General features: G+C 38.4%; 1 protein-coding gene and 3 long non-coding RNA genes across 8 annotated transcripts; 2 read left to right on the forward strand and 2 right to left on the reverse strand.

The window, feature by feature from the left end:
- Nucleotides 1-16,264: 16,264 nt before the first annotated feature.
- RECK (reversion inducing cysteine rich protein with kazal motifs) lies at nt 16,265-85,520 on the reverse strand. 2 transcript variants are annotated; one of them, XM_072853502.1, is made up of 21 exons: nt 85,341-85,519; nt 81,308-81,366; nt 74,784-74,858; nt 70,484-70,520; nt 62,031-62,116; nt 59,625-59,672; nt 49,560-49,593; nt 48,495-48,692; nt 47,817-48,084; nt 44,983-45,162; nt 43,796-44,008; nt 41,673-41,809; nt 39,265-39,405; nt 36,428-36,616; nt 30,331-30,453; nt 29,640-29,811; nt 27,360-27,552; nt 24,819-25,029; nt 23,411-23,484; nt 19,809-19,964; nt 16,266-17,510 (listed from the first exon to the last, which is right to left on the reverse strand). In XM_072853502.1, the coding sequence occupies exons 1-21, from the start codon at nt 85,417-85,419 to the stop codon at nt 17,295-17,297; spliced, it is 2,889 nt and encodes a 962-aa protein (XP_072709603.1). In that variant the 5' UTR covers nt 85,420-85,519; the 3' UTR covers nt 16,266-17,294. The 2 variants fall into 2 exon arrangements, with proteins under 2 accessions (XP_072709604.1, XP_072709603.1); XM_072853503.1 differs by lacking the exon at nt 39,265-39,405 and having other exon boundaries at nt 16,265-17,510; nt 85,341-85,520.
- On the forward strand, nt 18,837-23,447 carry LOC140648085 (uncharacterized). The gene is made up of 3 exons (XR_012041097.1): nt 18,837-19,414; nt 20,267-20,448; nt 20,580-23,447. It is a non-coding gene; the product is annotated as an uncharacterized lncRNA (long non-coding RNA).
- Nucleotides 85,521-85,639: 119 nt separating the features above from the next.
- Nucleotides 85,640-91,916, forward strand: LOC140648087 (uncharacterized). Of its 4 annotated transcripts, XR_012041102.1 has the most exons (4): nt 85,640-85,889; nt 86,169-86,262; nt 87,895-87,980; nt 91,008-91,916. It is a non-coding gene; the product is annotated as an uncharacterized lncRNA (long non-coding RNA). The 4 variants fall into 4 exon arrangements; XR_012041100.1 differs by having other exon boundaries at nt 86,169-87,980; nt 90,973-91,916; XR_012041101.1 differs by having other exon boundaries at nt 86,169-87,980.
- LOC140648086 (uncharacterized) lies at nt 91,579-97,466 on the reverse strand. The gene is made up of 3 exons (XR_012041098.1): nt 95,871-97,466; nt 94,809-95,067; nt 91,579-94,274 (listed from the first exon to the last, which is right to left on the reverse strand). It is a non-coding gene; the product is annotated as an uncharacterized lncRNA (long non-coding RNA).
- Between the last annotated feature and the right edge of the window lie 10,038 nt (nt 97,467-107,504).

The raw sequence follows: 107,504 nt of genomic DNA on the forward strand, positions 1-107,504 counted from the left end.
GCCTACATATCTCATTTCAGCTGTTCTGACTTGACAGGCAAGCTGCAGTTGTGACCGTTTCTTGTTTTACTTCGGTACCAGATCCCAAAAGGTTTATGACACAGTTCTTTTTGCTTTGAATTTGTCTGAGTTTAACATAATGAGTTAGAGGGGGTGTATGCAGTGTGTGCTTACAGTACTGCCCTGCGTGTTTGAGAAGAGTGTAGGTCTGCAGATATCAGGAACACGGATGTGGGCTGGGTGCCCATCTTCTAAATCCACAGAAACTACTATTTATTAACACAGTGGTATACCTAGTAATACTTCTTCAACATACTACTGTGTAGTAGTATGTTGAAGAGCACCTTATAATAAAATCGGGGGAAGATAGTGGCCTCTAGTATCTTTGCAAGTATTGTTCTTATTTTATTTTGGCTGCTTGCCCATTAAATGGGAGTAATAGCAGTTCTTGCCAATCCTAGCATATAATGTGGGTGAGTATCTTAAAGACTATGAGACTGGTGGGTATTTTATGCATCGAGCTGCACCAAGTAAGCTAAGTATGGAACAGCTGACAGTGCGTATGTATGATTGAAAGCCATCGGGCACAGACATTTCTGGAGAAACATCTGATTAACTGTATTATCAGCGTCGGGGTCATTTTGGCTTACAATCTGTTTGGAAGTGAAAAAGATACTAAATTTTGAATGAAGCAAGAAGTCTATAAAGCAGTATTGCTATCCATTTGCTGCGTGGGTATGAGATGGAGACTTGCCAAGGAAGACATCTGTGGCTTTAGGTAACTCAGCTGTACTCAGCATGGTGTAGTGCATTGATTATAGTGAATGAAAGGGCTACAGTGAGATTTGGGGTGTGGCAGTCTTCGTGGTGTGATTGCGGTAACCCGCTGCTCAGTGGTTCTCAACTGGCCTACATCTAACTGGCGTTAGAGCAGCTGTTGTATGAATAACTGAAGAAGAATGCACAGTTATGGATGGGTGGAAAAATGCTAAGACACCAACTCAGGCATAGTCAAGTAATATTAATAAATGAGTAGCAGAAGAGAGATTACAGAGAAGCACTGTAGATCTTTAGTTGTTCTTTGCAGAAGAACAGTGAAAGGGGTGAGAAGTTCCCCTGCAGTTTCCAGTCTCCATGGAGAGATGTGGAAGACTGTTTCTTGTGGACTGGGCTTGTTAGCTGTACTGTTACGCATGTGGTACGCGAGCAGCATTGCCTTTTAGAAAAGGTGATGCAGAAAGGATGCTATTGGAGCCTCTGTGGGATACTATCTTTGGCACATAAGGACCTAGTTCTGGAACATGCATTGTGAAATCATTTCTAGGTCATGAAGGACAAGTGCCCTTAACAACTTAATTTATTAAGTCATCTTGCATAGCAAATACACGCAATGCCATCCATCTGCCACAGGACTGGCATCACATACTATGCTAGAGACCGAGGACTGAATTACGAGCTTTTCAAAGCTCTCAGGACAGTCTCCTCTCCTGATCGGGGCAGAGAATTAGGGTTGCAAGGGCATTACTTATCCCAAAACAGGTAGGTACCTTTGAAAGCATTGGCCATGCATGTGATAAAGTTCAGTTTGATTAATGCTACAGTGGCTGCACATGATCCTTAGTGGAGCTCAAAGTGTAAGGTGGGCTGGTCAACAACAGTCCTACATTTAGCACTGTGTGTTAGCAGAGATGGAAGGCAGAGCGTGAGCAGTACAGCTGAATCTACTCTGTCTTGGCTTGCTTGTTTTGGAATAAGAGCTCATTTTAAGGTAGCTGTTGGGACTGATCTTATTAATGTTATTAATGATGTGAAAAGTGCAAGTCTATTAACCAATCTTGTTAATGGAAGAAAAGCTGTCAGGTAGTATTGTTGTAGAGAAAAGCCAGTATCATAACTGAAGTCTTTGAGGGCTGGGACTTAATACAACAACATCATGATTTATGAACACGCATGCATAAAGGTTAGCCAGCATAGATTCACCTGCTTGGCTGCTGCTGCTCAAGGCCAATGGTAACCTTGGCACAAAAAGAGGTTGAAATGTGGCCACCTGTGCATTCGGCGTGGGATCATACAAAACCAGCGCCTGGGTCAGGGCCAATGAGATTCAGAAGCAACAAGTGCGGTTTGGGCAGAAAGCCGGCTTTGAAATGAACGCGAGCACTTTAGCTGAGGGGAGTGTGTGAGGTGGCTGTACAGGCTCGGGACCTGCCTTCCTGCGTTTCGGTGGGCGAGGGTTCCCAGCAGCAGCACCGGTGGGGGCGTGAGCCCTTCATCCCGGTGTGGGCAGGCAAAGGCCTCTCCCGCTGACCGAGCTGCTCCATCCACCGTCTTTGGATGGTTGCTACCGGGCTGAGAGGCAGTGTCACCTGCTGCCGGGCCTCCAGAGGCCTCACTCCGTGCGTTTTGGGTGCTGGTACGCGCCTCTGGGAATCTGCAGAGGATGTCTGAGCCCAAGTGCCAGAAAGTAACGAGAGAAGTGAGCCGGTAGCAAGCATAGGACTGTGCTGGGCAGACTCTGGGGGAACGATTACCGACCGATTCCTGCAAAAAGATCTAGCCTGGTAACAAGCTGAAAGTCCAGCTAACAGGGCAGGGTGCTCGCTGTGGTCAGGCAATGCAGGTGCATTTCACCTCAGCTGGAGTTGTGTTTTGAAGGGGGAATGGGAGCTCCCTGTTAAAAACTGCATGAGGGATGGCTGCTGCGGGCGAATTTCCAAAATGTCTGTCTGTGAGGGCAGGGGGCTGCGCCTCGCACTCGCTTTCTCTTTCTGGGATGTGTTTGGAGGGACCTGGATTTTGCTGAATGTGGCCTTGACCAGATGCAGGTTTGAGCAGGTCCCTGCAGAAGTGAGGAGTGCAAAGAGGAGCTGGGGTCCCTGGATGCCGGGGTCTGCGGGAGCAGGCGGTGCCGCAGGGGAGCCTCTGCAGGGCCCCTCTGAGGCACAAGGCCGAGCTGGCTGGTGCCACTGCACTGACGGGGCCCGGGGTGCCAGGGGACCACGTCTCCCTGGGCAGAGCAGAGGTCCTTCTTGCAAGCAAGACCTCTGCCACCAGATTCTTCTGATACCATTTCTCTTCTTTATCGGGTATATTAGCTTGGACCAGAGGCTTTCTGATAAAAATTATTCCAAAATATTATTCTTCTAAAAAATAAAAATGTGAAATACTTATATAAAAAATCTAAAATATTCTAATAAAAATTTTTCAAAAAATTGCATGTACAATTCTGAATGCTTTAGTTTGGGGGAGGAGGGGGTGACCCAGAACAACCACAACAGCAATGAAGACCTCTTAATAGTTCAAGGCTCCTGGGGGAGCAGAACTTAGCAAAAGGATGTATTTAAAAAAAAAAAAAGACATTTGCTCAGAGCAGATGCTTCTGTGTGATTGCTACTGTTTCTGTTGCCCTAAGCCACATGTACCTCTGGGGCAATGAGGTCAATTCTCATAGGAATACCTGAAAGTATTGGTGTGGGTTTCACACTTTCTATCCACTTTGTCTGGTTTTGGAGTAGGTGGAAGAGAAGTGGTAACTGTCCATGAGAATTCATGTCATTTGCGTAACTTTTGCTTTGTACTACTTTGTGACTAAACATTGTTAGATCTGCTTGTTTTTGCTGGCCAGATTTTCATGCTGTAGATGGAGTATTTGCATCATGCTGAGAAATACAGATTTCTCTTTGGGAAATCTGCAGCCATAAAACTTACGATTACAGTGATGTTACTATTAGAAGATGTTTAGCTGGTGGGGCTAGCCCTGTTCCCTGTCTGCGGGTAGAAGGAGGTGGATTTTTAAAGGAATTAGGCAAAGATTTGCACAGGCAGTTTTAGACAGAGGAATTCACAAACCCTATAAGCAGACGTAGCTGAGATAGGAGGGATGAGCTGTGCTGGAAATACTATGTTGGTGACAAGCCCTGAGCCAGGCAATAAACCCTGCAATGGTGATTTTTAAAATTTTTTTTTCTTCCCTTCCCACCATACTGCTAAATAAAAATATACTATTTGTGCTTGTACAACCTTGTATGACAAGCTTCTGCTCACCTATCCCATGTCCATGAGGGGTCTGAGCTGCAGTCCATAACACTGGGGGTGTGCAGTCTGAGGTCTCCAGAAGCTGGGTCAGAGGTCCCTGAGAGGAGAGACCTTCTCTGGAGAATGTGCCTGAAGAACAGGTGGGAGCAATACTGGGCTCTGCTTTAATCCAAGACTCAATGTGCACGTAGCTGGGGTGTTTCAGAGCCAGCACAACAGAAAATGATCCACTCACACTGCAGCCAGTGCAGGGAGCCCCAGAAATCACACGGAGGGTGGCAAGGGAGAATCAGAGGGTCGGGTCAGGCATGTCGTTGAGGCTCAGCCCAAGGACGTTCCTGCCTCAACTTGCATCCTTTTTTCTTTTCAACAGCAGCTTATATACATTGTGCCCAGGTGGTTGCACATCAAACAATTCAATGTTGCCATAACTGGAGCGAGGGGCACTGAGCCCTGATGGTCATCAGCGGGGGTGGGATGTGCGCTTTGTGAACTGGGGCTGGATCATGTGCACCTGGGCTCCTCACCAGTCTTCCCAGTCCTCCCCTTGCGGAGGGCCCCGATATCAGAGAAAAAATGGTGCTGGCATCTACTGGTTATTATTCAGATGTTAATGTACATAATGTGCTTCCTCAATGATAGACAGATGGTCCAGCAGCTTGTGACATTGCCAAACATGCTGTGGAAGGTTTAGCTTCTCTTGTCCTTTCTGGTCTTCTCCGGTGGCGTCTCCAGCTATAACTTGGTTACCTCATTTCTGGTTTTCCCTCTGAATTGTATTGCCCTCTGAAGTTATTGCCTTCTGAATTAAGGCAATAATGCTGAATTTACTGTAATTTGCGATATTTTCATGTCTGTGCACGAGTTCCTTGAACAATCAGGGTTTTCCAAGCATCTTAAAAATACTCACTTCTTTGCTCACAAGGGTTGAAACCTTGAGAGTGTGTGCGTGTGTCTGTATCTATGTCTATGGCTGATTAGCCTCTTTAAATACCCAGTTAAATGAACTTTGTGGATTGCTAGTGACAAAAATTATAATTATGGATTAGGCTCATTTCCATGCCAACAATTTAATACATCCATACATGTCCTTGATGTTAGGTATGCTTCTCAAAAACCATTCAAAAGTGACATGCCAGTTTATGTACTGGAGAATTTCATTCTTGGGGCAGTCCTGAATACTTCCTGATGGGCATCTGCAGGAGAAAGTAGATTTATGTAAAGCGAGAGAGACTTAACAGGCCTGTGCAGATTTGATTTTGAGAATGAAGTGGCCCAGAAGATAGAGCTGAAACTGTAGGAAAAAAAAAGCTTTTAAAAAAAAATGAAAAAAAAACCCAAACCAGTTGCATTCCTTCTAAATTAAAGGCAGCTGAAATATAATTAAACTTATGCTGTGATGCCACCTATGGGATTTCTATGGGGAACACAACCCTGGCCACTGTTTATATTTTTAATCTTAGGGTTGAAGTTTTGTTTCAAAATCACAAGAGCATGCTGTCCCCCTGAGTCTATCAAAATAAATGTTTGCCACACTGTACCTAGCTATTTCTGTATTTAATTCAAGGAAAGTTATATTCCTTCTCAGAGACTTTGGTATGTTGCCTTCAGCAAATACAAATCTGAGCCAAACACCTCATACAACTTATGAACCACTTTTGGTTTCTGTTACAGTCCACGGAAGCATTTGTAAAAAAAACCCCTTAGCACATACTAGATCTGTCTTGTAAAAAAAAATAATCAAATTAATACAATCTATGAAAAATCTTTTGAGTTACTGAAGATATAACAGCAGTGATTTTGAACCTGTGAAACTGATACATGTTTTGGAGAGTAGAGGATTTTGGTATTAAAAGTTTAGCATTTTGAAGCCATAAATAAAAATAAACCTTAAAAAATAAGTCCAAAGCTTTAACACAGATAGTCCAAAGTGAACATCCTAAACCCTAGACAAGTGATCTGGGTGTTAAAACATTGAAAGTTATGGCTGTGAGTCTTTCACTAATCTGGGAATTTGGGGCAAGACCTTTCATTTCACAATGCAGGAAAGGCCACAATATATGAGGAAAAAATATGTACCTCTGAGAAATGTGTAATATGTATATAATACATTTTCAACTCACTTGACTCTTTTCAACCACAGAACTATTGTACTAAATTGTGGCTTGAATTCCCCAAGTAATACAGAGAGCTTTTGTTCAAGTCAAAAGGGCTGCTGGATCTTTAGCCACTTTTATTCTGACAGGTAGGGACTGGACAAGTTCAACCTTATTGCTGAGTCAATGCCATTTTTTTTTCTAAGGTGTCAAGTATCTGCCTGGTGGATGCAGCACAGTGCTGTGGAATGGCTACAGGTGGGTTGGATGCACAAAGTAAAACGTTTCAAAGATACTTGATATTTGTTACGTGATATGTGTTGCTGCAGTGGAATTGTTGAGCTGGAATTAACTTGCAAGGAGAAAATATGGCATGGATTAGAGCTTCAAATACTGGAAATAGCCACATTTTAAAAATGCAGAATAAGTGAGGAGACCAGCAAAATGGTTAGCATGTATAGTAATACTTTTCAGCTACTCAAAACTTTATTACAGAATCACAGAATGGTTGAGGTGGGAAGAGTCCTCTTCAGATCATCTAATCCAACCCCCTGCTCAAAGCAGGGCCACCTAGAGCCCAATCATGTGTTGAATATCTTCAAGGATGGAAGACAGATATTCATCCTCTCTGGGCAACCTGTGCCAGTGTTTGACTAATCTCACAGTAGAAGTGTTTTCTTGTGTTCAGATGGAATTTGAGGTTTCTCATTTGTGCCCATGGCCTCCTGTCCTATCAGCAGGCTTTGCTGAGAAGAGCCTGGCTCCTGCTTCTCCATTCCCTCCCTTCAGACATCCATACATTGATGTGACACCCCCCCCCCGAGTCTTCTCTTTTCCAGGCTGAACAGTCCCTGCTCTCTCAGCCTTTCCTCATATGTGAGATGCTCCAGCCCATGGTCTTATGTATGTCCACTGTGTTTAAATGCGCCCTAACCAGGTCCTCCTCCACCAAGGACGAGTATGTCTTCCTTGCTACAGACCTCTCCTCTGGTCTCAGGCACCTGGGATTTCTGAAGCCTGGTCTTACCAGTAAAGTCTGAGGTGAAGAAGGCCTGAGTATCTATCTTAGCCTTGTTTGTGTCCTGTGTCACCAGCTGCATTTAGCAGAGGGGCCACATTTTCCCTAGTCTTCCTTTTGCTCTTTATGTACTTCTAGAAACCTTTTTGGCTGCCTTTCACATCCCTTGCCAGATTATGAATGTGTCCTTGGAAAACTGGCATCTATCAACAATAATGTAATTAAAAGTCTATTGCAGTATGCAGTAAAACTTCATCAAAAATCATCAGCAGCTGCACATGCATTTACTAAGAATAAATGTTCCTGCTATGGTCTGGTATGAAGCATCTACTCTGCTGTTAAAAATCAGAGTATCATGGGATGACACAGTTGCTACATGCATGCTGCCAATGCCTTTATCTTCATCTGGACCAGTTCATGTCTGCTGTACAACAGTGCTGTACAAAGGAAACTCAGGTGAACAATTCAGTTTTGGAAATTTATTATGGCATTGAGAACAAGTACTGAATAATTAGTTCATTTCCAGAGTTTGTTCCAGTGATGTTAACTCAGTCTGCTTATTAATGTGGGTATTTTCTATTTTATTTACTTGTTGAATGCAAGTGTGAGTGTGCTTCTTCTAACTGTGTAACAGAATATGAGGTATAATGGATCATGAGTTACACCGTCAGAGCAAGAAGCATCACAGTAACAGTAACATTTTGTGCTTGAAGCAGTGCTTCTGTACTACACAGATCCTTGATGCAGTTACAATGATGTGAAAAGTTCAAAGGCTTTCTGAGTCTCTGGCCCTTTCCCACACCCATGTTGTTTGCCTCTGAAGTTTTTTAAACGCTTGCCAAGAGAAACTTCTCTCCATGAACATGACAGATGCATATTACCAGACTGTAATCAGGCCCTTGCATGTTTTTGAGTACGCTTAAACCTGGCTAAAAATAGTTCTAAGAATAATGAAATGCATCCTGGTTTCGTGTACCACAGTTGAGGAGCTACCCTATGCACTGTTCCTTAGGTCAGTGAGAGCAGCTCTCCTCTGACCGGACAGGCATTTCTAGAGTGCAATCTTTCTTACCCTACAACACATACTTAAAATACATCAGATGACTCATCCTGAAAATGCTTATTTCTCTCCATGGACAATATGGGAACCATAGTTGGCTAGTTCAGCCACAGACCTCTATGGCTTGAATAGCTAAACGGTAGGCAGGTTAACCCAGCTTCAAGTTCAGCTGTGCTACTAGAAAGCATTTGATGATTAAAAAGAGAAGGTCACCTCAGGCTTGCAAAATGGCAACCATTATGAAAGAAAAGTAATGACAAAATAATGGAGTAACGTAATTCAGTATTGTTACAATCAAGACTGCATTAGCTGTTTCGGCATCACAACTAACTAACCTGGGAGACTTGTAACTTAGCTCCCCATTGCATGCCACAACTTGGCTGCCCTGTTACTACAGCTACAAACTTCTGTTGTTGTCATCAGCAGTGCCTCACTCTTCTGTCTCCCAGAGCAGGGCTGAGAAGTCCATGCTTGAGCTTGCTGGTGATGGTGCACCCCCATTACATCACATATGGATGGAAATAGGTTCCATCTCTCTTTTCTGTTAGCCTTTGTAATAAGCATTCTGTTATATGGTTTCATTCCTCTGACTCTTTCTGCCTGTACAGTTTCTCCTGTTGCAACGTTCTAAAGCTAGAAGGCAATATTTCATAATTAATACATTTCATGATATGATTAGAGACCATAATGGCTTTGACTGAAGAGCTAAACATGGGTGAGATTGTGACTGAGGTGTTTAGACAGAGTCACTACTCTGGGTACCCTGTTAATACCATGGTGGTCATTAGTTGTAAAATAATGAAAGCAAACCTTGTACTACACAGAAGAACTAGGTATCTGTTACTGTGATACCATGTTTTAAGTACATTACAAATTGCTAGCTGGGTTGAGATAAACACTGGAAAAGAGTTTGGCTAGCTAACTGAATTCCTTTTTTTTACAGTGTATCATAAGCAGGGGAAGTCTGCATCTGGCATCAGAATTCAAACAGGAAGTTGGGAAACCACGGCAGTTGTTTCATTTGGAGAAAAAAAATAAAACAAAATTTAAAAAAAAGACTTGGAGAACTTAATTCGTGACTCGCAATGTGGGATTCAACAGCGGAATACACCGTGCCACGCAACCACAGATATACTAGCAATGTTAACACACAAGCTTACATTGCAGTTTGAAGGTAAGATAGGTATTTTACTTTTAGTTAAATATTCTGCAGTTTTCAAATTAATTTAATAGGACACAGGAAGAGAGCTGCTGTGGTAATAAAACATTTCTATACACACTAGTGTGTATCCAGTTAAAAAGGTAGCGCTCATACATGCCAGATACATAGGGGATATCCATTATTTATACTGTAACATCAGGTTAGTGAGGTCATGTAAGACAAAGTAATGGAGTACATACAGTTGTATTGTCATCAGAAGAGCGCACTCTGCTGAAGAAGAGATCAAAACCTCATTTCTGTTTTTAGAGAACAGGTTTTTCTAAATTGCTGTAAAATCACATAGCCAGTTTTCTGTAATTTTTCAAGTGCTGTGTAAGAAAGGTTTGTTTGTACTGGCAAGTAAGTATTCAAGTCACAGCTACTGCAACTAATGGAAAAAACAAAAATAAGCTGGAAATTATGGTGGGGAGCTACGTGATGAGAGAAATTGTGGAAACATTCCAAGAATATGGAAAAAGAGATATCCATCTATTTTCATATTCTTAAAATGACTGTAACAAACCCTATCAGCAACTCTCTAAACTTTTCCAGCTGTGCCCATAGTCTGTTACACTGCAACAAAGCACACAGCAACAAGGAGGGGGACACAACAAGGATTAAGGGACACAGCATATAATTTGCTTTTACATAGTGCCTTATGTTAACCATAAGCTGAAGAAATAATCAGCAATTCCAAATAACATTTTTCTTTTGGGGAGTAAAAAAAAAAAAATTTACCCTAGAAAATTCAGTTTTAAGAGCTTTGTAAATGCCAACTTACGGTTTTTGTGGTGGTATCCTGTGCCTCTAGGAAAATCAAGTTTCAATCAAATGAGATTTATGAAAACAGGGAATCTAAACTTACTGGTTTTCCATTGCACAGAGAAGGCCATATCTGATTGATTGATAATTTTTTTAATACATTATTCTATCCAGCACTATAGTCACTTGACCAGACACTGACAATTTCCATGCTGAGAACTGCAGAGGGTGCTACTATTGATAAAACCTGTGTAGCACAGCACTGGAATTAAGGATCCATGTTGTCTTAAACCATACTAGAAGCATTCAAAGACGCACATCCTCTCCATATTGCTTGGGAAAGTTAAAAACCTGTTACTTTGTCTTCATGACTGTTCTAACCTGACTTAGCTGAACTGAGTTAAAAATACCATAGCTTTATTTTTTTCTAGTTTTGAAATGTGTATTTGCATTTCTCATATCTTCTTCTTTGACTCATCTGGGTCCTGAGTGAGCTCTTAAAGCTGTGGTTCAGGGACACAGTAAATCCAGCATTACAGGTCTGAGCAGCACTTAAGAAAACACTAGAGCCATAAGCTGCTGATCCAGAGTTTACATTGCCACTTCAAATCTGTTAAAAAAGCAAAACGCACAACCTGACAGATTTAACACATGCACAGAGAATGTGTTTATGACAGCATTTGTTTTCCAGCATAAAAACCAGACAGGCTGCTCACTGGATCTTGTGTTCTGGCCAAGTCAGGAGCACGTAGTCACGTGCCTACTTCTGATCTGGATGAAGTTAGCACTCAGATGAGCTGGTACTGCACACAGCCATTGCTAATGACAATACAACCACAGCCCCTGTGGCAACAGCTCAGTTTCTGCAAGGAATTAATGGCTGCAAATATTTAAACTTACTATCTTACGCTAGAGGAACTGAACTTCTGCTGGTGGTCAGCAGTTGATAGCTGCTCCTGACTACTGTCAGCACTTGCACTGGTACTCCGAAGCTGCTCCTATTGCCCTGACCAGGAGGGCCGAGAGTGTTGCTAACTCAGAGGAAAACGAACTGCTGCTGATGGGTGCATTTTAGAATGCAACAATCCAGAGACATCTTTTTAACCTTTTTGCACACTTATAGCTAGACAACACGGTGTGTAAATTGTGTAAATAACATAACAAATGGTGTAAATTACATAAATTACATATGTGTAAATTACATAACAAATCAAACAGTTTGATCCTGCATCTTTGATTGATTGCCATTTGTACTTGAAATCCAAACTTAAAAGTATTAACTCCCAAAATTTGGATTCTTTGCTAAAATAAATTGCTAAATGCTCTACAATGGCCAAATGTGCTCTTCCTGAAGAGGCTGATACAGAGCCTGATACGGGGCACTGTGAGATAAATATATTTACATACATATACGTGTATATATGTGTATGTATGTATATATGTGCACACGAATATATCTTTATATATATTTACTGTTACTTGTGCTGCTGCAGTTCAAAAATGGATTAAAAAATAAATTTATACACCAAACAGTAGTATTAACCGATCCACTCATTCCACTGTCAGTGAACAATGCAGAATTGTAGATTATTGAGTTGAAAAGCAGGCTTTAATTTGAAACCTGCCGCACTAGCACTGGTGAGAAGGCTTTGCAAAAAAAAAACCTCTCCTGTTCTGCTGTATATGCTAACCTGCTAATTAAATAATTTTTAACCCTCTAGAATTATTCAGAAGTGCTTTAGAAGAATGCTAGCTTAGAAGGAGAATCAGAACTGAAAAAACAGATTGAAAACCTTTGCATATATTGCAGCTGATGCTGAGATCCAAGCGCAAAGAAGGAAACTAAGAAACCTTGCCAAATACAACAGAAAGCATTTGCCAAAACACAAGGGTGGCTCTTTACAGCAAGAATCTATAGGATTAGTAAGTACTGTCAGAGTTCCAGAACCATCAACACCCTTTGGCTCAGGTTACTCTCCTTACTGGACCTGGCCAAATGAAGCAGAAACCAGCTTTGAGGAAAGAAAATAGGTTCATAGATATGTTCATAGATATACCTATATATAATAATCAGAACTGTGCTCTTTATGTTGAAGAGCAGAGTTCTCATCATCTAATGAAAAATTTAAGGTTAACAACCCTTCTCTATGTAACTGATGATAAGGTTACTTAATTATTTCATGGGTTCTTGCATCCTCAGGAAAGGCTATGCTTTATTTTTTATTCTCCTTTATGTCCTAGGAACCGCAAGGAAAAAAACCCTACCCTTTTACAAGAGCTTTTACTTTTTAAACATTTTACTGTTGCCCTTTGGGTAAGTCTCCTTCAAAATGTCTAGAATATGTTTTTGACCATAACTTTGTTCATGTTGAAGAATGCAGAAGGAGGGGGGTGTCAGTGCATAGGATTTTGTAGCAGAGATGTGCTAAAACTAGATGTACTTAAAATAAATACATGGATCTATTTCTAAATAACAGTCACCAGTAGTCTGAGAATAATGGACTAATGTAAAGGTTTGATTTTTTTTCCTCCCCCCTAACAGCACTGGAGAGTCCAAGTAGAAGATAAAGAACTTACTGATCATAAAAGCTGTTGCTATGTTATGCTTGCAGAAGTCTATTTTATAATTCATAATTTAAATAAAACTTATATCAGTGTAAAGTATTTAAATATATTCTAAAGGCTTTAATGTATACATTGTGAAAAAGGCTGTCTAAAGTGGGAAATATTAGTTATTTTGTATGTAATTTTGAAAACAATAATAAATGAATCCTAACTGTTCATGAGATGAGATCTGAAAATTATTTAATAAGCCAAAAATTTCCATGTATTGCAACCGAAAGTATTTCTTTAATCATAGAACAGCCCAGGTTGGAAGGGACCTCAGAAGATCATCTGGTCCAACCTTTAGGTACTTCACCTAGCACCATGTCCAGCAACACCTTGAAAACCTCCAGTTGTGGGGACTCCATCACATACCTGGGGAGGTTGTTCCAGTGATTGATTGTTCTCACTGTAAAAAAATTCTTTCTTAATAATATTGAGATGAAATGTGCATACTTTTTTCCATTTAGCAGTGTACGTACAAAGCCCATTGAAATTAAGAAAGGTTTTGGACAACTGATGTCTCCTCAATTTTCAAAGTAATCACCTTTGCTTTAAATACCATATTGGTCATACACAATCAGCCTGAAATAATGCAAATGTCAATAGCATTGAATTTGTATAGAATTGATCAGCTTCAAATATAATAACTGAAACCTGCAGGTTCATGGTATTAATTAGCAAAAGTTTATGTACTACTTACTTAATGCTAAAAGTGTATCCTTTTTACTGTAGTGTGATAACTTGAGACAAACAAACCTGCTAGGGCTTAGAAACATTTTTCTCAAGGAGCGTTTTTGTTTGTTTTTAAGCTCAGAGTCTCTTTGGCTCTGCAAAAACTTGTAGCCCAGAGAGGAGTGGGCGAAAGACCACAAAACAAGCAGCACACAACCATTTACATGGAAGGCAGAATGCCTTAGAAGTGGTAGGTGCAGCCACTGCTAGGAGGTAAAGCTATTACCTGCAGTTGTTACCTTCATTTGTACTCCACATGGAAGAGCTGGAGCTACTGGTCTCATTGTATAAAAGCACCAGTTCAACTAATATACAGGAAGTTGCAGTCAAGTCTAGCACAACCGCGGCAGATGATAAATCTTTTTTCCCCCAGTGCTACTTTTTTCGTTTTGGTATTCATTTGACTAGAGGGTCACCTTACAGTCCAGACTTCAAATATAAAACATCTAGGCCACAATCTTACAAAGCACTCACGTGTTTATATTTGCTCATGTAAATGCTCCCAGGGCTTCCTAGAAATAGTGGTGGTGGTGAAAAGTTTTGAAATATAATTTGTTACGTGTGAAAGGAAGACCTGGAAAAGTATCATAAAACTCAATAAAGATGTATAAATAACACTACCTTTCAAACAAGATACATACATGCAAATCTCCAAGTTACGACACTGGGTAAAGTAGCATAAAACTAGAGCATGAAAGAAGAGCAGGGCTATGAAGTGACACTGCGGTTCTAAGTGCCAATTTCATGCCCTCTCACAGTGGCCTCTCACAGAACTGACTATTACTTTCTCTGAAATTCAGAGATCCCAGCTCCTGCTGCACTTAAAACTCAGCAGAAAGTGTAAGCCAGAAATCCCTTGCTCTTATTTGCTCTGATATTCGCTCCTGTGGTTGATCCGCTCTTCGGGGTATACAAACAGGCACTGCTGGCATCTCCGCTTCGCTGCCACCCTGTTGAGAAGAGCCAACCTAAACAAAATGAAACAGAACTGAAGCATCTCTCCAGAGCCAATTATTGACATTAACTCTGGTTTTCAGCAGACAATAAAATAATGTTTTGTAAATGTTTCAGCAGAATCCTGTTATAAAAGCAACAAACAGGCTTGTGCTGCTTTGAAGTGCCCTTGTGCTCCCTCCGTTCCTTCTTAAGTGCACCCAGATTTCCACATAGATGGTGACAGAACATCATTAGCCCTTATATGGAAAACTCATCTGAAACCTGTATCAAATTTGTCCCTATTAGGTTCAAATTTCATAACTTGCAAGTAAAACTGGGCTGGTTTCTTCCATCTTTTCTCCTAATTCATTTGCATTCAAAACCATAAGTAAATAGTTTCTTAATTTCTTTGAGGTAGTGTGAGGTCTTGAGAAAACCTAGAAAATACTTAAGTACTTTTGTTCATCCAGCAAAAAGAACCTAATCCTGTACACTTTGGATGCTGGACTTATGCTCAAGAATTTATGATTATATGAAATCTCATTGGTTCTGCACATATTTAACAGAATCACTCAAAATCTTCGCTCTTTTCTAGCAAGTACTGGACACTCATATGTGAATTCAAAAATCTCTGGGCTTAAATTCTGCTTTTTCCAGATTCATCATACAAATGGAGGCAACTTTTTTAGTATTATCTTTCACTGAAGAAAATCTTCACAGCTGTAAAAAAAAAAAACCCAACACTATATATTCTGTTCCACAAAAGGTATGTTTTTAAACTCTTAACTAATTTTTCCAGTGTGGTGCATGTGTATATATATGTGTGTGTGTGTGCTTATATATTTTCTTAAGACATTTATAGTTCCTTTCATTTTAGCAGGCATCAGATTGCTTCAGCTTAATGCTAAGCAAGCTAACAGGCTACATGTTGAAGAGATACTTGCTAATGATTTGGAAAACATAAGGAATCCAATAAACCATCTGAATTGCTTGCATTTTGTGGGAAGATTATCTAAGCCATTTCAGTTCAAAAAGCTTTTCAAATGTATTCATTATGCTCTTCTGTCCAAGTTTCTAAAGAATCCACAGAAGAAATTTCAGAAACAGATGGATTATCAACATATTCAACAAGTTTTTTGTATCCAGACTTTGATGATTATGTGCATGAGTCCTCCTGGAGTTATTTGGCAAGAACACTTCCAAAGATTATCTGCATTTGTACTCATCTACCCAAAGTACTCAGAAACTATATATACCCTATATATAGAGTACAACTGCACTTAAAAGTGCTTTTCACTCATTAAGAGACAACAACCAACAGATATGTGCTTAGAAAAGCGACTGATGGAGGTTTCAAAGAACTCCCTCTGTCGGCTTACAAGTAGTCACTCAGTTTGCTTTGGAGGAGGTCGAGCCTTAAAGTTTAGGTACAAATAAGGCAGTAATTCTGTCCTTAACATTTGTGCAGATTTCCAGCTGTAGGTGAGAGAAGTCTCTTCCAAATCAAAACTGAGGATAACTGTAACCTTACCCAAGAGGGTCCCATAAAGACATCTACATTTTTCTTCTATAGTTAATCGAGTCTGACACTCATAGCATAAACTTACATGCATGTGACACAGATTTGGTAAAAAAAAAAAACACCCCAAACCCCCCTTGAAATGTACTTTATTTGGAAACATTAAACTGTGAGTCACGAATGTATGTAACTGCAGTTAGTTTTAAGTGTTGATTTGAGAGAGAAAGAAAAATATACGCTGTATTGCAGAATACTATAAAATTACATGCATTTGTATACAAGGACACACGACAATGTTTTATTAAAATAAAAAGCTTTAATACTTTTGCATTTAAAAGATTTAGCAGAAGGTAATTGCTACAAACATGCCACAACAACATACATGTTCAAAAAGTTTTCAGTGCTTTCTTTCGAAGTTCAGCATTTTGGCAAAAATAACTTTTTCTGTATATACTTCAAAAGTTGGCTATCATAATACTGATATAAAATACTTCATGTAGACTAAGATCAGGTGCATAAAATACAATAAGTAATAAAACATACTGTTTGTATAAACATTTAAAGTATAAATTTCATTAGATAACATGCAAATACTGCAATATTTTAAATGGCACTTAAATATAGATACTGAGATTCTTTATAATTTTGCATCCAATATGAGATTCTGAAATGTACAAAACTATAAAAAGAACATATTTCTTCATTGAAGTCAGGTACTAGTATAGAGCTTGATTGTCATTTTACAAGCATTGAGCCCCCATGTCCTGCAAATCTTCACTAGTCCAAGTAAAGATGTCTACTGAAATAGGCCCAGGGCTAGTTAGTTTTCTTCATAATAAAATATGAAAGCATATTTACATGAGAATAAATTCTTAAATTTTTGGTAATTAAGTAGCAGCAATTTGTTTCTTCCACAAATGATGTTTAAGATAGGTGCATGCTTTTCGTTGTCACTGATATGCATCTGAATAATATAAAATTAACATTCTTCAATAAGCCCAAAATGCTATTTTGTTCATTGCTGAAAAAACCCCCGATAAGATGCCTTCTTGGAAAAATCATAAATCCCTAATGTCAGAACCTTCCAGAGTGTTTTTATGTTTCCAAGATCAATGGAAAACAATCTAATTGTGCTGAAACAGTCATCTGACTAGTAATGAATAAAAGAATAATCTTTTCACATTATTCCAAATACTTTTAGTTCTTCATTGAAAAATATTAGTTCATCAAATCTTCTACAATTTTTGTTTTCTGGTTCAGTGATCAACAATTCTGAATGTCCTTCACAATATAAAACACTGCAATACTCATACATATTTTCTAAGCTTTTATATATAATATATTAATCCTGACAAGGTGAATAAAAGGTTTATGAACAGGGAGTGCAGAACAGGCACCACTTTAACAGAAGGAGAAGAAATGCTAAATGAAACTTGTACTTGAGATGCAATTAGAGCTGACAGCGGTACATGTGATGCTAACGTTGGACTGTCTGAATTTATCAGTGACTCTATCTTTTCTGCTTCTTTATTGCAGGCTTCAATCTAAGAAAAAAAAAAAGTTATTATTTCTCTTCCTGCCATGTAAAATGCCAATGCAAAAATGTTGCTAGATAGCAAAATTCAGGAAAGAAAATCTGAGTTATTCCCATCAGCACATAAGATTTATATAATTTTGGGAAGTATTTCTTAGAAAACATATTAGAGCTCTTATCATAGACTTTGGTACTATGACAACTACTGTGGAAGCCCTGAGTAGTAGCAAAAGGGAAGGAAGGAAGCTACATATAAGTTATCGTGGCTGATGTGTTTTGAATGTTGATGCTCACAGTAAATTATAACTAAAGTAAGTACCTCTAAAACTAAGGACTTCCTTCCTGATTGACCAAGATACTGCCTTGAAGTCTGCAACACTGGAAAAATCAGGATTTTCTACTTACTGGGCTTTTTCTTCCAAATCAGGGAAAACTAATTTCTTGTATGGGAAGGGAAGAGAAGAATGGAAGTAATAGGAAAACCTGAGAAAACCCAGGTTTCCATTCCCCCACTGACATGATGATAATTATGAATTTATGTTAGAAAATCCATTTTTCCCACCTTACCTTCTAGGGCAACCAAGGAATCAATTTAGTACTAAGTCTCTTTAACAGCTTTGGAAGCTGCCTCTGGTGGTTTTAACTTGACAAACTCAATATCTGGACGCCTAAAGCTTTGAAAGTTGAGGAACTTCTAGCTCAGCAACGGGCATCACCAGTGAGATGAGCAGTTCCTCCCTAGTTTCAGGTGGCCTCTCTGATTTCAGAGAGTCCTCCTCTCCCCAGGAGTCTGACAGCACCTGCTGCAGATGGAGTGAGAGCTGACCAGACTGGCAAGAATCAAGACCTTGTTTCCTAAGTCCTGGTAACATTTTGGGCTATTTCTGCTAAACAAGAAGACACAAGTTGAAGCTGAGTTGGACACAACAGGGTTGCTCCAGTAGCATAGGCAAGCAAAATACACACAATATATCTGCCTGAGAAACAACTACCCTATTAGATACTGCAGCTTGCAAAGTTTATGGCAGTGATTCTATCCCCTCACACTATACCATAACTTTAGCCCATCCCAGAAGCAATACCAAGCATGCAAAATTAGACTGTAGAAATAAAAATGGAAATGGGAAGCATCCATCAATATAAAACAAACAACAAGGAAATGAACTGGCCTGAATTCTGTTTGTATTGTAAAAGATAAGAGAGAGATTGTGAGCAGGTTTTCTCTCCCCGAAAGCTAAATCCTTCATTTTACACTAGTACACATCAGGTGACAGAATGAACCAGTCAGAGCACCGAATCTCCAAAGGGACTTCATTATAAAATGCTGTCTGCAGGGCCAGGCAAGACTATTAGAAACAACTATAAAATGGCAGGGAATTATGTTCCTTTTAATAGGAAGATATCCTCACTGGTCTTGCACAGGTTAACAAGCAGAAAGTAAAAATGAAGCAACAGCTCCAAGACAATAATAATGCAATACATAGCCAAAGCCTTGCTTCTATTGCTCTGAACTGCTCCTAAGAAAATACTGTAAGAACTTTGAGCTGCATTTGTTGGTTTACCTTTAGAGTTTAGTACTATGAGCATTAGGTTCTTGTTTGCTAGCATGAACTAGCTATGACACAGCAAGCTGGGAAGCTTATTGGAATGTTATTTCCTTTTTAAGGTCATAATAGCATTTTGGGATCTCCCAGCACTTTTTACCATAAGGTGGAAAGGAATATCAAAACCAGGATGGTCTCAGAATAACATCAACAGATCCTCTTTGGTATGAACTACTGCTTAACATCAAGATGCACACAATGTATTAATATGATATCAGTATGCATGATGTGCTTCAGCCTAGTATCACATATACTTCAATCTACTTTTAACCATTACACCAGAGACAAAGGAGTACCATTGGATACACAGGTATGCATTTAATATACAATAAATCTAAATTTAAGAGGTCATTCAGTAATTTATTTATTTTCATCAGTTTATATTTTCTGTTATTTTAGCAATAGAAAGTTGAGGGTTCTGCATTTATTAATTTTAAAACAAAAATCATACTACTGTATCCTTGGCCTTCCCCCTTTAATTACCCACACTCAAAAGCCCCTTACCAGAAAAGCAGGATTCTCAAGACAGATTTTACCATCCATAATACTAGTTATTCAGATTTGAGTCACTAGAGAAATCCCCATGTACTCAGTACACAGGAAAATGCATAATTTTAAAACTGCTATATTGAAAATAGTAACGTGTATACATATAAAAATGAAGTAAATCCATGTTGGGTAAACAAAATAATAACATAGTCTACCTGCAATGGTTTGGGGTTCTGATCCACAGGAATGATGAGAATCACAATTTCGGATTCTATGCTTAAGTATCCAAACACATCACACTGTGGCACTGAGACATGCAGGCGGATTTTTTCAAGTATGTCAAGTACTGTTATAGGCTTTTTATTTGTTACCTGGAAGAAAACAAAGAACTTAGTGGATGATGTGCTATTATGCAAAATTACATTTCTCCTTTTCAGTTTTAATAACTTTATGTCATGCCAGAAAATTTGTTTCAGCCATTCAACTACTCAGTTCTAAAGGCTAGCAAAAAACCGCCCAAAACAAACCCCCCAAAACCATAAAAAAGTGAAAGGAAGAAGGGGAAAAAATGTGTTAGTTCTTAAAATAACCATGGTTTTGATATGTGTTGTTCTCCACCTCCATGGTTAGTGTGTATACTTATCAAAATAAATGTAATGGTTATCTGTTACAGTAGCTTGTACTCCCATGCTGGGAAACAAGAGCCAGAGCAGCCCTACCAGCTGGCACTCCTTTACCATCACAGAACCTATTCCAAGAGCCACCAGAAATGAAGAGCTATGGCTTTGTGAAGACAGATGTATGTCTGTATATATGGGAACACGTGACATTTCAAGATCACTACATAACCATCAGGCAAATATATTTTTCTCTTAAAATTCTTATCTCTGTTCTGCTGTCTGTATCTGACAAACAATAATTTGATTGTAGATGCTCAGTCTATTTAAGGAGTGCCACACCTTAAAGGTTTTTCACTTTTTTTCTAGGTCACTTCTGGATGTGTTGAACAGTATAGACACCAACACAAATACTTCACTTGTGACTTCTGGTCATTCTGTTGTGTTCTGTTTTCTAGCTTTAGCTGCAAGAGATCCATCCTTCTTATCCTACTGTAGCTTCATTTCTTTTAAGACCACTAGTACAGGACCTTAACAAATGGAAATCTGGGAAATCCAAGTAGACTACATTAATCAAATTTGCAAGATGTCACCCAACACTTATTTTACCAGATCTTTGAGGGATTTCCTTGTCATAGCCCCATTAGAATGTAGTCTGACATGCTGACTGATCAGCAAACCCTGTTCAGTCTTAAACCAGAAGCACACGGATACTTTAAGGATGACTGACAGTGTCAAACTTGGATTTTAATGTCTTAGATTGGAAATCTAGTAGGTTAGATTAGAATCTTAGCAGATCTCTAATGTTTCTTTGCTCTGCATAGATGTTGACTTTTGTTTCCTGCTATCTTTACAAAAAAGGCCAGAGGGGTGGGGGGAGAAAAAAAAAAAAAGTCAGATTTATAGAACTCTTCAGTAATTGAAGCAGTTTTTTCTCATATGAACCACCTGTCTGAACTAAAATAGGCACACATTACTACTCCTTGCCCTCTTGGGTTGGTTAAAGTATATGCTAGCATTTCTAGCAGTGATTCCATCTATCTGAGACTTAACCATCTCCAGTACAATGGATGTATACACTATATGTATATGTATGTACACTCTCAAAAGCAAGAGCTGCACACCAATCCTATAGTTTTATTGATGGGATCAGAAGAGATCAATGTTATTAACATTAATTTCATGTAGATGACAAAAGTATCAAATCTACTCAAATACACAGTGGGGCATCTTCTGTTGTATTATTAGGAGATACTCGCTGGCCTCTGACTCACACTGGAGTAACAAAGGCACAGAGCTTTTAACTCTCTATGCTCATGGTAGTGTCACACCATGCACAGTCTCCAGGTGGCTGTGACCAGTTAGAGATCACCTCTGGGGGCTTATTGGATGACCCCTGATTGAAGTTTCCAAAGGAGAGAGCTTCAGTCAAACTTCTGTAATTTCTAGTATGTGCTAAGAGAATGCTGACTTGAATGTTTGAGAGATCACATATTTTAAACATAAAGCGAGAGAGATATATATTTTTATATATGAGTTCTGAAAACTTGAAGACTCTGTATTGTGGCATTAGGTGAGCAAGAGAAGAGAAAGTCAGCAAGACTGTGGTGACAAAGGGAAGAAAAAAGAGAGGGGAAAAAAGAAGAAAAAAAGCAACTACTAAGTACCCTCATTGAGGTATTAAGGCACTTAGTAGGTGAGAAGAGAGTAGTTAAGTTATCACCAACTATTTGAATAACTACTTGAGAAGTCCAATAAATTTCTTTAACTAGAAAGCCTTCTAACTAGAACTAAAAATTCTTCTTCACAGCCACATGTTGTAATGTATGAACTAAGAAGCTGCAGTGGTCACCATGTCCCTGGTACCATTAGCTATGACAACTAGAAGACATTCCAGGATGCAGTCATGACCTAACCAACACTGTTACTCAGCAAAATTGGTCAACGTACACACACACACACACACACACACACACACACACACAAAGACAAAATCTGAGAGGAAATCAGTAGAACATCAATCAGCAGTACACCCTTGAGATGAAGGCCAACCACAGAGTGGGCTGCAACAGCAAGAACAGAGCCAGCAGAAGTCATCGTCCCCCTTTATTTACCTCCTCCCCCTCTCCCCAGGCCATACTGACAAACTGGAGAGAGTCCAGCAGTGTTCAGCCTGTGGAATCTCCACTCCTGGAGGTTTTAAAAACGCAGCTGGCCAAGCTGGTCTAACCAAGTTAACCTTGCTTTGAGCAGGGGGTTGGACTAGACCCCTCCAGGGGTCCTGTTCAAGCTAAATTTTTCTCTGTTTTTACAATAATAGCTAATTCTCTCTATTTCTAAACATATATATAGGTTAATGTAATTTTATACTGTTTTGGGGAAATTATCTTTCTTCTTGATATTTAAAAAAATAAAAATCATGTGCAGATGTAAACATGAATTGTTTTGCCTCACTAGGCATGATCATCATATTACTCTATTTTGCTGTGATGTCGTGCCAAAAATCAAGTGTTCTCTGTTCCATATACTGAAGCATAAAAGCGGGGGTCAATAAAGTGCAATACTTTTATACACCACATGGGGAGTCTGGGCCTAGTATTTTGTGTTCAGTGACAGACAATCAACATCAGAAGATCCATCTTACACTGGAGGTTTTCAAAGAGCAGCAATGAAGGATGCTGGTATCTCACTTACAGATGTTAAATTAAAACCCAATATTTTAGCTGATGAGCAACAAAATCAGTGACAACTATCTTAGATAACCCAAACAGTGTAAAACAATCCAATTTAAACATAAGACAATGTCAGAACTAAGTTACCTACATTAGGAAATAGTGAGCTAGCAGAATAATCTTCACAAAAAGGCCATAAATAACAAATATGAACTGTATTCCTACCATGAGATAGATGCAGTTCCCATATAATTTGTCTTTACTATTACAAGTCATTTAAACTGCAAATCTGAATGTGCTTGTTTGTTCCTACTCTAATTCTGTTTTGCTTTGCATTGAAATTAAATTTCTATACCTCATATTAAGAAATAAAGGAAAGTATAAACAGTATAAAGAAAAAAAATCAAATCACACACTATCTACTGAAAAATAACTGGTTTTATAATGTGTTAACTTTTCAGGAGAGAGTATACAGTAACTTGACTTTTCCGTGTACCATTTAACATAAGGCATGATTAAACTGTTTACCCTTGCAAAAGTATCCAGCTTGTCTTTGTCATATAATATTCTCAGCATTCCAGCACATAGTGGACAGCAGGCTCCTATGCAAATAAAAAAAATATCTCAGAAATAAAAGCAAATAGTATTTTCACTTTTAAGTAAGCAGAGGTCGAAAGTTGAACGTTAACTGAGAATGAAAATATCAAAAGTACCAAAGAAAAGTAAATCTTTCAATTTGATAGCAGAATTGCACAGTTTTTAAGACATTTTTAATGTTGAAAACATTTATAATGCAAAAGCAGTCACCTTTCGACACACATTTACTCCTATCAACATGAAGCAACAAGATGAATTTTCATTTGCTTCAAGATGTTATGTTATTGTAAACTAAAAACCACAGGCACTCTGTGCACTACAAGCCAAGGTTTTGTATGGATGCATGCATATGCAGCTACAGACATGATGAATTTCAAGAGCTGAAACAGCTATGACATGACAAACTGCAAACATTCATTTATGCAGTTATATTATGTTGGAGCTTAGAATCTTTATATAATAAGGGGGGAAAAAGGACTTGTCTAACAGATTCGTGTTTAACACAGAAGCATGTAATATTTCTCCTACTGTTCTTCCTCACTATCTCAGAAACCAAAGGGCTAATATTTCAACTTCTACCTATGACTGTATATTTAATTCACCTCCCCAACTTATTATATATAATTCACATTCACAGAGTGACTTTTACAATATTAAATGTAATACCAAAACACAAAGACCCTTTTTCAAACCAGTGAATGAGAAAAATGCGTAAAACTCTTTCTTTTTAAAAACTGAGCTTTCCTTGCTCTGTGTATTACCTGTGATTAGTTACTGTTTCATAAAGGAATTATTTGTGAAAACAATAAAAAACAGTTCAAAACAGCACAACTGCAAAACTATTCCTACTGTCTTCCTCTTTCACAGTACTGTAAATACATATGATATCTTACTCTGTCTTCTAATTAAATATAATCCTTGTTCTTCTCGGAACTCTACTTTGACAATAGTTTGGCATTCCAGTGTGGTATCTGTGCTGCCACTTCCGAAAAATTACTCATCCAATTCCCAGTGACATTCTACCCTAGACACCACAGACCTCATTCTTTTCTCCCAAACTAGTCCTATGGGGACAGCTGCAAGTTTGTCAAGACTGAAGGAGTGTGACTCCTAAAGCCAGGGCCTTTCCACTTCAGAATTACTTGGCTCAGTGCTGATACTGGCTTGTTCTAGCCCTAAGTAAAGACCTCTACTTCATCCTTTCTCTTAGATGTCTCAAAGACATTAGGGAAGACGATATTTTAAAACATAAGTTTTGTTCCAAATATATACCTATTTATATACATAGCCTGCAGACGCTCTCCTATCTGCAGTAAACTTAAAGAACAAATTCACATACCTGGTGCAATAACCGGTTTGCAGCCAGTAGCAGAAAGCTCGGGACATTTAACAAAGGCACACTCTGTATGAAAACCGTAGTCTGAGAGAACACCTACAGCCTGACAGTGTCCGTAATAGTCAACAGCCACACGGTCGGAATAGGCAGCACAGACGCTGCTGTAGGTTTCCCCGTTATGTCCACACACAGGTTCCACTGATTTGCAAAATGGCTGAAACACACAGAAATGTTTCAAAGATCAATTTATTCATGCTACAGACAAAACTTCAGAGTAGTTTTAACATTAGGAAAATCAAAGTTAATGGGAATTCGCTGCTAATATTTTCAAACGTTCAAACAAGCAGGAAATCTAGAGTAAATAACCTGCCAGTTTATGAATGGGTAATAAATGCAAAGAATAAGTCCTTAAAGAAGTTGACAGAAAAATGTAAGTTGGAATCTGAGAAATGTACAATGAGACATATTGGGAAACAACAATTTTTGTTCTGTGCTAATGCTTAAATAAAATTACCATGTAATTTAAATTAACTTACTTATTAAATAAATTCAAGATTATTATAATTTTATTATGTAACAATTATTTTATTAATAAAATTAATTTATTAATAAAATACTATTATAGTATTTTTGATTAATATGTTAATGACTTAATAATTTACTTAATCATTCATCTCAGTGTGTTTTTGTATGCTTAAAATTTAGTGTGTGTGCGCATGTTGAGTCACCATCCCTAGAGGTATTTAAAAGATGTGTAGATGTGGCACTTACGGACATGGTTTAGTGGTGGACTTGGCAGTGTCAGGTTTATGGTTGGACTCGATCTTAAAGGTCTTTTCCAACCTAATGACTCTATGATTCTATGTATTTCTAACACATTATTTGAGAAGCTAAATATATACATTTATTTCAGAAGAATAAAATCCATTACTAGACACCTATGTCAAAAATATATTTATTGTTGAGACCTTTACATCTATAAAATACATTTATTGCGTCCATTTTCTCTCAGAAAAACATATCTAGTGTGTCATTTGATTCAAACACATGTAAAAAATCAAGGAAAATTGTAATATAGTTTCTTCCTATCCCACCTGTGCATGTATATTAGTCCAACACATTCAAGAGGTGAAATACCAAAAAACTTAAGCTTCTGAACATGGACAGAAGCAAATGGAATTGCTGACTCTTTGCAGACAAGGTATGACTAATACTTTTGTCCAAAGTTTTGTGAAATGGCACAACTCATTCCATAATTTCTTGCTAAGGTCTAAATATTTTATTAAACTAACTCATACTTCAAGTAAGTCACCATAGCTATATGATCACTGTATATCCTCTAAAATAGCAAGTTAATTACAGTTGCTATGTTACACACCTAAGCTAACAACAAAAAAGACAGAGGACAAGTAAATGTGAGCATCCCAAATAGCTTCATATCTTGCAGTCATCTTCCCTATAAAAGGAAGAGTGAAAACTTAAAGCGACCAGTGTCAAAGACATTATGAACATGGATACAACTAGACATATAACTGCCGGAGGAAGAAAACCAGCCATGCAATATTCCTTTGATTCTTACTGTTCAAGGGCTGAACATTCTCTGAGTATCTTATGAGATAGCTGATATGCAATGAGAAGAATTATCTGTACTTAACGAGGCTGCTGAAAAATGGCAAGAAAAAGAAGGTATAAAGCCAGAAAGGCAGAAACTAAAAGTGGGTTAAAGGAGCAACCGCATTTATAATACAGAAAAACCCTGAAAAAATGTTCTGTACTTCTAAGAATATCCATCAGTTGAGATTAAGAGAAGCTCTCAAATTAATCTTCATCATTTGAGAAAAACCTGGAGATGAACAGCCTATCAACAGTAAAGCCAGCAACTTTGAAAATAGTAGCTCCTGACTTTTCTTGTAAAGCGACAGAAATAGCTTGTCTACCAACACTGTAGGGAACAGTGGAATGGAAGGACTAAACCTAATCCTAATCCTTCTCAGGGATTGATATGAAGACTAATCCAATCCAGACTAACTAAATAAAATATTACAGACTGCCTAGTCTCCAACAAAACTTAGGTGTAAATAGATCCTGAACAATGAACTTGGTAAACCTGGGGCACAATCACACAAAACGCTAAAGACTCTCTATGACCGGGCATTAATTTTTATTTAAAACAAGTCCAAATTGGTGAAAACTAGCATTCAACTAACCAAGAAACTGCAGTAATTACTGCAAACATACCTCAGTGCAGGCTTTAATAGTGAAAAATATAGGAAGACTTAATATAAATATCAGAGTATTATCCCCAAGAAAGCATAAGTAAAGCTTTTGATTGGTTTTGAGACAACTGTTAATTAAAGCAGAGAAACACTTGACAAAATTATGAATATGATTTTGTAAGAGTATTTTTTACACTAGTGAAAATTACATTTTTAAAGGATTACTTTCAATGAAAACATTTTGTAAGCTATAAAACCCAGAATATTGCAAAGTTGAATGTTATAGAACAAAGAAGATTTGGTATTTATTGCTAGAACCACTTCCTACCTGGCACGGTCCTCGGTATGCTAAACTTTTTCCTTTTTGGTACAAAGTACACAAGTTACTGTATTCCACATTGTCTGTGTCACAAACAGGATCCCGTGTCTGGTCACAATTTAACTGCCTTGGCAAACATTCATGCTGGCTACATTCGAACTTTCCAAAACTAGTCAAGCAAACTTGTTTCTTTGGTATGCACCTGCATAAAGTAATAATAATTTCATATCATGTCATAGGATTTTTTTTTTTTTAAATCTCAAAATATTCAGGGAAAATATTTTCAGTGAAGTCTTTTCCAGTGCTTTAGAGCTAACTATGGTTCAGCAGAGCTGCAGGAAATACATGTGAAAAAACATTCTGAATAGCCAATTTCAGGTGTCATCACAAACCTGAAACTGGTTCACACCACATTTAGTCAATGTATGTGAACACAACTACAGTTTCCACTAAAATTAATCTTTTACCAAGTATTTTTCAATAGCTTTTCAAAAAAGGCTTTGATAAACTCTTACCTACTCCCAAGCTTCATTTTGTAAATGCATATTTAAGGAAAACTAGAGAAAACATGAGAACAGTGAACTGCAAGAGAAAAAGATTATATTGCAGAGGTCTAGCCTCCCCCTTCGTTGAGAAGGTAGTGAAAACAAGACTTACAGGATTATATGGTTTCAATTACAAATATCTAATTGGATTCTAGCTTTGTAGGTTCAGTATATAATATCACATCCAATCTTGGGGATGACTGCAAACAAACGGAAAAATCTAGTATTAACGCAATTTCCTTTTTTGGCATGTCATCCCTCTCAAGCCTTCACAGATAAGTAAAGAGCAATAAACAGCAGAAATTCTTTCCCCTTTATATTAAATATGTACCTTCCATGGTCTTATTCGCAAAACATTTGCCATATGCTCTGCAAGACATCCCTCTGCTAGAGAAATGCCAGCCAATAGAGTTTGATGAATAGACTGATGAAAGGTCAAATAGCTTTTTTAACAATCTCCTCCTTCTATAAATGACAATAATGCTACCGCTGGATTGTGTACAATACATCCTTATTCTCTCTGAGTGCTGCTGTCCTATGCATTACACATTTTCCTTTTATATTAGGGAAGACTCAGAAATTCTGAGATTTAAACACTTTACAAGTGGAATGTAAGATCTTAAATAGATTCTAAGCACTTCAGAGACATTTTAAAAGGAGCATGCTTAGTCTACACTACATTATCAAACTGACCCAGAAAAATGTACTGTGTACAGTCCTTTACTGAAGCTACAAATTGAGGTTCTAAGCATAATGGTTATTCTGTAAAACTGAAAAACCTCTCTATACTTTCCAAATTAAAAATATAAAAGGTAAAAAGTGTATATCCACAATGCAGCTTTGAAATTCCAGTTTTCATTGCCATAATGGCTATTACAGCTACAAAACTACAGTGTTTTCTCTGCAGTTTTCTGCATCAAGGCATTTAAAGAGCAGAAAAAGAAAAAAAAAAAAAAAAAGGCTATAATAGGTTTTCACGAAAGCACAGTATTACACAACTTTTTATGGTAGCTTTCTTTCAAAACAGAAAAATGTACAAATTCAAAGGAGACTGCAGTATTGCACAACACAGAAAACTGAAGACAGAGACCAATATTATGAGCCACAGACTTTGATTTCTGTAAGAAAGGACAGATTTTCTTTTCTCCTGATACTAGTACAGAGCATATTTTTGTTTTACTATGTTCATCTATACAGATTTTGTTTTTTTCTGACACTGAAAAAACAGAGGTTGTACAGACATGGTTTTCACGAGATATCAACCTAATTAAGAGAAACTCAAGTGTTCCACAGTGATTGATATTTTCCTATATTAGAGATAAAAAGCACACGTTATTGACTGAATAAATAAGACTGAATCCAAGTTTGAATTCAGGCATGGGTGGTTTTTTTTTTAACTACTAGAAGGAGGTGTGAAACAAAGTAGTAAAATGACACTGCCATTTCAACAAAATTTGATTCTCCCATTTTGGAAAGTATACATCAGTTCTCTTTTATTGCTAAAGCTGAGATCTGCATAATGAATTTAAATGATATAGCACTACATAAACAGAACCAAGAATTGGCAGTTATTACAGTCCATTACTATGATAAATAAAAAGTAGTTACTTCAAACAGTTATTTTTGTTGGAGTACCCCAAAAGTAGAATGTTACTACAATATACAACACATTCAAAGAAAAAGTAAATCTGCTTCATGAGTAGATGATGCCAAAGAAAAGCTTAAAAACATATTCTGCTTTTACCTTTGATTTTTATTACAAGGGTTAGGGTTACAAGGATCCTTGGAAATGCATGATCCAAATTCAAATTGATTGTCCTGGAGCCCAACACAACGAGCTATACATGCACTTGGATACGTGCGTCCATTTTGACCACATACTGGTACAAACTGATCTACACAGTTACATGGTAAACCTGTAAAAGCAACACAGAAAACAGAAATTTGTTGCACACTTATTTTCTATGACACAAGATACACAAGGGGTCACTAAGATATCTTTGCCTTCCAGCAAATGCAAAGATGTGCCATATCTTCAGCCACTTCTTCCCTCCTGTAATTTAGCAATGCTGTAGCACATATGCACTTGTAAGTAGTAGGAAGGGAAGTTTGTGCCCTGTCTCCTTGCTAATTCTACTCAGCTTTCTCCATTTTTTTCCCCAAACTCCTTATCTCTTGTCCCCAGTGGCATTACCCTGTCTCTACCTATTTTTACATATTACCTGAGGTTTTATTTTTCAGTATTGATTTTTTTTTTTTTTAAAGGTATCTGTTTTTTCTGAAGTGCAGGTTGGATGTGAGAAAAATAAATAGTTAAGAGAACATATTAATAACAAATTATCAGGTATTTTCCATTAATACTGTAGAAAGAATTTCAAAGCTAATCCTCGCTCTAAGAATATTAAGCTTTCAGCTTCCATAGTTTGGAAAGTTACCTGTAAACTTCCGACGTTCATCTTCTGAACTATGCTCAGTTAGACACTGACGTGTAGAACATATCAAGTTTCCAGCAAAACATGAACAGACATTACAATCTATATTAAAGGACGTTCCATGGCCTTAAAACATAAGAAATTAAGTAAATGCATACAATTAATTCAAATATACCAGAAGGCTATACACTCATATGTATTACATAGATATTACATTTTCAATATTAATTGTTCTTGTCATTTCCCTCATTCAGTTTCTTTTGCCATTAAAATTTCTATCTTTTGTTAGATTTCAAGTTTTGCTTTATTAATTTAAAGAAAGTCTGTTCACATGTGTTTTTGATTAATTAGTTAAACAAGGAAGCAAGCACTTCATCCTTTCAAAGCCTGTATAAGTTAGTTTGTTTTTTTTTTTTTTTTTTTTTTAAGAACAATTTAAAGCTGCAAAAAGAAATACACTCAGAAAACAGAAGTGGTAGCATACTACATAGTACTTCTATAAATTCTGGCTAGCAAGCTCCATATTTTTAAAGGTAAAGCTTTTGTAATGATACATTCTTCTCCTAAATTAATTTTACGTAAGACTGCTAAACTTTCAGCCATAGTCTCATACACAATGCAAAACTCCTCTCTAGTGCTCATTTCTTTCCTTTGTGTGTACTTTTTGACAAGAGGTAAAAAGTTCCAATGCTTCATTCCGGTCTTTATTGTTTTGCAACACCCATTATAGTCGTAATTTCAGCCTCAACAAGCAGTACAAATTACAATGCAGCTTTGTCCAAAGCACGGAACAAGAAAGATTGCAGCAAAGCTGAACAGAACCCCAGATCTAGATTCAGCACAAGGCACACACAAATAGAGAGGTTTATGTTCACCCACTGGCTTTCAGAAAGGAGCCTTTGATAATGCAACAGACACCATCACAGCTGCTTTTTGAGGACAGAGCAATCTGCTTAATTTTTGCATTTTATAAGTCAGTAACTTTTTCACATCTGAATCTAAGAATCAAACTACAAACTCTGGGAATTTTTCTTCAATGTAGCAATTCCAGTTTGATTTTTGTGAACTGTCCACATGACTGCCCTTCACTGTGTTGTACTTTTTATGTAAAATCAACTCGTGTTGGTGACAGATGATCTATCCATAACCAGGTTGGTTACTAAAGACTACCAACAAATACATAGCTCTTCAGGAAAACATGAGTAACTGTGCCTTACAAAATAAGGCAATTCTCTCTAATCTCTTTCCAAAGAGTTGAGATTAAGGATTAGAATTTTTGAAAAGTATTACAGGGGCACAAGGAAAATCCTCAGCATTTGAGCAATTTGGAAGAGGTACTTCTAGACAAATGATGGCAGAACAAGAGGGGATGGAAGAGAAAGCCTCTGTAGCACAAAAAGCTTTGTTTAAACCACAGTACTACCCAAGAAAGGAATTTATCAGCAGAGAATAAGAAAAGTTTCCAAAATTTGAAGGTAATGCCAAACACGGAATCTCTTAGGTGATTCTTCAGAGTAAAGAGTAACTGACTTAGGATCCACTTGAAAGCTTTGCAAGACTATTGCCTCTCACTGTCAAAGAGTGCACACAGCAAACTGACCTCTTCATCGGTAGTCATTTCACAACTAGAGTCAATTCACAACACAAAAAAACCGCAGCATCAGATAAAGCATTCAGGGTTGTTTGGTTTATAGAGAATGATTTTAAAAACCACAGTTCAGATTTTATGACTAAACCCTACCTTTTGCAACTGACATATAAACCAAATAAATATAGTTTAATATTTAATATTAAATACAGATACTTTCTATAACTGTCCATCAAATATATCATTAAGGTTAAGATGTTTTCAGTGTTCTGCTTCCATGAACAAATAGTACCAATTTGGCAATACAAAATAAGTTTTAAGTGTGTTTGGCTGACTTTTATCCTCTTTGGATGAACAAAAAAAAAAAAAAATCATTACAAGGTGTAAATGCATGGAACATTACAGGCAGACTTTCCTGAATGATGACAATTGTACAATTGATTATTTAGATCTGCTTGGTATCTTTTAAGAGAAAGAAATATCCCAATTACCTACTCTTTCATGATTTCAGGGTTTGGTTCACAATCAGAAAATTATGTTCGTGACAAATGTAACTACAACAACTGCCTTGCTTCTTAAGATATACTTAATGTGAAAATAACTCTTTCTTATTACATGATAAAAAAAAGTGACTCAGTTATTTTGGACTTATTAAGTATCTTTGACTTGCTTTAATTATGCTTGGACTTCAGTCTGACAGCATTTTAAAAGGGCTGATTTACAGACACTAAACAACGTCCAAAGCAGAAATATGTAACTATTCACTAGCAGAAAAGCTCTTGCTTGCCGACTGATTCGTCACCCATGCCAATTTAATCTCTGAACAGTAACACTGAAGTTATTTTAGCAAATTAATAATTTAAACCTAAGTCACGAAAGAGACAGTTAGCATTCTTTTATTTTTAAAATAAAAAGCTGTTAATGTTACAGTTACCTGGCAGAAGGACCTCAGCATGAGGTCTAGACCCACCATGCTGAGGAAGACTTTAAAGAACCACAGTGTTCAATATGCTTTTGTTATCAGAATGTATCTGCTTACATGCTTATTTTTAAGCATATGTTAGCATCATTGATTAATATATTAAACTGTAATTCCTATTTAATATTAATTTCATTAAAAAATTCAGTAAGTTCTTTTTCTGAAATGCATAGGCTGCCTTGTGATACTTAATTGCAGGCTATGAAGGTTTCAAAGAAATCCAAGTGCAGAGGACAGTCTAGGACAAGTATGTATTTCTAACATGGTTCTACACATTAGCAGAACAGTCTTTTAAACACTTTTTTTAAACCATTGTCCTTGGTGTGAAACCTACCAACATCACTCAGTAAAAGAAACTCCCTCTCCAGAATGCCATGCGAACTAAAACAGCATCATTGCCTAAAGGGGTATCAGATTCATTGCGTGATGCCAAGGGAACAGAATTTTGGGATTGTGCAAAACTTATTATGAGATGGTTAGTGGAAGGACCACAGATGAGGAAAAGGAGGAATTAAGATGGATTAAGCAGGAAGATGTGTGGGAAAGCAGAGGGAAAAGGGGAAAAAGGGAATGGTTGAGTGAGGAGGGGTGGCTGGTCAGTACATTTCTCTGACTGAACCCTGCACTTGATCACCACAATCTATACTATATTTTTATTCAATCCTATTTTTACCCTCTTTGTGCATGCGCTTCCCACTCTGAATATGTGCGTGAATGCTAACAAACTTTAAGCTGGATGAATCAGTAAGTAGGATAAGAGGTCTGTGTGCCAGCCACTGGAGTGAAACACAAACCTTGGGAGCTCATGGGTCCAGATGCCACCAGCTCTGGGAGACTGGCATCTGGGGCGCAGCTAGCAGAGAAACTGGGCCTGCTACCAGACAGACCTCTATTCTGTGTGCATATATTTCATTAGCAGGCTTCATTTTGGATCAGCGGCAGAACAGGAACAGGTTTGGGCCATATGTGCTGTTTATGTTTGTGTTAAAGCTATGTGTGTTTATGTAGCTGCCAGTAAGAGCACTAATTTCTGTCTGTGTTGATCAGTGTGGCTGGCCATGTTAGCAGCATGTATGTATGTGTGTGTGCGTGCTTCTGTGCGTGTGTCTATTGGGAATACATCCAGTGATTACTTGTTTTGTTCACTGCTAATTCAGATATCAACAACTATTTTGATAAAACTAGTTTTATGTGACTTTTACACCTATGGCTACGTTTGTGGTAGGAGGGAGGACCATACAGTGAACACCTGATCAATACACAAAAAGAACCACTCAGAAGATAAGTCAACAACAACAGAAAAAAGTAAAAGATTTTCTTGCATCCCTGTTCCCTGCAGAGGAAGTTAAGAGTCTAAGCTGAGTACCTTCTTCACAGGCAACGTGTTAGAGAACCTGCCTCAGAAGCAGACCTCGGACAGACATATGCTAAAAACTCTGCAATACCAGAAACATTCACCAAAAAACTCCAAATGAACTCAGGTGTGAAATACCTGCTAATATAAGTGAATTTATTTATAGCCTATTGCTCTAAAATTCCACAGGATCTGGATACCAATTCAAGTGGCTAAAATATATACTTTTTTTAAAAGGGTTCTGTGGATAATAAAGATAGGTAAACTTAATTTTGCGCAACACAAATGTGGTAAAAGTATAAAAGTTTGCATCAGTGGACACATACCTAAATATGATACATCGGGAAAAGGAATCACAGTTTTTGTGCAAGTCACAAAACAAATCTTTTAGGATTATCTGAAGGAGTCAATATGCATGTGGACAACAGAAAATCAGGTTGATACACTTCAATACTCAACAGACATTCAATAGCTCTTTAACATAGGCTTTCAAGAAAAAAAAGTAGATAGGAAAAAAAGTGCTCACATGGATAAATAACTGTGAAACAGAATAAATGGACAATGAAGGGAGGTCACTGGAGGAGTCTCCATGATCTGTGCAGTGGCTGTTCTGTTCAACATATTTATACGTGATCCAAAAAACAAATGCAAATGTTTACATGACAAAGTCTATCAATAGCATTAAGGTACAAAGGACAAAATAATGAAGAACTTCAAGAAAATCTCACCACACTGAGCAACTAGGAAAGGATATAGCAGAGGAAATTAATTGTACTGAACATAAAGTGATTCTCTACAATTCACACAATGAGCTGTGAGCTGACCATTTCCACTTAAGAACTGAACGATGGTGTTACAATAGACAGGCCTGTGAAAGCATGACCTCAATAGAATTAGTAGCCAAAAAAAGATAATGTTCAGAATAATTATGAAAGGAACATAATTTTGCTATTACATACACTTGATTAGGCACTTGATTGTGAATAGTGTATGACGTTCCAGTTCCCATTTCAAAAGAAAATGTAAGAACTAGAAACAGGTACACAGTAAGATAATAAATATGATCAAAAAGTATACAACTGTTTTCATATAAGGAATGATTAAATAGAGTAGGAACTGGCTTGGAGAAAAACCCAGAAAGCTGAGGGGAATATGACAGAGGTCTGAAAGAGGAGGCAAATAGGCAACAATCATTCATCAGCTCTTTCAATGCAAGAACTAGGATGAATCTCATGAACTAAGAGGAACCAGATGAAACAAACTATCAAGGCTAGAATTAAAAGAAATCCCTTGCAAACCCCACAAAAAAAAAAAACAACACCCAAAAGAAGGGGTTTTAGGCACACATACCTTAACATGTGGAACTTCTTGCCAAAGGTTATAGCTCATGATCAAAGTTGCTGACTTTTTTTTTAACCCATATTTAAAATCCATTGAAGAAAAAAAAAAATCCCAACGAAAACAAAAAACCCCAAAACCATTTGGGACTAGTAAAGAAACCACCCCCTGCTCAAGGGGTCTGTGGTTTGAAGCATAGAACAGATTCTGGTAGAATATTCATGGAAAGTATGATTAAATCCTCTGCCTTTTCTCATACTCTTCCCCAGACACCTCTATTAGTCACTGGATATCCAATGGTGTTAAAAGTAGACTGAGAGTACCCGCAAAGTTGGAATCCAGGAAATGGGCAGCCATTTGTAGTCAGTTATACTATGCTTAAACCTCAGAACTATATCATGCTTAAAGCAGATAAATTTGTTGTTGCTTCATCCCTGCTGCCTACTGGCTCCTCTCAGAACTTTTTCCCTCCTCAATCCTCAGAGCTTCCACCAGCAAGTTCTTCTACAGAAACGAAGCTACCTGTTTTCAGGTACCATAAAATACAGGGGATGTGAGGAAAGTCAGTGCCCTTTTGGTTGAAAAATGGTGTACTAAGAACATGCTTCACACAGGACTTTCATTGGTTGAGCCAGACACAGTTCAGTATTGATTTAAATAATGGAACCCTCCAGCATATATGAAAATTAAACAAGTATTATACATAGGGATGCAAACATTAACTTTTGTATTTTCTGATGAATTCCGCATTCAAATCCTCTGGGTCTTCATATGCACCTCAAAATTCATTACTTAGGGAACAGGTGCTGTATAAAGATATAATTACTGTTCTAATACTTACTTTTTCTTTGTCCTCCAACAATGCATGATTTTTGGAGGTCAACACAACGCATTTCCATGCAGTTTTCTAGCAATCCACTGTGTCCACAGGTACAGATCTTGTAACAACCAACATCACCAGCTGAGGATGGAACCTGGATAAGTGTACCTTGACGGACAATAAAATCTGAGGCTTCTCCCAGTTTGCAACCTGTATACAAGGAGGAATTTTAGCTCATATTTAATAAATACTTTGGCAAGTGCCACTACCAAAAATAACCACTACTCTTTGACTTGTGAAAAAGCAAAGATGTTCCTAAAGCAGCCTTGTTCTCACCCTTTAGACATATTCACTCATTTCAGAGAGGCAGCAAGTAGCAGAAATAGAAGATATTTGCTTGAGACAATGTTCTGAAGTACCTGTAGAAATGTCACTTCAGAGAAAAAGACTGGTAATTCCAACAATTCTCAAGTAATCTAATTTTCCACAGTTCTGTAGTGGTATGAAACATATGTAATATAACAAATACTACATACGCTTTGCTCTCTCCAATACGCAAACTGAATTAAAGGGTCTCACAAGCAAAGCCCAGTCATTTGCCCTCTGTCACGTATTTATTGTCTTTCTTCCCTACTTGTTCCTCTTATGTGAACACTGAAGGACTCTTAGAGGTAGATGTGAAGAGAGGAGAAAGGGAGAAAAAGCAGGAAAACTGGATTTAAAAAAAAAAGAATGGAAAAGAAGAAAAATGGTTTGAAAAATTGTAAGGAAACAACAGTAGATTAAAATTACCCTAGAAGTGATGAACTGCAACAAATCCCCCAAAACTTTCAACCAATAAAAAGACGGAATTCAAACATAAAAGTCACCTTCCAACCTTTAGAGGAAGTAAACTGTCTCTTCAAAAGCTCTGGGTGAGCTTGTTTTCAGATCACTTTGAATGACTTTTGCAGCAAGTGAAGACAATACAACCGCTATAGTAATAATGCTCAGCTTTTCAGAAAAACTAAATTATTTAGTAAGGGTCAGGCAAACATAACCAAAACAATGTCCCTAAGCTCACAAAAAGAATGAGCTGAAGTCTGCCCTCACTTTTAGAGGAGCGCAAGTGTAGCAGACGTACGAGTGAAGCAAAACCCAGTTTTCCTCTTTGTAATTAAAAATCACTGGAGAAACTGCTGATCAGCCACAGAACTGAACTGCTGGAACAAAAGAGGTTCAGGGAACTGATGCGAGACAGTTATGGCAATGTTCTGTACCGCTTCCTCTAGAAAGGAGGCTGCTTCCTGCCATTCAGTTTAAAAAATCAGTGTCACTCTCACTTGCTCAGTCTCTCTCAACACATGCGTTCAAGTGGTCACCAAATGCAAGCTTTCCTCTTTGCTTCAAGAACCACAGGTGATCCCTCATGGGGGACATCACTGAATGTCACCTTTTGCTTTAAAGGAAGGGGAAAAATTGTGCAAGCACTACTGGTGTCTAAGGTAGAACAATGAAAGGGCTGTAGAAGTTGGACAACATACAGTCTCCCACCTCCTATTGCAGATTTGACCCTTGTTATCAACACCATCCAAGCCTGCCATTTCAAAGTTAGCTGAAACTCATTCTACATGAGGCTCTCTCCCCAATCAGCTCACATTTACTCATGGTGCAGAAGTTGGACAACACCTATGTTCTAAAAAAGTAGTTCCCAAATGACCATGAATGCCTTTCTAGTGAGGTACACCTACATTAAAAGTATCACTCAATGGAGCATCAGCAGAAATGCAGTCAGCTGTGTACTGCTGCGTCTCCAGACATCATCTTTAATGAGAAGTGGTACTGTGGGTCTCATGGGAGGACAGGGCAGCACAAGATCCATTATGCATATTTTTGTTGTTTCCCAAAGTCAGTGTCTTCGTCCTCCAAACTACAAGTCTACATACAGATTTGGGAGAGACACAGAGCTAATCAGCCTTGCGGTTCTGCCTTTTTCTCCAGTCAATGAACTCATAGCGCTGTCAGTCATTAAAAATGAAGTGCAGAGATGCTGCATCAGTGCTGGAAGCTCAAGTAGTAGAGAGAAGAAAGGAGAAGCAAATAAGTTAAGTGCTATGTCACTTCCTTCCCAAGCCCTAAACCCGGGCACTCTGAATCCAGTGAAGCGGCAACAGTGAAGCTCTTAAGAAAAAGTCTGGGTATTAATCTACTTTGACTGGACCTAGTTACCCACGAGCTGCTGGAGAGATTTTTGAGAAATTGACCTGGCCTATGAAGAAGAATTTGGGACAATTCCATGTAAGATACCATCCTGAACTCTAATATAACACTGGAATTGCTGCCAATGCAAGCGTACATCCCAGGGCACCCTGCATTTGATCAGATTCTCAGAGCTCTGAAAATGTCCTTCCAAGACTGACATCCTGATTTTCATTAATTTCAAGGCAAGACATAATGTCCATTTATTTCACCAGTAAGGAAAATAATGTGGATATGGCTAATAATGTATAGAAATACAGGGCAATACATGTCATGGTGTCTGCATAAGCAATGAGCTGTACTGTATTTGCAGTACTGCATGCTTGTAATTTTAAATAGCAGGCAGGCTGCTTAGAGACCATGTATGGACATTTATTTCTTCTGAAGCAAAATAAGTAATATATCTTCTAATAAGACATTATGTTTCAGTGGACAATAAAAATAGAAACACATCAAGAAATGAAAAGGGCTAGAAAGTAGGCTATAGTCTTTGAAAACACAAGATAATTGTGATAATAGTTCTTTTGGGATATCAGCAATTAACTTTAAAACTTTCAACAAAATTTCAGTAACATGTTTATCAGCAAAATTCAGGTAAACAGAAGTCCAAAAACCCTTACCAGGCACACACAGATATGGAAGACACAGTTCTCCAGATTGACATCCTTTTCTATTTACTTCACATAACTGATTAGCTGCACATGGATTTGGATTACATGGATGTGTAACATCTTCTACAATGTTACCTAAAGAACTTGGGCCTGAAAACAGAATATACAGCATCTATATTGATTTAAATGAGGTTTATTTTTCTTCAGTAAAGCACAGCATTTCTTACATTCAATAAAACTGTATTTTTGACAATTGTGTGGAATATTTTTTATTTTTTTAACTATACTTGTAGAAGCTTGACATGACAAGGTAGTTAACTTATTTCAAAAGTTTAGTCCTCAATCCTGGAAATAATGACCCAGATGATTCTTCACAAGCAAAATATTTCCTCTATCTTGGTTCCCCAGCAATTTTCTCTATATGACAAAAATACAAACTGACAATGACTGGCAGTTTAATCAAGAGAAGTCCCATAGTCAATGATTAACAAATTGGGAGGTTTAAAGTACACTTGATATTTAACCAAGTTTGCTATCATTGACAAACTTTTGTTTCTGTTTTGCCTTTAACTCACTAGTAAGGTTCTCCTGTTACAAGATTAAGGAAAGGGAAGACAACATGGAAAAGTAGCAGCTAAATGGAAAGAATCACCCAAAGCTTCAATACATTGTCTCTCTGGGAACAACTTATTTGTTGAGGCATGCTTTCAGATGCAGCTTTTACTAACCAAAATTTTACTATTTTCAAAGTTCCTGGGATTCTGAGAAAGAAGTATCAAAATTTAATTTGGAAGAAAGTCTAAACCAGATAAATCCTATAAAGCTAAAAAAGTCCAAATCCTGCAGAGATAAATATGCAATAGGAAGTAGTAATAGGGTAGAGCAGATTTGGAAAATAATGTAAAAAAATGCATTTAAATGAAATCTAGAACCAAGATGAAATTTTACTCATACAATTGTGTTCCATGCTGAGGGATAAGACATGCTAGAAGAAAACAGAATCATAAAAACTTCTTTCTTCCATATACCTACTAAACTCATGTTCTATTGCCCCAAGAGTTAATTTGTTTTTTGGTTATTCTAATTGCACAGTTAAAGAACAGAGTTTATGCATCAGGCAAAAATGTAATTTTGTACATAAAGAATAGCATGATTTAGAGTACAACTTCTTGAAGTGACATTTATTTGAGATCAGTCCTCCCAAGCACAATCCAGCTTTTCTCCTGTAAATAAATAGTATTAGTGGTTTTATCATTATAGTACTTTTTTGGCATGTGAGATGACTTATCGAAGAAAAGAATTTTCATAAAGTAAGATTAACTAGTCTATTTTCACGTAGGTAAAAATAATTGAAATTCAACAAGCCAGATTATTAGATGATAGAGATTAGTGTACTTGCACTGAATATATGAAGACCCCAAAGAAGAAGTGTGGTGGGTTAGCCTTGGCTAACAGCAAAACTCCCACCCAGTACCCCCACCCCAAATGGGATGGGGGTAGAAAACAGGTAGAACAGGAACAGAAAAGCTCATGGGTTGAGATAAAGACAGGGAGATTGCACAAGAATTACCATTGCGGGCAAAACTGACTTGACTTGGGGAAAATTAACTAAATTTATTGCCAATTAAGATAAATACCTAATTACAGATTCAGGTAATGGGAACAAAAAGACAAACATTAAAGCAACTTATTTCTTCCTCCCTTTCCCAGGCTCACCTTCACTCCAGATTTCTCTGCCCCTGCCCAAGTGATGCACTGGGGATTGGGAAGGGGGAGATGATGGTGACTATGGTCAGTACACAGCGGTTTCTCTCTGCCACTCATTCTTTGTCACACCTTTCCTCTGCTCCAGCATGGGCTCTCCACGGGCTGCAGCTTCCTTCAAGGTATACCCACCTGCTGTGGCATGGGGTCCTCCACAGTCTGCCTTGTGGACATCTGCTCTGCCATGGAGCACCTCCTCTCCTCCTGTTCCTCTGACCTTGGTGCTACCTCTGTTGTTTCTCGCTCTTTCTGTTCCCTTCTCCTCCACCTGTCTGGCACTTTTTGCCCTTTCTTAAATGTGTTTTCACAGAGGCACCACAAACTTTGCAAAGTGTCTCAGCAGTGGCCTATAGCAGTCTCATTGCTGAGCTGGCTGTGTCTGCCACAGTGCAGTCCCTGATGCCTTCCCATATAGCCCCTGCAGCCTCCACCACTACCAAAACAACCTTGCCATAAACACCCAATACAAGAAGGAATAAACATAACGAGCTATGGCAATTTGAAAAATCCAATTTTCTCTAATACGCTAAATAAAATGTCTCAAATTCAATACAGTTTTCTTTAAAAGAAATAATGAAAGTTATTAAAAGCAATGATAAGCATTCAAAGTATCTTGGTTTCTAATTTTGTTGCATAGGTATGTTGATACTTACTCAGGTAGGTATCCAAAGGGATACAGTTCTCCAAGTCATCTGTTGGAGATAAGAGCTCACAAATACTTTCAGCTGAGTGGCCTTCAGGGAATTTATTATGATCTCCACATTTCTTCAGTATTTCCACACAATCTGATCTTCAGGTAAATAAAGAAACAGAACTTCATGAACACTACTTGAAGAAAAAGGGTCTTGTATGAAAAAGATTTCTTTCCACATTCTTCCCTTCCCCGAATCCACAACTTTCCCCTTCTACTTCACAACAGTGTGTTTTATTTAAATATATATATATATACACACATATATATACACATATATATACACATATATATATACATATATACACGTTACATTTTACATACAGGGGGAGGAACAAATTTGTGACACAAAGACAGGAACTATTGCTTACACTACTCTCCCTCTACTTTGGGCTTGGTGATTTTTATTTTCTATGGCATCATATGCATATATCTTCCAAGACCAAGCATTTTCTTGATTTACTGATGTCTAATATGGGTTGAACTTTATCTCACTACCTATACTATTAACTGGTCTCTTTTCTACCCAATCGCCTACTTTCAAAATTTAATTTTTTAAAAATAAACTTCATTTTTTTCAGACCTTTCTGTCAGCTGAAAATCACCAGTAGGTCCCAAAACCAAAAAAGAGGAAAGGTTTTATATACACCACAGAGAACCAAAAAAACCCCGAACAATAAATCAACTTTACAACAGAAGCATATACATCCATCTGTGGGATAATAGCTGGAGGTGACTTAGAAATTAAACTTATATTCACACTTTTAGGTAAGGTACAGCACTGAAGAAGATTCCCAGGTGGAATGCGGCTGACATGCAAGGCCATTCCATGGAAGTTCCCTAGGCCTGTAACCTTAGATGTCAGTGACGCCAGGGGAGCTTGGTGTACTGACTCTAAGAAGGTACTGTTCGGAGGGTGGAGCAGTGTGGAGACGCAGCAGCCAGGCTCTGCAATTAAATGGGAACTCAAAGGTATTGTGTGTGACCAGTAAGATGCACATTTGCTATCCTGGGCCAACAGTCTGTCATGTTTCTGACAAAATGCTGTCCTTTGATGAACTTTGCTCATTATAACATCATTATAATACCAAAACACACCTCCATCCCAAAAGCTACCCGCATCCAAGGTGCGACCACCCCTCACTGAGCTTGCGCTTTGAATTTTTCCTAGCCTATACCTTTAAAAGCGAAGCGAGAAAACTTTACACCAATCCTAAACAAAGATGTATGACTAGAGTCACTCGAGCTCCACCCGAAAGGTGAAAGATAGTATAAAATGGCTTAAGAGAAAGCGAATGTTAGGGAAGACACCATCGCATACCACTCTGACTTCTGGGATCAGTCGACGGGCTGAGCCTCTCTTCCCCCCCATCGGGACGCCTTTGGGTAAGATTCGAACACTTGGTTATTCCAAGTGCCTCCCCGGGAAACTTAGGAATCTCTCTAGAGTTGCTTTATCATCTTTAACGCATTTATAGCCAGCAGTGTCACTCATACTCTTGGTATTTGCACGTGCTTTGCAGACAGTAAATTTATCACCAGTAATCCAAAGAATCTGTGTATCTGTTGCTCTAATAAACTGCACTCTTTATTAATGTGGCCGTGACAGTTCATGCAACACAACTAGACTGGGGGGTGCAGCGCGTTTAAATTAACGCTGTCGCCTTTACTCTGATGAATGGCTGCATATACAGTCCTTAGAAAATAACCGTTGACCAAGTCTGAGACTAGGACTGGACTTAGCCGCACCTAGACTCCTCTCTGAGAAGGAGTTTAGAAAGCAAGGGGGTCCTGTCTGAACCTCGTGACTCAACGGGAGGGCTCCCCCCCCCCTCAGCCACTCCTCAGACTCCTAAACGACAGTAACTCTTAATGCAACACCATCTCATTAACAGGCAAGCATCTTCCATTTACAGTGATGGAGATTCAAGCAATGGCAACTACGCAAGCTCATATTCCTTCTGTGTTTGCCTTGCCATGTTTTCCTAACATAAGTCAAACACAGTCCTACAGCAGCTTTTTAGTCCTCATTAAAATCCTTAGCAGAACCTCTAAATTGGTTTTTTTTCCCCCCACAGTACTTACTTGCAGATAATACTTCCTCTAGATTTGCTGTGGCAAGGTTTAATCTGCAGTGAGCAGGCAATTGCCTTCCACGTTTCTGGTTGGCATTTTTTAATATCAAGCACGGGAATATTTATAAATGGCATCTTAATACTCCCTTTTTCCCATAGCTTCATGTCATTCATGGCTCCCTGGTCTGACTGAGTATTGCAACTCCTAAAAAGTTCTGTTGGTCTTAAAAGAAGAAGTTAAGATATGGCATGTATACAAGAAAAAGAAAACACCACACATTTTACCTTTCACCATATGAATTCTACAACATTGATATGGCTTGCTTTTTGTGGTATAAAAGAAATTAAACCCTTCCAGAGTTAAGCATGATCAAAATCAATTTGAATTCTGTTTTTAAGGAAAATAAGCTCTTTAAGACTCAAGGCCGAAACTCCCTTCTCACCTCTACCTCTTAGATCAAATATCACTTAAATTTTTCTTACCTGAAGAAAGTTGACTTAAAAGCAAATATCTTAGATATCCTGAATATCTGTGCGAATGTTTCCTGGTGAATCACTAATGCAAGTTGATTTATCATTTATATTTGCCCAGGCTGCATCTATTACATATGTGATTCTACTACTCATATAACTCTCATGCCACTGTATACTATTTCAAAGAAAAGCCAGAGATCTCTAATAGCTAACAAAATTTTAAATGTTTTTTGAAACTCAAACTATTTAATTTGTAACCTTGCAATTACTAATTCAGACACCACTTTTAAATGACTAATTTTGCCTTATAGAGTATAAAACCACAGAAATATCTCTGAAATAAAAGGAATATTGAAAGAGAGTAACATGTAAATTTAACAAGAATTTTTACCTTATTTTATAATACACAACATTCCAGTAATCATGGCTTACTTGCCTATACAGTAAGACAAAGGAATAATGCTGCTAATATATGATGATATTTTACAAGTTGATGGATAAGCTTTTATTCTTGTAAGTAGAATAAAATGTCTATGTCTGTTGTTAAATACATTTCCAAAAGTTTATTCTAAAGAAAAACTATTTATTTTTAAATTATTAAAAAAATATTTGCAGAAAGACAGCTACATACAATCTCAAAATAAGCCTGAAAAACATTTTATTTTATTCTTTAAATCAAAGCAGAGGAATTCCTTTATAAAATATTCAGTGTCTCTCTCCTACCTGTTATTAAAATTAGTGCAGTAAGTAAGATTTCTACAGCCCAGCTGACAAGGTTCTCGTACATCTGCTAAACAGGTCAACATGGAAACTTCAACTGCATTATACTCACAAAAGCGATCAAATTCTTGCCAGCTCTGTGAATTGCCCCAGCTCGTACTATAAAGTTTAGTGCAGAGCTCTCTGAAAAAAAAATATAGGTGAAGAAAATAAAAAGAAGAGCAGTCATTCAGATATAGAAGAGCCTGTTGTTTCTTTGCTGATGACAAACAGCCTACACTCAGTAGAAAACTGTGTTAGTGCCCCCAAAGTCTGCAAGATTATCCTAATGTTATGCTCAAAGCAAATAACCGCACTTCACTGTTTTCTAAGTTTTCCAGTTTTGCTTAAGAATGCTAGAAAATCTTTGAGCTAGTGTGCTGGTTTTAGCTGGGATAGAGTTCTTTTTCTCCCTAGTAGCTGGTATAGTACTATGTTTTGGATTTAGTATGAGAATAATGTTGATAACACACTGATGTTTTAGTTGTTGCTGAGCAGTGCTTACACTAAATCAAGGACTTTTCAGCTTCTGACAGCCAGCGAGGAGCCCTGCCCTGCCAGCAAGGAGGCTGGAGGTACACAAGAAGCTGGGAGGGGGCACAGCCAGGACAGCTGACCCTCAGTGACCAAAGGGATATTCCATACCATATGATGTCATGCTGAACAAAAAACTGGGGGGAGTTGGCCAAGGGGGCAGGGCCACTGCTTGGGAACTGGCTGGGCATCAGTCAGTGGGTGGTGAGCAATTGCATTGTGCATCACTTGGTTTGTATATTCTTTTATCATTATTTTTTTTTCCCCTTTCTTTTCTTATTAAATTGTCTTTACCTCAACCCATGAGTTTTACCTTTTTCCCTGATTCTCTCCCCCATCCCACTGGGGGGGGAGTGAGTGAACAGCTGTGTGGTGTTCAGCTGCCTGCCAGGTTAAACCACCACAGCTAGTAAGACTGAAAGACTTCAGAATATAAAAGTGCAATATCCAATAAAAATGTAATAGCTAGAAACCTGAACTAATGAATTTGAGGTGAGAACCATCCCAGCTAATTTTACTTGCAATAAATCTAGGTTGACATGATAATGAACAACTTCTAATCCCATCCTTCAACTTCAGATCACACCTTCTCCTCCTACAGAAATGATTGGCAAGCAAAATACAGTTCTTCTTTTGCCCTGATGTTTGAAACAGGTGCACTGCTTGTTGCTTGTGTTTGAGATGTTTCCTGATGTCAGTGATACCCAAGCCACTTTGTTCACAGCAATATACTACAAACTACAACTGTTCCCATCCCAACTGAAGGTATGGAACTTCACTGTACTATTAAAGTCTACTGCATATTGAAAATGCAAGGGAAGGATCCATTTTTAGAACTCATTGTCAAAGCAAGCAACTAAGAGGTATTGTATCAACTACCCTATGCTACAACGTTCTAAGAAATAATGTAACTCCAGAGCTCTACTACTAAACTCATTAAAAGATCCTGCTGCATTCAGGATCTGTTTTTTTGTTACTGGAAACTTTGATATAAAAAGAAGTAACAGCTCAACAACCAATGTTTGCAACTTATTTTGACATATTGATACATTCAAAATGCAATAATGATTTGTTTTTAAAGTGGACAGATAACCACGCTAAACTAAAAATACTCCAATTACAGTGTTGTGGTTTAACCCCAGTCGGCAGCTAAGCACCACGCAGCTGCTTGCTCACCCTCCCCGCTCCCGGTGGGATGAGGGAGAGAATTGGAAAAGCAGAAGTAAGAAAACCCGTGTGCTGAGATAAGAACAGTTTAATAATTGAAATAATAATAATAACAACAACAACAAAAATTGTAATGAAAAGGAAAATAACGAGAGAGAGAGAGAGAGAGAGAGAGAGAGGAATAACCCGGGGCGGGGGGGAAAAACCACCACAAGTGATGCAACCGCTCACCACCTGCCGACCGATGCCCAGCCAGTCCCCAAGCAGTGGCCCTGCTCCCCCAGCCAGCTCCCCCCAGTTTATATACTGGGCATGACGTCATATGGTATGGAATAGCCCTTTGGCTAGTTTGGATCAACTATCTTGGCTGTGCTCCCTCCCAGCTTCTTGTGCACCTGGTAGAGCATGGGAAGCTGAAAAGTCCTTGACTAGTGCAGCAACAACTAAAACATCTCTGTGTTATCAACATTATTCTCATACTAAATCCAAAACACAGCACTATACCAGCTACTAGGAAGAAAATTAACTCTGTCCCAGCCAAAACCAGGACATATGGTTATTTGCAAGCGTGCAACTATTTGCTGAAAACCTTTTCTTTTTTTTTTTTGTCGGAATAGTTAGTTTCATTATTTAATTATTAAATAACCTAAGTTATTTTTCATTGACAAAAATCTGAATAGCATCTAGTAAGGAATATTCCTAAGGTTTTAACATGCAGCAACCAGGTACTTGAGAATTTGTGCAGTTCATTGTCCCCTTGGCTCGCTTCAGCATCTGGTTAAGGCTTCTTCATCTTACTGCAATACTGGCTATTATGACCACAAGTAAGGTACAGGCTTCATTAACTTAGTGTGTCTGCTATAATAAGCCAGTGCTAAAGCGAGAAAAGTGTGATTCCTCTTATGGAACAGTATTTTTTGAGATACAAAGTAAGTATTGGACAGAATGTGATACCCATCTGATTACCTAAACCTGTATTTTTTCTAAGAATTCACAGAACTCTTTATTTGATGTACATAGCAGGATTCAGGCAAAGGCCTGATATGAGACTTCTGAAGCATTTTGACAATTGGAAACGAGGGTAGAGAGATACTGACCTACATGTGGAAGAATTTGCTTTAGAACAGCAATGGAGCTTAGCTCCATCGAGGCCTGTTGAAGGTGGAGGGTGCACAGTGATGCCTGGGTGAACAGATCTTGAACTCTCAAGAAAACATTGCCAAAGTGGATCCTGAGGGAGAGGCATTGTTTTACAACCTTCTATAAGTCCATCAACAATTTCAAGCTCTGTTTTCATTGACATTAGAATTCTTTTACAAGCGGTCTGACATGCATAGTCTTCTGCTCTATCACAGCAATACAGACCTGTTAAAAAATTAAAAAAAAATAGTTAATGATCAAGCATACAACAACCACCAAGATGCATGACATAATAGCCCTCAGAGAAAAAGTGCTATAAGGAGGCTTCCCCCTCCTACCCCCTCAATTAATCTCAAATAATATTGCTTCTTTTAAATGGAAACAGAATCAACTCTGGAAAAAAAACACCAATATGTAGAATTAAAAAAATAAATAAAAATCAATAATGCATCTACAAACAAAAGTTATCATTATATAAATTCATACCATTACAATTATAATATAGAACATACATTAATACAATTTATACAATAGACTTATAGAATAACACATTTTATATAAAAAGTGCATAGAATCCTCAAACATTTTCAGTATCTTTTATAACTTGTAGTAAAGAAGGAATTTTTTATACTTACTATCTGTAGGATTTCTCATTGGATATGACTGTGTATAGTTGTTCACACAGTGTATAAGCTGAGGGCTAATAGATGCACAGTAATTTTCAACTGCTTTAATTTGTGAAGGACCAGGAGAAGAGTCTGTCCGAAAAATTGCTTGGCAATATTCCCGACAGTTTGTATGATGACCTGCATAACTGCAACAGACTGACCCCACTGGGGAAACAAACAAACAAACAACAGAAAATCTATGAGTTCCTACACAGAGAAACGAATAAATGAGCATGTCTGTACCACACACAATGATGCTCAAGGTATTACTGTGAAAAAAAATGCAGAAATTGTATGCTCTATTAAAATAATCTCTGTCTACAGAATGACTGGGAATATCTGTAACTAGCCAAATTACATTTGTTTGGCTGGAGAAAAAAAGTCCCTGAAGCTGTCTTGAACTCAAGTTCAATGCAGCAAGCCAGCTGAATTTTATCTTCAGCTGTTCTGTTCTTATTTAAGGTAACCAGACTTGTCCTGTAATTGAATTATTAGACAAATATTAATAGTAAACAAATAAATAGGAGAGTAGTATCCTAAAACTTATTCAAAAAAATAGAGAGATGGTATCGTGATTCACCCATTTTTGATATGTTATTAAATATACAGTTCTTGAGAAATATTTTTAGTAGAATTATTTCTGAGACACTGATTTAATTTTATATAGACAGACATCAGGCAACAAAACACTTGCGTGGTGCAAGATTTCATCTATGCATTTCATTTTGTTACTTAACAATCATCAAATGAACAAAGCAGAAGGAAAAATTGAGCTTCTAAGCAATCATCAAAATAGCACAGAAAAAACAAATACAGATAAACAAATCAAAAACTGACATAAATTATATGAACAGCCCAATCCCCTTATCACTCAAGCAGGAAAATTTATGCATGTGGTTTGTCCTTCTACGGAACTGAATCCATACGATTTGTGTATATGTACACCCACAGGATTTCTTACATTTTAGAGAAAAAAGAATAGAACAATATAACAGAAAAACAAAAAATACAAACTATTCATTACATACTTACTTTCATTTCTGTTAATACAACTAAAGAGAGCATTCTGAAATAAAAACAAAAATAGTGTTACAAGCCAGAAAACTTCAAATAAATATTTAAGTGTTCAGTCATTTCTTATAATGAGCTAATAAATCTAACTTTGTTATTACTTGTTCCAATTAGATTGGATTAAAACAAAAACACTATACAAAAACACTGAAAGTAGGAAATTAAAAGATCGGGGTCACCTGAGTTCTGTGTGCACTTGTAATAAAATAGATAAATATTCAAACAAGTAAATAGGAAGACTTTCCTGGACGAACTTAGAAACAGCATGCTATAATAGGACGTCCCAAAATGTTTTTTTTAATGACAATAATTCTAAAGATTCTATTTGAAAAAAAGAACTCTGCACAGATGCACACATGCAAATAGAAAATCTCAACAAACTAACTCAACAACAACATATCTTAAAAGCTAAAGCGTGCTATCAACTCTGTCAGACTGCAGCCAAAAGGTACAGTTGGGAGATATACAACATGTTAAATGACAGAAGAAGGGAAACACATACACCCTGCTGTTTTGTTTCAGAGGAGACTAATCCACAGAGCAGTCATAGAATCATAGAATAGTTTGGGTTGGAAGGGACCTTTAAAGGTCATCTAGTCCAACCCCCCTGCAATCAGCAGGGACATCTTCAACTAGATCAGGTTGCTCAGAGCCCTGTCCAACCTGACCTTGAATGTTTCCAGGGATGGGGCATCTACCACCTCTCTGGGCAACCTGTTCCAGTGTTTCACCACCCTCACAATAAGAAATTTCTTCCTTATATCTAGTCCGAATCTACCTTCTTTTAGTTTAAAACCATTACCCCCTTGTCCTATTGCAAGAGGCCCTACTAAAAAGTTTGTCCCCATCTTTCTTATAAGCACCCCTTAAGTATTGAAAGGCCACAATAAGGTCTCCCCGGAGCCTTCTCTTCTCCAGGCTGAACAACCCCAACTCTCTCAGCCTTTCTTCATAGGAGAGGTGTTCCATCCCTCTGATCATTTTTGTGGCCCTCCTCTGGACCCACTCCAACAGGTCCATGTCTTTCCTGTGCTGAGGACTCCAGAGCTGGATGCAGTACTCCAGGTGGGGTCTCACCAGAGTGGACCAGAGGGGCAGAATCACCTCTCTCAAGACTATTGAACTCTTGCCCAAAACAACCACAGTCTTCCTCACACTGAAAAAATACATTTCTTCTTAAAAAAAAATAGATACTGCATATAAGCTTTCCAGAACTCCATGAAAAGATGAAGTCATGAGGCTAAAATTCCAAAGTGCAGTTGCCAATTATCAGACTTCAAAATTATATGGTTGTGAAAAAGAAATCTGAACCCCCTCCACACTTGTCAGAACACCAGATTATAAAAAGTGATCAAATACATTAACATAGTGACAAAACACAATCCCCATCTTCATAAAGTTCCTGATCTCCTTCATTTCCCTATCCCCATCATTAAACAAATTTGTATTTTACACAGCATCTAGAGAAGAAAACAGAAACACTGTCATACTGATCCACAAACATATTGTGGGATTAAAATCTTGCTTCAGTACAGCAAAATATCAGATGTGCTACTACCTCTGCATAAGAAAAGGAAGATACCTCAAAATGCAGACCTAACTTAAGCTCAGTAGTTCACTTGATTATTCATCTATGTTAGTTACTAGTATTTACTGCATTGCAGAGAAGTGGGTATCCCCAATAACCTTTGGGGTATTTTTGTGAAAATTTGTACTGCCGTAAACAGATGGAAGTGTTACATTTTTAAAGTGAAGAAAATACAAACGTGTTAGGAATCATCTTGATGTTTTTATTTTTCTTTTTGTCTTAGAGATTGTTTAGAGTGCAGGAGTTTGTTTTTCAATTCATATTCTCTACTTTCTTTCTCAGAGATCATTTGAGTCAATTAATCTCTTTTGGCAGCATCCTTATTTTCCCCCCTGCAGTCTAGGTAGGATTACAGAGAAAAGCAAAGTAAATATCAAAGTGATCCAATCTCCCAGTGGCTAACTCAAAAATACCAGTAATTACATCTGAATGCTGAGGATTTCCTCTCAAGCAGCTTGCTCACGTTCAGTTATGCTGAACAGGGAAGGGTAAATACAGAACATATCTCTGTTCACAGGAGCGGCACAGTCTCATTTCTAGTAGACAGCTTCAGTATATAACCCACACTTTCTGCACCCTTTCCCTTACCTACTCACCTTCAGAGACATCTTAAATCCTGACACCAGAATCAGAAACCACTAGAGAACTGGAGAATTCTACAATTCCATTTTCCCTTTAAAAAATTTTTTTTTCCTCATGAAAGTTTTGTAGGTACCCAAGTAAAAACATGATTCTTTTTAAAATGTTGTTGTTTTCTTAGCTATCTTCATCTTCTTTTCTGTTGTTCATTTAAGAGTAAGCACTTCAGAACTCAGATTGGCTCTCTATGCACGAATTAGCATTCAAAGGAATTAGCATTCCTGCATAGACAGTTCTGATGAAAATCTGAAGAGCCAAAAGAATTATTTACATTATGTACCAAAAGATGGAAGACTCACATTTTAACTTAGATTTGAAATGCCTCAAGCCTTGATGTTTCAGTTTATATCATGCCACTAATGATTTTATTTCATGCTGTAATTTAAATCTCAAGTTCCAACTTGCCAATTACTCTTTATGCCATGTAAATCATAGTGCCACAATCCTGTTTTCTACAGTCTCACAATTATATCATCTTTTGGATAATATATTTTTGGATAGTGAACAAACACAAGATTTTAAAGAGGACAGTCCCAATACTGTAGTAAGTAGTGTCATTTTCTTCTATTTACAGTCAGAAATTAATTTAAACCATGGGTAAACCATGGCAGATGTGGCACTGAAATAATGACCCTAAGAGAATAAACATAAATCTAACCTGAAAATGTAAGTTAGTTTTCCATGAACACCAGCTACTTATAATTTTAGTGGTCATGAATAAAAGCACAGGTCTATTAAGAACACTGCATACAAAAATTCAAAAGTGTGCCTTACATAAAACAACACCCAAAGCCTCACAAAGTAACAATACAGACATTTTATTTCCATTCTTCTAATATCCTCTACCAAATTTTAGATCTTTTCTCCCAAGAGCACAGATATGCATAATTCCTCTGAGACTGAGAATGAATTTGCAGCAACATTCCTCATCCCAGCAGCAAATTTTCATCTGACTGACTTCAGATTTTCCCTCTTTACTACCCACAAAGCAAATCCTGTCACCCATTCATCTCTGTAACACAGATGAGGGACAAGAGAACTCATGGAAAGAGAACATGTAGACAGAGTCACCATCCTACATCTGTAAAGAACAGATTTATACTGTTGCCTAAAGGCTTATGTCATTTTTATAGCACCACACATCCTTCTCTATGGAGGCCAGACAATGGTTATCAGAAAGTCACTGTTTCAATGTGGCCACCTGGTTTCTTTGGGACCTTCTGTGTATGAAAAAAGAAACAACTGTCAGATAGGAATTGCCATACACATCATCACTCTGAGCCAAAACTGACTGTCTTCAGAAACTGCTGAAATGAAGACTTCTCCACACCCACCCTGTATCAAGCACTGGATCATGGCATACTAACCAGCCAGGTAGAAAGCAACATTGTAACTTTATTAATTAATGCACTAGGACAGTAGAGGCTCCTGAAAAGGCTGAAGTCTGTCTGTCATGGTTATATCTAAGTACTTGACCATACTGTTAGCACAAACAATACTTAGAATCATGATGTAATGGCGCTATAAACTCAGCTAAAAATTGTCATGTTATTTAGAAGTTGATGTTACAAAAAAGTTATTAAAAAGCAGTTCAGGGATAATAGCGTCAGTGGCCTTGTTAGCTCAGATTGCAGTTTACACGCAAAGCAGAAAAGAATGTTGAGGAGATTATGGTGTCTACCAACATTCCTCTAAAGAAGAGTTCAAGTTGAGACAAAATTATCTTCTTATAGCAATTTTACACACCAACTTTATACAGGCAGGGTGCCCTAACCAGATAATAAATGTTCTTCTTTCTGTACTTTGAAACTATAGTTCTATAGACTGCTGAATCACTGTAATAATGCCCATATTTCTGTTAAGAGAAGGTGGTCTTACTTCTCTTTTCCACCTTGTTTTCACCTCTTCTCTCCTTGTTCCCAGTTGTATAGCCTTGTGTACACCTTTACACCAGCTCTGGCACTAATCATCTTCTCATGACCTGATTTTTCTCAGTAACCCTGCTGAAAACTCCTTTTTCTCATCTCCTAGGAATTTAAATCAGCGATTTCAAAAAGTATAGCACCAAGTTAGAATAGAATAGAACAGAATCACCTTTTAGGTATCACCTTTTAGAAGGACCTGCCAGATGCCAGAGGCAGAGTAAGGTAAGGAGAAATATATTTGTATGGCTAGCAGTGGGACAGAATGTGTGTGGAAAAAGGGCAGTTGCAGGAAGGAACAGGAAGAACTTCAGCTGCACTGAGTTGTTAAAGCAACTCACCATATTTCATGAAACTGTAGTGCCTGTAGCCACCACAGAATACAGTGCTAGTTAGCGTGCTGACTTTGCTCTGTGTAGGTCTGTATAATTGTTCCGTTTCCCAGAAAGTACAGGTACACATGTGGGGAGTGTTGCCATACAGACATGAGAGAATCTTAAAAAAACAAACAAAACCAACTTGGTGGGTAGTCACCTGCTCGTAAATAAAGCTGATAACAGCATTAGACAGTTGGTCTGATTTGAATTACTAACCATAACTTCATTACAGAACACAGGGTTAATGCCCATCTCTAGTAAAGTAGCACTCGTATTTAAGAAATCAGCAGCTTTTCTGCCCACTCAAGCTTCCTTCTGAATCTGCTAGTGAACTGTCAGAATAGAAAGACAGAGAAAACAAAGCAAAAGATAAAACAGAGATATAGGTAAGGAAAAACAAAACAAACAAAAAAACCCCACAAAACCCAAAAGAGCAGAAAAGGACATTTTCTTTAACGGAAGAACTAACTCATCAAGATGTGGGAAAATGAGGATAAAAAGGCAATATTGTGTACACACACAGAGTCTGATACTCCATTTTCACTTGTGAATAAAATATTAAGTGAACAAAGATGGCAATACTGAAATTTATAAAACACAAACAGAATGATTTTATTGGTACATTAATCTCATCTTTCAGACTTCTCTTTTTTTAAAACCAAATGTTGCTGAAACTGGTGATTAAAGCCAGTGAGACTATAAGCAGAAGGAATGGAAAGTGGCAGGCAGACACAGGCAACATAACAACGTATGCCTTAAAGAAAACAGTCTCAAAGATCTTTTGGTGTTATGGAAATTGAAAAAGGCAATTGAAGTTTATCCAGCAGAGAACACTGTTGAGACTTCCTCGCCAGAAACTCCTTGAAGAAACATTTTAGCCAGTACTGCAGGACCTAACTGGTTTCGCTCTTTTTGGAGCTCATCAGCTGCAGGTAACGGCTCAAAAAACAAAATGCACGCACACAAACGCAAATATAGCAGAACATTTTGCTAAAGGAAGAAGTCTTCTGCATTGTAAGGTATGCTTTTATATTATAAGCACATTTTTTCTAAATGGCTGCCTCTTGTGTCTTGAGTGAAAAGTGACAGCAAAGCTGTTCTTTCACACCAGAAATTAAGAGTATTTTGCAAAAAAGCCAAAGATTATTTTCCTCCCTAAAAATTATCATGGTATCTGTATTCTGCTAACTCTGGCAGAAAAGTAAGTTTAGTACTGTTGTCTTCGGCAACCTAACCATATTAAATATTTGAATATAGATCCTACCCAATTAAGGCCATCTTAATCTAGAAGTATTACCTACAGTTAACAAATACACTAGGAAACAAAATGCTTCACTCTATGAGAACAGCAATGGAAGTCCTGTTAAACTCTCCATGACTTCATTTAATCTTCGAATTTATTAACAGAAGATAAAGTCAGAAGGTAACATACTAAGGTTTAGTGGAGTCAGCTGATGTTTCAAATGATGGTGCACATCTGTTAAGAACTTTAAAAACTTGCAGTAATTAAAAAGGTAAGGCCAAGATTTTCCTCAATTATGTAAACCAGAAAAGAAGTGGGAACACTTGCACAGTAAGGTAGAACAAAATCACTGGAACTTAAATTTTGGCAAGATCATTGATTGTTCTATCAACCTTCTTTGAGCAGTAAAGAATAGAGACACCAGAAGATAAGATGACAATAATATTAGCTACAATGTGTAGTATACAGTCAGAGTCCACCCTGAATTCATTAAGTAGTACTTCCAGAGGCCACACACAGCCATGTGCCTTAGGAGTTCATTAAAACTGTTTTGGAACCTTTTCCTAAATGATGTCCTAAACAGCTCCTTGAGTTATAATCTATTGTCTCTGAGTAATCCGCACAAACAATTACAAAAGAACTAAAAACTGCTGACTGCATTTTTCAGAAGGGGTAATTAGTAGCCAGCATTCACTAAAACCCCAGCATAAAGCAGGATCATATGACCCTAGAAGATAAAACCAACCAATACTGTAGCACAGTGAATACTTTTCTGAATCTCTACTACAGCACTTGATGCTGCAGGCACTGCATTTGAAGTTTCTGTATTTAAAAACTGTAAGAAAACGAAGTCAGATTAAGCTAAACAGTGCTCAAATCTGTGAGAGCAAAAATACCTTTAAACAGTCCAAGGACATGAAAAGTGTTTACTGTTGTGTTTCAAAAATAGTTTTAAGAGCAGAAGCTAAATAACTGGCAACAATTCCAATTATATTTCCACTGCATGGCAGATGCTAATAGTGCTCAGCTGCAGCAAAGCTCTCATAATGTCAATTAACTAGAGAAGTTTGAATGTCTTATTTAGTACACAAGAAATAAGAACTGGAGTTCTTAATGTGCAGAGAGGAGAACTCACAGTATGCAGTATAGAGACTCAAGAGCTGCAATCTAATGGAAATTTTAGTACTACCCTTTCCATGCACAGAAGAAAGGTAATCTTAAACTCAGTAATAAAACCTTTACAGCTTATTTCAAGCTTTATAAACTATTTTCAGTTACTCTTCCAAGCATTCCATGGGGTCTTTTAAAAAAGTGAACCTCAACTTTACACAAAACTTTTAAAAATAGGAAAAATCAGAAAATCCTACATACAATCCACACAGTCTCCACTTCTTTTTTCTTCTCCCTTTGACTATTACCTACCTTATTTTTAGAGGAAGATGAACAGGATAGCAGAAAGCTGGAAGAAGTAGTGAAAGATAAAAGAGCTGAGATGCACAGAACTAGAGAAAAAATGAAGATGACAAAATGAGTACCTGAGAAGCAGAAGATGGGAAAAAGGACTACCACAATAAAATCTTTCAAAAGAAGGCAAATAAAGTACATTTCAGTAACACTTCAAAAATACCCAGCAAGCTGTGTTAAATTTTTTTATTTCTGTATGCAGTACTACTTGAAAACACAAAATGTTTAATAGGACATGCAATCTTCAATGCACATTCAAAAATGAATAGCTTATTACAACATGATTCATTTCTAAAATGTGTAAAATCTCCAAATTAGAAGAATCACAAGCTTTGTAAATATTTACAGTAAGAGTAATCCAGAAACATACAATCAGCAGAAAAAGCATCTTCAAATAATCTTGTGAAAAGCTGGCACATCAATGCTAAAGTGATTCTGCTACTGTACAACCTGAGACTCCGCTTAGCAACTGCAAACTTTGTGACACCTCTGGGCTTGGAGTTTGGGTTTTTTTTCACTGCTCTGAACCCTATGCCCTACCCTTGAAGACTTACCTCATTCTTCAGGCTCGCTAACTTATTGGGAAGCTGAATGGTAACTCATGAAGTTGTTTCCCTAATCCCAGAAGATTACAGAAAAGTACTATGCACAGTTCAGTCAACTATTGTAAGAAGCTTGTGAAAATCCTTGGTAAATCCTTATGTCAGTACATAAGTAAGCTATGGAAGTTGGTAAGCTATGAGAGTGTTTACAAAAAGGGAATTATACTTTTATATTCCTAATTCAGATAGTTTCTACTTACATGGCATGTACTTATATATTCAATACCTCAATAACAGACTTGAGAGCTGATGAACAAGCACTGTGATCTATATTGTAAACATTCTCAAATTGGATCCTCATTTTTAGTGAATGAAGTATGAATTCTTAAACACAAAGGCAAACATTGTATGTATGACATTGCATTTATGTGATTCACAGGCTGTTTCTGATCTTATGTCCCCTCTTTCAGTTTTAACTAGCCAATCCCTTCCCAGTTGTTTAGTTTCTTCCCCAGCCCACCCTACTGAGTATAAAGTATGGTACAGGTCACGGACAAAGAGTCTACTTACAGACTACAGAGGGAGCAGGGCACATTCACCAAGGCACCAAGAAAAAAATTTTTTTAAGAAAAGGAGAAAGAATGACCAGGGTGTGAAAAAGTGCAGGTTCCTTCCAGAAGTATTTTTTGGAATCTCCAATCTTAGGCAAAACTGCCTTGAATTTTATATAATCAATGGGTCTCTTGAGAGCATTGTAAGTACTATTTTTCATGAGTACCTGTAAGCCTAGATACATAGGAAAACCCATCCTCATACAAAATTCTGCATTAACTGAAGATCTACCACGTCAGATACTTAATTTCTGTCCCTAACACAGTATCTGTTTCATTACTGTCTCATTCATCTGTATCATTAAAAAAGTTCTCTTTCCTTCTTCACCAACCAGAAGACTGATTCCTTCTTCCATCGTTTTTCTCCCTCTCCTTCTCTTTTAGCATTGCAGAGATAGAAAGAGTTAAGGTTTTCTGTACAATAACAGCAAGATCACTCTTGAATAAGAGTTGAGGGACCCACTTTCCAAAATTCCAGATAAAAACTGGAAAAAGAAGAACTAGGAAAAGTAAATAAGATGACTATCACCATTTTGTAGTCATTCTTCAATCTCTTACCTTTCCTCTCCCGTTCTCCTTCAACCCATATTGGCCAACCTCCTACAGCAATGCAGAAATCCAGAAAAAAAGAAGGAAACAGACCAGCATAACAGAGGAGAAGCTTACAGATGTTGACAGTATAGCATATCATAGCATGAGAGGAGACAGAACTACTTAAAATGAAAATTAATTTTTAAGAGAACAAGCTATGGTAACTTCAACAGTGAAGAGTCTAGGAAAATACTCTGTAGATTGTTTAGATAAAAGGACCAAAGGAGATTAAAAAAAAGGAATTTAATGTTTCCTGGAAAAACAGGAAACCTGGTACACTTCTGCCCAAATCAAGAGAACAGAGAATTGTCTGATATTCCTGAACTGTTGATTATGAGCAGAATTTATGCAGGACTACCTAATTCAGGGCAGGAGGAAATGAGATGAAAGGAGGGAGGAGGAATCTGGCTTTTAATTAAGAAACAGATTGAAAGAAAAGAAGTCCTAGCAGAATAGCATTTCTACAAACTGTGTTAAAAAGAATATAGGTAAAAGCACATTTCTGAAAATACCCTGATGATTAATTTTAAGAGCAGCAGAACAGTAAAAATAATTGCAAGCATTCATAGTTTCACTGATGTTACAAAAATTATTCATTTGAAATTATTTATATTCGGATAGGATACTTAAAAGATTATTCTTTCCTGAGTTTACTTCTTTAGGTCACTTTTAAGCTGACTCTCCCACTATAGAAGCCGAAATGTTTCTGACAGAATGAATGCTCACAATGAATGCCAACTTTCATCAGAACTCCTATAAAACAAACTTTTTTTGAATCCATGTCTCCATTTTAAAAGTTGCATCTTTTTCATTCAAATTAAGATATATGCAAGTCTAAAAAAAGACAAGCCCTTTTAACAGAAAACAATTGTACTTTTACAAAAAATGTAGAGATAGGTAATTTACATTTGGATGAAAATGAATATATCCAGAAATACAGCTATAAGAAGACTGGACTTTCCCTCTTCTACAGGATAATTTTTACAGAATTTATAAAACATATAAAAGTTGATTTTTAATAAGATATATCCAGACACATATCCACATACCTCATATTCCTTCCTGCAGACCTTTAAAACATCATTTTTCGCAGAAGCCTGAAAGACAGATAAATTTCTCCATTTGTAGTAGAAAATAATAAAATCATGTTGCAAAATAAAGAGTATTCTACCTTTATATTAACTGTGATAACCATGGATTTATGATCTATTTAAATGTTCCTTTTTAAGAACCTAAACAATCCATATAAAGCTTTAAGAAAAAAAGCAGAAACCATGACTGTCAATACTACATTTAATTAAAAACCAAAACCTCGTATTTCTGCACCAAGTTATTTGATACTGGAAACACACAAAGCAACTTTGTTTTTGTGAAAGGTTTACTAGATAGAGTAGAATACAGGAAACATTTAGGAAATGGAAGAACTTGAGCATAAAAATCTCCCCATTTTGCATGCTCAATACCACTTATGTGCCTCTTTCCCTTCTCCTCCCTCTTGTACGTACAGTCCTACAGTTCCTATTGTCAAGCTGCGTTGCAGAAATTCTCTCTTCAAACTGCAGATCAGTTTCTTCTGTAGAGTACCTCTTGCTACTTTTTCATATGACAGATAATCAAAATTATTATTACTACTAACATTAGTTATTTCCCCTTCCAGTAATTTAAAATACCAGGGTAAAGTCTGACCTTGCACCTATCATACCACCTTCTTCAAAATCCCCTCAAGTTTCAAGAATCAAAATTAAAATCCAGATATTTCCCATTATCCCTAATGTTTGGCAAGTATCCATATTTTAGTTTAAATGAAAATCATACGAAATGTATCAACCAGAGGCAGCTAAAGTACAAAATATAGCCAAGATTCTGAGGCAGCAGAGTCTGCAAACAGATGCAGAGTCTGCATCTGATTTTGAGAATAATGAGAAATGATGTAACAATCATAAGATTAAATTAACAGATTTTCATAGGACACTACAATAAACAGAAACATTTTTATCAGGTCTGGAAAACACTTAAACATTAGGATAAATCTGAAAACTTTGCTAAGAAATGCATTTGGGAACAGATACATGCATCATCTTTTCAGAAGATCAAAAATACCCAGTTTGTTTACTCACTCCTCATCTCTTTTCCACACTACTCAGTTTGTGTACTTACTGCTCATTTCTTGTCAAACAGTTTAAACTATATGCTTTTGGGTGAAGGTAGCATCTTTTTTTTTGCATGATTTGCATACAACAATTTGTAGTAGGCTGCTGGTCCAAGAGTAAGATTAGACAGGTAACATGCAAGATACTACAGTGAATATTAAGTACATCTGTGCTCCAGAACTGAGTTACAAGGATGATGATAAAAAATTATATGTTCTTCGACTCTGAAGATGTTTTTAAGGTCACAAGCATATATTTGGAACAAAAAATAATCACAAAGTGCTTCACAGATTTTTAATAAAAAGGTCATTGCTAAATTTATGTGTTATGCTTAAAATTGTCACTTGACAAAACCAGTGATACAGTAACACCAAAACCAATTTTTTTCCATCTGATGAACAAAAAACTATTTGAAAAGGCACCAAAAAATTTATTTGGGGCTGTAACCACAATGTTGCATCACTAAACATTACACTGCAAAAAAAGAGAGCTTAGAAACAGCTACATGTTGCCGCCTTCTACTCAGCATTATTTTAAAGTAACAACATTCATGCAGGATTGTGACAAAAAAAATAATTCAAGAAATTAAGTTTAGCATAACCAAAGAGAGCTTCAGAATTTTTACGGATTCAGTCAACAAATTACTACAAAGTAACAAACTAGAGCACATCAGCAATAATCATGCGCCTACTGTTTTCAAAGCAAAACTAAGTGGATTAGCTCCATTTGCCAAGTGCAGTGGTGCTAGGACACGCCTGCAGCCAGCTTGCCGGCTCTCTACACTGGAACTTCTGTGGTGTCAAAGTTATAAACACAGTAAGATTTCATCTTAACTCTATCTTCATTACTGAGCAATTAAATGTGGCGTCAGAATGTACAAAAAAGGTACAGCTAACCCTAAGATCTTAAAATTTTTTCTTCAGGCTTATCAAGTCACAGCAAGCAGCCTAGTGCTACAGCACAGTTGAAAATACATATCAAAAAAAATGCCCCCCCCCCCATCACTTTTTTTTAAACTAGGTTTTCATCTCAGTAGACTTGAACTTTTACTTTTTTACTGAAAATTCACTTTAAAAACATAAATTCTTTGTTTTGGTTTTTGGAATTTGGTTGCTGGCCTTTATCGCCAGTAGTACTTCCTGGGAAGTATCTAGTCATATTTTGCAATTTTAAAAAGTTTTATGTGATAATTTAATTTTGATGTAAAAATGCATTAAGCCTGAAGTTCATAAACAGTAATACATAAATTAATTCAACACAGCATCATTTGACATTAACCACAGAAAAACAATTAGATACCCTTACCTGTTTACATGCTTGCCGACACTCCACAGCAATAGCTAGCTCACAGCAACCTAAACCAACCCACCCGTCAGACTTCTTCAAAACTCCTTTGAAAATAAGATGACAGTCCATATTACAGTAGAAGAGAAACTATACCATCATTTTCCCTTCCCTCCCCATGAGTGAGTTATTTTTCAAATTTGATAATCCTGTTCTCATTCAAGAAGCCTATTTACAGATTACATTTTTATTGGAATTTATGAAGTTATTCCAAACCAACTTTGAGCAAGAAAAGAGCAAGTCTGTGCCTTAATAAATGCTGAACTTGGCAATTATGAAGTACCTTCTATACAACAACTGTAAAGATGCTTTATGCAAACTATTTTATATGTTCACTGGAAATATCAGAGTTTGATAATTTGATTTATCTAATCTGAAATATAAGCCAACAGAAGCCAAAAGGAAAAAAAACCTCATTAAAATTAACAACATTATATCCTACAGACACATCCTCTTGTTGGTTTCAATAGGATATTTTTCTACCAACTTTGTCAACGCAAAATATGCTTCTTACTTTTTCTTCAAGCTTCCTGTACTGGTTTTGGTTGGGATGGAGATAAATTTCTTCATAGTACCTGGTATGGGGCTATGTTTTGGATTTGTGATGAAAACACTGTTGATAACACAGGAATGTTTTAGGTATTGCTGAGCAGTGCTTACACAGCGTCAAGGCCTTTTCTGCTTTTCATACTGACTCGCCAGCAAGTAGGCTAGGGGTGCACAAGGAGTTGGGAAGGGACACAGCCGGGACAGCTGACCCCAGCTGACCAAAGGGATAACCCAGACCATATGACATCATGGTCAGCAATAAAACTGGGGGGCGGAGGTTGGCGGGGGCTGCTTGGGGACTGGCTGGGCATCGGTCGGTTGGTGGTGAGCAATTGTTTTCTTTTGCATCATTTGTTTTTCTCAGTTTTGGGTTTTTTCCCTTTCTTTTTGTTGTTTTTTTTTTCTTCCATTTTTAAAATTATTAAACTGTCTTTATCTCAATGCATGGGTTTTCTCACTTTTACCCTTCTGATTCTCCCCCCCATCCCACTGGTGGGGCAGCGAGTGAACAGCTGGTCTCCCTTTTTCCATTTATTTCACTATTCCCATTTTCCTCATTTCTTACCATAAAGTTACATAGGAAAGCAAATTGCTGTCATAAGTTGTTACATCCTCTTAATCTATTCACAAATATAGATTTTTTGATGTCTTCAAGACATCAGAAATCAAATAAAAGAAGAATGCATTCCTGTATCTATTTTTCATATAACTTTAAAGACAAAAACAATTAAAGCGAAGGCTTAACCTATGTAGCTGCCCAGCAGCTGTGGCAAATTTGTTGCACTCTTTCTTCCTTAGGGTGGGGGGTGGAATTATTTAGCTCAAATGAACCACTTGTTTTTGTTATGAATATTTAAAAAATAAAGCAGTATTTTAGGGCATGCACAAATTGTATCCTTTATGTAGAAATAAAAAGTACAAAGTAAAAGAATCAACCACTTAATTTTAAAAGATGCTCTTAAGCCTAGTAGAAATGCCTATTCAGAAAAGTCACATGGAATGACCAGCTTTAAAAATGGGAAGTGAAAGAGCTGGGAGTGAGACCAATGAGCTTAAATTCAAATGCTAAGAAAATACTGGGAAAAAGGTCATTAAAAATCATTGCAATCAATGGAAAACAATCACCACTAGGTATTTATCATGAACAAAACTGCCTTTAAAATACACTTTGTTGGCTTTACAAACACAGGTGGCATAGAAAGTCTTACCAGTATCAGTCTTTCATGACATTCTGATGGGCAAATTAAGAAAACACACTAATCGTAAATTCATAAAGGAGGAGCAAAATCTTTAGCTAAATCAACATATTTTCCCAATAAATTAATTACATTTATTAAAATGCAAATTAAAACCTTAATGCTCAACACAAGCAAGGTAGCCGATTTTATACCGGGCAGAGGGAGCAGAGAGGCAAAGGTGAAGAACAGCTTCTGGTTGCAGCCTGCCTTCTGTCAGTCTGAAGTGGTCATGTACCATCTGAATGGTCCAGACCTTCTGGAAGCACTGTAGGCCACTGATTTACTGGTCTTTATGGAGACTGTCCAAATCCTCTTTACATCTATTCAGAGTAGTGGCTCACCTTTCCAATTCAAACTAGTTCAAAGCAGCTGTGAAGGCCACGAACAACTGCAAATGCAGCTCACCTTCCACTTCCATAACTGGGGTTCGGAATTAGTTTTTCAGAGATTGAGCATCTTTTTGAAAGTGTTAAAAAGATGACTGTTGTTCACACATCAGTAGTTTGTAACCAATGTTAAAAATTTCAGAATTTGATGCATTGTTTTAAACTAATTCCAAAAGTAAACTCATGTCTACGTGGAAGTTATGCATATATGTTTAACTACATATAGACAGTTAATTGCCAAATCAACTACCCACCACGTTCTATTTTATGCCTAAAATAATGTAGCAGTTGTTTCTGCATAACTTTCATATGTGGAGCTATACACAGACTCCTTTCAATCAAAACAGTTCAGTAGAATATTTATTAGTAGGATTGATATTGTAAGGTATAAGCAATCTAAAAGACATAAAAGAAATATCATGTGCAATATGAAAACAAGATTTCCAGAAATCTCTGCTGCAATAACCAGCTATATCCAGGAGAAACACATAATAAATACAGCTGTACTGCTTTAGGGGCAATGTCACCACTGAATAGTCACCAGTGAATCACCACTGAACAATCAAGCATCCATATTTTGTGCAATACAGAGCCTGTGCTTTTCAGACATACTTTTACTGGAATTAAACTGTGCTAAAAGAATGAAGCAAGCTACAAATACATGCCAAATTAAGAAGGCTGATAAGTTTCAGCCATAGTTAGTATTTTGTTGGCAAGTGGCCCTCTCCCCAGGTTATTTAGGAGTAGCAGACAAGCTTGTGGAGAAAACAATTGATGTCACATCTTCAAAAAAACATTGAACAGCAATTTTAATATAGCAACTTATAAATTAATTTTGTAGTCAAAGGAATTAAAATGCATGCAATTCTAGATGAAAATACACCTTCAGTGCACAATTAATTGACTGGAGTCCATAGTTCTGATTATTCACCAAATTAACTGATAAAAGTACAATACAGATCCCTGAACTATAAAAGATCATCTAGTTGCGTAACACAGGCTCTTGTCCCACTTCTCCTCTAAAAAGTTTCCAGAAGCCACATGACATTAGTGAGATGACTTACAACACACACACATTTTTCTTCCTTATTATAAACATTTTACTGCAGTCTCCACAAGAGTATTGAAGTCAGAAACAGAGGTAAAAAGCTGCATAAACATGAAAAATTAGAATGTCATATCTGATACATTTATTTTGTGATGAGAGAAACATTCTACATTCTGAAAATATCTCAGAAATGCTGGATCACTGTGATCCTGAGGAAACTGGGGAGGAAAACAAGAAGGAAGATGGAAAAAGAAGAAAGTGAAAAACAACTAGGCTTCTCATGTTCAAGAGCTGCATGTGTCAAGAAGGGTGCAAGAAAGCCCAAGCCAGAATTTTGTTGGCTCTTTGAAGTCTTCTACAGTCTGCTTACAGAGAATGATAAAGCTCAAAAATCGGAACATAGTTATCACCTAGAATTACAGGTTGCTGGGTTTGCTCTCCCCCTCTCCCCCCTTCAGCTGAGGGTCCCTCGATCATCTTTTGTAAGCAGTTTGTTGAACAGTATAGCGTGTGCATGGTCATAAAGAAACTGTAATGTCCCAGACAAGTCCCAAAAACTACTGGATTTAATAAACACCCATTGACAAACTAGTGATATTTGCCTTCAGAAAACATGGAAAAATAATTTTCTTTTGGAGAATATTTACATTCCTGAACATCTAGTCTTAAAGTATTTAAGGCTTACAACACTATCTTGGCAAGGACAATAAAATATAACTTACAGTGTTGTTTTGTGCGTATGAGCCATAATAGGAAGTTAATAGAAGATCATCGTGATGGGTTTAAGGAAGTGGAAACAAATGTGAAAAAGAATGGTAGCTCAAGTGGTAGCTGTGAGAATATTAATGTTTTAAGGTAACTATCATGATGAAGTTACTGGTAAATCAAACAATTTCAAAGTTTTAACACAGATCAGTAATATCAAGTTGCTGTGGGGAAGGAATGGAAGAGGAGAAAACACAAACTATAATGAAAATACACAAAGCATATATCAAGCAGCAAATTATAAGGCAGAGTCCCGAATTATTTAGCATATATGTTGTGTTATGACAGGATGCCATTGAAACACATATGCAAAACAGGTTTCCACCTGCATTCTTAACTAAACTGCCAGGTATGTCATACAGCTGTTAAGAAAGAAAATAACTATCAAAGTCATCTGTTTACCAGTCAATATTTTCCAACTGTCCATGATAATGCCGATGTTGGGAGGGCTGTATACAGTTTCATCATAGTGTGTGCGTGTAAACACTTTGTGGATGCTGTACTATGAAAAATCAGAGATGCTGATCCAGTCAAAACTCAGTTTGTGGCCCCATTCTAAACACTGTTATGAAATACTTTCTGTACTGAGGGTAGTCAAAGGGGAGAAAAATCAGAAAGAAAACCACAGAACCACTGAGTTTGGAAGGAACCTCTGGAGACTGTTTAGTCCAACCTCCCTGCTCAAGGTCAGCTAGAGCAGACTGCCCAGGACCATGCCAAATAAGGTTTTGAATACTTCCACAGATGGAGACTCCCAAACATCTCTGAGCAACCTCTTCCACTGTTCAATCATCCTTACAGCAAAAAAGTATTTTCTTATGTTTAAATGGAAGTTAACATTGTTCAATCTGTGCTCACTGTCTCTTGTCCTGCCACTGGATACCACTGAGAACAGCATGGCTCCATCTTCTTTACATACTTCATCAGATAATTATACATATTGGTAAGATCCACCCCCCGCAGCTTTCTCTTCTTGACAATGGTAACCAATCCCAGCTCTCTCAGCCTGTCCTCATATATGTTCCAGTCCCTTAATCATCTTAAAGTGGCTCTTTGCTGGACTTGCTCCAGTGTGTTCATATCTTTCTTGTACCAAGTCGCTCAGAACTGGACACAGTATCCCTGATGTGGTCTCATCAATGCTGAGTAGAGGGGAAGGATCACCTCCCTTGATCTGCCGGCAAGACTCTCCCTAATGCAGCCTGGGTGCTGTTGGCCTTCTTTGCTACAAGGGCACATTGCTGGATCACTTGCTGTCCACCAGGATCCCCAGGTATGTTTCTACAAAGCTGCTTTCCTGCTTTTTACAAAGCTGGTCAGCCTCCTGTGTGCTGTGGAGCATGGGGCCTTCACCAAGTGCAGGACTTTGCATTTCCTTTTTTGGAACTTCATGAGGTTCCTGTCTGCCTATTTCTCTGGCTTGTCAACATCCCTCTGAATGGCAGTACAACTATATGGTCTAGCAACCTCTCCTCCCAGTTTTGTATCATCTGCAAATACACTGAGGGGGCACTCCGTCCCATCATTAATGAAGATGTTAAACAGGACTAGACCTAGCATCAGCCCCTGGGATATTGGCCTCCAGCTGGACTCTGTGCCACTGACCACAAACTTTTGAGCCCAGCAGTTCAGCCAGTTTTCAGTCCACCTCCACTGTCTACTTATCCAGCCCACGGTTCATCAGTTTGTCTATAAGGATGTTATAAAAAACAGTGCTGAAAGACTTACTAAAATTGAGACAGACAACATCCATTGCTCTCCCCTCATCTAACAAGCCAGTCGTCTCATCATAGAGGGTTATCAGGCTGGTTAAGCATGATTTCCCCTTCATAAATCCATGCTGACTATAATCAATCACCTTCTTGTCCTTGATGTGTTTGGAAATGGTTTGCAGGAATCTGCTCCATTACCTTCCCAGGGTGTGAGGTGAGACTAACCAGCCTATAGTTCCCCAGGCCCTTCCTTGCCCTTTCTACAGGCAGGAGTGACATTTACTTTCTTCTAGTCCTCAGCATCCTCTCTCAATAGCCATGACCTTTCAAAGATTATTGAGAGTGACCTTGCAATGACATTAGCCAACTCCCTCAGCACTCGTAAGGGTATCCATCAGGTCCCATAGACTTGTGTTCATTTTGCTTAAATATTACCTAACCTGATCCTCCTCCATCAAGTGCAAGTCTTCCTTGCTCTGGACTTTAACACTGATCTCAGGGATCTGGCATTCCTGAAGGCTCATCTTACCAGTAAAGACTGAGACAAAGAAGGCCATGGCCTTTTTAATGTCATTTGTCACCACGCTTCCTGCCCCATTCAGCAGCAGGCCCTCATTTTCCCTAGTCTTCCTTTTGCTGCCAATGTAGTTACAGAAACAGGGCAGCTTTCTGGCTGCCCTTCATATACCTCACCAGGATCAACTCCAGATAGGCTCTGGCTTTTCTAACCCCATCATGCATAACTGGAGCTTGGATAAGGTGATCCTTGAAAAGTCAACCAGCTCTCTTGGACCTCTCTTCTCTCCAGGGTGATATCCCATGGGATTCTTCCAAGCAGATTGCCTGTGCCCTCCTGTGTTGTCTCTTCAAAAGGTACCAGAGCAATTATAGCTGCCCATGAGCATCAGGGCCTGTGAACATGAGACTTCTTCCAGTTGTATGAAGAAGGCCTCATCTACTACTTCTTCCTGATCAGGCAGCCTGTAGCTGACACCCACATCATCACCCACGTGGGACTGCTCACTAATATGTTGATATGCCCATACCATGGCACTCATATGCCCATGTGCTGTTCTCAGCTGGCTCATCATCCATCCCCAGGCAGAGCTCCATGCTTGCCAGTTACACTCTTGCATAAAGGACAACTCCCTCTCCTCACTTTCCTGGCCTGTCTTTACTGTACCTGTCCATCACAGCACTCCCGCTGTGGGACCCTTCCTGCTATGTCTCTGTGACCCCAATAAAATCGTAGCCCTGTAACTGCATATAGTCTTCTAACTCCTCCTGTTTGCTCCCCATGCTGCGTGCACGAGCGTACAGGCACCTCACAGAGGCACTCAATTGTACTGATTTCCCAGAAAGGCAGTAAGAGCTTCCCCTATAATGCTGTCCTACATAAACCACACCATTAATTTACAAAATCCTACAGTGCATGGAATCACTGGAGAATACTTAAAAGAATTTTAAGAGTGGCTCACATCAAAGAAGAAAACAGTAACATAACTTCACATGCAAGGAGAATGAAAAGTGACTGGCTTCGTGCAGGTACAAAGTTCAGGATACAAGCTCAGGATACTACAGGAAGATTTCACTTTTATCACAGGACTAAACTATGACTTACAGCACCACTGAAGGAGTGACCTTTTTTCCACAAATCAGAGGATAATAGAATTTTACCATAAAGGCACTGAAGAGGCCTCACACCAGTTTAGAAAGTACAGGAAGACAATTTGGAAGTGGTTCATTAACAAAGATTTCCGATGCTTTTTCACTTGCTTACACAAACCTAACATTCCAAATGAAATATGTATTTCTCACAGTAAAAGCATTGCCACTCATTTGTGTATAGCTACTGAACTTCAATGAAGATTAGGTATTGTCTCCAACTAAAAATTTATCAAGTTTTAGATGAGACAGAAGCACTGCAACCCCAAAAGATATTATTGGTTAAGTAAACCTAGCAAAATATAAGACAGCAAATCTCTTTGCATGCACTGGAATCAACAGTTCACCTCTGAATTGAGGCAGGTGGGAAGTCTGAGCAGATGCCATAAAACTGTTACAGCCTCCTCTTTCCTCACTACCACTTTCTCACCCATAGCATGCTAATTTCACTCAAAGTCTTTTAGAAATGACGTATGACACAATAGTACTAGTTAAGTCCAATTTAATCTATTTTTGACCTTTCCTTTTAACATAACAGTCCTGTCTTGTGATTTATGCTTTAACTTTCTAAATCCACCTGCAGCAAGCAGTTGGTTCTTGATCTGAGCCTCTGCACTTCTGAAATTGTTTGTCTAGTTCTTACTATTTCCCTGTTACTCACTTTTTTTTCCAAATTATACTGCATCTAGAGCGAAGCTGCAATCATCCATGATTTTATAGATCAGGCTAAGGTATACTGAAACTAAAAATAGTAGAAAACCTTTAAAGGAAAGAAACTTTGCTATTTCTTGGTTGTGTCACAGAAGCGCACATGTTTAATGATACAAAGATATTAAACGTTTTCTAACTAGGAAAAGAAAAGAAGTGTTAAAAAAAAAGCAGAGGTAACCCAGTTTAGACTAAAGGAAACAACATCAAATACAGTTTATAATGAAAGCATAATGAAAGTTAAATTATCATGAAATCTATAGGAGCAGGTGGTAGATGCAACATCAAAACATGCACATGGTGAAAAAGCAACACAATCCAATAGTAAACTAGTATTTCTTACCTGGCAAAGAAGAATTGATACAACCCCACACTTCTCCCTGAAAAGTAAAATGCAATTAAGCAAACGTAAGACTACAGAATAAGACAGTTTCTAGCAGACACAAAACAGCATTTTCAGCATTTTTGCCCTGGGTTTTAAATATCCTATTGGAAGAATGTCTAAAACATCTTTTGTCTAAAACATCTATGTCTAAAATATCTTTTGAAGAAGTACATGACATAAGTTGAGTGCCACTTGCTTTGATGAGAAGGCTGCCATCTACAGAGTATGGAATAAATAGCAGCATTGTTGTAGGTGCAGAACATGCTGTGATTACCTGGAATATGCTAGCTAGTCATCTTTCTCCACCAGTGTTTAGAGAACTAAGTAGCAACTGTTTAGACAAAGAAAAAGATTTATCTAGGACCAAGATCTGTGGAGAAGCTTATTGTCTAGCACTGCTTTCCACCAGCTTAAAAAAACCCAAACACATATAACCACACACACAACCAAAGAAAGAGGTTTTAAGGTACCCCAGAGACAGAGAAATGTACCTTCAGGGAAAGACAGATACATGGAAGAAAGAGTTGTATAAGTGAAGTTTACTAACATGAAAAGTTACAATAGGGATCTGTTGGGTTCCCCCTGACTGCAAAGCAGTTCTGGTCCTAAGCACAGGTTCTGCTAAACGACCTAAGTGCCTGATGGTATTAGGCAGAAGAATTCTGCCAATGTTTCTTTGGGTTTTTTTTTTCCGCAGAAAAAAAAAGATGAAGAGCTTACCAAAGTTGCTGTCCCTATCTCTCTCATTACTGTTATCACCAAGACTACTGGCCAAGCTGACTATGGGGGATTCTTTACACTGGGGCTAGTATAAAAGAAATCTCAGGTCAGACACCGCTCTGCCACAGGCACGTATGTTAAACACCCAATAAAAGTTACAAATGTTCTAGAAGAAGGAGGTTTAGGGAGCAGAGGAAGAATTCCATCTAAGGTAAGAATTTTAGTTCAACTGTCAGAAACAAGTACATACCGCAGTTACAGTGGGTGCGCTGTGTTAGAAGTCTGAAGCATTAAAAGCTATGGGACTTGCTATGCACTGTATACTAGATGTTTAACATCCTACAACTGGAGTCTTACAAGACTTAGACAATATGATCACAGTATAGTATTTAAAATGACAAGAGTACAGAAAAGCCTTGAAGGATTACATGTGTTTTAGTACAATGTTATTTAATTCAATATTTTTTAAGCAAGCACTAGGGAAACCTTAATTAGATGAAATCAGAGGAAAATTCTACAGAGAGTAAGAAGGCAAGTGACAAGTCTTAAGGGGTGTACTGGGTTTACATGGCAAGGTTTTTGTAGAGGCGGGGGGGCTGCAGGGGTGGCCTCTGTGAGAAGATGCCGGAAGCTTCCCCCATGTTCGACAGAGCCAGTTCCAGCCAGCTCCAAGATGGACCTGCTGCTGGCCAAGGCTGAGCCAATCAGTGATGTCAGTAGCACCTCTGCGGTAAGAAAGGGTAAAAACTGCTGTGCAACAGCAGCTGGGAAAGAGGAGTGAGAATATGTGAGAGAAACAGCCCTGCAGACACCACAGTCAGTGAAGAAGGAGGGGGAGGAGGTGCTCCAGGTGCCGGAGCAGAGATTCCCCTGCAGCCTGTGGTGAAGACCATGCTGAAGCAGGTTGTCCGCCTGCAGCCCATGGAGGACCATGGTGGAGCAGATATCCACACTACAGCCCATGGAGAGCCCACGCTGGAGCAGGCTCCCGGCAGGACCTGTGGCCCTGTGAAGAGCAGGCCACATTGGAGCAGGTTTTCTGGCAGGACCTGTGACCCCGTGAAGAGGAGCCCACATTGGAGCAGGTTTCCTGGCAAGGCTTGTGGCCCCGCAGGAGACTCAAGCTGGAGCAGTTTGTTCCTGAAGGACTGCACCCTGTGCAAAGGATCCACGCTGGAGCAGTTCTTGAAGAACTGCAGCCCATGGGAAGGACTCACGTTGGAGAAGTTTGTGGAGGACTGTCTCCTGTGGGAGGGACCCCACGCTGGAGCAGTGGAAGAGCATGAGGAGGAAGGAGCGGCAGAGGCAACGTGCAATGAACTGACCGCAGCCCCCATTCCCTGTCCCCCTGCGCCACATGGGAGAAGGAGGTAAGAGAAATCGGGAGTGAAGTTGAGCCTGGGAAGAAAGGAGGGGTGGGGGGAAGGTGTTTTTAGATTTGTTCTTATTTCTCATTATCCTACTCTGACCTTTTGATTGGCAACAAAATAAATTAATTTTCCCCAGTTGAGTCTGTTTTGCCCATGACGGTAACTGGCGAGTGATCTCTCCCTATCCTTGTCTCGACCCAAGAGCTTTTTGTCGTATTTTCTCTCCCCTGTCCAGTTGAGGAGGGGAGTGATAGAGTGGTTTGGCAGGCACCTGGCGTCCAGCCAGGGACAACCCACCACAAGGGGCTTTAAATGAAAGTGTTGAACATGTTCTTTAAAACAAAACAAAAAGTTCAATTCAATCACACTGAAACAGCAACCCATACTGTCATGCAATGATTCTGTCATCACAGGAATTAATGACTTTCTAAAGTTGCAATGCATCTGTATCTAAATATCTAAAACTGTCCTCCTCTGTATCTGTGGGAGTTTCCCACTTAGATAAGAGTCCAAGTAAGCTCAAAAGAAAAGGGTAAAGAGCTGCTAGTTCTACTAGTTCCACCCCATTGATTCAGTTGACTTCCTTTATTTCATGAGACGGTTTATGGTTGGACTTGATGATCTTAAGGGTCTTTTCGATCCTAAATGATTCTATGATTCTAAGATAAAGTCGCCTCTTGGGTTGGCAGTTACTGATTACTTAATACCAGGTAATACCCTTTCTATCATATTACCTGAAGGAATATAGACAACACAATGTCTGTAACCAGTGCTCTAGAAAGTAGACCATCTGATTAAATTCATAACCTATCCACTCATCCGTGGAATGTCACTAGAACACCCCTCCAACAAAGACAAGTGGTATCTGAAAACAGCAAACATGGTATTAAGTTGAACTGTTAACTATTTTATATCTAGATGTCTTTTAAAAAAGTTCATAAGTATTACCAGGTCAGTGATATTAATTTAAGATACACACTGGACAGAAAACTTGCCATTTATAAAGACAGTAATTGGGAGTTAAAAAAAAATAATTGTGTCAATCATTTTCCTCCTTTCAGATACTCTCCAATCCTTTCTTCTAAAAATGCACTCCTCTACTATACAGCTAGATCCTACTCTTCCTATCAGGGAATAAAAGACAAAGAAAACCAGTACTAAAACAAATGCTATTCACCACTTTGATATGTTTTCATGCCACAGGTTTTACTCATACCATCAGCTGGCTACAACTTTCCAAGGCCTTAGAGCTGGTGATCCACAGAAAAAAAACACTGAAAAAACATACTTTTGACACGCAGGAGGAAAGGATCTATAAGCAAACACACTTTTGCAAAGTTGCTTATAAAATGTTATTCTCAGATTTACTACTCCTACACATTGCCCATTTGAGCTGAGTATATGTTTTAGGCTAGCTGGAAACAGTATTGATACTGTTCAGAAGTAACAAAAATTACAAGAAGAAAGACATTTCTGACAGCAAATGTGTTGAGATATTCTAAGTTGCCAAGAGATAAGACTTCAGAATTTACAATCTGAATGATAGTGCTTATTTCTTCCCCAATTAGATCATCTCTAAGCAGATTACATTCTTCATTTTTTTAGTGATACACTGGAGAACTTCTAGGAAACCATAATCTTACTTATCCAATAAAAACATTACTTCAGTTTGTCAGATATGGTCATAAAGCATTCAGAGCAGCTATGACGGTCTCCTTGCTTTAGCCCAACCAAGACCTCACAACTTTGTCCCATACACAAGCTGGAACACATGGCCTAATTTAAGTCGCTGCCATCAACATCCAAGTGACAACCACCCAGCACAATTTTTTACAACGTAGGTCAGATTTTCATTGTATTTCATAGCTTACACAACCAGGACACCTAGCAAAACTGTCAAGTCCAATCTTATTGCAAGTAGCATAATATACGATGGCTTTAAAAAAAAAAAAATCCTACTTTGAGGATCAAATCTCATTATAAGAATCTTTCTAGTCCTCATAACAAGGAATAAAAAGCTTGAAGACATAGACACATGTTCTACCAGCTCAAAACTCACTGAGTAAATAAAATACAAGTAATTTTAAAACCTTATTTTTGCAAGCATAACTTTGTTAATATAATATTAGTTGTTTTGTTTTCCTTAATTAAAAACTAGCAAGCCTTACCATTGATTCTGGACAATACTCAGGTGCTCGCTGCAGTAAGTGCTTCAAACGGGAATCACTCTTAGAAGACAAAATCTGTTAGAAACAAAACACACCTTAAAACATATAGAATGTAACTACACATTGAATACTTTTTTCAATTGATTTAATTGTTTTTAGTTTCACTACTATCTACCCTTCGACAACTTTGGCTAACAGTTAATATGTAAACAATGCAAAGTTACGATTTTCTTTTATATATCTATAGTCTTTCAAATACGTTCCACTTTTTAATGAAGAAGGAATTTTTATATTTCGAAGTGAATGAGAATTTTCTCCTCATACACTTCAATCAGAAAGTTTCTATTGAATAGGCAGTGTGAAAAACATAAGAGGATTTCTGCCCCACATATCAAAATATTATACAACTCTATTTACTTAATTAACCTTCTGTTACACATTACATGACCTCAGGCAACTAAACTCCTTCCAAAAAACCCTGAAACAAGTAATTTTTATGGAACAAAGATGAACAAAACCTAGATTAGTTAAAGAGACTATCAAAACTAACAGGGGAATGAATACTACCCACAGCAGAGCAAGATCAAGTTAAGCACCATCTAAGCAAACTGAACATCCAGAAGTTCATGAGACTGGATGGGAAGGCAACTGAGGATGTTGAGAAGCTAGCCACTGTCATTGCAAGGCAGCTTTGCTACCATTTTTGAAAGATCATGGTGACTGGATGAGGTTCTTGATTATTGAAAAAAGACAAACATCATATCCATTAGAAAGGCAAGAAGGATAATCCAAGGAATTACAGGCTGTTCAGCCTAACCTCACCCCGCAGGAAGACTGTGAAACAAATCCTCACAGAAGCCATGTCACGGCACATGAAGGACAAGAAGGTGACTGGGAACAGTCAGCAGAGGCATACCAAGGGCAAATTTAGCCTGACAGCTTTCCATAACAAAAAGACTGGTTTAGTAAAAAAGTGGAGAACAGTGTACGTTATCTACCTTGACTTTAAAAAGGTTTTTGCATGGTCTCCCACCATATCTTTAGAGCCAAACTGGTAAAACATGGATGGGATGGGTGGGCTACAAGGTGGGCGACAAACTGCCTGGACAGTAGTGCTCAAAGATTAGCAGTCAGCAGTTCAATGTCTAAGTGTTGGCCATTTAGAAGTGGTATAATATAGGAGTCAAACCAATACTGTTAATGGCTTTACTAGCAAGACGGACAATGGGACAGAAAAAGTCCTCAGCAGGTAGGCAGAAGAGCCTAAACTGGGAGCTGTCATCAGTATACTGGACGGTGGAGCTGCCACTCAGATGCATTTCAACAGGCTGTAGCAATGGGCTGACAGGAAACTCAAGCAGTTCAACAAAGCCAAACACAAAATCTTACAGCTGAAATGGCATAACCCCATGCAACGGTACAGGCTGGGTACTCACTGGCTAGAAAGCAGCTTTGCAGAAAAGGGTGTTGGGTCCTGGTGGATGACAAGTTGAACATGGGTCAGCAGTGCACCAATGCACTACTGAAAGCTAACAGCATACTGCACTTCGTTAGCAACAGCACTGCCAGCAGGTTAAAGGAGATGCCCATTCTCTTCTATTAGGTACTGATGAGGCCACATCTGTAATACCAAACTGAGTTTTGTGCCACCCCTGTGCATGGAATGTTATTGATGAACAGCAGAGAGTCCAGTAGAAGGCCACAAAGGATACTGGACTTTACCACATACCAAGACAGGCCAAGGTAAAAGAATCTGTTCAAACTGAAGAAGGGTTAAGAGGGAGCGGGGGGGATCTAAATTCCTGTCTTTCAGTATCTGAAGATGGATTATAGAAAAGACAAGTCAGACTGTTCTCCGAGTTGCACAGTAGAAGGATGAGCTGCAAAAGTAACAAGCTGCAGCAAGAGAAATTCTGACTGGATGCAAAGGAAAAAAAAAAATCTTCACCATGAGGGTAGTTGAGTGCTGAAACAGATTCCCCAGAGAGGCTGTGGAAAGCCCATCCTTGAGGATATTCAAAACTTGACTAACAAGATCCTGAGCAACCTCATTTAAGTTTGAAGCTAGCACCTCTCTAAGCAGGTTAGACAAAATGACTCTTCCAACTTAAATTATTTTGCATAGCTATACTTGGGAAAAAATCTTATCTTACCTTACCTTACTGACTTTCATACACAATTCTGAATCATGTAAATTTATCTTCCTTTCCCAGGTGTCTTTCAGACCATTTTGTAGTGTTGCTCATCTCATTTCCTTAAAACAGTAGCAATACTTTAACAGTTTATTACAAGATGCCTTTACTTCAATCAATCTTTTTGGTGGTGTTTTTGTTGTTGCTTTGGTTTTGTCTTTTAGAGTTTCACGGAAGTGTTAATATAAATTGAGTTCTCAGCACATTTTAAATTGTTTTCTGGTCCCACATTAATCATGTTTTTAGTTCTTGTCCTTTAGCAGTCCAATTAAGTCAAACACTTATAAATTAAAACAAGAAAGTAGGCAACAAAAGGGATGGAAACAGACCTATTAATGTGGGATATGAAACTGGAAATTACAGGAATAACTGAAATAAGGATACATTTCAGACCTTTCAGAAGGAGAAATACATTACAGTTCTATTCTAAATTTGCAACATGATAAACTCATGGAAAGAGAAAACAAGAGAACAATAGTACTGGTTTCAAAAATGAGAGCAAGAAAAGAACTGCAGTGGTATTTGGGGTCTTCTGGGGTCATAGAATAATAAAATAATTCAGGTTGGAAGGGATGTCAGAAGGTCATTTATTTCAACCTCCTAATCAAAGCAGGGTCAACAATGAGACCAGACCATGTTGCTCAGGGTTTTACCCAGTCAGGTCGTGAAAACCTCTGAGGATGGAGAACGCACAGCCTCTGTGTTTTCATGGTGGAAAAGTTCCTCCTTACAACCAGCTGGAACTCTCTAGTTTCAATTTATGACTGCTCTCACTTGTCCTCCCACTATGTACCACCGTGAAGAGCCTGGCTCTGTCTTCTGAGCAATCTTATTACAAGTATTGGAAGGCTGCTCTGAGGTGCTCCTTATTCCCCAGGCTGAAGGCAGTTCCCTCAGCCTCTCCAGAGAGGGCACATGCTCCAGCCCTCTGATCACCTTGGTGACTCTCTGGTAACTTGTTCCAGTTTATTGACATCTTTCCTGTAACAAAGAGGACAAAACTGGACACAGGAGTCTAGATGTGGTCAGCAAGTGCTGACTAAATGGGCAGAATAATTTCTCTAGACCTACTGTCTATGCTCCTGTTAATATAGCCCAGGATATCTTCTTTATTGTTAGGGCACACTGCTGGCTCATGTTCAGCTTGCTGTCTTTATACCAGTACCCCTAGGTCCTTTTTCAGCAATGAAAAGGAGAATGCTTGGAGGAGAATCTGGATAGAGATCTCTGGAGTGGTAGAGAGATGAATGCTGCCAGGAACCTTATAATTGTGAAACTTCCCAGAAATAAACTTAGGAAAAAATGTAAATTAAAGAAAGACAGGTCCACTTATTCCTTGCTACAGTATCTGACAGACTTAATCAAATAATCACAAAAAGATGATACTGAAACTAAGGTTGGAGTAATACTTCCTAAGAATGCAAAACAATTAGATGTTTGAATCATGTTAGCTGACAAGCAAATCTGTAATCCAAGTTTTCTTTTTCAAAGGGCTCACTTAAAGTAGCTGAATTAGTAGTAAACAGAATCCCTTACTCTTAATCAAGCCTTTTTCCTTAACTGGTAGGATCAAGGAGAACACCACTGGGTCTCCTGTGCCCTTCACCCTAGCTCCTGGGCTGTAGTTACCTTTTACTCATGCAAGGCCTCCCTCAGTAGTATCACTGGTGTCCATGTAGATGAGCAGCCAATGGGTAATAGTCTGAGGGTCAAAAAAACCTTGCAATTTCTGCAGCACCCTAGATCTGAGCCCCGAAAAACAAAACCACCTTAGACAGCAAGTCTTATCTGCAGATGAGTTCCTCCATCCCCTGCAGAAGGGAGTCTTTCTCCTGGTGGCACTGTTTACAACCAGTTGATTAGGCCAACACTGCTCCTTGATGGGACTTGTTCCTCCTCACCTGTTCTAAGGCCCCAAATCTATTCTGTAAGTGCATATCCAAAGACAGGCCAAGAAACTTCTTCCTGCTGTCAGGAGTCACAAACTTTCAGTCTCCACTAAGCATAGCCTCTGGCCATCCTTCTTTCCATGCAATGCATAGTTCAGGCTATTGCCCTCGCAGGTTCTCCATGAAGAGCTTTTCTAGCTCCCATTTACACTGAAGCTGTCCTCAGCTTCTTTATCTGACAGTTCAGGAAGCTCACCAGAGCACGACTTCCACAGTTGAAGTGCCATTGACTCAAGGAGAGACACCACCCTTTCCCTGCAGCCCAAAACTTGGATGGACACATGCTTCCTCAAGAACGTGAGTGGTCGGCCCAGCCAGTGCCAGAGACTGTCCTGCTGGACATAACAGGTGCACACAGTCTCCAGCAGTACATGTGCACCTCCACAAGAAACATCTGTGTTAACGCCAAATTCCTGTCTGTGCACTCTGGTCTCTGGCATTCCCTAAGCATTAGTTAAACAGAAACATGGGGCACTCTTTCCCTGCCATCCCTGGCAAGCAACTTCAATGTTTTATGGCTCATACTACCAAGTCTAGGAGGAAAACATTTTTTTATTATTATTAAATACATTATCATGTCAGGATGGTGCAGTGTGGTGGTACAGACAAGGCAACAAGTGCATGGCAAATATTTTAGAAAAGGTGTTTGGAAAGACGGAAAAAGCCAAATCATTCAGCCATCTCTGTTCCCTTAGTGTCACCTCCCACGTATGTAAACCTTCATCCTACAAATTTTATGTTTAAGACAAGGGAGTAAGTATCATATAATACATTCCGAAATAGATTCAACAAAGACAAAGTATTTGAATCATGCTGCACAAAATGGTTAAATTACAGAACATGAAAATCAGTAGAAAAAGAGTAGACAGCCCCTTCAGCCAGTTTTGTTGGCCTACATCAAAGGGCCATTCAGAAAATGATGCTACCAGCCTGATGTGAGGTAACTAAGACAGCTCCTCATAGAACAATTTGAGGGGCTCCAGTCTTGCTTTAGACTTGTTCTAGACCTCTCACCACAAAGACTCTGAATATGCTCATTACCTGAGTAGAGAGAGATCATCCAGACGAGGCAAGATCAGAATATCTTACAAAGACCACAGAAAACTCTACACAATAATTAGAACTGGTATAACAGAAATGGGATGAAATTTGACAGTAAAAAGCTCAAGGCGTTTCATGAAGAGCTAACAGGAATTCATATGATAAACTGGAAACTTCAAACCAATGGAACAGAAGAAAGAATTGGACAGATTATTCCAAATGCCCTCTCAATGCAGCTACTAAACATGCCAATTAAATTTGTTTATATACAGGAATGGATATCTTTCTCTTACTTACACGTAAGTTTTAACACAATTTTTAAGACTGAATTCTATACTTTTGTTTATAATACCATGTACAGTTTTGCTTACCTGTATTCAAAGAGATAAACTTATGCTGGAAGGGCTGCAAGAATAATTATAGGAATTGAGAGAATATCTTATTCAAAGAGGCTGCAAGGCTTTTCCTTGTTTGGCCTAACAACAGGAAAGCTGAAAGGGGATTTGGCTGCATTCTATAAATATATCAGGGAGGGAGAAGTGCAATTTAAACTAAAAGTTTTGTCAGTACAATCACAGACAAATATAAACTTGATCATAACCAGGTTTAGTGCTCGAATAGCCCCAAAGTGGTAATGAAGATAAGAAAAGGTGGCAGGTATGATGTAAGGACACAATTTCAATATAAAAATTGTGTCTATGTGTATGTATGCTTTACTGATGCAGAATTTTTATGTATATAAATTTATATAAACACACACACACAAAGCTGTACAACATATTATCCAAAGGTACAAATCTAAACATAAGTTGTGGGAAAATATTTTCCAAGCTTGAATTTAGCACAAACAGCTCTTTGTTATTACCTTATGAACAGAGTAACTAAGGAGATTTTTGCTGGATTCACAAAGCCACATATCATAATAAGTATCTCAGATGCTTAGCTAAGAAACAAGAACTGGCAGGAAGAAAGAACAGTACCAACATCTTGTTCTTCATTATAAATTCCCAAAAACTTGGAAACACACAAGATCCAGAAATTGGATAAAATACCTTCACCCCTCCCATTTCCTAACATGCTTAACACTTCTTGACAAAATTCTGACCTCAGATTTGTACCTCTGTTTCTCCTCAACTTCAGCAGAACCTGTTTTCCACTATGAAAGGAAAGAGGACTACAGTTTTAAACCTTTAAGTTCTCATTTAAATAACAATAATATCTCATGATCCACACATAGTATTCACCCAGAAAATCATTTGCTTATAAGCCTAATCTTGCTACATCATTGTCTAAGGCACGATTTTAACTCTGAGGGAATAAACCAAATTTAAAAAAAGCTTACCTGTTCACAGACATCACGGCACATTAAGTTGTCCTTTGCATGGTAACAACAAGACAAGCCTATGGAAAAGCAGGGGGAGGGAAAAAGATATTTAGAAGACTTGAAGCAAACTATCACTTCTGAACAGAAGCACCCACTTGATGGCCTATCAGGACGATTTTTCTGGTCCACAGATGACTGTGAGAAATCTTCCTTCCCAGAAGGTAAAAAAGAGCATGAGCAATTTTTGTTCTGAAGTTGATGCAGATCCATTCATCGAGTCTCACAGAATTACCCCTGAAGACTCACTGCCACCAAAAGGAGGTCTCACTCCCCTTCCCTCTGCTTCTAGCCACATTTCTGCTGCTTAACTTGCATTAGCTTGGCACCTGCCAAATTCCTTCACGAGGCAATTCAATTTATTAACCCAGGGGAAATAAAAAAAAAAGAATAATAAAAAGTGAACACAAAACCCACCAAAAGACTCCATAGAGACTATACGCTTTTGAATCATCTCACAGAATCTGAAAAGTGCAAGAACCAGTTCGGAACAGGCGGAAAAAGGAAATCAGAGCAGGAACCTCTTTTCACACAGAGGTGAACACAGCTGCTCACTGAACTCTGGCTTCTTAAAAACTTGGAACAAAACTGTAAATTGTTTCATGAGTGACGGACGATTAAGAGTGGTTTTGCCTCACTAGATGGAAGTCATAGACCAAACACAGATCTGAACACATGAACAGGAAAACAAATGAGAACTGAAGCACTGAGAAGTCATGAAACACCAAGGTGTAAAGCAGCATTTTTAACATTATACTTTGTTGTGCTTTGTTCCCCCTACTATCCAAATATTTCCTTCATTCAGAGTTAAGCTTGGCCAATATAAAATGAATTACACAACTCCTTGATATTCATTTTCATCGTCACTGCCCTGTGTTTGGAACAGTGTATTAGAAAACAGACAGACAGAGGTTTCCTTCAAAGCTTTTACTTCCATGTACATCTTCACACAGAGGATCATTTAATGATTACAGATTTCTGCTCAACTGTATCTGAACTACATATCACACAGATACAACATAAAAGCAATACTGTACAATGATACCACACACGTAAAGTTGTATTCCACAATACCTAATTACTAGATAGATTTTGACCGAACCAGTAAGAGGTATCTTTGGGCATTAATTCCTTGATAATTTCACAGCTTACAACTGTTTTCATCTGAAAGTTTATAGCTGTTACAAGAAGATAGCCAATTTAAAAAATGAAAGAATCCACCACCACCAAAAACAAAATTATCCAATATTGAAATAACATTAAAAAAGAAAAAAAAAATTCAGCCTGAAAATGTTGGGGGGGTGGGGGAGGGGAGAATCACTGAAAAGGTTGTCTGAAACAGTCACAATTTAAAATGGCTACTACAGGATTGAGCCATATTTTAATGCAGAAATCTATCATTTCTGAAGAGGAAAGAAGAGAAACCAAAGCAGGACTTATAACTGGTGAATGTTTTCATTAATAATTAGAAACAACACAGCAAAATGCCTGTAATAAATGAGGACAGCACCAAAATCCTGTTTACAACACAATGAAATGAAAGAATAAAATTGTAAAATTAACTTTAATGTTTTTTGCCAATTTTCTACCATCGCAGAAAAGGATTGAGATATGACACAGATGGCTTAAAAATCTTTCTGACTTGAGAGCTACACATGGGATCTTGCAGGTTTTCCTGCACTATGTTCAGTAAGCCGATCTGTGCCAAGAATCAACTTCATCATTAGCAGGCTCTACCATGTTCAAACTCCAGTTACTATTTCACTTAACTGAAAAGCTTTGCTTTAGACTTTCTTAGTCCTGTTATAAAGCCATGGTATTAGAAATATATAACAACAATAAAAAACATTAACTTTGAAGAACAGACAGTTTTTCTTAAGGCAAGAGTTGCACTTACTTTCAGAAATGTTTCTAAATCTCAGTGCCTATGCAATCAGACTGCAAGCACATTAACACAGTGCTGGAGAAAACATTCAGGTTCACAATGAAAAGATATCCAGCAAATTGAGTGTCATAAGTAAAAAAATCCAACCAAACATAGTTAAACGTAGGCTTTACTTACAAACAGAAATACTGGCTACTCAATCATGTTTTTGTTGTTTTCCTTCACTGTAAGTCCCAGAAATTTTTCATTATATAAATTTTTATTGAGAATAATTGCTACATTTAAGAGACCCAAGAATTCAGAGCTCCCAACCTATAAACAGAATTTACATTGGCTTAGGTGACAATGCATATGTTTAACTGCATATGTCACTACGATTTGAGTTCATGAATATCTTAGGCAACATTTTATTAAACGCTCCTTCACATAGATTATTTAATACTCTGTGGCCTTTTATCCATTAGTTTTCAGTGGCCCTCAACCCTCCATGATGAACTAACACACATCCAGGATAGTTCTCCTTCTCAATCACTTCCACTGCTGAGATTCAAGTCTTATCAATTATTCCAAAGACTGTAACAATGAAGTAAAAATATACTAAACTTTATGGTCGTTTAATTCCTTCTATACAAAATCGTAATCAATTGATGATAACTTGAATTAGCAACAAATTAAACTGGCCCAGAGTGATCTTTAGTGCTTAAGTCAGAACTGGAAGTTATTAACAATATCCATTCCAAACACAATTCCTCAGTTCTCTTTCCAGTTAACCTCTTCTGAGATGCCTTATGACATCTCTTTCAGTCAGTCCCTTACTTTCTCATTCCCACTTTCTCTAGTTTTACTAAAAAATATCAAGGTTTCATTTCAAAATTTTATTCATGTCCAACTATGAAATATCTACACTTCCTTCTTTGATAAAATCCACTATCTCAGCAATATGAATAGGTTTATCAAGAGAAAGTTGGGCTAGAATATGTCATATTTCATTCCACTAGCTTTTTACTGCCTTCTTCCTAAAACTGTGCCTCACTAGAATTCAGAACTACAGAACAACAATGAAATGCCCATAAACGCCTCAGTGATTGCAGTGTTCTGCTTTAAAGTATTACATACTTTGTATTTTCCATTCCTGTGACAGCATTACCAATGTGATCTATTTATTAAAAGCTATTTGTCAATATCTGTGCTTGTGCTGCCTTCTGTTTTCATTACTCTTTTTTGGTCCCATCAAGAAGTTACCTGTTATCATAACTTTAATGCAGGAAACTATTTTACCGCTATCCTTGCATTCACTTCTTAAAAAAATTCAATACCTTGTTCAATACCATTCTTCTTATTGAAAATGTTAGCAAAACCACAAGGACTACAAGCCCTGGAATACAAGGGCTGTTCTGACATTTCATATGGCAATCCAGAAGTCCAGAAGTTTTACCCATCCGGAGCAAGACACCAGGTCTCCTCCATTTCAAACCACAATCTTGGGAATTTACTTATTGCTAGCGTGACAGCCGAAGACACAAATCCCGTCCCCGAGTCATGTAATCCGGTGGGGTAAAAAAAGGGGTCTATCCCCATCACACTGCCAAGCGGGATGTGGGAAAGACGGCCGTACCCCTGCATCCCACTCCTCGCTACCTCAGCTGTTTAAGCCCCCCCTCTCCGGTTGCCGGCCTTCGCACCAGGGTTTCAGGCGGGTGCTTTCCACGGAGAGGCGGGGACGGACACCGAGACAGCAGCAGCGGGAAGAGGACCGACACCAGGAAGGCGACGCTGCCCCTTCCTGGCAGCGCCCCGCGGGCACCCGGGTAGCCGCCCCCGACCCTCACCTGCTGCGGCCCCGGCGCCGACGGGCCTCCCGCTCCCGCGGGGCAGGTGCGGGCGGCAGCGGGTGCCGGGGTGCCGTCCGCCGTCTCCCCCGGCTCCAGGCAGCCCGCCCCCAGCTGTGGCGAGACAGGAGCGACCCTCGGCGCCGGGCCGCGCCCCATCCCCGCGGGCGACGCCACCGCCCCAAGGCTTCGGCACCCCGCGGACGGCCTCGCCCCTGCGCCATGTTGTTGAAGAGGGACCCGCGGAGCCGCCTCCCCCCTTCCGCGGCTCGCTACTCACCGGCCGCCCCAGGGAAGAGCAGCGGGGCCACCGCCAGGCAGAGCAGGGCCCAGGGCCACCGAGCGACCGTCACCGCCATGGCCCGGTCGCGAACCCGCAGCGCGCTGACGCGCCAAGCGCCCGCCGCGCGGCTCCGCCCGGCGACCCCCGCCCGCCAGACGGACGGGCTCTGACGCGGGCAGCGCCCCCTCCCCCCGCGCCCGCTCCCGGCCCCGCTCTGCCTCCCGCCGCCCCCATTGGCTGCGGCTCCTCCGCCAGGCCCCGCCCCCTCCGCCTGGCCGCCGCGGACATTCCAGCCGGCGAGAGCCCTCGCCGCGAGGAGCTGCGTCCCGCGCCGTCGGCCGCCCCGCCCCGCCCCGCCCCGCCCCGCCCGGCGGGGAGAGGCGGCGGACAGAGAAGGGCGGTGTCCGCAGCGGGGCGGTGTCCGCCGGCGGCCCTGCGCTTGCCGCGGCCACGCTTGCTCCTCTTCGGCCCGCCTGGGCTGGGCTGCCCTGTCCGCAGGCACCGGTTCTGTGGTGCCTGCGCCGGCCTTCGCCGCTGCCCGCACAGGTACCCCGCAGCCTTCCTTTGCCCCCCGCGGCCCATGGAGCAGCAAGGGCGTGCCCGGAGGGAGGGTTCGGGCGGGTATGGCTTAAAAGAGGGCTAAGGAGAGAAGAAACTATTTAGGAGCAAGTTTTTGTGAAGGAGGCAGAGACCTCCATTGAATTAGTTTATTTCTATTTATACAATATTTGCATTGTTAATATATTTCTACACGTTACTTTTAGAGTATTGGTTGTAAGCCTACTGTATAACACTTTCCTGCTTGAAATGACTTTGTCTATCCAGTGACTGTGGGAGAAATGAACTGAATGGCACAAAGCATAGGTTACCGAAGGGGAATGACACCTGAGGCTGGGAGGACATCCCCCCGAGTACAGAGGTGAGGAGGCCATCATGGCTGCAACTTGTTGATTCGTCATCAGCTCTTGCCACTTGCTTGGAGTCAAGCTACCAGAAGCGCTCAGGCAGGTATTGCCACGGTTTGAGCCCTCTGTGCAGCTGGGGATGGCTCATGTCCAGGTTGAAGGTGACACAGGCAGGGAAGCTGTCTTAGCTTCCCAGTGACGGTGTACCTTCTCGCTGCCTGTGCAGCAGTTGTGCAGTTCCTGTTGTTCACTCACGGTGTTGCCTATGATGGGTTTCAGTTTGGGAAGGGAACCTGGAATGCTCTGCCGGGCTGCTACCGCTTTTGGTCTTTCACCTTTTGTTCAGGTTGTGTGATGTTTGTTGGTTTTCTGTGTCTAATGCTGCAGCCTGAGTCAGTGGCAACACGTTCCCATCCCTGGCAGCAGGAAGGCAATCTAACCTGTGGAGATTCAGTCTACAGCGTAGACAATTAAAAAAAGTCTGTAACTGAAGAAACCTCTCTACAGTAGGACCACCACTGCACTCTCTTTTCCCTGTAGAGATTGAATTAACCCTTTTTTTTTTTCTAGAATTCAAGAGAAATTAAATGTAAGCTATCCACTGAAGTCAAAGCAAACTTAAGTTACTGCTCATTTCATAGCTAGTAACTGTTTTGCCTCGAAGTCTGGCCATTCCAAGGTGAATGGATCAGCTTTTGACAGCTCCAGGCTTCTTGGATGAGCACCTCAGCATCCCATTATTGGATTTTCTGGCAATAGTAAAACAGGAAAATTTTTAAGGACTCAGAAAATTCAGTGTCCCGTAGACTGCTTATATCCTTTTTCCAATCTGTCATCCAAATGAACTCCTTCTCCAAAGACGGTCTGACAAGCTACCAAGCTACTCCATGGCCTTCTACAGGCTGCAGAATCTGCAGGAACCCAGTGCTCTTTAATTCCAGTATCAAATTCATAAATGGTCCAGAAAAAAACCCAAGGCAATACAGGAGAACACTCCAATGAGATGAAAAACTTTTGTATCTTTTCTGTCTGCCTATACACCAGTATAGTGACTAAATTGTACTACTTCTTTATGGAGCAAAGCCATAAGAAATAACAGTACATTTAGTTGTATTTTAATTTGAAGTCTAATAAATTAAAGTTGTTGCTGTAACTGTGAATTCAAGAAACTGAAAATTGGCAAATGTAATCTGATTATAAAAAAACCTTTTCACACCAGGACAGAAATGATGCTTATATGCGAGTGGGCTTACATGTCAGTTAAATAGATGGGCTTTTCCCCCAAAACCCAAGGTTAACGTTTGTTAATTTTCTGCCTACTCTCAGGACTTAAAATGCATCATGGGCCCACGAGGTGGCAGCAGATCCAAAAGCAAAATTAGCCAGATAGCCAAATTTGTGGGCTGGTTTAGTTTCTCTGAAAATACAAGGGGCCTGAACCGATTAGATGCATTTTCCCGCACTTATGCCAAATTGTTTAATTTGGCTCCATTTTGGATGAGGGTGAACTGCTGTGCAGTCTGCTTCTGCTGAATGCCATTTATGTGCGAAGTCATTATCAACAATAATTTACCCAACAAGCAAACGGGCAGAGAAAAGATTCTAGTGTGTCTGGTAATTTAAAGGCTCTGCATTGTCACTCCAAGTCACTGCTTCAGTTCCAGAAGAAATAACTGAGACCACTGAAAATATTTCCTTCACTTTAAAGAAGCAAACTGAACTTTGAAATAAGGTAAGCTTTTAAAATTTGGCTTTCAGTAAAGACAGTATAAATTTTAACCTAATTGTTCTAGAAAGCAAAGACTTTTGTTCCTTAGGAGTTTGGATGTTGAATCTGCAGACTAGTGTTTTTCAGTTAAACCATGCATATCAGTCTTTTTAAAAGAGAACCTATTTGAAAATGATTCCTACCCAATGTTTAACAATGAGAAGTGGAATTCTGGGGCTTGAAATAATTAAATGCTTCAGTGTACAGCAGTTTGCTACAAATATACTGACAGCATACTTTTTAAGTCTGGTGATAAGACAGAAACCCTTCTGCAACTGTATCTTGTTTTTTGCTGCTCCCGTCAACTGCTAAGGGAAAAGGAACACTTTATTCTATATGCTGTATTTCTTGTTGCTTAGAATATAATAAGTTCTGCTCATTCAGCTACCTTTTTTGTATTAGCTTGAATAGTTAGTTCATTATATTTTGTGCTGAGCAGCATTTGATCCTGCTTCCCTATCCTAAAAACTGCCAAAATGTTAAAAGGTTTGAACATTACTCCGTATTTTATGTTGAAGTCTCCCTCAGCAATAGGTGAAGATTTTGATGTAGTCATGGTCTGAATTACTGGTCCAAACATACATTTTACTGAAAGGGATCTGACCTGATCAGGATACCCTCAGAAAGTAAAATGATGCCACGTTTTTCTTAAATCCAGAGAACCATATTGTCAGTGTGGCATATCTCTGTACGTTTCAGCAGAGTACTCTCTGGACTGAAAATATACTGTCCTATATTTGAATTTAACATACTGTTATATCTGTTTTGAGATGTATATAAATTCTGTGCACCACAAAATTGTCTTCCGAACCTTTTAAGAACTTCAAGAACCAATATACAGAGCTACCCCTCAACATAGTACTTTATCAGACAAAAGGTTGTTTTCAACTCATATACCTTCTGTTTCTATTTTTATCTCATTGCTACTGTCTTCCAGTATTTTCCCTCTTGGTAATTTCTAACCCCATTGTATTTTAGTTATGAATATTTAAAAAAAAAAAGCTCTGCTGTAATTCTTAGGATATCATACCTTACAATTGGAAAGTCTACAACATTTGTAGACTTACCCTAATTAGCATTAATTTGTCTAATATGTATATCAACAACTAGATACCTGCATGATAAGCCGGTGCCAGATTTTTAGCACGTTGAATAGCTTTCCTGTGCTGAGGCTTGTTCTGTTTCATCTCTCCGTTGGAACTAGGTAGGGCTTTACAGCTACCTCAGACACATTTGTGTGCGAACTGGTAGGAATTGTGGGACCAGTTGTGGGACTGTCCTTAACAAGCTGCTAGCTAGTAAGTGAGGCTGTTGCCTGTTTCTTCACGCTAAGGATGGATTGCCACAACAAAGCCTCTTTCAAAATGATTTTGTTCTTGAACAGGCAAGCCTTTTTGTTCAGGCAAAACTTGGCTTACTTTATTTTTTCTTCATTAGAGAAGGCAGCATTTTACAGCTGACTTTCCAAATGATGAATAAGAAAGATTGATTTATTTTCAAATTACTTCACTTTTTTTAAAACCAGAAAACTAGAAATGCGGGGGTTTTTTATAACAATTATAATAAAAGGTAAAACACAAATACAAGAGCAAGGTTTGGTGGCTGCTATTAGACACATCAGAAGCAGTGTGCAGTTACGCTGATAAAGTTGTATATAAACCAACACAGATGTGAAATTAAAGCCAATAAATATGTACATTAATGGTAAATACAATGCAATTAATTTTAAGCAAGTTGAACATGTGGTACATATTAGAGTTCATAAAATCTTGCTATAGGCAAATAATTAATGTTGCATACATCGAGTCTGGAAGGATAGCCAACAGAAAGTGATTAAATAAATGTGGAGTATATAATTAATTACAATTTGCTATGAAGGTAATAAAGAAGTAAATAAGATTCTGTCATCATCAGTGAGCATAAGTTAAGAAACTATTCTATAGTTTTGGAAAGGAATTTGAAATAGATCTCACGTTTGCTGAAAGAGGCAGTTTTGATGTTCATAAAAGGTGCCATAAAAAAAATCTGGCTCTGCTTTACATTGCTCTGTTGAGAAAAGTTACACAAATGACCTGAAACTAAAGTCACCTGTCAGTCTAAATTTTAAACCCCTGAAATCAGTTATGGGATTAGAGACATGTCTGCTTCTCTTCAAATGAGAATGTTGAGTGAAGTAAAATACTTCTTGGCAACAGAGCTTATGAAATGGATAATTTAAAAACAGGTTGTGAACTGATGGAAGCATCAAGGCCATTCATTCTCTTTGACATAGAAAAACTGCATCAGTAAAGCGTAACTACCATGTCCTTCCATGTTAAAGAAGGTGATCCTAAAAATAATGCCTAAAAAAAATGTCACCAAGATACATTTACGCTAGTTGGTCAGATGCTTTTTACTCTCTATACTGTGTTGTATGCTCTATAATCTTTGTACTGTATACTCTCTATAATGGAGTTATGTATTAATGTAACTGTATCAATTTGCTGCCTTCAAGACTACTATATGTAGGGTTGCTAGCAAGTGTGTGGAGTACCTTCATGTAAAAGGCTCTCTAGTGGGATGGAAGATCATTTCAATTTGACTTCTGGAATAACATTAAGGGATTGATAGAAAAAAAAAAGTGGTTTTCAGTTTGAGAAATTGGAAGTGAGGGAAACTATACTGGAAGGTTCTGGAGTTTGGGGAATAGAAAATTGATCCCTTCAAAATGTGGAAAAAGAGTATTTCAAATGGAACTGTGTTCAGGCCAGTCGAATCCTTTAACCATACTAATGATCTAAATCCGAATCTAAACTCAAGTGTCTAAATACAAAGTCTGCTACACCTGTACCATAGCAGAGATGGGCTGTACTCGTGCCAGTCGAAATCCTATCTTCTTTCTGGCCTTGGCTCACCATCCAAGAGGACGTATAACAGCATTTAGCAAGTGATGACACATCTATGTCTTGGAATACAGATAAAAATGGATATTCATTTTGCTGTTCAACTCAGGCTTCAGTATCAGCAGTGCATCTGCCAGCATATCGGAAGCATGGCTTGGAGATAGAAAAGGATATGTTGAAGAACACAGAGAATGCCACATGGAAATTCTTCTGTGGATTATCCCACTGAATCATCGAGTCGTGTATAGGATTAGTTACTTCTCCATATGGTGTTTAAGGACCAAATTGCTGCTAGAATATTTTCCAAAGGTTATTTTTATGTTTTGCGGTACTATGGAATTGTATTAAAAATTACATCATAACCTGCACCTACAGTGAGGTATTTTAAAGCACCCAAAGAGCTTTATACATTGTCCTCCATGTTTTAGCAATTATAATACTCTCTCAATTAGTAATCTTTGAAGAACTGTGTGTAATTCGTTCACTGCTATACATACATTTCTGTATGAACACAGTCTGCAAGCTTTGCAAAAATCGGTGTGGGTGGTATGAAATCATTCATGCTGCTAATTGACAATTAGGCAGTTGCTTCTAGTTTCAAACAAAAAAAATCAATCTAGACTGGCAGATGAAATAGAAAAGAAAGGGGAAGGCATAAAATTCCATTTTTTGCAACCAGTTTGTGTCATGTTATTTAAATCAGTTTTAGTTAAACTAGCTAAAACTAATCGGTTTTAGCTAAAATAAAATTATTTTATTCTTGCTACTCCATACATTAGCTAGCAAGTTCTGTCAAGATGACATTATAATTACGTGAATTACAGATCAACGCCTATTCCCATTTGTACCTACACTTGAGTGACATGAGTGAATTAGGGTAGAACTTTGCTAGTACGCATTAATCCTGAATATGTCTCAAAATACCATAATAAAAATGTCAAAAGGTACTTTATTTATTCTAACTTCTGTAACTTTTTGTAATAAAAATATATATGCATAATTTACATACTAAGTTTAACAGTGAAGGAAGTTATTAGAGAACTCTGATGTCTTTACTAGGAAAGGAAAAGCCACACATGTCTGAGAACAACGGAGAGAGAGAGTCTCAGTTTTTGATGAGAACAAGGAGTAGTGCAGCGGGACAAGGCAGTGGGGCTAGCGAGAGCGAGTGCTGCCTGCAGGCTCCTTGCTTGCAGGGAGCTGGCTGAGTTTATCCTGCAGCCAAGGGCCACGTGCAGCGCAGCACAGCACAGCCTGCACCTGCTCAGGCACGCTCGGTCCTCCATGTGCAGTAGTCCTCTCCTTACCATCACTACACAGGGACATGAGGATCAAACAAAACTTCTTCTGTTAGGCAGCTTTAAATAATATATGCTATAGCAAAATAACTTGTTAATTTTGAAGTCATATATAGTAGATCAGAATTCCGATCCTAAAGAATAATTTTAAAGCTCCCCCACCATACATTCAAAAATTCATAGCTAAATTCTTATTGGTTTTGATAACTAAGACTGAAAAAAAAAAAAGATAATTACTTTTCCCTTTAAAATGCTCATATTTACTTTTCTTGGGTAGTGAAACTAAACCAGACTTTAAAAATCACTAAGCACCTGATCTGTCTCATAACTGATATCCAATATATATATATGTGTACACAAAGCACAGCAAGATCCAAGTAAAATTTAGTGGCCTAAATCAAGACTGAAGATACATAAATCTAAAATTGAAATTGGAAAAAATATATTGACTGCTTGGAAGCATGTAAGCATTGTATACAGTTCATGCTTCAGCTTCCTGGGTTCCTTCGGCACCTGCTTCTTCCTAAATCCTCAGCTGTCCTGGTGGATTGCCATCCTCCAAATCTCAGCTCCTCCAACGGAGCAGAGGCAGGATGTGGGTATCGACATCCAAGACAAAAGCTGTGAGCCCCTCACCTTTCTGGGGGCCTACACTCTTCTCAGGGAAAGCCTGAGAATAAATAACCTTTCAAAAATGTAATGACATCCTACACATAGCGTCTTAAAAGAAGAAAATGAAGAAATAGCTTGGTTTAAAAATGTTCTTACTAGTGCCCAATAGGTAAATCAAGTAATACGATAAAATCAAGTAAACAAAATACAAGTAATGTATTTTGTCACAAATTACAAATTAAATGTCACAAATGTCACAAATTAAATAAGTGATGCCCTTTATGCGTACCTATATACCTTACATGCACTGCTAACTAATTATGTTTTAACTCAATAAATAGAAAATAAGACACAATAATGAAAAGAAAGGTGGGGAAGGGGGAACTGTCAGTGTACTTTATCAATCAATGTTTTACCATACATGATGCATGTTTAAAGGTGCAAGAGTATTTTCAAAAACGGAACCAAAATTTTATCTTTAAAATACTTATGGGGTCTGAAAGTCACCTGCTGTCGTTTTGCTGTTCTGTACATCCTAGCTTTGAAGATATGAGAAGAATAGTGGAACACAATCCTAAAATGGTACTTTAAATTCTTCTGCAATTCCTAAAGAAAAAGCTGTTTTTAAATGAAAGTTTGTTTACTTATTTATTCAACAACTATGACTACACCTATCCAGCAATAGTAAGTACAACAAATTGCTAAGCCAACAACTGAAATTAAATTAACATCATAACTATAGCATTAATAACAGAAGGGAAGTCTGCAAAATGCTAATATGGTCATTTTGCTGAAAGCTGAGGAAAACAATAACAACAACAAAAAAATCTCATGAGCGCAACGTGTTGGGAATCTGCAGAACGCGGTAGCCCGACAGTGGCAAGGCTGCTGCAGCTCCATGTCCCCGGATCCCACCAGTTGCAGGGCTGAACATCTTCCTAGCAGGCACGGGCAGGGGCACACAGAACAACACAGCAAGAAGCACTCAACATGGACACAATCGGCACAGACAGCCTCATCCTGCTCCCCTCTCTGGCTCATCAGGATGGAGGTCTGTTAGTGAAAAACCTCTCCATGTATGTACAGTGCAGATCCCTCCAGCAGCTGAGCTCAGGCAGTCTATCCAGCAGCTGCCCCTGGATCCTCACACCTGCCCAGCCACTACCACGTGGGCGTGCAAGTTCCCACAGCCTGCAGCCCCACTTCAGCTGCTGGTAGAGGACCTCCCACCCTATACACACACCAGTGCACAAGCAAACACACTCTGGATCCCTACAGTAACTGGGCTTGGACACACAGAGCATCCAGTAGTTGGTCCTGCATCTTCTCTCTCCCCAGTTGCTTCCTGCATAGATGCACACATACCAACTGGTCTCCCAGTCAACCCCATACCTCATGGTCTCTCCAGCAGCTGGCCCGGACCTGCTGGGCTTGGCTCTGGCAGCCAGCTCCTCCAGGAGTACCACCTGCAGAAAGGCACACACATAACTGGCTCTCAGGCCACTTGACCTACTTGCCAACAAACCCAGCCTACCTTTGCTAGTGATCATGCACTCATGTAGGCACCCTCCCTTGCTTCAGCTGCTGCAGCACAGACATGTGGGCCCTGTTGCCTGTGGCCCAGCTCCGCTTGCTGGCACTTGGACCTTGGTGCACACAGAATACACTGTCCTTCACCCAAGAAAATAGAAACGGAGTTTCATGAGACGACAGGACAGACTGTGCTGGTACAGCACAGGGTGCAGCCTTAATGTAATGACCAAAGCATAATGACCTTAAGTGTAATGACCGGCCACCTTTTTATATACACAACCGGCTCCTTTTATCCCCTTTTCCCTCTCTTTTCCCATGTTTGTTCCTCCCCAAACCACCTCGATCCCTCCCTTTCCCCACCTTTGGTTCCTCCCCTAAACATGCTATGCCAAGTCTAGCGCAACCCCAACACGCTCTTCAGCTGCATCACATGCCATGTGCTGTAGCCCTGCCAGCAGTGACCCTACCTCAGTCTGCAAGGTGATCCAGAGAGCCTCTCCAGCAGGTTCATCGTCTGGGCCTCACACCTGGACAGCAAGGCTGATGGCTCTCCCAGGACAGCTTTGGGATGGGCTGGGACAGGGTCTCCATTCTTCTTACTGGGCTATAGGGGTTCACCCAACCTGCCTCTGTGCTCCTTTGTGTTTGTGGGGATGAGCTGTTTATCACATAAACCAACACCGCACCAAATAATATAATCCACTTTTAGATCTCTTAATGTGTTATCTGCAAGCCAAAGAAAACCAGGACACATAATCAGCTAGCTGTCTCTGGATCACTAGCCTTACGATAAACCAGCTTGAGATCCTCTCCTTTGAAAAGGATGTGAAAGATTTTATAGTTACGCTAGGAAACCAAAATGGGGAAAAAGAAATTATGATACCTATTAGAAGTCACTCAGAATACAAATTGAAGAAAATATGCAACAATGGAAGTAAAACAAGTTGAAAAAAACCCAGTGAATGGAAAAAACAACAGCTGACAACAGACCACATGTCTAGAACAAGTACACTATTGCAGGAATTGTACATGTTCCTTGCCCTTCCTCTTGCATTCCCCAGATTTTTCCCAGAGGAGCCTATTATCGTTTATGTAGCCCTATAAGCATGCTGCAGCTTCTGAATATCTTACATAAGAGCAAAACATGCCATCTTAAACAACAGCATGCAATTTTGAAGGTACCATTTCTATAAAATACCCAAAGACTCCATCTTGCTCCTAAAAAGGTGGTATGCAACAAACAGAGCAAACTCATTATTTCTAGAAAGCATCAAAGGCATGCTTCCAAATGCAATGCAGGTAAGGGAAAAGAGCATTCTGGCATATTGATTTTCTGGCTGGCTAACTTAACATTTGTTATTTTTTCTGTGTTTATTGTTGCTACAGAACAGATTTTATATTAGTAGTGCAATTCTAATATTGCTAATGAGTCACTAAAACAGTAACTCATTGACAAGGAATCCCTAATTCTGCTTATAGGTCTAGAAAAACTCAAATTTGAATTTTTCTTTTCTTTTTTTTGGACTTACCATTACTGAATGTTCTTCTTGTTATTGCCCATAGAACAAGAACAAATGCCCACATGTCAATATGGTTATTGGCATGAAAGCCATTAACCAAAATTGAGTCATCAAGAAGTTCTGGTGCCATGTACCATTTTGTGCCAAGTCTAGGATTGTTGTCAACATCTGATCAGTTCTTTGTCTAGGAACGTGTTACTGCAAGGCCTAAAATTGAGATTAAAAAATACTTCAAAATGGAAGTTTAATTAATATAGATTTGAAGTTAGCATTATCACATTTAATAAATCAGTATTATCTATTTAATACAAAATCAGTATGTAGAAAGGCTGAAGTGGCACATTATTTAATCTATGCTAATTAAACCCTGAAATTGCTGGAAGATGCTATCTAGCTGACTATATCCCTTAATGAGAAAAACAGGTAAAATATTGCTTCAAATTCATTCCAGGTGATTCGCTCATTACAGGAGTTTAAAGAAACAGCTGAAGCAAAGTTGGGACTTGGTGTTACTTTGGCACCTTGTGAAGGATTAGGAATGTACCAAAAGGTTGGGATAGTGGGCAGTGATTCTTTTGAAGAAGGACAAAGGAAAGAGATAAGAAATTATATACCAGTCAATTTTGTTTTGATTGTTTGGGGGAAAAAAAAAACCCTGGAGTGAATAATCCAACATTATTTTTGAGTACCACCATGACAGCAAGCAAGAGTCAACATCCATTTTCTTACCAACAAGTTGTGGCAAACATCTCATTTCCCTTCACAACAACTGAAGCAAGGAAAGTTCAGGTTGGACATCAAAAAAAGCTCTCTAAAGATAAGGCTAGTGAAGTAATGAAATGTATTGCCTAGGGAAGTTGTAGAATATCCACCAGAAACAGTCTGGCAAATCTTTCAGAAATAGTCTAGGCAAATGTTTGCCAAGCACATGGATATGGTTAATCTCGCTTTGGAGCAGTGTGAAAGGTTTTGTGATTTCCAGAATCTTTTTCAGACCTGTTTATCTCTGATTCTTCACACACACCTCCAGGCTATGTCTCAGAAATGAATGGGGCCTTCACTAGCAGGGCAGAGACTACTGTAAAGGGCTTTTGGCTGTAAAGGGCAGATCTGAAGGTGCTCATAAACAAACCTGAAGCAGCTTAAAGCACCCTTGCTCTGGCTGGACCTTTGTAAGTGACTGCCTGTAAGTGTGGTCTGAAAGAGAAACCTAGCAAAGGAAGCTGTTGAAATTTTTCAGCCTTTCTGGGGATTAAAAAACAAAAGTTACGTTTTCAACCTCAGAATAAGACGTAATCACCACAAAAGACAGCAACAAACAAAACTGTTTCATCTCTAGGAAACACTCTGCATTTGAGAACATTTTCTCAAAGAATCCTGCAGAATTAATTCCAAGAAAATTAGTTACATATACCTTCCTTTCTCTATTGCTACTGCAGGTGCTTGAGTGTTTGACTAACAGCAAATCTTGGCAAAATCTGTGCTTTAAGTTAAATACATTTATAGAACTATTTTCTTCAGAAGAACATATAGCATAGGTCTATCTGAGAAAGCACAGTGCAGAAAATACATAGCTAAATAAAATGACCTAGATCCCAAAAGATATAAAAGAATTAGTTTTGCACACTTATGAATAGATGTGCAGTAGTTTATACTTTTAAATGTAAGATATTACAAAAATAATTAATATTTTATTTAATATTTCTATTATTACAAAATTATTAAAATATTTAATTAAAATGATTGTTCAATTATTTTATTATTTCATCTTAAATGCCAAGTGGCAAAAATCAGAAAGGTTTTGAAAAAATGTTATGAATAAAGGCAGTTTAGATTAAGAATCACTTCTAGTAATATTTATAATTTATTGAGAAGTTATCCTTGCTAGGTTTCTGCCTTGCTTCTGGATCATTGATTTTATAGTTGCCTCAACTATCAGCACTGGTAATTAAAAGACGTAACGTTCTTTTGTGAAGTACAATGCAACCAAACAGACATTATATTTTTTCATCATGGTCTTTCTATCCTGTTTAGCATTTTCTGCGTACAAGTGAATAAATCATGAACCATGCGTTATGAATTGCAAGGTATTAGGATTAACAGAGTAGGACTTCTGATCAGATTGATATATTATTGCTGAGGCTAAATATCATATAGTGTTTTGTATGCAACATGAGTTGTCCAATAACTACTACATTTTCCTCATTCAAACACATGGCAGATCTACTAACTACAAGGAGAACAGGTTATTTTTAATCCAGAATTTGTTATAAAAGATATTATTTTTCAAACAATTAAAATTCCTTCCTGAGATCAGCAACACAGCAGCACAATTCTTAACTAAGATATTTTTGCTTTTTAATGCCTATGTGCTGTTGGTTTATCTTCTGACCAAAATATTTCAGTATGTAGATATACAAGACAACTTGCAACAAAAAGTGTAAAATTTAAACAACCGTAAATTATCAACTGTATGTCACTGCAGGTAGTTATACAGTGACTCATTTTTGTGGTAGCAAGGCCAAATTTCTCCTGGAATTTCTTGATGTCATGTCTGATGCAATGAACCCTAAAACAAAAAGGAAATTCTTCTCATTAACTATGCTTGCCTTTGAAAATAATTTGATATGGCAGGAGTGGATCAGTAAATCTATCAGTAGAGCTACTAATTAACTCCAACGGGGTTTTTTTGGGGTGTTTTTTTTTTTTTTGTTGGTTTTTTTTTTTAAGAAAATAAATCAAAACATAATCCTTGTTTCTTATCAACCCTTCTTTTTTGTGCCAATGACTATGAATTCACTGATCAGTCAGAATTGTATTCTATTAAGAGATCAATTCCTCTTAGGTCTTACTCTAAAGACTACTTTTCTGTTTCACCAACTTATTAAGTAAAATTGTTTTTGATTACAATTTAAGTAAATGAATAAATGATGAAAATGATAATTTTAGACAGATTCCTAATGGACACTTTTCTCCAGTCCCATAACATATAAGAGAGCCTGAATGTTTGTTGCTTTAGTTTGAAAAAAGGAAATTAAAAGCCTCTGTATCATATAGATCATGTTCTTTTCTAACCTCTCTTTCAGAAACAACAAAACCAGAGATAACTATCTGCAAAATTACAGGCTTGTAAGAAAAAATATTTGAAAGCCATATAATTCAGATACTTCAAAAGTTCTTTTCTCTATAAAAAATTTCAAGTAAATTATAGACTTGAACAAAAATTAAGTACCACATAACTCCCCCCCCCCAAGAATCCTAAAAGGACATGACTAAGATTTTCTCATTAAGAGATAAATATATGAAAAATGAGTCCCTTTCTTCTTGGAAATAATGATACCAGTATACGCTCATGTTGAAGTAGTATGGCACTAAAAATATCAGCTTCTTTAAATTATTATTTTTTTATCCCTTGATGAAAAGATTCTTGCAGCAACATTTTCCCCTTGCCACCGAGCTTTCCAGACTTCTCCATTGTGGCCTTTTCTTAAGAAAAAAAAAAAGATATCAAATTGTTGAATAATGATACATATTTCTTTTCAGGCCTGGGCACAGTTTAAGTACATGTGTATTAAGGACTTTGGTTGTTTTTCTCTGCAGCTTTTTAGCATTTATAATAAGATTAAACATGGGAGATAGTCTCCAGATTTTAAAGTGGTGCAGTGAGTCTTCTGGATAGTAGACCATCTAGCTGCAACATTGCAATATATTTTTGTAAACAAATTCACTGATGTTCGGTTCTTAAGAAATGATATATCTCTGATGCCTAAAACAAAAATGTTCAATTTCAGGGAAGAATAAAGATAGCAGACTTCCACTCTCAGTTAAAAGATTTCTTGCTATCTTGTGTCTTTGATCTTTAGTAGGGAAAGCAGAGCTGACAACTGTTCTTTCTCATTCTCCTTCTTCCAACAGTGCTGATCTTTCCCAAAATCTTTAATTCCGTTGCAGCAGAACAATAATTAATTGAGGTTCCAGTAAATATATTCTTATTCTCATAGGTCCAAACAGGAAGCTGAAAGAGTTGAGTGGTTCCCTAACCAGAATCACAAGAATGAAGAAATGACATGCATTATTTGTTGATGAGAAAAACAAACAAACAAGCCAAAAGCCCAACAGAAAAACTCTTTCACTGGTATATGGAAAGCATAGTATCACCCAGACTAGCTCCACCTTCTACCTCAATGAACTAATTACAGCAACTCAATCACGCAATGCATTGCAATTTTAGTAGTCCCCTCCAGTGTATCTACAGCGATACACTATTGAATACTTTAAAATTAGAAGACGACTTGAGAAACGGAGATGGTTTCTAATACTAAATTACAATTTTACTTCACCTGTGGTATAGATGCATAAAATATGGAAGGCAGGAGAATAATTATCATTATAACTTTACAATTCATTGTCTTTAAATGTGAAATAACGTGGTTGTTTTGGTACTATACATAGGCAGATCACTAAAAACAGCTGAGTAACTATCAAATCTGACCTACCTTCCAATGAAGAAAATGTGTATGAAATTATTTAAAGGTAGAATAATCTTATGTAACAAGACTTGTAAAGTTTTAAAATTCAGATGTGAATGCTTCACATGTATAATGTAAGCTTTGACGAAGTGTTTTGATTTGGTGCTTTTACATTTTTCTTGTAAGACGTGATTAACTCTTGACCTACCTACATCTACTAGCATTTTGCAGTAAAAATAGTGCTGAGCCACTTCCTGAGGTGCAAGAATAATCCAGTAATTGCTAAACATGGAGAAAAAACATGTTTTTTTCAGTTAAAACAAAGAAATAATTGAAATTAAGAGTAGTTTTTATAAAGAATTTCAGAATTCTTGACTGGCATCCCTTAAAATTGTCCCCTCCCCCGCATCAGTATTAAGAAAATCTTATTTTCCAAATCAGCTAGATTTTGCAATGAGTATTAAATGCAATATTTAGACAAGAAATATTTTATTTTACATGTTCAACATCAATGTGCACATATAACTGATGCATTTGAGTTTGACCAATTTTGTCACAGGCTGCGATAGCCAAAAATGACAGAATTAGCAGCACTACAATAGGGTGTATGACAAATAAGAAAAGTATCAGTACTGGATTGTATTGCATCAGATACTAAAAAAAAGAAAGCATGTGCCCAGTTTGCATACCTGCCTTTACTTCACCTAACTCAAATTTTCTGCCAGGTCCATAGAGGTATTACAGTTTGTAGAAGCTTTAGAACTTATTGCAAAGAAACTAATTGCCTCTGATTAATTGCACTTTAACATGAAGTAGCCACATAAAACAGAGGCAGACATCATTACACAGCAGCCTGTCTTGTTCCTTCCAGGTACCAAATCAATCTACCTATATGACTGTCAAGCTCATGCCTTTGAAACTAAGGAAACAGAAAAAACAGAACAGAGGCAACAAATACATGTTGTCTGAACATGGCAGTCAAAGAAGAAAATGTAAATTGTTCCAGTTTTTTACTAAGTACATTGACAGAAAAGAAAATTCCAGGTATCCCAGCGAGGAGAATAAAAGCATTTTAAAAAAAAGGAAGAGAAAGGAAAAAGGTTTTTAGCCACAACCTGATTTCTTGGTCAGTTAAGTGAGTCCTCCTTCTTGATAAACTTTTTAAATATATCAGTAAATAAGACACATACAAAACTGAGTGTGAGAAATGCCAAACTTCAAGCCTGTATAGTGCAATGAAGAACTAGACTGAGACTCATAAAAATACTTTACAAGAACTGAATGTTTGTGATACAGAATAGTTGTGTGTCAGCACAGAATAGTTCTGTGTCTTTGTAGATAAGGGTTTTTGGCAAGGAAGTGTCCCATTTTGATCTAAATAGCAGAGTCAGTTGCAACAAAGACAGAATCCAAATACCAAAACAATTCAACAGCATGAAAGCAATAAATCATATACTAACCGTTTCAAAATGCTTGCCATATCCAGATAGATTTGTAACTACACAACAAACATATGAAAAGTAATTTAATATTTACTAATCTGTTTATGAAACACATTAACTAGAACAATAGAAATAAAAACACTTGTACCTCGGAAGTAATGGCTTTTCACCGATCTTCCAATTATGGAGATTTCCATAACAACATGCAACAACCTGACTTATTGAGGGTGCGGTCCTGCATGTCATTTCTCCATATTCCAGAATGATAAAACATCTTTTCTGGAAAACATATGTGTTGCCATTCAGGATCACCAAAGCCAAATACTGCTGAACCAAGCAGCAATTCTGACAACCACATGAACTCACCTTACAAATGCATTCAAACAGCATAGATTTAACAGCTTCATCTGTGGAAAAAATGTGTATCAAGCTTTTATAAGCAAAATATCTACTTTTGTACCAGCAGGAAATATCTACCTATATACCAGCAGAGTTTGGACAGGCTGATTAAATTACAAATTTTTTTTTCTTGCATATTCTACTAAAAACTTAGTCCTTACTAGCTCTACAAAATGAAAACTGAATTAAAACACTATAGATATTTGTGAAATACAGGAGCACAGAGGGTCTTTAGCCTTGCTCCTCACTGCTCTCTTTTTGTGCTCATGCTTCAAAAAGGGTGCCACAGGTAGAATCATAGAATCATAGAACATCTTGAGTTGAAAGGGACCCATAAGGATCATCTCCCTGCTCCTCACAGGACTATCTAAAACTAAACCATTTGACTAAGAGCGTTATCCAGATGCTCCTTGAACTCTGACAGGCTTGGTGCTGTGACTACTTCCCTGGGGAGCCTGTTCCAGTGATGGACCACCCTCTCAGTGAAGAACCCTTTCCTAATGTCCAGCCTGAACTTCCCCTGATGCCGCTTCATTCCATCTCCTCGTGTCCTATTGCTGGTCACCAGAGAGAGGAGATCAGCATCCCCCCCACCCCCGCTGCCCCCCTTGAGGAAGTTGTAGACTGCGATGAGGTCACCCCTCAACCTTCTGTTCTCCAAGCTGAACAAATCAAGTGACCTCAGCCGCTCCTCGTAAGTCTTGCCCTCGAGACCTTTCACCATCTTGGTCGCCCTCCTCTGGACACACTCTAATAGTTTGATGTCTTTCTTATATTGAGTATGTAAGTATTTGCATTCAACATCAGCAGCCCTTCTCTGCACAAGAGCAACTTAAAAGAACAGCATCTGTCTAACCACAAGTAAGATGAAAGTAATTTTCTGATCTGTAGATTTGCTCTCCCCATAGGATGGGCCTACTGTTTCGGACAGAAGTCTTAATTCAAAAGGTCATTCTGTTCAGTTCATCCGTGGAAGTACATTTCCTTTTCTCTTAAAGGAAAACAGAACAAAACCAAAGCTGCTTCCTGCTGCCTTGACAGACCAGTCACATCTGTCCAAGACTGATCTTCAAAGCTGAGAATATTTAAAAATTACTATTAAAATGAAGCTGAAAGAGCCCCCAAAGTTAATCTTTGTTAAAAAAAGATATTCCACAGCCTACTATTTTTATTTCAGCTTCAGGAGTAAAGCCATAGAGCAGCATACAATTAAAGGTAGATAATATATAGATCAGCAGATAGGAAAAGATCAGCATTATAGGTTGATTTCTTGTTGTAATGAACAAGAATTGACATTATCAAGCAAGCATACAGGATAATGAAAATATTGGGCTCATTTTAGGCATTTGCTGAAATACAAAAAAAAAAGAGGTGCCTATGAAGCAAAGAAAATAATAACTAAAACCCAAACTGATAAACTTCTATTGCAATTACAAAAAGGCCAGTTGCTATCTTTACAGTCTTCAGATATCTATGTATATAATCTCATACATACACACATTCACATCATCCCACTCTAAGGACAGGTTTCAGTCTAAACACAACTGTTAATGCCATTTTAGACACTCTGGGGCATGCCAGCTGTCACTGCAGCAAGATGCGTGTCTCTGTCGCTTTTGTGTTGTATCAGCCTGTTTAAGTAAATGTGTGAGATATCCCAGGACATTATTATGGCAGTTGAAGCCTTTGTTTAGGCAACTGAACCTACTCTAGATGTATAAATTATGTACTTAAATTCTGTAGGTGGACTCACACTATATGAAACAGTGGAAAATGAATGTCTGAAAACAGAAGGAGAATCCAGACACGCTCCTGTCACAGTGAAACACCAGTTAGCTTTTGAAGATCGCTTCAGTAATGATCTTGAATATATTAAAATATCCTGAATGTCCATGTTGTTTACAAAATGGTGACTTTGAAGGCAAGAGCAAAAATGTGCAAGAAGTATCAGGTATGCCTGCAGCTGAACCTAGGGGACTATGAGTAAAACAACAGTTTCTGAAAAATAAACAAACTTCCATTTCTCATTGCACCATCATTCCTGGACTCTTGGAACAAGATGGGAGAGTACTGTGCTGTAAGCCTAGTAAAAACACTAGTAGCTGTAGAGCTTCTGGCAGAAAAAGGTCCCCCTTCACAAGAGATCCAAGTGTAGCTTTGCTAACTGCAGCATGACATGACTGCACATGCATAAAAACACACCTGAATGGAAACCCTACTTTTTCCAGTCAGGAACATACAACTGTTACGGTGCACAGTTTGGAAACATTAACAATGCTAAAATTTTCCTGACTGCAGTGAATCTCTGTCCTACCTACAGATATGGTCTTCACATACCCTGATACGCTACTTGGCTACAATTGCACCGTGCATTTGTACCACATGAATTAACTATGGTCCTTTTCTAAGTAACTGCAGGGTGAATCAGGGCATGCAGTGGGAGACTAAAACATGGACTGCGTGTGCTAACAGAAAGGTTACAGCTGCCCAGTAGTACTTGCTACAAGATAAAGCTATCAGTTGCTTTTCTGTGAAAACAAGGGAAGAAGCCTCATCACAGACTAGGATGCCAAAGCTCACTGCTTTTTCTGGCTCCCTTAAGCCATCAGCAAGTTGCCCTTTGGAGAATGGAATAATCAGGGATAACTTATCCCCTACATTCACAGCAGAAACATAATCTACTACATCAGTATTTTCCAGCTTGCTTTATGTCTTTTCACTATACTGGAGATGGCTGATATATAAAAAGAATCATGGTTTTCCTCCTACATAAGGAGCACGTTTTCTTTCAGTGGTTCTTGTTTCACTCCTCTTTTGTCTACTGGAGAGCTGTGCTTTCTCCGTATCTCGGTGTTCTAGCTGCCTAGATTACAACAGTCCATGTTTTGGGGTCTTTTTGTTGTTGTTGTTCAAAGTCCATATGAAAACAAACTGATTCTGGGATGATTTTCTGTATGAAAGAACAAAAACAACAGTACAGACAAGATACTTGTGTTATCTTCAATATCGCCTTCAAAATAGGATGCATCAGCAAAATTCTGTCTAGCACCTCCTCATATGCACAGATGGCATGAGAACTGCTAGCAATACAGCTTGGTTTCTTTCTTTCTCACTTTCATAGCCTTGATTTTTAATCCTTGATTTAATTTATAATTTTCACATCTTTTGAATTTTTATTGCATAAGATCATGTTTGTGGTCTTGCAAAGTCATTTCTTTATTGAGAGCTTCAAAAATACCTGCATTATGTTCCTCGCTATGATGCTTTTCTTTCTGTAATTATTTTTAGCTTGTCGGATGACTTCCAAGCCTTCCTCAAAGAAGATTTCATTTCTCAGTGCCTGTGTCACTGTCTCAGTGCTGTTTTGAATAGGGTATTGGAGATACTTGCCTGGGTAAAAAGTCATCAGTCCATACTAAAGCACACCATACTTGGTGTGCCTAAGCAACACCAAGTGATGGCCAGCTATCTCACCTCCTTTCCTCTCTGTGATCATCTCTGATTTTAAATACCCTTTCCTTGCTTTTATGGAAGTTTTCCAATGCATTTCTCTGAGTAGGGCCTGGCATGAACAACTTTGCTTGAGAATCAGCTTTGATTTCTTCCGTGAATTCTTCAAAGTATTTATTTCCTTCGTGAAAACTGGATGAGCCAATGTCCCTTCTGCCTGGCCACCTCTTTCAGGCCCACAATCACATACAGTGATAGGACTTACAGCTCCTACTTCACGAGTGTCAGGGTTCATCTAGGGAGACAGTTTGAAAGAGGCTGCCAAGGAGCCAGAAAAAGCACACAAGTCTGTATTTGAGGGATTGATTCATACCCTATTCAGTCACTCATATGTAAAACATCTGTAATAATTTATAAAGTTATTGTACTCCAGCTTAGACATCATAAACAGATCATCTTGAGAGACGACAGCTTCCTGAACTTTGGCCTATATAATTCACCTCCAATAGTGCTTAAAACTGTAAAGGAAAAACAAACACACCAAAACACACGAAAAAACGAATGACTAGACCACTGCCTCAGCAGTTATGTCTTCGGAAAGGAATCAATAGCTTAGAGCTAGTCTTGGAAGCCCCTTAAACACTACTGCTGCTTCACAAGTGCGTGTCTGTCTATGCTTTGGGCAGACCAGCTAGTTTTTGCAATACCACTTAGATAAGGCATGTGGATGCAACTAAAACCCTCAGGAATGCAGGAAAAAAAAATCTCCGAACTTTGTCTAAATCTCCTGGCTTTCTGATCAAATATGGAATCTGCAGAAGCTCAGTCACCATGTGTAAGTATTACTGTAAACCAGGACTGCATCAACCTCTAAAGGAGAAACCCAAACTAATTTAGATCTATAAAGATTACAGTATCTCATAGGTTTTATATTTACCTCAGGGTGCAGCTGCCTTCTTAATCATGTCTAACAGATGGGCATTGAAGGAAACTCATGTTGATATATATTGAAGCTATTGAGCTAGTACTTCAAAGTGCCATCACTGGTCCTTTGATTTGATTATTTTTCTATCTTTTGGTTTTCTTAAGGGCTGTTGTAAACAAAGTATTCTTTAAAGCACAGATTTTTAAGAATTCCAACCAGAACAGCTTTCTATCTTTTTACAGTTAAAATAGGGATGACATGGTAATGATCCTTTCACTCAAGATAACACTGGATGACCTCTAGTCTTGGAACCCTCCTTCCTTTTTCTCTCAAGCAATTTCATTAAAGAAATTATATCTAGCTAGTGTTTCAATATTTCCCAGGATGATATCACAAAGCATTACAGAAGTCTAATTTTGTAAGTAACTCATTGAAATCTTGCAATTGCAACTTATTTCAACCAGAAAATTAACACAGAAGAAATAAAGCATTAAAGTTTGCTCTATTTTACTGTATACTTTTGAACTGCTTTACGCATAAAAATCTAGGAGAGACTTTGAACATTAAGGATACTGGAGTCACAGTCCATACCAACAGAGAGATTTCATTCTGCAACTTCAAGCACACAATGCAGACGTTTCATCCTGTAAATTTCAAGCAGTAAGGGGCCAAAGCAAGAGCAATCACCTGTGAAGTGTTCTGTGTGAAGGGGTGCACAAGTAAGGGAGCTCATGTCACGAATGATCTGCGAAAATTTTTCTCCCCGCATCCAAGCGGATGGAAAGCCCTCTAGCCTGACAGGCATTCCCACTTACAAGCAGCCAAGCAACCCTGCTTCTTCACTTTATCACTATCACCAAGGCAGTACAGTGTATTTTTAGAGGGCTGCCATACATGAAGACAGATTTGGTCCTGAAATGGAAGCAGAGCAGTGTCAATTATTGACTACGTTACCAGT

Source organism: Ciconia boyciana, chromosome 2 (assembly GCF_034638445.1).
Source record: "Ciconia boyciana chromosome 2, ASM3463844v1, whole genome shotgun sequence".
NCBI lineage: Eukaryota > Metazoa > Chordata > Aves > Ciconiiformes > Ciconiidae > Ciconia > Ciconia boyciana.

Excerpts from the sequence above, each read along its gene's own strand:
- RECK (XM_072853502.1), bottom strand. The coding sequence starts at position 85,419 with ATGGCGGTGACGGTCGCTCGGTGGCCCTGGGCCCTGCTCTGCCTGGCG. Across the intron at positions 59,673-62,030 it reads GTCGGCAAGCATGTAAACAG|GCTTCTGCGAAAAATGATGT; the intron begins GTAAGGGTATCT and ends TCTGTCTTTCAG. Across the intron at positions 36,617-39,264 it reads TCCATATCTGTGTGTGCCTG|GTTGCAAACTGGGAGAAGCC; the intron begins GTAAGGGTTTTT and ends CCTTGTATACAG.